Raw genomic sequence first — 140,026 nt, 5'->3', positions numbered from 1 at the left:
TTGGCCCTGCAGCTTTCACTGCTTCAAGAATCACCTTTGCTATTGGAAACACATATTGAGGCTGACCGGGTAAATCAACCCACAATACATGTTTATACTTATTATGAGTGAATAAATATGATACAATGGGGATAAAGCAGGAATGGAATAGGGAACTGGAATGTCCTATTTTATTGAATCATAGAATAACAGAGTTGGAAGGGGCCTACAAGGCCATAGAGTCCAACCCCCTGCTCAATTTCCTTTGTCTGGTGCCTTTGGCAAACCATTATGAGCATAGTCAACCTAGAGCTCCCTGGCAGAGCCAACATTCCAAAAGCTCTTCATGCAAAAGCAGAGCACCCCTAGTGCTCTCCTACATCCACACCAGCCCCACCACCAGGACAGACTTAAGTTTTTGGAACTAGTAGCCATTACATAGTAGACTTTTTCAGTGTCGGTTTGAATCTCAAGATTAAAAAGTTTTGTTACTATTTTTAAGGAATTAGGCAACAGAAACCCTTGTTGATCTAATGCAAATTACCCTTTTCTGTTGGCTTCTCATCATAATTATTTATATTTATTTATCGCATTTCTATACCGCCCAATAGCCGAAGCTCTCTGGGCGGTTTACAAAGGATTTCGGTAAAGGATTAGGTAAAGGATTGCAACCCAAGAACACGAGGTGTGAACTGAGACAGTACAGAATGGTGTGAGTAGTTACTATGACACATGGACTACTTTTTCATTTTTATTTAATATATTTTTACAACACTTTTCAGCGAAGACTGACTTCCAGGACACCTTCAAATTAAAAAGCCCACAAAAGAACAGTTACTAAATTCCAGGATAGCCATCTTAGTCTGTTGCAGAAAAAAACCCAAATCCCTGTGGCATCTTAAAGTTGAACACATTTATCATGGCATATTATTACATCTGGTGAAGTAGACTCTAGTCTGCAAGTGCTTAATAAATACCTTAATAAATACGTTAGAGAGCAATCCTACCACAGAACAGCTTGTAAAGCCCCTCTGAGGACTGAGAAAATGCTCCAGCCTCGGAAGGGGGGTTGTGGAGAACCCCCAGACTCTTTTTCTCAGCAGCCAGCATGAAAAGAACTGCACTGACTGGACTTGGGATCTTGACCTCAGAGAGGAGGAAAAGGGGGTGTTCGGGTGGGCAGGGAGAATAAGAGACTGAAGAGGCTGGGATGTGAATTATCTTAAACCTGCTCCAGCCTCCTTCTCTTTCCCCACCCTCCACCCCAAAAGCATCATGTCTAGACAGCCTAAAAAGCCTGCCTAGCAAAATCTGCAGAGGGGGGAAGGCAGAGAGGTGAAGATCGCCGCTATGGCTCCTCCTGCCCGGCATTGGATGATCAGATGCCTCCGGGTTCAGGAGCTTCTGATCACCAAGGGTGCAATCGACAGGACCCTATGGATAGTTGCAGCAGGTTCCATTTTGTCAGATTCCAAGGTTTGAGCCAATTTCCTACTTTCTCAGTAGTATGACAAATTACTTCGGTCTCATAAGAAAATAAGAAGTGCCCTGATGCTGGATCAGACCAAGGATCAATCTAGTCCAGCACTCTGTTCACACAGTGGCCAACCAGCTGTCAACCAGGGACCAACAAAGCATGCAACAGCACCCTCCCACCCATGTTCCCCAGAACCTGGTGCACACAGGCTTACTGCCTCCAATACTGGAAGTAGCACCCAACCATCAGGGCTAGTAGCCATTGACAGCCTCTCCTTGTCCAGGAATTTATCCAACCCCCTTTTAAAGCCATCCAAATGTAGGCCATCACTACATCCCATATTGTTATTGTGATATTGATATATATGTGTTCTAATTATTATTCCTTTATTTATGAGTGGAAGACCAGATCAAATAGAATGAGCTGCTCCTGGTTGCCTTCCCTTTCTGTGACCTTTCCACTATCTCCAGATGGAAATCTCCATGTTCCCCAGTTCCCCCTATGAAACAGCCTTAAAAGCTCTGGGTCTCTCGTTACTACTTTTATTTATTTATTTATTTATTATCTCATTTCATTTCTACGCCGAAGCTCTGGGTAGTTTACACAGAAAATTTAGAACAATGTAAACAGTTAAAAAGCAATTTAATTTAAGTAAACAATATAGTCCCAAATAGAACTGTTCAAAAGTAGCAGACCTAGATGCCCCATTCTGTAGGCGGGGGGCAGGGAGGGCGCCACCACTGGGAAGGCCCCTCCCTTGCTGCCACTATTTCTAGGTATTATGGGATTTGGCTTCCAGGTCTCTGGGGTGGAGAACTTCGCAGTCAACAGAGGCCACAAAGTTTAAACGGGCGGCCCCGCCCAGCCCAGCCCGGCCCATCTGACGGCCTCCAAGGAGCGGCGCTGCTGCCTGCGCGACTCCGGGCTGAGCACGAGGAGCTCCGAGCCGGGGCGCGGGAGGAGGAGGAGGAGGAGGAGGAGGAGGAGGAGGCGGCGGCGGCGCTTCCGTTCAGCCCCGTCTGGGTCAGACGCCCTGCTGGGGGCGGGAGGGGAGCTTTGGCTTCGGGGGGGAGGGGGCGCTTTCTGTGTGTGTCTTTAAGCGCCTTTTTTTAAAGAAAGAGAAGTCCTGCCGACACGAACCCCCACATTGCCGGGGAAGGAGTAAAGCAGGGCGGCTCACGACAACCCTGCAGTGTAGGAGGCAGGCGCGGACCCTCCTTCTTCGCCGCCGCCCCCCGCCTCAACGGCCCGACAGAAGCCCGCGCGCCGCTCCAGCCGCCGAGGAGGAGGAGGAACCCGCCCGCTACCGCCCCCGCCTCAGAAGCGCTCTGCCAATCAAGCCGCCTCGTACCATCACTTCCGCCTCTGGCCCTGGATTGGCCAATCAGCGCGCGCCAGGGGCTGGCACCGCCTTCCCTTCGGCCATGTGCCGAAGGACACTTCCGGCGGCGGCAGGTTCAGCTTCCGCGGCGGCCCCGGCATGAGGCTCTCAGCGGCGGCCTGGATTTCCCATGGGCGGGTGCAGCGGCGCTTCGGCCTCGGGCCCCGCTCGCGCCTCGACCTGCTGCGGAACCTTGTCACGGGCCTAGTACGACACGAGCGGATAGAGGCGCCCCGCGCTCGCGTAGACGAGATGCGCTTCTACGCCGAGCACGTGAGTACCGGTAGGGGGCGGGGCCTTCTCCGTCCCAGCCAATAGGAGCCTCGGGGGAGGCGTCCTCCTCCTCCAATGCACCCGCGGAGGTCTCTGCCCCGAGGGTCTTGCCGGGCGTGGAGAGCCTCCAGCGGGCGCAGCAGTATATCTTGGCAAGCACCCTCCGAGGAGGCCTCCTTAATCTTTCTTTTTCCCTCCCTCCCTCCCTCCTGGCAGTTGATTGACTACGCCAAGCGCGGCGACAGCGACCCCAGAGCCATGCGCATGGCCGACTTCTGGCTGACGGTGAGGCGGCCCTTAACATACCTCTTGCTCCTGGCAGGGCGGGCTGCCCTGGGGGGTGAGCGAAGGGAGGCCGGGCTGCCCTGGGGGGTGAGCGAAGGGAGGCCGGGCTGCCCTGGGGCGTGGGGGAAGGGAGGCCGGGCTGTCCTGGGGGGTGAGTGAAGGGAGGCCGGGCTGTCCTGGGGGGTGAGTGAAGGGAGGCCGGGCTGTCCTGGGGGGTGAGTGAAGGGAGGCCGGGCTGTCCTGGGGCGTGGGGGAAGGGAGGCCGGGCTGCCCTGGGGCGTGGGGGAAGGGAGGCCGGGCTGCCCTGGGGCGTGGGGGAAGGGAGGCCGGGCTGTCCTGGGGGGTGAGTGAAGGGAGGCCGGGCTGCCCTGGGGCGTGGGGGAAGGGAGGCCGGGCTGTCCTGGGGGGTGAGTGAAGGGAGGCCGGGCTGTCCTGGGGGGTGAGTGAAGGGAGGCCGGGCTGTCCTGGGGGGTGAGTGAAGGGAGGCCGGGCTGTCCTGGGGGGTGAGTGAAGGGAGGCCGGGCTGTCCTGGGGGGTGAGTGAAGGGAGGCCGGGCTGTCCTGGGGGGTGAGTGAAGGGAGGCCGGGCTGTCCTGGGGGGTGAGTGAAGGGAGGCCGGGCTGTCCTGGGGGGTGAGTGAAGGGAGGCCGGGCTGTCCTGGGGCGTGGGGGAAGGGAGGCCGGGCTGCCCTGGGGCGTGGGGGAAGGGAGGCCGGGCTGTCCTGGGGGGTGAGTGAAGGGAGGCCGGGCTGTCCTGGGGGGTGAGTGAAGGGAGGCCGGGCTGTCCTGGGGGGTGAGTGAAGGGAGGCCGGGCTGTCCTGGGGCGTGGGGGAAGGGAGGCCGGGCTGCCCTGGGGCGTGGGGGAAGGGAGGCCGGGCTGCCCTGGGGCGTGGGGGAAGGGAGGCCGGGCTGTCCTGGGGGGTGAGTGAAGGGAGGCCGGGCTGCCCTGGGGCGTGGGGGAAGGGAGGCCGGGCTGTCCTGGGGGGTGAGTGAAGGGAGGCCGGGCTGCCCTGGGGCGTGGGGGAAGGGAGGCCGGGCTGTCCTGGGGGGTGAGTGAAGGGAGGCCGGGCTGTCCTGGGGGGTGAGTGAAGGGAGGCCGGGCTGTCCTGGGGGGTGAGTGAAGGGAGGCCGGGCTGTCCTGGGGCGTGGGGGAAGGGAGGCCGGGCTGCCCTGGGGCGTGGGGGAAGGGAGGCCGGGCTGCCCTGGGGCGTGGGGGAAGGGAGGCCGGGCTGTCCTGGGGGGTGAGTGAAGGGAGGCCGGGCTGCCCTGGGGCGTGGGGGAAGGGAGGCCGGGCTGTCCTGGGGGGTGAGTGAAGGGAGGCCGGGCTGTCCTGGGGCGTGGGGGAAGGGAGGCCGGGCTGTCCTGGGGGGTGAGTGAAGGGAGGCCGGGCTGTCCTGGGGGGTGAGTGAAGGGAGGCCGGGCTGCCCTGGGGCGTGGGGGAAGGGAGGCCGGGCTGCCCTGGGGGGGTGGGGGAAGGGAGGCCGGGCTGCCCTGGGGGATGGGGGAAGGGAGGCCGGGCTGCCCTGGGGGGGTGAGCGAAGGGAGGCCGGGCTGCCCTGGGGGTTGGGGGAAGGGAGGCCGGGCTGCCCTGGGGGGGTGGGGGAAGGGAGGCCGGGCTGCCCTGGGGCGTGGGGGAAGGGAGGCCGGGCTGTCCTGGGGGGTGAGCGAAGGGAGGCCGGGCTGCCCTGGGGGATGGGGGAAGGGAGGCCGGGCTGCCCGGGGGGGGGGGTGGGGGAAGGGAGGCCAGGCTGCCCTGGGGTGGAGCTGATGCTGAGCTGACACTTCACCTGTGGCCTCTTCCTGCAGGAGAAGGACCTGATCCACAAACTCTTTAAAGTGTTGGTTCCGCGCTTCCAGGCTCACACGGGGCACTACACACGCATGCAGCAGATTCCCAACCGGGAAAACCTGGACCGGGCTAAGATGGCTGTGATCGAATACAAGGGGAACCCTCTGCCCCCGCTACCCCTTCCACACCGGGACAGTGACAAGACCCTGGTGAACCAGCTGCTGAAGGGCTACCGGGAGGACGTGCTCAGCGCCAGAGAAGCCCAGCAGGGCCCCCCCACAGGCACGGCTGTGTAGAACCTCTTGCGCCATCCTCCTTTCCTCCCTGGTGGACGGTGTTTATGCCTGTAGCGCTCCACTGGGCCTAAAGGCAGTGGAGTCCTTTCAGCTGTTGCATCCCTGCCTTCTCTTGACAATGCTGAGTGGGATTTCTCTTTGAGAGCTCAGTCTGCTTTCATCGGCTGCGCTAGGCAGCATAGTAATTCCCTCATTCTGTAGGAGTGTAAACTTAAAAGGAGAGCAGCTCTGTTGCCTTTGTTCACTTGGAAATAAATATGGCCGCTGGGCAAATGCACTCCTCTTGTTCTCTCTGTCCTGGGGCAGAATGGCACACTGCACCCGAGAGATGGTGCTAGGCTGCATGTCTGGTGCGTTGTGATGCCAGGGGAGACATAGGCAGCATGCCCTGGGGGCAGCATGTGAGAACATATCTGTATGTACTTCCCAAACCAGTTGCACCAAGGATTTGCATAGGTGTGACTTTTTTAACATGGAATCACCAGGCACAGTACCACAAGCCATAGCTGCATAGCAATCACATCTCTGTAAAGTGCACTCATGTCCTGCTTGTGGGCTTCCTATTGGCCACTGTAGGAACAGAATGCTGGACTGGCTGGGTCTTGGGTGGATCCAGTAGGGTGGGATTTATGTTCTTAATTGAGAGCATAACCACCCTTTTTACAGGACCTGCCACAAAGGACTCCACTGACCTTCTGCTTTTTGTGCCTCAGAGGCTAGTTGCCCCAGTCATTGGAGCGACATGAGGACCAGCTACATCATTTCTATGATGCTTCATTGAACTTAGTGGGATTTCCTCTTGAGTAGACCTGTATAGGATAGCACTGTCAGTCATGAAGATCAGTGAGAAGCAAAAGTGTGTTGCAGCATAAATGCAGGCAATTTGGGATGCAGCCCTATAGGATCATAGAAGAGTAGAGTTGGAAGGGGCCTCTAAGGCCAATGAGTCCAACTCCCTGCTCAGTGCAGGAATCCACCTTAAAGCATCCCTGGCAGATGGTTGTCTAGCTGCCTCTTGAAGGCCTCTAGCCTGGGAAAGCCCACCACCTCCCTAAGCAATTGGTTCCATTGTCATACTACTCTTAGTCAGGAAGTTTTTCCTGATGTCCAGCCGGAATCTGGCTTCCTAAGCTTGAGCCCATTATTCCGTGTCCTGTATACCCACTTACCTGACAGTAAGCCCCATTTTACTCAGTGGAACTTAACTTCTGAGTAGCCATGCCTACAATTGTGCTGTCTATGATGCCTCAGAACTTGATCTCCATTGGTTGTTCTTGTGTTGGGGGTGCGGGGAGAGCATCTCTCTCTCTCTCTCTCTCTCACACACACACACACACACTCCCTCTCTCTCTATCTCACACACACACACGAATTGATTAGTCTCAAATTTCTGTGGTATACCAACACAAAACAAAGGCAGGCAGAATCATGGCTGCCATTCATGCCTTGCTGTGGACAAATTAAAGGACTGAAGAGGAACACATATTTTGTTGCTGAGATAGTAGATTGTAAAAGATAGATTTAAAAGAGTAGTAAACTCTTTTAAATTGCATCATGACACCCTTTGATAGTGTGTGTGTGTGAGAGAGAGAGAGAGAGCTCCTTGCTCCCTGGCATAATCTGGGCACAGATACTTCATTTAAGAAGACAGAGCCCTAGCTTTGTCCTACAATGGTAGCCATCGATTAAAAACAGACTTTTGCCTCTAAATGCAGCTTCTGTGTATAATCTGTAGGCTCCTCTAGCTTCTCTCTTGAATATCATTTGTAGACGTTTGTATTTATGTAACATTTTAGAATTTAGATTCCTAATAGTTGCTAAGGGGCTTGGGTTTGCATTATTAGCATAAGGCTGTAACCCAATGCCCACATCCTAGAATATTATTATTATTATTATTATTATTATTATTATTGTTATTATTTATTTATAATGAAGGAGCTAGCGGAAGAACTCTCAGAACCACTGTCTATTATCCAGGACTATGGAGTCGGCACATGAAACCTCTGACTCCTTTATTCATGGCACCTCTGACTCCTTTAATTATATATCGATATAGGAAATAAATTTCCTATATATTTCCTACATCAACTGCAAGCACGCAAATTTTTAGAACCCTAACCTGTTAAAGCCTGGGTCTAAAGGCTATAGCGAAGACATTCTGGGGTTTTTTTAATTTTATTCATAGTGGCTAGAGTGTTGGACTGGGAGTCAGAAGATCCGGGTTCTAGTCCCCACTCAGCCATGGAAACCCACTGGGTGACTTTGGGCCAGTCAGACTCTCAGCCCAACCCACCTCACAGGGTTGTTGTGAGGATAAAATGGAGAGGAGGAGGATTATGTATGCCGCCCTGGGTTAATTGGAGGAAAAAAGGCAGGGATATAAATGCAACAAATAAATAAATAAAAATGAAAACAATGAGGTTATATTTTTATTTATTTAATTGCATTTATATCACCCCATAGGTGAAGTTCTCTGGGCGGTTTATCAAAAGACTAGAGTATAAAGTAATAGGATATAAAACAAAGAAACAAAGAAAATCAGGAACAACTTTCTCTATTAGTTCAAAAATCTTAAGTATATACTTTGATATCAAAGTCAAAACTACAAAAAAGTAAAAAACAATTGAACACCTAAAACAACTTAACAAATGACCATTTTAAAAGAAATGAACTCAGTTAGGTACATAAGTAACATAAATCTTTTTTGAGATTAAAGTATCGTTTGAATATAAAATTCACGTGAATATACATTTAATGAAATAAACGTAGAAGATTGAAGACTAACATATTACCCTTAGAAACAGAATTGCTTCTGCTGAATCCTCCCTCATAGAAGCCCTTAAATATGATTTGACTATTTTCAATGCTGAAAACAGTCTTTCAACACTGACTTGGGTGTTGCTGTTACACTTCTAGTTGCATCACTAATAACCACTGGATAAACTAGGATGGCTTCTTCCATAGTCAGATTTGATGAGCGGTCATACTTTTCCACTTCCTTTAATCCTTCAAAAAATTCTTGCTGAAATTTCTTTTACAATTTAAATTTATTAGGAGTCAGAGTCGGTACATTTTTACCATCTCCGACTCCAGTAACCCAAGAATTGCTTCTGACTCCACAGCCCTGCTATTATCTTTGCAAAATCATGGAAGACGGGTGAGGTGCCGGATGACTGGAGAAGGGCTAAAGTCCCTATCTTCAAAAAGGAGGAGCCTGGGAACTACAGACCAGTCAGTCTGACATCTATCCCTGGGAAAATTCTGGAGCAGATTATAAAGAAGTCAATCTGTAAACACCTTGAAATTAATGCAGTGATTACTAGAAGCCAACATGGATTTGTCAGGAACAAATCCTGTCAGAATAATTTGATCTCATTTTTTGATCGGGTAACCTCCCTTGTGGACTGTGGGAATGCTGTGGACGTCATATATCTTGACTTCAAAGCTTTTGAGTAAGTACCACATGACATTCTGATTAACAAACTAGCTAAAAGTGGGCTAGATGGAACAGAATCGGACTCAAAGAGTACTTATCAATGGAACCTTCTCAAACTGGGGAGAGGCAACGAGTGGGGTACCGCAGGGCTCAGTCCTGGGACCAGGGCTCTTCAACATTTTTATTAATGATTTGGACGAGGAGGTGCAGGGAACGCTGATCAAATTTGCAGATGACACAAAATTGGGTGGGATAGCTAATACCCTGGAAGACAGAAACAAACTTCAAAGTGATCTTGATAGGCTGGAGTGCTGGGCTGAAAACAACAGGATGAAATTTAAGAGGGATAAATGCCAAGTTCTACATTTAGGAAATAGAAACCAAAGGCACAGTTACAAGATGGGGGATACTTGGCTCAGCAATACTACAAACGAGAAGGATCTTGGAATAGTTGTAGATTGCAAGCTGAATATGAGCCAACAGTGCGATATGGCTGCAAGAAAGGCAAATGCTATTTTGGGCTGCATTAATAGAAGTATAGCTTCCAAATCGCGTGAGGTACTGGTTCCTCTCTATTTGACCCTGGTAAGGCCTCAGCTAGATTACTGTATCCAGTTCTGGGCTCCACAATTCATGAAGCACACAGACAAGCTGGAGCATGTTCAGAGGGCAGCCAGGTTGATCAGGGGTCTGGAAACAAAACCCTATGAAGAGAGACTGAAAGAACTGGGCATGTTTAGCCTGGAGAAGAGTATATTGAGGGGAGACATCATAGCACTCTTCAAATACTTAAAAGGTCACACAGGAGGGCTAGGATCTCTTTTCAATTATCCCAGAGTGCAGGACACGGAATAATGGACTCAAGTTACAGGAAGCCAGATTCTGGCTGGACATCAGGAAAAACTTCCTGACCATTAGAGCATTATGACAATGGAACCAGTTACGTAGGGAGGTTGTGGTCTCTCCCACACTAGAGGCATTCAAGAGGCAGCTGGACAATCATCTGTCAAGTATGCTTTAGGGTGGATTCCTGCATTGAGCAGGGGGTTGGACTCGATGGCCTTATCGTCCCCTTCCAACTCTGCTGTTCTATAATTCTTCCAGTCTCCTTTCAAGCAGGCTGAGTAGGAAGTCAGCCCATGTGCATTTCATTATATACCTGCAACTTAGAATAACATTTCATCATGCAAAACAAGTGAATGCTTTGAGTTTGTTAATCACTGAGGAGCCAAAAGCCTGCTTTAACTGCAACAGATTAATACAGCTTTTATTCTAGACAATGTCCTGCACAAAATCACAGTGCCACACTAACACAGGCTGTTACTTATATTTTTCCACCATAGTTTTGACAAGCACTTCCTCCACCACGAATCAATTTCTTATTACAGAAAGTACAGGCATTTATTGATGACAATTGTTTTCATTATTTTATCCCACTTTATAGCAGTGGCTGTTACAAAAACCAAAGAAGTTTTAAAAATTGAAAACAAAATTTTTATAAGGTATATTGAAAATTAAAGAAATCGATAAAAACCATAAGAACTTCTCAGTTATAAAAATGTTTTCAAATAGTCTAATTTTTAGATTCCAAATTTGCAGAGCAAATTACATTTTAAATTATAGCAAGATCACCTGTGACTAACATATAGTTCAATATAAATCTGCTAGGCAACTTTACTGTGGAAGCTGTTACCATACTGGGATGTTGCTGTTTTTATTACAGTGGGCAAGTAAACAAATAGCAGTGATGGGTCTTCCATCTCCCTCAGTCCACAGGTAAAGTCTGTCCTTCCATGTAATAGTCCCTGAAAAATGTGGAATCCCAGCATCTGGAACATGAGGGCCTGAAGAGACCCTTGGAAAACAACACGCTTACAGCACAAATCTATACATGTCTACTACTATACATGTCTATTGAGTTCGACGAGGCTTACAGGAAACTGAGCAAAGAATTTCAGCCTCTGATAATAAGAAAGGGCTCAGAAAATGTCCCTGATACCTCAAGGACAGAGCGCAACAAGAACTATGGCCATAAGATATCACTCTGCTTCCTAACATCAAATAGAGTTCGTTTACGTTTTGGTTTGGGGCGGCAGATACACCATAGTGTAGAATTACTATGAAGAAGTACTCAAAGCAGGGAGAATAATTGTGCCTAACATCATTCTTAGGTAATGATGCAGCTTAAGTAACACCAATCATTCCTCTTTCAGGATGCAAAGCCCACTGTGCCCCATACCATCAGTTAAAAAGCACACGTTGAGGTTTCAATATGGGCATTTTATGACCCCCCAAAGCTCAGCCAGACTGGTACTATAAATTCAAGAGAAACAAACTGTAATTGCTCAATCATCAGAATGACATGCAGATTTTAAAAGTTTGCACTCTGCAAGATCTATGAGTGTGGAAAGTAGCTTATACCAGCAGTGGAGGTTTGCTGCCGTCTTATCGAGGGGGCTCCTATGGTGCTTCAAGCAAACTGAACATTTTCACTCTCACTCCTTCAGCGGGCCACCAGCAGCTATAGCTGGTGAAGGCACAGGGTTCCCTCAAGTGGTTTTCCCGAATGTGGAGCATCTGGTTTTTTATGCTCCCAACTCACATACTGGTTGTCCTCCAACTCACATAGTTGGCCATAGTGGTTGGGGCTGACAGGAGTTAGAAGTCCAAAACATCTGGCGGGCATGACTTTGGGGAAGGCTGCACTGTACCACAGGCTAAAGACACAGGGGTTGCCCCACAACTGGCAGTTCAACCTGGTGAGCAGCCCTGGCAATGGGCAGATTTCTCACTTTTTTTGGTCTTGCAAGTAGAACACAAGACCAAGAATGGGTTAGTCAGAGCTCTGCCTAGGAGCTCCCCAGGAAAAATAAGATTCGCCTTTGCTGCAAGATCCTTTGCGTCAAACATCAGTGGTTTCCACATGGCCTGGACAGGCACCAGTACAGGCACGCCTGCTGCCCCCATTTGCTAGGGAGTCCTTCTGGCTTGTTGGGCCCTGTGGAAGGATGAGCTGTGTAGGTCGTCTGCTCAGTGAACTGAAGTGGAGCCGCTCTGCAGTCCTCTGTAGGTGAAGAAGGCAAGACACTAGGAGCAACAGTCTTACTTCCTGCCCTTGAACAGGAGAGAGGCCTCTGTGACTAAACAAATACAGCCGTCTCCACAGCCTTGCAGCATTGTGCTGGCAAACACGGCCCCCGTGGGGCATGGTAATTAGGATTAGGGAGACTCCGCTTCAAATCCATACTTGGCCATGAAGCTCACTGGGTGACTGTAGGTCACGCTCTCTTGGCCCAACCTATCTCGCAGGGTTGTTGCAAAGATTAAAATGGAGGGGAGAGTACCTTGTACACTACCCGGAGCCCCTTGGGGGCATAATTTAAATAACTAGATATGGGTGTGTGTGTGTGGGGGTATTGTTTACCTGACAGCAGCCTCCAGGTTTTGATGCCATGTGTTAAAGTTCTCTTGATCATGGGACATCAGCAGCAACTTCTTGTGTGGGAAGGAGAGCTGAAAAAGGGGAGCACTTTGTCACAGAGCTGCCTTGTGGCCCACAGCAAAAGCTTGGGGCACAGAAAGGGCGCAAGCAAACGTGATTCTAACCTCACTTCCCAAGACGGCCCACAATGACAAGGCATGATGGCACATGTGCCATCCCATGCATCAACACAGTGGCCAGCCATGCACGTTCCTGCACAGGCCCTTCCCAGCTCTGGGGTTAGCTTTGCTCACCACCAGTAAGGGCAGACCTTAATCACGCTGGCCATCTCGGCCCGGCACAGTCCAGCCTCCACAGAACATACTCATTAGATTCCTCAAACAGCACTGTGAGAATTGGGGCAGGTGCAGAGGGAGGGGGAGACTTACACTGAGCAGCCCGCCTTGGCTCTGGGTATGACCAAACACTTTCCCCACAGTACACTGACTGAGTGGGTAGACAGCTTGGCAGGCAAACTTGCGCGAATTCCAGGGATGGAGTGGGTGGCAGGGCTTGGTCACGAGCAAGATATCCGAGAAGAGGAAGAACATCCGGCGCTGCACAGCCTCCCCTTTGGCGGGCACCACCATCAGCCAACCTTCCTGGAGGTACCAGCGTCCTGCATGACAAAGGACAGAAGAGGCACAAGGATCAGGTGAGTTGTTGGGATTAAGGCGCAGACCCTGGCTGTCCGTCAGGGCAGCATGCACAATGCCAGCACCAATGGTGGATGCAAGAATCTGACCCAAAACTGGCATGGCCGTCCACGAGCCAGGGAGCAGAGCGTTTGGTGGCTGATTTCAGTGGGCATCGTAACTCCCTTCGCAGCACCATCAAGGCTCTTGACACACCTGGCTTGACTTAAGTTGATAGTTTATAATATCCCACTTTTCTGTGTCACAGATGGACTCATGACATCATGCAAAAATACATTCAGATTAGAAACGCATTACGAACCTAAATACAAATAATAAAATACAAACATAATCACAAAATCCGAAGGCAACGAAAAAGACTAACACACCTGCTACATTTTAAAAAATGAACTCCATGTAGCAGCAGGATAAGACAAAGGAGATAGCATGACACCCAAACGTCAAGCACAGGAATAATCAGAAAACTTCCCCCAAACTCTTGCCAAACAGTTGAGTCTGGAGCCTAAAGGAATTCAGCGTAGGGGCCTGTGGCTCTTCTGGGGAGGGCATCCCTCAAAGTCGACTCTGCTACCAATAAGGCCCTGCTCTTTGCACATGCCGCTGTGCTTCCATTGGCAATGGGCATCCGGGGCCTGACCCTCCTGCAGAAGGCAGGCCTCAAGCTATGCAGGGCTCTAAAGGACAAAACTCTGGGATGACTTTTGCCGGGAGAGCAACAGGGGGAGTGCAACCCTGTTGGTTCTCCTGGACCTTTCAGCGGCTTTCAAGATGATTGACCATGATGTCCTTCTGGATAGGTTCTATGGGCTGGTAGTTGGAGGTACTGCAGTGCAGTGGTTCCGCTCCTACTGGGATGGTTGATTCCAGAGGGTGGTGCTGGGGGATTATTGCTTGGTCCCTTGGCAGTTATGGCATGGAGTGCCACAGGGCTCTTATTTAATCCCCTGTGCTGTTCAACATCTACATGAAACTGCTGTTGGAGGCTATTCGGAGATATGGACTGAGGTGTCAACAATATGCAGATGATACCCAGCTCCATCTCTCCTTTCCATCAAACCCGGGTGAGGCACTGGCTGTTTTGAATCAATGGAGTGAAGGCCAATAAACTGATACTGGAACTAGTTACCTAGGGAGGTTGTGGCATTCAAGGGGCAGCTGGACAACCATCTGTCAAGTATGCTCTAGGGTGGATTCCTGCATTGAGCAGGGGGTTGGACTCAATACAGGGGGTTATGCTGGGACAAGGGAGATGGCTTTCTCTGTGGTGGCACCCCGACTGTGGAATGCCCTCCCTTTGGAGGCCCGATTGGCACCAACATTGATTGCATTTCGACGCCAAGTAAAAACATGATTATTATGATTATTTATTTATTTATATAGCACCATCAATGTACATGGTGCTGTACAGAGTAAAACAGTAAATAGCAAGACCCTGCCGCATAGGCTTACATTCTAATAGGGTTGATGGAGGTGGGGGTGGGACCTGGGAAAGATGCCCTCAGTTTTGCTTCTCCCCGTTCCCTACGCTCTGTGATCTTTATCTCCCTTCCCCCCACGCTCTCTCTTCTTGTTCTCTTTGCTTTTTCTCTCCCCCATCCGAATCCTTTGTCCCCTTACTCACTGCTCCTTCTCCTCCCCCTCCCCAGAGCTACTCTTTCTCTTTATTCCCCCCTGCCCCCCTCCCCTGTGTCCGCTCTTTCCACACACGCCCCTCACCAGGCAGCGGCACCCTTTCCCTCTGCCCCTGACCTCTGGCTTTAACTTTTCCAAGAGTGTGCGCATGCTGCAGAGCAAAGCTGCAGTCGCGTCCAGCATGTTGGTTTCTGTGGCCACCTAGAGGCCGCATGGAGAAATGAAGAAGCATAGAATAGTAGAGTTGGAAGGGGCCTCTAAAAAAGAAAAGCTGCTTCTGCCTGGGGGGACAAAAGCAAAGGGAGAGCGAGAAGTGTGCTGGTGGCGGAAAGGAAAACAAGTGGAGCGCTGGTGGTGATGGGGAAAGAGATGGCATTTCAGATCAGACCCCCCCCCCCGACCTCTGACCTCCAGTCCAGCCCTAGCAGCACCAGTGGTCTCATGGGACTCTGGAAATCCCAAGTTTCATAAGCCTCTTTCTATCTTGGACTGGCCATGGCTTTTTAACAAAGCCTTTGATGATTAAACTCACTGGCACATTGTTTTAACTGTTTCAACTGCATCTATTGCTTTTAAATTATATATTGTTTTAACTTGGATTATGGTTTAATTTCTTTTTAACTGTGTATATTTATTGTTTTATACTGTATGTTTTTATCTGTACGCCGCCCTGAGATCTTAGTGATATAGGACGGGATATAAATATTTTAAATAAATAAATAAATGGCCTTGTAGGCCGCTTCCAACTCTACTATTCTATGATTCTATACACAAGGGTACTGTTAGTGGGTGGTTCCTCTGCTATGTTCAGTCTGTTCTGGAGGGGGCTGCACTCACCCAAAAGGTCCATAGTTTGGGGGTGCTCCTGGATCCATCTTTGTCTCTGGAGACCCAGGTAGCCTCAATGCCCCAGAAGGTCCATGATCAACTTCAGTTGGTACACCAGCTGCACCTGTGCCTGGATAGGGATAGCCTAGCCACGGCCACTGGTAACCTCACGATTAGACTACTGTAACGCACTCTATGTGGGCTACCCATGTGTGTGGTTCGGAAGCTGCAGCTAGTGCAGAACGCAGCAGCGAGGATGCTCACGGGGACATTCAGCTCTGCTCATACAAATCCTGTGTTAGAAGAACTGCACTGGCTGCCTGTTATATACCGAGCCACATACAAGGTTATGCTATTATCCTTCAAAGCCCTGAACAACTTGGGATCAGGATACCTAGCAGACCGCCTTCCCTTATATACACCTAGACAGCATTTATGATCATCGGAGATGGTCCTGCTCATCATCCCATGTCGTCATGAAGAACCCCAGGGGCAGGGCCTTCTCTGTTGTGGCCCCCAACCTCTGGAAAACCCTCCCTTGTGTGGTTCGGGGAGCGGAAAAAGTAACATCCTTCAAATGCTTCCTGAAAACATACCTTTTTAGACAAGCTTTCCCTGGACTGTAACTTATTCTGGTTTTATGTGACATTTTTTGTATATTATGGTTTTAATTGTCAGCTGCCCAGAAAGCCTCGGCTGCTGGGCAGTATAAATATGTAAGGAATTTTTAAAAAAACCTGCTACCTTATTAATGCTCCATTTCAGCCAATAATCTGGCAGCAACATCTTTTGCTCGCTGAATTCTCCAAACGTGATTTAAGGTCCTCGTCATCAAGTAGAGCTAACCTCGAGACCGCCTGTGGTAAGATTTGACCTCAGAATGCCAACTCAGAAGCAGTCCTGGATTTAGAAGTACCCCCAAACTGTGACCCTAATCCTTCATGGGTGAAACCCCATTCAGAAAAGGTTGTAACCCTAAGCCTGCATAGGGCAGCCCCCACCATGCCCCCCCACCCAAAAGTGCATCCATTTTGTCTGGTTTCAGTTGCAGTTCTAGAGCCCCGTGCCAGAGCTCTCCCATTTTAACAACTTTGAGATTCCTAAGCATAAACCCATGCCACGGTTTGACCACTACACAGCTGGAAGATTAACGGACACTTGTCCACCTACGTGTCTCTTTCGTGGCCTCTGTTGTACTTGCCCTGCTTCCCCCATCATCTCCCAACGGTGCAGGAGGTCAGTCACGAACGCGGAGTACCCACCTGGGGCCAGCACCACCCTGGTCTTCTGCCCTTTCAGCAGTTTCTGAACTCTGTGCATCTGGTCCGAGTTTTCACGGAAGCGAGCTATTTCCTGGACTTTGTGAAATACCTCAAAGACAGACTTCAGAACCCCTGCAAAGGACACAACGTCGGAGCGGGGAAATACCACCACCCTGCTGGTTGGGGCGAGGGGGAGGGTGCCAGCGCCAGCCATTGGGAAAGGGGGGCAACAGGGGTGGAGGAGGGCATGCCATGAGCAGGAGCCTCTGCGAGTGTGGCCGGGAGCCACAAAAGGGAGGCGAATTTTAGATCTCTGCTTTATGCCCCACCCTTCAACGGGTTCCGAGGGGGGCTTGCAAAAAAGTTCTGACCTGTAAGCTGCTCGAAGTCAGACCTTTCCGGGGGGGTGTTCTCCGCCAAATCCAGCAGGAAGTCCCTGTACCTGCCCAAAGGAGGCGAGAGGTCGAAGGGCTGCAGGCAGTCACAAGCCAGAGACTACAGCCCCTGTTCCAGTCCAAGGAAGCCCCGGACTCCTTCCTGAGCAGCAGCAGCCTCTGCCCTCAGGAGGGCCACCGCCAGTCTGCCGAGGGTCTCAGGTGGAACTGCCTGGCCAAGGACCTCCGCAACGCAGCTATCACCGAGAACAGGCAGGCAGGCCCACCAGCTCCTGGGGTGGAGCTTCTGTGGAGGTTGCCACTCACTGGTGAAGCCTCTGCAGGGGCAGAGGGAGCAGCTCCTCCAGCCGGTAGCCCTTGAACTCTGGCCGGGACTCCTGCAGCTTCTTGAAGCGGGAAAAGGATTTGTTCTTCCTCAGCTGTTTCTGCAGGTGAAGCCCAGCAAAGGAGAGAGAGGCAAGGTTAAGCTGCTGTTGGCCATCCAGACAACTGATTAGCCGGCTGCTGCCAGATTCCCCTCCCCTGGCCACGCCACAAAGACTCGAAGGTGGCTCTCAGCTCTACATAAGAGCAGGACGACCACAGATTCCGCTCAAGCAGAATCGGGTGGGGGAAGGGGGTGTTGCTTGGATTGCCAGGTCCCAGCCCAACCGGAGCACAGGGGGCAAGACGGGGAGGTTTACCTCCAAGGTGTTCCGGGCCCGTTCCAGGTTTTCAGCGTAGTGGATGTAGAAAGCCAGCTGGTGACAGAATCCCTCCAGTCCAAGCCCCAAGCGGCCACTCTCCAGGTGAAAAAGCAGGGTCCTGGGCACAGAGAGTCCGGGCAGCGCGTTGAACCAAGTGGGGATGGGCCAAGGCCGCGTTTCTGCGCACTGTCTCAAGCTGAATCCCCACCACACATACCCTCCTCCCCAGCTCCAGATGGAGCGGAGCCCCAAGGAGCTCTGTAACCAGGTATCTGTAGTGAACACCAAGGATTCAGAGGAAGAGGAATTTGTGGCAAACAGAATCATAAACCTCAATCCCGTACCAAACATTCCCTCCGCTCATCAGGATGTTCCCAACACATTTTTGAAGAGTGATTTTCCACCCCAGTTTGGCCCAAATTCAGCCAGGGGGCAGGTGGTCCTCAGCTCAAGACCCCTTCCTTGCTGTGTTGGAAGAGGGCAACAGGCCCTTTCCAAAGTCTGGTCACCTGCTCTGTCCTATCGCATTGCACCTGCCTTTTACAGAATCACAAAATAGTGGGAAGGATATCATGTCTCCCCTCAGTCTTCTCTTCTCCAGGCTAAACATGTCCCCAGTTCTTTCAAGTCTCTCCTTATAGGGCTTTCCTTCCAGACCCCTGATCATCCTTGTTGCTCTCCTCTGAACACACTCCAGCTTGTCTGCATCCTTCCTGAACTGTGGTGCCCAGAACTGCACTTCAAGAAGGGAAAGACCCAGAACAGTCAAGAGAGCTTTTCTGGATGGAACTTTTCCTTGTTCCTTTGTTCTGGAGGGACCCTAACATGGGGCTGCCTCTGTGTTGGATAACATGAAATAACGGGTTCTTGTAAACAGACATTTGGGGTTGATCTGCCTGGCAGGTCAGGGAAGAATTTGCCTACAGAACCTTGTATGTTTTATGCCTTTTGCTAGTTCTGAAGGATTTTCTTCCTTTTCCATCATATACGCTACAAACTCTGATTTCTTAAATAATTTATAATTCTGTGCCTTGGGTTTTTCAAGTCCCATCAACTCACATAACTGCCATGGCCCAAATGTTCTATGCTGAGAGGGATCCAGATAATATTGCGGCCATTTTTGCACAAAGGACTTCAAAGCGTTCTAGCAGCCTCACTGACAATCAGCTGGTGGCAAGATACCGAGGCATGGTAGATTTTGAAAGCTCAGGTTAGCAAAACAGATGGCAGGAGTTAAAGGAAGGCTCCCCACTCACCCATACATTGGCCATGACACCCCACCCCATTAGTAAGGGTGCATCACGTGGGTCCCTTACCGGCTGGCAGAGCAGATAGACTCCCAGGATCCAAAGAGGGCCTGCTGCGCTTCTGGCTTCAGAGTCCCCTTGGCCCTCAGAATAGCCACAAAGTACTAATAGGGGACACACAGAACTGTTACTCCACAGGCACAGGCCGTTCCAAGCACACAGACCCTGTTCTCAGCAGCAGGGTTGGTCACGCTCCCTTGCTGACACACCACGTGGACAGCAAAACAACATAAGAGCCCTGATGCTGGATCAGACCAAGGGTCCATCTAGTCCAGCACTCTGTTCACACAGTGGCCAACCAGCTGTCAACCAGGGACCCACAAAGCAAGACATGGTGCAACAGCACACTCCCACCCACGTTCCCCACCAACTGGTCACACAGGCTTACTGCCACAGATATTGGAGGTAGCACATAACCATCAGGGCTAGTAGCCATTGATAGCCTTCTCCTCCAGGAATGTATCCAACCCCCTTTTAAAGCCATCCAATTTGGCGGCCATCACCACCTCTTGTGGTAGTGAGTTCCATAATTTAACTATGCGCTGTGTGAAGAATTACTTTCCTTTTATCTATCCCAAATCTCCTACCAATCAACTTGATGAGATGATCATAAGAACATAATCCCAGGTTCTAGTATTATGGGAGAGGGAGAAAAATGTCCCTTTTCCACCTTCTCCACACCATGCGTACTTTTGTACAAGAGTGTCCCCTCCTCCCTCCCCACTGGGAGAAGATGTCTCCCATTCCCTCCTTTCACCCTCAAGGAGCAAGAGCGTTGGGGGCAACGAGCCCTGGGGGCGGCAATGCCCTGGGCCGCCTTATACCCCCACAGCCTGGTTCCCCTTCTAGAGCTCCCTCCCTGCATTCTCTTCCTAGCCATACGATCTCTCTCAAAACTCTGCCATACAGGGGACAGGGCCGCAGTGCTGGGACAACATGGGTTCCCTGTCCCACCCCTTCCAACCAGATCCAGTCAGAGGCGGGCACGTGCCCCCTCCCCCCTGCTTTTAAGCATGCCCTGGAGACAGGTTTTAGCTCTATGTTGGCTCTTGAGTGGAAGCTTTTCAGTGATCTACTACTGCTGCTATTTTTACTATTGCTTCCTAGTGTTTTATTCCGTTTCTTAATTTATATTGTTTATTGTTTTAAGCTGCCTTAAGGCTTTCCCCCCCTTAGAAAAGGATCTATAAATATAAATACATAAATCAAATAAATAATTATGCACATTCAAAACCTGCCCAACACAGCTTCACATGTGGACTAACTGCAATGCAAAAGGTGCTGCCAAGAAAGGAGTCAGGCTGTGCTGACTCGGCATTGCATGTCGCCGATACCAGTGCTGCAGCTTAGGGAAAGCCGCCTGCCCTCCGGAAGCCCCCTCGGGGCCCTCGCACAGCAGGGCAGGCCGCAGCAGAAGCCCCGCTCCTCACCGTGGCCACCAGCTCCAGGTGCTCCAGGTATTTCTGCTCCGATTCCACAAGCTCCTTGGCCGTCCGGCAGCGCTTCCTCTCCCACCGGGCCCGCTGCTCCTCGACAGGGTTGCAGCCGCTCCCAGGATGAGCCTGCGTGGAACTCATGGTGGATGTGGAGGCGGAGAGCTTGGAAAAGAAAAGAGAGACCGTCAGGAGAAAGGGGCCTTGGGCCGGGCCAGGGGTCCACTCAGCCCAGGAGCAGCTCTGAGCACCATCAGGTGGACACCATGCGCAGGACAGGGGAAAGAAACCCTTTGCCTGTAGGCTGTGTGGGTCCACAGGCAGATGCACACCCACGTGCTTCTTGTTTTATGGATCATTTTCAAAGGCCATCGGTGGTCGCAGGGTCTCTCTGCTGCCTCCCTCCTCCAGGGCCAGAGGCAGGACGCCTCCAGAGCCCAGTTGCTGGGGGAGGCCAGCGGGAAGAGGAGGAGGAGGAGGAGGAGGAGGAGGAGGAGGCTCGCCTTGCTTGCGCTCCTGCCCCGCTTGTGGGCTTCCAGGGAGGGCGGGGATCAGGCAGCCACTGTAGGCACCGCCTGGGGCAGCTCCAGGGCTGCTCTGACCTTCAGGGGTTCGGAACATAAAGTTCAAAAATGAAACATAAAACTGGATGTTCGGAGCGGAACGGCACCGGAGCGCCGCTGCGGTGCCACGTGCCAGCGACAGCTGCGGCAGGACGCCAGCCTTGAACCCGGCCCCAGGGACAGCGCAGGGCAACGGAAAGGCCAGCCGGGCAACGGGTCCGCCCGAGTTGCGCTCTTCCACCGAGGCTGCGGAGCACGCGCGCCCCCGCGGAGCTGTGCGCCCCCCCGCCCCCTCCCTGCCCGCTCCGCCCGGGCCGGATCTGCGGACAAGCCAAAGAAGCTACAGCTTGGGGCGGACGAGGGGCCTCGCGTTAGAAAGGCAGCCGGACAGACGAAGCGTTTCCGACATTGCCACCGGGAAACCCTAAACATCCTGCGAAGCCAAGACCTCTTCAGAAGGGGCAACGGGGTGACGTGTTTGACAAACTCCTAAATAAAGAATGTGCACACATATAACTTGCATTTTTAATACCTATGTCATTACACGACTATCAAATTCCGTTGAATTGTGCAGCCCGTATTTTGCATTTAATTTTTTTACTACTTGTTCCAGAGGGAAGCGCCGCCCTCATGTCTGGGCTTAGGGCCACAAAGAAGTTTAAATCCGGCGCTGTACACCGCCCCGCCGCCCCACACGCGGTCTCTGGTCACTGGGCTTGATGGGAAGGTGCGTGCCTGGCCACGGGGGACGCGGCACGCCAGACCCCGCTCCCCTCCGCGCCCGGACCCACCGAGGCTCTTCCGACGCGGCCGCGCCGGCTCCGAGGCACGGAGGGAGGGGGCCGCCCGCCCGGCCCCCGGCCAAGCAGAGCCGGCAGGAGCCTGCCGGGGTGGTGGGGGCAGTCCTGTTCCCGGGGCGGCGCCCTCCCCGTCCCTGCTGCCCTGTACCGGCTCGATGGCGTCCTCCGCCCGCGCAGCGCCCGCCTCGCATTCAAACGGCCCGCCGGCGCCGCCCTCTCCTGGGCCGCGCTGCCCCCGCCCAGGCTGGGCGGGCTCTGGGCCGGGCCGCCTCTCGCTCTCGCTGCCTGCGGGGGAGCCGACGGGAAGGGGCAGGCGAGGCGCAAGGCGGGTGGAGCGCCGGAGAGGCCGCTCGCCCCGTGCCTCCCTCGTGCCTGCTCGCCCCACCACCAACGCCCCAACCCTTTTACAGCCTAGCGAATGTATTGCGTCCAATGCAGTTGCAGCCCTAAGCAGTGTGGACGGGGAAATGGCCATTGATGCGCTTGCGGCGAGGATTGGGCCCCTGGTGACAGCAGGACGGCTGAAAAAGCAGCTTTCAGCCCCGCTTGCCCTGCAAGGACCGGGTCTTGCTGTACAGTCTCTTCCTCCAGCCACAAGTACTGATTTCCCCTTTTGAAATTTCATTTCCTTTTCGTGCTAAAGCTCAAATACATGAATAAAAATAAGAATGTGCAGTTCTTTCCTTTTCATTTTGCTTAAGCAAAATTGCATTAATAAAAATGAATGTGGATTGTATTCAGAGAATTGTTCTACTAAGGCTGCAATCATATTTTTTTAACAGTACCATAGAATCAGAATAGTAGAGTTGGAAGGAGCCTATAAGGCCAACAAGTCTAACCCCTGCTCAGTGCAGGAATCCACCTGAAAGCATCCCTGCGTCTTGAATGCCTCCAGTGAGGGAGAGCCCACAATCTCCCTAGGTAACTGGTTCCATTGTTGTACTGCTCTAACAGTCAGGACGTTTTTCCTGATGTCCAGCTGGAATCTGACTTCCTGGAACTTGAGTCCATTATTCCATGTCCTGCACTCTGGGATGTAAGGGGCCTGTAACAGGCTCAAGTTACAGGAAGACAGATTCCAGTTGGACATCAGGAAAAACTTCCTGACTGTTATAGCTGTATGACAATAGAAAGTTACCTAGGGAGGTTGTGGGCTCTCCCACACTAGAGGCCTTCAAGAGGCAGCTGGACAACCACCTGTCAGGGATGCTTTAGGGTGGATTCCTGCATTGAGCAGGGGGTTGGACTCGATGGCCTCATAGGCCCCTTCCTACTCTGCTATTCTGTGATTCTATGATTGAGAAGAGATCTTGGCCCTCCTCTGTGTGTAAACCTTTCAAGACTTTGAAGAGTGCTATCATGTCTCCCCTCAGTCTTCTCTTCTCCAGGCTAAACATGCCCAGTTCTCTCAGTCTCTCCTCATACGGCTTTGTTTCTAGACAAAAGAGAAAAGAAAATTCAATGCATGCATATGAAATGTGTGTGTGTGGAAATGCAACTTTCTAAGAATTATACACAAACTTCAACAAAATCAGACCAAATATCCAAATAGGTATCCATTCACTGGTGATGTCTACATACCACCTGTTCAAATGTTGAAAGCATTGTAAGGTCTTCAGTCCACAAAATGGAAAAATGCTTATCAGCACACAAGCGCAAAAATGTTAAATGATATCAAAGAAACGGGTGGTAAACAAACATTTTATATACATTTATCATAAGTGAACAAACATTTTATATAACAATAATCAAACATAAGTAGTTAACGAAACTGAACAAATTGTTAACACTACCAAACTCAAGTAGTTTACAATAACATAGTGATAACTGAATGGCAGCCAAGTTGGTCACTGGTACATCTAGGGGTGACCATATTACACCAACTTTAAAATCACTTCACTGGCTGCCAATTAGTTTCCGGGTGAAATTTATTTATTTATTTATTTATTACATTTTTATACCGCCCAATAGCCGAAGCTCTCTGGGCGGTTCACAAAAATTAAAACCACAATAAAACACCCAACAGGTTAAAAACACAATGACGAAATACAGTATAAAAAGCGCAACCAGGATAATATAAAGTGTTGGTTATTACCTTTAAAGCCCTATGTGGTTTGGGTCCAGGTTACCTGCAGGATTGCCCTCTCCTGTACAATCTGCCCCACACACTCATAGAATCATAGAATAGCAGAGTTGGAAGGGGCCGACAAGGCCATCGAGTCCAACTCCCTGCTCAATGCAGGACTCAGGTCCTTTGGGAAGAATTTACTCCAGTCAGCCACAACTAGGCTGGCAACTGTTACCCAGAGGACCTTTTCTTCTGCCACCCCCAGACTGTTGAATGGCCTGCTGGAGGATATTCGTCAGCTTAATACTCTCTCTGAGTTTAAGACAGACATAAAGACTAATCTCTTCCGGCAGGCCTACCCAGATGAATTTTAAACCTAAGAATTTTAACATGTTGTGATAGTTATTTTAATATTGTATTGCTATTTTAACCAGTTTTATGTATTGCATTGTTGTATTTAATGTTGTTCCCCACCTCGATCCAGAGGGAGAGGCGGGTAAGAAATAATATTATTATTATTATTATTATTATTATTATTATTATTATTATTATTATTGTATGTGCCCACCCCGCCAGCTTTGTGCACGTATGTATGGGTCATTGTAGGGGCAGCAGTAAGGCCCCCAACACCACACCTGCAGCAAACTGCATAGACCTTCTGGGTGGGCCCAGAGGGTCTATGCAAAGCTGACTACAGCAGAAGGCAGGGAGATCAAAGGGACTCCTTGCCCCAGCGCTATTTATCCTAGGGCAGCCCTGATGCTTCTGGACAGGCAAGGCATTTGCTGCTCTAAGCCATGACAAATGGGCTATGCAAATTGTAAGTTGCAATCCTAAGCACACTTTCTAACACTATGTGAGACTTGCTTCTGAGGAAACATAGAATCATAGAATCATAGAATAGCAGTTGGAAGGGGCCTACAAGGCCATCGAGTCCAACCCCCTGCTCAATGCAGGAATCCACACGAAAGCATCCCTGAGATGGTTGTCCAGCTGCCTCTTGAAGGCCTCTAGTGTGGGAGAGCCCACAACCTCCCTAGGTAACTGATTCCTCACCAGGCAACTGACTTGCAGCTGACAACATCCCATCGCTCTCTAGCAAAAGCGCATCTGCACGGCACCATTGCTGCATAGACCACAACGCCCTGAAGCCAAATCCTACCAGCCACTGGGCCATCCCAAGACCTTAATTTATTTTATTTATTTTTTGTACTTGGGTGCTTACTTGGGCGCTTCCCTGTATGGACAGGAAATGTAGCGTTGCCATGGGTAACATTTAGCACTACATGAAGTGCCTGGTGGACCCTTTAATTCTGCTGCTGGCTTATCACAGAAGAATCATAGAATAGTAGACTTGGAAGGGGCCTCTAAGGCCATCGAGTCCAACCCCCTGCTCAATGCAGGAATCCACCCTAAAGCATCCGTGACAGATGGTTGTCCAGCTGCCTCTTGAAGGCCTCTAGGGTGGGAGAGCCCACAACCTCCCTAGGTAACTGAGGTTGTGGGCTCTCCCACACTAGAGGCATTCAAGAGGCAGCTGGACAACCATCTGTCATCCCACCCAATTTTGTGTCATCTGCAAATTTGATAAGCATTCCCAACACCTCCTCATCCAAATCATTAGTAAAAATGTGGAAGAGCCCTGGGCCCAGGACTTAGCCCTGCAGTACCCCGCTCGTTACCACCCCACAGTTTGAGAAGGTACCATTGATAAGCACTCTTTGGGGGCAGCCCAAGGGCACTGCAGCAGCCCTGCAGAGGTGGGAAGTTCCAGACGCAAACAGCCTGATCCTAAGATGCCTCATTGAGACCTTCCCAAGCAGTAGAACAGTAGTGGGCTGTTGGCAGCCCCTACAAATGGGTTAGTACATAGCTCCCATCAGTCCTAGCTAGCCTAAACCATTGGGGAGGGATCACGAGAGTTGAAGGCCAGAACATTGGGATGGGCGGAGCACATGTTGCCTATCCCAGCCTTCCTCCTCCTCCTCCTCCTCCTCCTCCTCCTCCTCCTCCTCCTCCTCCATGCTGTCCAGTCAATGTATAACCTTTCTTTGTTTTTATCTCTCTCTCCTGTCTTATCAGTCAGACTTTGCAGTTCATAGTGTGAAGATCACATACAGTATTTTCCCAGCAAGTGGAATACTTAAAAAAAAATACAACATATTGTCAGTAAAAAATGTACTGGAGTTAAATACAAGTGCTTTGCAAATAGCAAAAAAAATACATTTTAAAGTAGAAAAACAAATCTGTATGGTACAGATATCTTGATCCAATAAAAGATTACAGTAATGTTAAAGGCATTTCTGGACGTCAGCAGCTTTTTGTACTTGTCAGGTGGAGCCTGAGTCTTTGGTGAGTAATATGTAATCAAGGAACGGGTACTAGGCAGCGAGAAGCGTTGTTGCTGGGCCAGTCCCTTGGTTTCCTTTATTTGATTAATGGGCTTTTCCTCAGTTACTTTAGTGACCACAGAAGTACTTAAACTAATTGGCAACCCTGGAGTTTCATTAACCTTCCTAGTTAATTAAATGTAAAATAAAATATTTTTGCAAGCTATCCTGCTAATTTAATGAAAACATAGACAAGATTCCAAGCTTTGGCACATTTTGTCTTAATATTTGATCGTTTTTAGAAAATGCTAAGTCCCAGAATTCCTTCAGGGGCACAGGACTACAGTATTCTAATCTTTTCCAACCTCCTCCAGGATTCATGGGAGTTAGTCCTGGGCCCAGTGCTCTTCAACATTTTTATTAATGATTTGGACAAGGAGGTGCAGGGAACGCTGATCAAATTTGCAGATGACACCAAATTGGGTGGGATAGCTAATACCCTGGAAGACAAAAGCAAATTTCAAAGTGGTCTTTATAGGATGGAGCGCTGGGCTGAAAACAACAGAATGAAATGTAATAGGGATAAATGCCAAGTTCTACACCTAGGGAAAAGAAACCAAAGGCACAGTTACAAGATGGGGGATACTTGGCTCAGCAATACTACAAATGAGAAGGGTCTTGGAATTGTTGTAGGTCACAAGCTTAATATGAGCCAACAGTGCGATGTGGCTGCAAAAAAAGCAAATGCTATTTTGGGCTGCATTAATAGAAGTATAGCTTCCAAATCATGTGAGGTAGTGGTTCCTCTCTATTCCGCCCTGACCCATGGACTCGCCAGGTGTGCTGTCTCCCTGGTGCACAGATTAGAGATGTGACTGAAGGGTTACCGAAGCTCATAAAGCCCATGGACACATACCCCTTTCTTCTCATCCATGTGGGAACAAATGACATCGCCAAGCGCAGCTACAAAGAAATAATTTCAGACTTTGAAGTTCTGGGAAGGAAACTGAAGAACTTTGGGGCCTAGGTAGTTTTTTCATCCATCCTCACAGTTCTTGGAAGAGGATTAGAAAGGGAAAGAAAAATACTCCGGATGAACGACTGGCTATGAAGGTGGTGCCGACATGAGAGTTTTGGATTCTGGGACCATGGGCTACGCTACTTGGAACATGGACTGCTGGCAAGGGATGGGCTACACCTCACAAGGGCTGGAAAGAATGTGTTCGACCACAGCATGAAGAACTTGATCAGGAGGGCTTTAAACTGAATCTTACGGGGGTGGGAGACATAAACCTCGAGGCAACAATGGATGAAGGCCAAGGCACCACAGTACAGAGAACAGCTCCAATAGTGCCCCAAAATAGTGTCCGCAACAATGTAGGAACAAAGCCAGACTATAAAACACATGGTCTTCGATGTCTATATACTAATGCCCAGTGCATGGGAAACAAACAGAACGAACTTGAACTCTTATTACATGAAGGCAAATACGACTTGATAGGTATAACTGAAACTTGGTGGGATGACTCCCATGACTGGAATATAGCAATTGAAGGATATAACTTGTTCAAAAAGAACAGAAGAAATAGAAAGGGAGGTGGAGTTGCACTATATGTTAAAAATACCTATCCTGATCAGACTGGGAGCCCCATCGAGAGCATCTGGATTAAAATAAACGGGGCAAGGAATAAAAAGAACATGATAATCAGAGTCTACTACTGACCACCCAATCAAGGAGAAGACGAGGATGAAACTTTTGAGAAACAAATTGCCAGTGTTTCAAGGAAGTGTGATGTAGTAGTGATGGGGGACTTCAGTTACCCTGATATCTGTTGGGAGACCAATACTGCCAAAAGTGGCCCTTCCAAGAAATTCCTGACATGTATGGGTGATAACTTTCTCCTACAGAAAGTGGAGGAAGGAACTAGAGGATTGGCAATCCTTGACTTGATATTGACCAATAGGGATGACTTAGTGGATAAAGTGGCAGTTATGGGAACTCTGGGGGAAAGTGACCACGTCATACTTGAATACTTGATTATGAAGGAGACAAAAGTTGAGTGTAGCCATACACGTACTCTGGATTTTAGCAAAGCTGATTTTAATAAACTCAGAACTATGATATGTAAGGTCCCATGGCAAATGAGCCTAATGAGAAAAGGAGTGCAGGATGGGTGGGAGTATTTAAAAAAGGAAATTTTAAAGGCACAGTTACAAACAATTCCAACAAGGAGAAAAGATAGAAGACAACAGAGGAAACCAATGTGGCTCCACAAAAAGCTTAGAGATGACCTGAAAACAAAAAAGGATACATATAGGAAGTGGAAGGAAGGCCAGGCTACAAAAGAAGGTAGCACAGAAGTGCTGAAATGGAGACAGGAAGGCTAAAGCTGAGAATGAGCTGAGATAAGCGAGGGATGCTAAAAGCAATAAAAAGGCTTTCTTCAGATATGTGAATAGTAAAAGACAGAGGAAAGAAATGGTGGTTCAACTGCTTAATGAGGATGGCAAATTGATAACAGATGACAAAGAAAAGGCTGAAGTGCTCAATTCCTACTTTGCCTCAGCCTTCTCCCAAAAGCGGGTCTATGACCTCCCTGGAAAAAGTGAAGCAGAAGTTGAGGGGGCAGGATTACAGTTTGAGATTGATAAACAAATGGTCAAAGAACACCTAATTTCCTTGAATGAGTTCAAATCTCCAGGGCCCGATGAACTGCATCCTAGAGTAATGAAGGAGCTAGCGGAAGAACTCTCAGAACCTTTGTCTATTATCTTTGCAAAATCATGGAAGATGGGTGAGGTGCCGGACGACTGGAGGAGGGCTAACGTTGTCTCTATCTTCAAAAAGAGCAAAAAGGAAGAACCTGGGAACTACAGGCCAGTCAGTCTGACAACCATCCCTGGGAAAATTCTGGAGCACATTATAAAGAAGTCAATCTGTAAACACCTTGAAATCAATGCGGTGATCACTAGAAGCCAACATGGATTTGTCAAGAACGAGTCCTGTCAGACAAATTTTATCTCATTTTTTGATAAGGTAACCTCCCTTGTGGACCGTGGGAACGCTGTGGACGTCATATATCTTGACTTCAGCAAAGCTTTTGACAAAGTACCACATGACATTCTGATTAACAAACTAGCTAAAAGTGGGCTAGATGGAACAACTATTAGGTGGATTCACAGTTGGCTACAGAATTGGACTCAAAGAGTACTTATCAATTGAATCTTCTCAAACTGGGGAGAGGCAACAAGTGGGGTACCGCAGGGCTCAGTCCTGGGACCAGGGCTCTTCAACATTTTTATTAATGATTTGGACGAGGAGGTGCAGGGAACGCTGATCAAATTTGCAGATGACACAAAATTGGGTGGGATAGCTAATACCCTGGAAGACAGAAACAAACTTCAAAGTGATCTTGATAGGCTGGAGTGCTGGGCTGAAAACAACAGGATGAAATTTAATAGGGATAAATGCCAAGTTCTACATTTAGGAAATAGAAACCAAATGCACAGTTACAAGATGGGGGATACTTGGCTCAGCAATACTACAAATGAGAAGGATCTTGGAATAGTTTTAGATTGCAAGCTGAATATGAGCCAACAGTGCGATAGGGCTGCAAGAAAGGCAAATGCTATTTTGGGCTGCATTAATAGAAGTATAGCTTCCAAATCACGTGAGGTACTGGCTCCTCTCTATTCGGCCCTGGTTAGGCCTGATCTAGAGTATTGCGTCCAGTTCTGGGCTCCACAATTCAAGAAGGACGCAGACAAGCTGGAGCGTGTTCAGAGGAGGGCAACCAGGATGATCAGGGGTCTGGAAACAAAGCCCTATGAAGAGAGACTGAAAGAACTGGGCATGTTTAGCCTGGAGAAGAGAAGATTGAGGGGAGACATGATAGCACTCTTCAAATACTTAAAAGGTTGTCACACAGAGGAGGGCCAGGATCTCTTCTCGATCCTGCCAGAGTGCAGGACATGGAATAACGGGCTCAAGTTAAAGGAAGCCAGATTCCAGCTGGACATCAGGAAAAACTTCCTGACTGTTAGAGCAGTACGACAATGGAACCAGTTACCTAGGGAGGTTGTGGGCTCTCCCACACTAGAGGCATTCAAGAGGCAGCTGGACAACCATCTGTCAGGGATGCTTTAGGGTGGATTCCTGCATTGAGCAGGGGGTTGGACTCGATGGCCTTGTAAGCCCCTTCCAACTCTGCTATTCTATGATTCTATGTCCGTGATTCATGCGACCAGCTTGTTGCTGCAACAACCGACGCCTCATCGACCCCCAGGGGCGAAACCGCCAGTCCCCGGGGGTGGAGGGTTGGCTCATCGCGGGCCGTCATTCGCCCCAGGCAGCGGCCTGCGCCCAGGAAGCGGCCGGCCTGCTGTGGGCCAGGCACGGCCTGCCCACCCGCGCTAAGAGCCCCGGGGTTGCCTGGGGGGAGGCAGGGCGCGGCGAGGCGAAGGGGGCACCGGAGGGGAAGCCTGCTGCTGCGGCCCCTTCTCTTCCTCTCCTGGGGCTGGGAGGGCGTCGCCTGAGCGAAGCGCCCCTTGCTTCTCTTTCTCCCAGGCGGCGTCCTGCCCTGGATTCCCGGGGAACGCCCCGCTCCGTGCCCAGTGGCTGCTGCCTGCTACTCATGCTCTGAGCCACAGGTGACGGGAAGCGGCGGCGGCGGCGTGGCGGCGCTTGTGGCCGAAGCCGCCGGATGACACGTTCCTTCCCACGACTCACACCAGCCCGCGCGGCTGCTCGAGGCCGGGTGGGTGAGGCAGCAGGGCGGCCGGTTCGTCTGCGTGAGGAATGGCAGGAGGATACAGACCAGCACCTCGGCACACAACGACGTTTCCTGGGTTTTAAATCATGAACGATCACGCATTTTCCTCCCCTTGCAGTGGCACGCACGCACGCACCCCGGGCTTTTCTGGCGGTTCCTCAGGCCGCAGCCCCACTCGGGGTCGATTTGCTAATCTGTACCACGTGTTTTGGGCTTCAAGAATTAAAGTTATATGGGTAGTGGTCCCTGAAACTTCTCTCAAGCCAAACAACAGAAATATGGTATCGAAGAACACATGTTTATTGCTTAAACAAGCTTTAGTTAAGATGAAGCAGATCACAAACATTCCCAAATATACACACATAAGTTAGAATTACTAGAAGTACAATGAAGATAGTATTTATTTATTTATTTATTTATTTATTGTTGTTGTTGTTGTTATTATTATTATTATTATTATTATTATTATTATTTATAAAGTGCCATCAATGTTCATGGCGCTGTACAGAATAAAACACAAGATAATCTGCCATATGGCTTACAATCTAAAATCGCAATAACAGTCAGGGGAGGGAGGGGGAAACAACCAGGGGAGGGGGCATTAAAACTAAAATATAGACCAATATTTATTTATTTATTGCATTTCTATACTGCCCAATAGCCAAAGTTCTCTTGGTAGTTCACAAAAATCAAAACCATTCAAAGTATAAAACAACAGTATAAAGACATGATATAAAATACAATATAAAAGCACAACTAGGATAAAGCCAGCAGCAGTGCAGAAATACAAATTTAAAACAGCCAAGTTAAAATAGCAAGCATATTGGTAACATAGTGAAAACTAGTTTCCTCTTGCTCTAACAGTCAATATCACAGGTTCATATTTAAATGGAGAGCATGGTGGGTGAAGGATGTGTGGCGGGTTTCTGCTTCTCCCGGGATCTCTCTCCCAAACAGATCAAATCCTGGCCTTTTATAACTCTCATGATGCCAATGACCTTGTCCTTGTCCTTTGTTTTGGTCCTGGTCATAACATCATTCCCATTTTTCTCAATGTAGCCTAGTCTGCCACTGATATCAGTAACACTCAGATGAAGCTATAGAATCATAGAATAGTAGAGTTGGAAGGAGCCTATAAGGCCATCGAGTCCAACCCCCAGCTCAGTGGAGGAATCCATGTTAAAGCATCCCTGACAGATGGCTGTCCAGCTGCCTCTTGAAGGCCTCTACTGTGGGAGACCCCACAACCTCCCTAGGTCATTGGTTCACACTTCAAGAAGGATGCAGACAAGAGAAGGGCAATGAGGATGATCAGGTGTCTGGAAACAAAGTCCTATAAAGAGAGACTAAGAACTGAGCCTTGAGAAGATGATAGCATTATTATTATTATTATTATTATTATTATTATTATTATTTATTTATATAGCACCATCAATGTACATGGTGCTGTACAGAGTAAAACAGTAAATAGCAAGACCCTGCCGCATAGGCTTACATTCTAATAAAATCATAATAAAACAATAAGGAGGGGAAGAGAATGCACCAAACAGGCACAGGGTAGGGTAAAACTAACAGTATAGCACTCTTTAAATACTTTAAAGGTTATCACACAGAGGAGGGCCAGGATCTCTTCTCAATCATCCCAGAGTGCAGGACAAGGAATATTGGGCTCAAGTTACAGGAAGCACATTCTGGCTGGACATCAGGAAAAACTTCCTGACTGTTAGAGCAGTATGGCAATGAAGTTTTTCCTGAGGTCCAGCCAGAATCCGGATTCTTTTAACTTGAGCCCATTATTCTATGTCCTGCACTCTAGGATGATCGAGAAGAGATCCTGGCCCTCCTCTCTGTGACATCCTTTCAAGTACTTGAAGAGTGCTATCATCTCTCCCCTCAGTCTTAGAATCATAGAATAGTAGCATTAGAAGGGGCCTACAAGGCCATCGAGTCCAACCCACTGCTTGATGCAGGAATCCACCTTAAAGCATCCCTGACAGATGGCTGTCCAGTTGCCTCTTGAAGGCCTCTAGTGTGGGAGGCTAAATGTGCCCAGTTCGCCAGGCTAAATATAGGGGTTTCTTTCCAGACCCCTCATCATCCTCATTGCCCTCCTCTGTATCCCATCCAGCTTGTCTGCATCCTTCTTGAAGTGTGGCACACTGTATGTTCATTTTATGGACAATGCACATATATCATGTGTGTGGAAAACTTAAATGTCTAATTTACATTTAATCCCTTAAGGAAGAAGGGCCAGGATTGGCTAGAAATGATGTCATTAAGTGGTGCCATAGGCTGGCTTTTGAAGTCTTTAAAGACAGAGTACATGTGAAAAGGATCTGAGAGTGCTTCCAATTCTCCAACTGTCCTTTCTCAACATACTTTTTTGTGGAAAGAAAAAAAGACAGAGAGTGGGAACAAACAGTGGAAAAACACGGGAGAGTTACAATGGGAGACAATGGTGTCTGGTTCCTCCCCACTGCCTGTAAAGTTCCAGGGATGGGGCAGGGCAGTTGCCCAATGAAAGCCTCATCTGGAAGCCCCGTTAGTGTCTTGGGATGTACCTCAATGAGACTTTTATCACACAACCTCATTCATGGAGGGTCCTGCTGGCATCACACCCCACCTGCTTCTTCCTTCTTACCACAACAGATGGAAGAGCTGCACAAGGCCTTTGGACTGGTAGCCCTAGGAGCCAGCTCTCCACCTGGAAGCAAGCTTAGGGCATGTTCTGGGGGCTGGAGCAAAGTGTGTATGGACTGCTTGGGAGATCACCAGGAGGCCTGTGAAAACGACTCTGAGCTTTCCAAAGGAAGAACAGGACAGTCTGTGGTGATGGTCTTCAAATGAGAGTAGACAAATTCATGGAACCTAAAGCGATTGGTGACTACTAGTGATGATAGCCATATAATGCCTCTGAATACCAGTCATTGGGGAAGAGCAGCAGGGGGGAGGCACTTTGCCCTCATGTCCTGCTTATGGGGTTCCCATGTGGGGCATTTGGTTGGCCACAGTAGGAAACAGGGTTTTGGACCTAGAAACAGGATGTTGGGTGATCCAGCTTTGGGGGGGTCTTGTGATGTTTTCTTCTCTCCAAGACAAAAGGTGTCAAGACGAGGACAAGGAGGTGCAGGGAACGCTTATCAAATTTGCAGATGACACAAAATTGGGTGGGATAGCTAATACCCTGGAAGACAGAAACAAACTTCAAAGTGATCTTGATAGGCTGGAGTGCTGGGCTGAAAACAACAGAATGAAATTTAATAGGGATAAATGCCAAGTTCTACATTTAGGAAATAGAAACCAAAGGCACAGTTACAAGATGGGGGATACTTGGCTCAGCAATACTACAAACAAGAAGGATCTTGGAATTGTTGTGATCGCAAGCTGAATATGAGCCAACAGTGCGATATGGCTGCAAGAAAGGCAAATGCTATTTTGGGCTGCATTAATAGAAGTATAGCTTCCAAATCACGTGAGGTACTGGTTCCTCTCTATTCGGCCCTGGTTAGGCCTCATCTAGAGTATTGCGTCCAGTTATGGGCTCCACAATTCAAGAAGGATGCAGACAAGCTAGAGCGTGTTCAGAGGAGGGCAACCAGGATGATCAGGGGTCTGGAAACAAAGCCCTATGAAGAGAGACTGAAAGAACTGGGCATGTTTAGCCTGGAGAAGAGAAGATTGAGGGGAGACATGATAGCACTTTTCAAATACTTAAAAGGTTGTCACCCAGAGGAGGGCCAGGATCTCTTCTCGATCCTTCCAGAGTGCAGGACACGGAATAATGGGCTCAAGTTAAAGGAAGCCAGATTCCAGCTGGACATCAGGAAAAACTTCCTGTTAGAGCAGTACGACAATGGAATCAGTTGCCTGGTGAGGTTGTGGGCTCTCCCACACTAGAGGCCTTCAAGAGGCAGCTGGACAAGCATCTGTCATGGATGCTTTAGGGTGGATTCCTGCACTGAGCAGGGGGTTGGACTCGACGGCCTTGTAGGCCCCTTCCAACTCTGCTATTCTATGATTCCATGATTCTATGATAAGACAGCCTCTATGGACCAACACCAGCATTTATAATAAAACCCATCACACCCAGGTCAGATTTGCAAGTGAAAAGAGAGAGAACTTCTTCCGCCCAGATTTGGGCTCAGCCACATAGCAGCTCTGCACTTGTGGAATGGGGAGGAAACGATGAGGCTGGACACTGATGTGGTGCTGGACACATCTGATGGGGGCTGGGTGTTGCTGCTTCCCTTGTGCAGCCTGGCCCTTGATCATGTTGCCCTTGTTCAGATCTAGAGTAACCAGTATTGTGACCATGGCACCAGCTTAGAAGCAGTCCTTAGAGTGCTTGATTTCCCTATAGAAAGGACATGACAAGTCAGGATCAGGTCCAGCAAGGAGGACATCACATGCAGCAATTCTAAAACCAACACTGCACAGATACACAACCCCTGTATTAGCACTCTTCAAATACTTAAAAAGTTGTCACACAGAGGAGGGCCAGGATCTCTTCTCGATCCTTCCAGAGTGCAGGACACAGAACAATAGGCTCAAGTTACAGGAAGCCAGATTCCGGATGGACATCAGGAAAAACTTCCTGACTGTTAGAGCAGCATGACAATAGAATCAGTTACCTTGGGAGGTCATGGGCTCTCCCACACTAGAGGCATTCAAGAGGCAGCTGGACAACCATCTATCAGGGATGCTTTAAGGTGGATTCTTGCATTGACCAGGGGGTTGGACTTGATGGCCTTGTAGGCCCCTTCCAATTCTGCTATTCTATGATTCTATGATTCTATGTGACAAAGCCCTAACCTTAACCATGTTAACCTTTGCAGGAAAACACAATGAAAACTTATGTACAACAATACATCTAGTATTATTATTATTATTATTATTATTATTATTTATTTATTTATTTATATAGCACCATCAATGTACATGGTGCTGCACAAGATCCTTTGTCAGAAGGGTATGGAAAGGGTCCTGCATACTCAGAACTGCAAAATATGGGAGTATCTAAGCATTCGCAGCTGAAAATGCTCACCTGCTACAGATTTGTGTGTAAAGACACAATCTCCTCAACCTCCCACCTTTTCCAGGACTTGAGAAGAGAACTGCTGCCCCTCACAGGTCAGTCAGTAAGCCGACTCCGTGACCCTGTTCAGGTGTCATGCTAAGCCACAGTGGTTAAGAATTTAAAACTAAACATTATGGCTTAGCATGTCATCTGAACCATTCCTAACCATGGTGTCTACATAACCACAGTTTACACACACTCACTAACCATTTGCTGCAAAAGGGTTACAGCTTAACCATGGCTTGTTCTGTTTAGCCTGAAAGATCATGGCTAGTATAAGCAGTATCCAGGACCCTTGAGCAGCTGCTGGGACCTCAGTGTCCAGGCCCTGCATGGTGCTGTGCTGTGCACCCTGCTCAGATTGTTGTAGAATATGTATGAATTCCTCAAGGAGTGTGTGGGGAGATGCTGGCCTCTTTAAAGGAGGCTGTTAAAAGACTGCTCCTGAGGAAGCCAAAACTGGGCCCAGAAGATGTGAGCAATTATAAACCACTTAGCTATTTTATTGTCTTATGTGGCATACAGGTATTACTGATAAATACTTTTGTTTGTTTTTAACATTGAAGTACCTCCTTATCTGCTAAAAAGCCACCAAGGGGTTGTACAGTAAAATAAATAAATAAAAAGAAGGACATTAACAACATACTAACTTACTATGACAGGTAAGGTCCCATGGCAAGTGAGCCTAATGAGAAAATGAGTGCAGGATGGGTGGGAGTATTTAAAAAAGGAAATTTTAAGGGCACAGTTACAAACAATTCCAACAAGGAGAAAAGATAGAAGACAACAGAGGAAACCAATGTGGCTCCACAAAAAGCTTAGAGACAACCTGAAAACAAAAAAGGATACATATAGGAAGTGGAAGGAAGGCCAGGCTACAAAGAAGAGTACAGACAGGTGGCACAGAAGTGTCGAAATGGCATCAGGAAGGCTAAAGCTGAGAATGAGTTGAGATTAGCGAGGGATGCTAAAAGCAATAAAAAGGCTTTCTTCAGATACGTGAGTAGTAAAAGACAGAGGAAAGAAATGGTGGTTCAACTGCTTAATGAAGATGGCAAATTGATAACAGATGACAAAGAAAAGGCTGAAGTGCTCTATTCCTACTTTGCCTCAGTCTTCTCCCAAAAGCGGGTCTATGACCTCCCTGGAAAAAGTGAAGCAGAAGTTGAGGGGGCAGGGTCGCAGTTTGAGATTGATAAACAAATGGTCAAAGAACACCTAATTTCCTTGAATGAGTTCAAATCTCCAGGGCCCGATGAACTGCATCCTAGAGTAATGAAGGAGCTAGCGGAAGAACTCTCAGAACCTTTGTCTATTATTTTTGCATAATTATGGAAGATGGGTGAGGTGCCGGATGACTGGAGGAGGGCTAACGTTGTCCATATCTTCAAAAAGGGCAAAAAGGAAGAACCTGGGAACTACAGGCCAGTCAGTCTGACATCCATCCCTGGGAAAATTCTGGAGCAGATTATAATGTCAGTACCACATGACATTCTGATTAACAAACTAGCTAAAAGTGGGCTAGATGGAACAACTATTAGGTGGATCCACAGTTGGCTACAGAATCGGACTCAAAGAGTACTTATCAATGGAACCTTCTCAAACTGGGGAGAGGCAACGAGTGGGGTGCCGCAGGGCTCAGTCCTGGGCCCAGTGCTCTTCAACATTTTTATTAATGATTTGGACAAGGAGGTGCAGGGAACGCTGATCAAATTTGCAGATGACACCAAATTGGGTGGGATAGCTAATACCCTGGAAGACAGAAACAAACTTCAAAGTGATCTTGATAGGCTGGAGTGCTGGGCTGAAAACAACAGGATGAAATTTAATAGGGATAAATGCCAAGTTCTACATTTAGGGAATAGAAACCAAATGCACAGTTACAAGATGGGGGACACTTGGCTCAGCAATACTACAAACGAAAAAAGATCTTGGAATTGTTGTAGATCACAAGCTGAATATGAGCCAACAGTGCGATATGGCTGCAAGAAAGGCAAATGCTATTTTGGGCTGCATTAATAGAAGTATAGCTTCCAAATCACGGGAGGTACTGGTTCCTCTCTATTCGGCCCTGGTTAGGCCTCATCTAGAGTATTGCGTTCAGTTCTGGGCTCCACAATTCAAGAAGGACGCAGACAAGCTGGAGCGTGTTCAGAAGAGGGCAACCAGGATGATCAGAGGTCTAGAAACAAAGCCCTATGAAGAGAGACTGAAAGAACTGGGCATGTTTAGCCTGGAGAAGAGAAGATTGAGGGGAGACATGATAGCACTCTTCAAATACTTAAAAGGTTGTCACACAGAGGAGGGCCAGGATCTCTTCTCGATCCTCCCAGAGTGCAGGACACGGAATAATGGGCTCAAGTTAAAGGAAGCCAGATTCCGGCTGGACATCAGGAAAAACTTCCTGACTGTTAGAGCAGTGCGACAAGGGAATCAGTTACCTAGGGAGGTTGTGGGCTCTCCCACACTAGAGGCCTTCAAGAGGCAGCTGGACAAGCATCTGTCATGGATGCTTTAGGGTGGATTCCTGCATTGAGCAGGGGGTTGGACTTGATGGCCTTGTAGGCCCCTTCCAACTCTGCTATTCTATGATTCTATGATTCTATAAAGAAGTCAATCTGTAAACACCTTGAAATCAATGCGGTGATCACTAGAAGCCAACATGGATTTGTCAAGAATAAGTCCTGTCAGACTAATTTGATCTCATTTTTGATAGGATAACCTCCCTTGTGGACTGTGGGAATGCTGTGGACGTCATATATCTTGACTTCAGCAAAGCTTTTGACAAAGTACCACATGACATTCTGATTAACAAACTAGCTAAAAGTGGGCTAGATGGAACAACTATTAGGTGGATACACAGTTGGCTACAGAATTGGACTCAAAGAGTACTTATCAATGGAACCTTCTCAAACTGGGGAGAGGCAACAAGAGGAGTACCGCAGGGCTCAGTCCTGGGCCCAGGGCTCTTCAACATTTTTATTAATGATTTGGACAAGGAGGTGCAGGGAACGCTTATCGAATTTGCAGATGACACAAAATTGGTTGGGATAGCTAATACCCTGGAAGACAGAAACAAACTTCAAAGTGATCTTGATAGGCTGGAGTGCTGGGCTGAATACAATAGAATGGAATTTAATAGAGATAAATGCCAAGTTCTACATCTAGGAAATAAACCAAATGCACAGTTACAAGATGGGGGATACTTGGCTCAGCAATACTACAAACAAGAAGGATCTTGGAATTGTTGTAGATTGCAAGCTGAATATGAGCCAACAGTGCTTTAGGGTGGATTCCTGCATTGAGCAGGAACCCTTCCAACTCTGCTATTCTATGATTCTATGATTTAAAACTGCACATTTTAAAAGGCTAAACTGTAAAGAAGCTTTTTAAACACCCGTTCTAAAAGCCAAGACTGGCGGCCAAGGGCAGATCCTGAGGGAAGGAGCACCATCCACAGCTTGGGTTTGGCACTGGAGAAAGCTGTTTCGCACTTTTCAAATGCCCTGAAAAGGGCCAGCTGAATACTCAGGCAGGTTTATAGCATGACTGGTGGTCTCCTAGGTAGCCAGGCTCAAAGCCATATTAAAATTGCAGATCTTCTAACAAAAATATGCAACATGTCCCTAAGCTCAGTCTCTGTACCAGAGGACTGGAAGATAGCCAATGTAACACCGATTTTTCAAAAGGGATCCAGGGTGTATCTAGGAAATTACAGGCCAGTTTGCTTGACATCCATACCAGGTAAATTGGTTGAAAGCATTATTAAAGACAAAATTAGTAAACCTATAGAAGGGCATGTCCTGCTGAAGAAGAATCAAGCAGCATCTGCCATTCTGCAAAGCCAAGTTCTGTCTCACTACCCTGACTCATTAACCTACTAGAATTCTTTGAGTGTGTCAAAAACATGTAGACAGGGGTGATCCAATTGAGAGTGTTCACTTTGGCAGTGTTCACTACCAAAAGGCTTTTGATAAACTTCCCCACCAAAGACTCCTGAACAAACTTAGCAGTCATGGAATAAGAGGAGACATCCTTTTATGGATCATAAACTGGTTAAAGAACAGATAGCACAGAGTAGGAATACATGGTCAATTCTGATGGAGGGAAGTAAATAGTGGGGTCCTACAGGAACTTAAGACCATAAGAACATAAGTGCCATCCCGGGTCAGACCAAGGGTCCACCTAGTCCAGCACTCTGTTCACACAGGGGCCAACCAGCCATTGGCCAGGGACCCACAAGGCAGGACATGGTGCAACAGCACCCTCCCACCCATGTTCCCCACCCCAGCAACTGGTAAATACAGGCTTACTGCCTTCAATACTGGAGATAGCACACAACCATCAGGGGTAGCAGCCATTAATAGCCTTTGCCTCCAGGAATTTATCCAACCCCCTTTTAAAGCCATCCAATTTGGTGGCTTGTTCATAATTGATCTGGAATTAGGAGTGAGCAGTGAAGTGGCCAAGTTTTCCTATGAAAAATTATTTAAGGTTGTTAAAACACAAAGGGATTGTGAAGAACTCCAAGGGGATCTCCCCAAGCTGGGAGAGTGGGCATCCAAATGGCAGATGCGGTTCAGTGTAAGCAAGTGTAAGATGATGCACGTTGGGCCTAAAAAAAACACCACAACCCAACTTTAAGTATAACTTAATGGGATCTGAGCTGGTGGTGACCAAAAAAGAAAGAGATCTTGGGGTTGTGGTGGACAGCTCAATGAAAATATCCACCCAGTGTGCAGCTGCTGTAAAGAAGGCAAACTCCATGTTAGGCATTATAAGAAAAGGAATTGAGAATAAAACGGCCAGAATCGTACTGCCCTTATACAAATCGATGGTGTGACCACACTTAGAATACTGTGTACAGTTCTGGTCACCACACCAAAAAAAGGATATGATAGAGCTGGAAAAAAAGTGCAGAAAAGGGCAACTAAAATGATTAAGGGGCTGGAGCATCTAATCTATGAGGAAAGGTGACATCAACTGGGATTGTTTAGCTTGAAAAAAAGGAGGCAAACTGATAGAGGTTTAGAAAATTATGCGTGGTATGGAGGATGTGGATAGGGAGAGATTTTTCTTCCTCTCTCAAAATACTAGAATATAAATACCCATGAAGCTGATTGGTGGATGATTCAGGACAAATAAAAGGAAGGACCTCTTCACACAGCACATAGTTAAATTATGGAACTCACTACCACAAGATGTATTGATGGCCACCAATTTGGATGGCTCTAAAAGGAAGTCGGATAAATTCTTGGAGCCAAAGGCTATCAATGGCTACTAGCCCTGATGGTTGTGTGCTATCTCCAGTGTTCAAGGCAGAAAGCCTGTGTGCACCAGTTGCTGGGGGAACATGAGTGGGAGGGTGCTGCCTTGTTGGTTCCTGGCCGAGGGCTGGTCGCCCACTGTGTGAACAGAGTGCTGGACTAGAAGGACCCTTGGTCTGATCCAGACTCAGGGCACTTCTTATTTACTTAAGGTTTTCATATATATTGTTGTTGTTGTTGTTAGTATTTTCTGGTTTCAAGTGTTGTTTTGTGAACTGCCCAGAAGAGCTGCGACTATTAGGAGGTCTAAAATGTGATAAATACATTCAAATGTTTGGTGCGGCCTTGCAGATGCATCTCCTCTGGCTCAGGGGAAACCCAGGAGGGACACCATAGGGGTGGGGGTGAACCCCTTTCCCAGAAGGAGCGCCAGGAGAGGGCGCCTGCAGGTCTTCCTGGTGAGCGGGAAGCGGCGGCGACTCCTGCGCTATAAAAGTCGCAGCCCGTCCCGTCGGGCCAGCCCCGCCGCGCTCCCTCCCTGCTTCCCTCGCGCTGGCTCACGTCCTCACTTGCCGCTTTGCCGGGCTGGAGGCGGCCCCCGCGCGCAGAGCGACCTAGGCCGAGAAGATGCGCACAGTGGAGGCACTGAGGCTCCGGCTCCTGCTAGCCGCCCTGCAAGCCTGCGCCTACGCCTACGCCGACCAGGAGCACGCGGGGCATTTCCACGCAGGTGGGTGACGGGAGGCACGGCGGGGGCGCCCTGGGCGGTCGAAGGGGAGGCGGCTGCACTACCCTCCCCCCCCCACACACACACCGCGGCTTCTCCCTTCCCGAGCCTTCCAGCTGTCCATAGTTTTTGGTGCTCTGGGACTTTTTTGGGGGGGTTGTCCCCTGGAAGACAGGCACTGAAGTGGCGCGCTTCATGGGGCGCGGGGGGGGGGCATCGGCGGAGGTGGCTCCTTGCGTTGCTGCTGCTGCTGCTGCTGCTACATTTTACCACCTTAGTTTTCGTGTGACGGAGGGAACCCCCCCCCCCCGCGCGCCACGAGGGCAACTGCTCTGCAAAGGTCCAGCTCATCCCGCGACAGGGCTCGGTCCATGAGAGGGAGACTCCGAGAGAAGATGATTCGCAAGTTGCCCCTCGGGAAAGAAGTCCCTGAGGGAGGGCCTCGCAGCGCCCCCCACCCCCGCGCCCACTGCGACGCCACCCGCATCTGGCGGCCTCTGCCTCCCGGCCCGGCCGGAGGTCAGTCGTGGGTCGGATTGGATGCTGTGGAGCGGCCTCCGAGCGCTCTGCGAGGGAAACGCCGCTCTCTGAACATGTCCAGAGCGTCTTTCCCTCAGCGAGCCCCCAGCCCCGGCGAAGGGGAGGAGCGGGTTCCGAAAAGGATCGAGTCCCTCCTTGCTCGTCCCTTCTTGGACATGAGGCCCGGGCAGCAGGCCCGGTCTTGCCGAGGGAGCTGGATCGCTCGAGCTCTCGCTGTGACGAGTCTCCCCGGAGCGATTTCCTGCCTCGAGCCGAGCGCGCCCTCCGCCCCTGGGAAGCCCCGGCCCCGTCTCTCGATGCCTACTTGTGTGGCTTTGTGTTCCACTTGAACGGGGCTGGGGTGGATTTGGGCATGAGGTACGGAGGATCCCGGGGACTCTCTCTCCCAGCAGCCCAGGTCTCACTGAGGGAGGCGGCGGCGGCGGCTTCGGACAGGAGAGGAGCGCCAGTGGCTTCTCTCTGCCCGCGGCTTGGGGCGCGGGGCATGTTCCGTCTCCATGCCCTGCTAAAAGCGTCGGAGAGTTCCCCAGGAAGACTCCCTGGGCCGGGCGCAGGAGCCTCTCTTCTAGCCCACACGAGCGCGCTCTCTCGCTGGAAGAAGGAGAGGCGGCGGCGCCTGCGGCTGATCCAGGGGGTGCGGCGTCAATAGGCGTCTCAGGGAATATTCGGACAGATTTTCTACGTTTTCAATGAATGCTTCGGATTAGCTAGAACAGCGAGGGAACAATCCTCCATAGGCCTGCTCAGCCCTAAATCCCCCTGAGTAAGTGGATACAGGCTTGCAGCCCAGGCGAGGCGTTAATTAAGGAACAGAAACACTAGCAGTGCCTTAAAGAAGGCTTGCTTTAAGGGGGGGGACCCAGGACTTGACTGCTACTCCCTGTCTGGTTCCCCCACCCCAGGTGGTTCAGCAACACTCAAAGCGGAGCAAAGACTCACTGAATCAGAGCTTGGAGGGGACCCTTGAGTCCATCCCGCCTGACCCCTGCACAGTGCAAGCTGCGGCTACAGCTTCCCAGCTCAATGGCCCTCCCGCCCCTGCTTCAACGCCTGCAGTGTTTAGATGAAATCTGCTTCCCTCCAGTTCCCACCTGTTGCTTCTAAGGCTGCCCAAGGGAGCCACAGCGCTGCTCCATCCTCTGCTTGGCAGCCTTTCCCGTAGCTGATATCTGAAGACTGCTCTCCTGTCGTCTCCTCTCCTCCCCTCCCGGCTAAACATGCCGCCCAGCTCTACCAGCAGTGAGTCTGGGGTGTGGCTGAGAAGCATGCTGCAGGGCTGCTGCAATGTCCCCCCCCCCCACGTATCTTTTAATTAAGTGTGAGGGTACACATGTGTTCATCACTGGACATGTGCAGTGAACAGCCTGCACAGGACAATATAAAATAAAAGTGAGTATCAGGTTTTAGTCCATTTATTAAGTAGGTTAATCAACTAAAAGCTTAATTGCAGAGTGAGATGTTTTCCCCACCCTAACTAATTGGTGGGACAGAGACTGGAGGGCCCGCTGCCATAGAGTGAGTCAACCCTGATGAAAACAAAAGGCTTAAAGCCGGCTTTTTCTTCTACATACGCAAGAGAAGCTTGATAGCGCTGCATTTCTGGGCAAAACCACAAGGACATTTATTTTTCTAGCAACTGGAACTGTTGGTGGCTGACAGTGATTGGTTAAGTCAGTGCTGCTGCTCGTGGAGAGGTGAAAGTGCAGGCAAAGCCTGGCTGTGTCCCCTCCCCAGACGCACAAACTGGATGAAATCACAGGCTCAAAGGAGCTCCAGAGTTGCTGCGGTGCAGATGGAGCTCTTTGTTCAAAGGCTGGGAATGGTGTGAAAGGAAGAATTTAGCCAAGGGTGTGTCATCTCCTGCTAGGCCTTCCTCCTGCCCCTGCCCCTCCCACTCATTCCACTGCACTTCCTAGAGGTCACCTTGCAACCCCACCCCCTTGTGGCTTTCCCAGGTGCCTGCACAGCTCTGCTTGCCATGTGGGACTGTTCCGTGTTTGTGCTGGGAGGAGGAAGAGCTCCCTCCCCCGTGGATGCTCTTGCCTAGCTCTTTCCAAGGGGGTGGGGTTGGGGGTTGGCGGCTTTCCAGGGAAGAAAAGGCCTTGAGGGGGGGTGTCTTTGGGGTGGAGTTACCAGATTGGCACCCCATAGGAGCCTGTGGAGTCCTGTGAACTGCCCCCACCTCTCTCCCTCTCAACTTCTGTGTGGGGCCCAGTAGAGCAAAGTGTCTCCACAGAATGTAGGCGATAGAAATGACACTTTGTTGCCCTTGCTCTGTGCTTGTGCTCCTTCTGCTCAGGTGTGCTTACATCGTAGCTCAACACATCATGTACTTTGCCAACAAAAATATATATCCTGTACCTTTGCACTCATTAAAATAGTAACTGAACGGTGTGTCGTATGTTCCAAGATTGACCTGAACTAAAGGAGCCACCTCTTTGGTCCCGGACTCCATTAGCACGACCAGTGTCAAGGGGGGAGGGGCAGCAGCATGGCTCAGCACCTGGTTGAGGACCGCAACCCAACAGGGGCCTGCTGACCAGAGCCCCCTTGCCTGGCTCCTCCTCTTAGTTGGAACAACTATTAGGTGGATTCACAGTGGGCTACAGAAACGGACTCAAAGAGTACTTATCAATGGAACCTTCTCAAACTGGGGAGAGGCAACGAGTGGGGTACCGCAGGGCTCAGTCCTGGGCCCAGGGCTCTTCAACATTTTTATTAATGATTTGGACGAGGAGGTGCAGGGAATGCTGATCAGATTTGCAGATGACACCAAATTGGGTGGGATAGCTAATACCCTGGAAGACAGAAACAAACTTCAAAGTGATCTTGATAGGCTGGAGTGCTGGGCTGAAAACAACAGGATGAAATTTAAGAGGGATAAATGCCAAGTTCTACATTTAGGAAATAGAAACCAAATGCACAGTTCCAAGATGGGAGATACTTGGCTCAGCAATACTACAAATGAGAAGGATCTTGGAATAGTTGTAGATTGCAAGCTGAATATGAGCCAACAGTGCGATAGGGCTGCAAGAAAGGCAAATGCTATTTTGGGCTGCATTAATAGAAGTATAGCTTCCAAATCACATGAGGTACTGGTTCCTCTCTATTCGGCCCTGGTTAGGCCTGATCTAGAGTATTGCGTCCAGTTCTGGGCTCCACAATTCAAGAAGGACACAGACAAACTGGAGCGTGTTCAGAGGAGGGCAACCAGGATGATCAGGGGTCTGGAAACAAAGCCCTATGAAGAGAGACTGAAAGAACTGGGCATGTTTAGCCTTGAGAAGAGAAGATTGAGGGGAGACATGATAGCACTCTTCAAATACTTAAAAGGTTGTCCCACAGAGGAGGGCCAGGATCTCTTCTTAATCCTTCCAGAGTGCAGGACACGGAATAATGGCCTCAAGTTAAAGGAAGCCAGATTCCAGCTGGACATCAGGAAAAACTTCCTGACTGTTAGAGCAGTGCGACAAGGGAATCAGTTACCTAGGGAGGTTGTGGGTTCTCCCAAACTAGAGGCCTTCAAGAGGCAGCTGGACAAGCATCTGTTGGGGATGCTTTAGGGTGGATTCCTGCATTGAGCAGGGGGTTGGACTCGATGGCCTTGTAGGCCCCTTCCAACTCTGCTACTCTATGATTCTATGATTCTTCCCCCATTGCAACCTGTGGGTTCACCTGCCACTTGCTCTGGCCCAAACCACGGTGCAGGGGAGGAGGAGGTGGTAGGTTCAGACGTCTTCTTAAAACTCATCTCTTCGCACGGGTTTTCCCTGAAGTGTGACCCAGCCAGTTATGCAGTTGGAGCACATAACAAAGTGTGCGGCTTGATCAGTGATTAGTTCGTATTGTGTTGCTTTTACTGTTCTTCTTGTTATTTTGATGCCGTTGTATTTTATGTTCACTGCTTTGGTGCCTCTGTGGAAAGTGGAATAGAAATTCAAGTGATAAACAAATAAATGGCAGTCCAGTCAGCAAGATGGGGGTGGCTACTGCTGCCCTACATTACGGAGCTGTTGTAAGAGTCATTGGGGGTCACATAGGTGGATCATATTCGACGCGAACAAAGAGCCGTGCAAGCGCTACCCCTTATTTTCCCTGTCTGTTCTGTGATCTGTTTATACCAAGGACATAAACTTTGGCCTCCCCGGATTGTCCTGGATGGCTGTTGGCCTGGCCTCATCGCCATAGCAACTAGGGAGCTGACTGTGGCTGCGCCAGGTGTGTGAGTGCACCTGAGCAGGGACAGGGGAGGGGCAGGCCGGGCGGCCAAAATGAGGACGCGTGAAGCTGGCGCATGTGGTTTCGTAGGTGTAGAGGGAAACATTGGCATCATTTCTGTAACTGAATCAGAAATATGTCTCCCCCAGCAGCAAAGGCTGTGCCCAGGGGGCCTCCTGGGCTCGCTGCTCACACTGCTGCGGGGCAACGTCATAGACCACAGGCCCCGGTGGTCTGCCCTTCCCGTCTTAGAGTTCCTCATCTTTAAACTGGACTTGGCCTAGAGCAGCTTTCAAAGAGAGGATGGCTCCCAGGTGAGGACTGTGTCCTCTGTACGGTCGGACCTCTGGCCACCGTAAGGGAGGCAGATGCAGGCCGTGGCCCAGCCCAGCCCCAGACCAAGTGGCTCTGCCTGCCATGTTGGTGGCAGGCAGGCTGGACGGGGGCACCTGCCCCACTTGCATCGGGAGAAGGCAAGCCGTCCTTGTGAGTGCAACAGGGGGATCCCAAGGTGATTCCGGGAAGCTCTCTGCCTAGCCAGCCTGGGTGTTTCTGGGAGGGGCAAGGCTCCTTGGGCCAGGGAGGGTTTGAGGCTGGGGTCACCATCCATGTTGTTGCAAGTGGGAGCACATCACAGGGCCAAAAGGTGCAATGTGGCCGGGCGGCAGGCACCTGGCTGGCACCTGTTGACTGAGCTGTGTGTCCCTGGCTCTCTGGCCTCACCAGGCAACCCCCAGCCCAGGCAGTCTGTCAAGGGACGGCCTCACTTCGTATGCCCTTGCCTGGTCTCTGCCATCACCTGGGGAGCCCTTCTGAGGGTGCCCCATGCTGCCGGAGGTTCACCTCTGACTGGCTCTTGCTCCCTGGAACACTTTCCCCATTGACGCTGGAGAGACCCCACTGTTCTGGTGCTCAAACGCCTCTTCACATGAGCTTTCTATGTGGTCGTAGCATACAGCAGAGTGTATGGTTTTATTGGTGATTCATTTGTATTGAGTTGTTTTTACTGATCTGTTTATTGTTGTTTAGATGCCATTGTATTTTATTCTCAACACCTCAAAACCTCTGTGGAAAGTGGAATAGGAATCTGAATATTTATTTATTTATTTATTTAAGGCTTTTTATGCCGCCATTCAGCCAAAAAAGGCTCTCACGGCGGCTTACAAAAGTATTTCTTGACATAATAATAAATAAATAATAAAATTGAATAATAATAAAAAATTAACAGTGGGTGTTGGGTGTGGGTCTGTAAACTCCTGCTATGCAGCATCCCACCTTTCAACTAAAATGGAGCAGCAGTGTGTGGGGGAGGGGGAAGCAGCCCCCTTTTCAGCCCAGGATCCCCCCCTCCGTAGGCTCACGAGGGAGAGGGCAAGAAGGAAATGGGCTGGGAGGGCATTAGTGGCGAGGGGTGGTGGTGGGGAGGGGGCAAAGGTTAATGAGAGGGGCTCCACGATGCACTCATTTGCTTCTCTTTCCTCCTCAAGGTCATCCTGGGCACAGACGTGATCACTGGAGCTACAAAGGTAAGGTGCAGGGATGAAAACGGCCGTTGCTTCTCTCCTCTGGGCCCCCAGCGAGGCAGCACGGTGGGGTTAATGATTAGCCTGCTCTCTCTCACAGCTGCCCTGCTTTCTCTGGGCTGCTCGGCCCCACCAATGCTGTGCCAGACCTGCATGGGCCTATCTGGGTCTGCCTGCTGTGGCCTGCCTGCCTCCCCGCCTCCTGCCCTCCAGCTCAGTTGGAAGCAGTGTGGTCCATCCTACGTTCTCGGCTGCCTCTGCCCCTCTTTCCTCCGGGACGTGTGCCATCCCTGCTCTGTGCCCCTTGACTATTTGTGTGCCTCCTTCTCCCCCAGGCTGCTGAAGGGGCTGGTCCTGAAGGGGCTGTGCCAGAGGACCCTGCTGCAGTGGCAGCAGCCTCCACCCTTGTAGTGGTGGTGGTGGGGCTCCTGGCTGCTGCCCGCCCTCTGCCACTGGTTTCCTCCTGCCCGCTTGTGCATGAGCTGCCCAGCTTCCTGCACTCCCCCGGCCCTCTGCAAGGCTTGAGGCTCCCTGGCCCATAGCCCAGTCCAGCAGCTGGCTCAGGCCGCTTTGCTGGCACTCTGCCCCATGGGAACTGGCTGCCTCTGACATCCAGCCGGTTTGCCCAGGGTTGGAGAACAGCCCTGGGCATGTGCCTCCTGCGAGGGCCTGAGTCGCACCACGTAGAGCCAGGTACAAGTTGGCTGAGCTGCAGGAAGGGGGAGTGTAGCTTATTTATGTATTTATTAAAACATTTGTATCCCGCGCTACTATCACTAGGATCTCAGGGCGGTGTACAGATATTATCAAAGCAAGCCCCTGTACCACAAACAGAGGCAGGGACGGCTCAGAGCCTTTCTCTCCCCCTCCCCGTCCCTTGGACACTGTGGCGGCTTCTTAGTTTACCTGCACTGCAACAAGGCCAGGCTGCGAGGGAGGGGCCATGTACATTGATGGTGCTATATATATAAATAATAATAATAATAATAATAATAATAATAATAAGGGGCTCACCCACAGCCCACCTCCCCTCCCCCAATGACCCCCCCCCCAATTCCTGCTGTCTGTTGCCCAGGGCTGGTCCATTGTCCTGCAGCCTCCCTCACGCCTGCTCTCCTCTCCTCTTCCAGGCAAGACAGTGTGGCCCTCCGCTTTCCCCTCCTGTGGGGGACACATGCAGTCCCCCATCAACATCGACACAGCGGCCACCCACTTCAGTCCGCAGCTGATGCCCCTCCTGCTGTCTGGGTACAGCCTGCCTCCAGGAGAGACACTCCGCCTTCACAACAACGGACACACGAGTGAGTGAGCGGGCGAGTGAGTGAGTGAGCGCCCGCCCGCCCCTCTTTGAGGGGAGCAGGAGGGCTGACCTGGTGCTAAGGAACTCAGTGGGGCATGGGGTGCCACCACTGATCGTGATGTGCTCAAGGCAGACTTTGGTGAAAGAGGCCGTTTCGTGCGCTTATGCCAAGCCCTGGAAATCTCTGGGCATGTGCACCAACCTGTACTCGCCTGCCTCACAAGGTTGTTGCGAGGGTAAAGAAGATAAGAATGGTAAAGCACTTTGTACAATGCACTCATCACCTGTAAAATGTCTGGAGGCCTGGAAGAGTGGCCATTTTAGGGCAAAACACGGGGAGCAAATGTTCCAGGAAGTGAGAAGGGTGGGATGACATGAGCAAAGGAGGTCATTTCTCTTTTCTTGTCCTACAAAGGTGAAAGGAAACACAGCCAGGTGAATAGGCAGCAGGTGTGTAAAACCAATAAGGGGGCTTCTCTTCCACACCCACCGACCTCGTGGAACAGGCAGGCAGATGAGATCATCAGGGGAGATGGAGCAGCCTTTTGACTACCAAAAGGGCGTTGCTGGGAGAAAACACAACTGAACAGGTGCTTAAGTCTGCAGGGACAAAACGCAAAGCTCACACAGAGGCACACAGTGGGTGGCAGCTGCCACCAGAGGTTAGCAATGGGGAGGGGGAAATACTCCTTGCAAGTTGCTAAAAGATGAATGAAGCTGCAGGCCTCTCCCTTCAGGGGAGGATGGCGCCTCCCCCCCTCCCTCCCCCTGTTCAAGAATCCAGGAAGAAATCCACATTGCTCAGTTTTCCCTGGCTCAGTTTTCACCAAAACAACCCCCAGATTTTGAGGAGATGGTAAGCAAAAGTAAACGAAATGGATTGGGGTTGGGAACAAAGGAGGCAGGCAGGGGGCGGGGCGGGGAGGGCATGGGGCTAAACCTGGGAAAGGGGGCTAGGCTTAATTGGGGGGAGGGGAGAGAGAGAGAGATTTTTCTGGAAACCATCCTTCATCAATGGATCCTAGAGTGTTTAAAGCCACATACTAGAATAACCAGCACTCAACAAAATATTACATTTTAATTATAATATTATGATAGTTTAGACAATACCCCATGATCCATAATCCTATACAACATACTATCCAGCTTGAAGCTCAAAATAAAAACCAACAAGCTCTTTTTATGAATTAAAACAAATTTATTATAGCTAACCAGAGGGAGCACTGAAGGGCCCCAAGGAGAAGAAATGCATTCAGGATATGCTCTGCTCAGATTCTTCCACACTGAATGTATTTCTGCTGATTGGTGCTGCCTGGATGAACTCTTTAGCTTTAATGTTAAGAGCCATCTCCAAACCAATAATAATAATAATAATAATAATAATAATAATAATAATAATTTTATTTCTTACCCGCCTCTCCATTTTAATTGAGGTGAGGAACAACAATAAATGATAAATACATAAAACTGAATTAAAACATAATATACATTGTTAAAAACATCCTTAAAAATCTCTTTTTGTCCATGTAGAACAGCCATGCATGAGGCTAGAAAACGTTATACAGTATATTTTTCATTGAGACATTAAATATTCCCTTTTTGTATGAAAACCTACTTCTTCCCCCCCCCCTCAAATGGGTAGTTCCCCCCTCCCATTTCTCTCACATGGCTAAATATAAAATGAAGATGGAATAAAAACATTTGTTTCCTTAAAACAGTTCTCAGGGGGCGGGAAGAAGAATTTATCTTCTTTTTTTTCTTCTTTCTTTTTTTGAAAGAATATTGGAATTACTACCACCTGGCTGCCCAGCCAACCCATGGTTCCCTCTCGCCTCTTTACTTTCCTAGAGTGGTGGTGTTTCAGGGGGAAGCAGAAAAATGCTTCTCTCCCATTTTTCTGCTAACAGGAAAGGACTGTTCCTTCTGCTGGCAGTAGGGTGACCAGGAGGTGGAAAGGAGGACTGGGCTCCTGCATCTTTAACAGCTGCAAAGAAAAGGGAGTTTCAGCTGGTGTCATTTGTATGCATGCGGCACCTGATGAAATTCCCTCTTCATCACAACTGTTAAAGCTGCAGGAGCCCTGCCCTCTCTTGCATCTGGTCCCTCCCATTTATCTGGGAAATTATTTCAAACTGGGAAAGCTAGGCGTCCCAGGGTCTTTTGTCATCCCAAAGGGTGGGTTTCTGAACTACTCCTGCTGAAGGGGCCTGCTCCCTTCTCTCCGGCCCACAGCAGGGAGGCTCTTACTCGAGGTAGCTGGCGCCTGGTCTGCCAAGCCACTCACTCCCATGGTGGGCTGCTGCTGCTGCTTCACCTGTTGCAGCTTTCTTTCCCATTCCAGCAACTCTTTGAGCAACTTTTCATTTTCTTGTCAGTCGGTCAGCCAGCTCCAAATTGACCAAAGCCTTTTGATTGTCAGCTACTGATTCAAACATCTTAAGAGTTCAAGTTATTCAATCTCCCATCTACCACATTCATTTTCCTTGCCAATCCAGATTGGGAGTGCTGTAACTGGGCTTCTAGGCCAGCCTTAACTCCTCGTAGTTGACGGCCCAACAAGGCTCTGATACCTGGTGTGAAGCCTCCAGCCTCTGCCTCGGCTGGGTTTCCAAATTGGCCTTGCGGCTCTCACCAAGCTGTCCTGAGGCCTCTAAGTGCTGTTCAAGTCCTCCGTCCATCTCCACTCTCCCTTCTTGCACAGGGACACTTTGGCTCACAGTTCCTCTTCCAGGAAACACCATAGAATCATATAGAATAGCAGAGTTGGAAGGGGCCTACAAGGCCATTGAGTCCAGCCCCCTGCTCAATGCAGGAATCCACTCTAAAGCATCCGTGACAGAAGGTTGTCCAGCTGCCTCTTGAATGCCTCTAGTGTGGGAGAGCCCACAACCTCCCTAGGTCACTGGTTCCATTGTCGTACTGCCCTAACAGTCAGGAAGCTTTTCCTGATGTCCAGCTGGAATCTGGCTTGCTTTAACTTGAGCCCGTTATTCCGTGTCCTGCATTTTGAGAGGATCGAGAAGAGATCCTGGCCCTCCTCTGTGTGACAACCTTTTAAGTATTTGAAGAGTGCTATCATGTCTCCCCTCAATCTTTTCTCTAGGCTAAGCATGCCCAGTTCTTTCAGTCTCTCTGCATAGGGCTTTGTTTCCAGACCCCTGATCATCCTGGTTGCCCTCCTCTGAACACCAATCCCACTTCAAACACCAGCGTTACACTCCTGCACTCCAGTCCTGGGAGGGGTGAACTTGCAGGGGCTTCAGCTTGCTCAGGCTTCAGTTTCCTAGAAGGACACTGGAGACTTGTGGTGTTTCTTTTATGAAGGTTTATTTGCATTGTATTTTTTAAAAAAATTTTCTACAATACTTAAACATTACAATTAAAGAAACAACATACTACATAAATGTTGAATAACATCAATATCATATCTATATAACATAATCAAACTTAACATATAAGTGCACCCCCCACCTCGGGATCTCATTCCTGATTCCAAAATCTCATACTGTCTTCCGCTGGCGGTTTCCCACTTCCCTTAGAAAACACAAATATTAGGAACTGTTTCCAAATTCCTTCAAACTTGTTTATTTTAGTTATACCTTTCCTCCACTTAATATTACAAGTCAATTTATCATTAATAGCTATATCCCATACTTCTTTATACCATTCTTCAATACAATAATCCCCTTGAATCTTCCAGTTCCTAGCTACCATCAATCGTGCTACAGTCAGCAAACTCGATATTAATTCTTTAATTTCTTTTCCACATTTTAAATCTTCATATAGTGACAGTAATGCAATGTTTGGTGTTTGTTCTGTCTTCATTCCCACTATTTCTTCAATTTCCAAAAACACCATCTTCCACAATTTTTGTACATATTTGCATTCCCACCACATATGTAAATACGTTCCTTTCCCCCCCACATCCTCTCCAACAATTTGCTGAGTGCTGATTATTTATCTTATTTAATCTAACCGGGGTTAGGTACCACCTCCATATAATTTTAAAGTAATTCTCTTTTATTCTTACTGACATATTTCTCAACACTCTTTGTTTCCATAGTCCCTCCCAACTCTGTTGTCCTATTTGTACATTCAAAACTGTCTCCCAAACCATTTTACCTGAACTATCCATCAACCCTTTCTCCAACAATATTCTATATATTTCACTTATTAACCCTTTGACACTGTTCTTTTTCCCTTATCATTTTCTTTTTTAAATATTAATTCCTCAAACTTCGTCAATTCTCTACAATCTCCATTTTCTCTTACCCACTTTTTGGTCCACTGTTCTAATTGCCAATAATTTAACCAAGTTAATTTTTTATCTTTTAAAACCTCTTCCAAAGCCTCTCTTGTATTCATTTCTCTTAACCATTCCCTTAATTTCATTTTATTTTTTTCTATCAAAACTTTACTTAATCTACTCTTTAATTCCTCCGGGAAATTCTTTCGGGAGCAACTCCCCTTTATATTTACTCCAAATTTCCCAGTGAAACCTCAAGAGCGGATTACCTATACTTTCAACCCATTTTTTTTCCTTTCCTAAAAAATACATTTTCCAACTTCATCTCTATGTTACTTGTAGTTTTATCCTCCATCCAGTCTAAATCTCCTACTCCTATAATTGCTTCCACAATATGTCTTAACCTATTAGCTACGTAATATAGGTTAATATTTGGGAGACCCAATCCTCCCTTTTTTTTGACTTAAATACCATTTATTCTTATTTACCCTCTCTTTCTTATCCCCATTACAATAATTGTTTATGATATTTTGCCAACTTTTTATCTCTAATTCTGAAATTTTTTATTGGTAACATCCTAAACACAAAATTAATCTTTGCTTTTTTTTTTTTAAGATTTTTTATTGCTTTTCCACATAATTAAACATACACCATTACAATAAAGAAACAACAACAACAACATACTACATACATGTTGAATAAATGTTGAATAGATATATATTGATTAGATATTAATTATAACATAACATATCATAACATAATCATAATCATTCTTAACATATAAGTGTACCCACCACCCCGGGATCTATTCCTGCTTCCAAAATCTCATACTGTCTTCCGCTGGCGGTTTCCCACTTCCCTTAGAAAACACAAATATTAGGAACTGTTTCCAAATTCCTTCAAACTTGTTTATTTTAGTTATACCTTTCCTCCACTTAATATTACAAGTCAATTTATCATTAATAGCTATATCCCATACTTCTTTGTACCATTCTTCAATAGAATATTCCCCTTGAATCTTCCAGTTCCTAGCTACCATCAATCGTGCTGCAGTCAGCAAACTCAATATTAATTCTTTAATTTCTTTTCCACATTTTAAATCTTCATATAGTGACAGTAATGCAATGTTTGGTGTTTGTTCTGTCTTCATTCCCACTATTTCTTCAATTTCCAAAACCACCATCTTCCATAATCTTTGTACATATTTGCATTCCCACCACATATGTAAATACGTTCCTTTTTCCCCACATCCTCTCCAACAGTTTGCTGAATGCTGATTATTTATCTTATTCAATCTAATCGGGGTTAGGTACCACCTCCACAAAATTTTAAAATAATTCTCTTTTATTCTCACTGACATACTTCTCAACATTCTTTGTTTCCAAAGTCCCTCCCAGCTCTGTCGTCCTATTTGTACCTTCAAGTCTGTCTCCCATACCAATTTTCCTGCACTATCCATTAGCCCTTCCTCTAGCAATATTTTATATATTTCACTCATTAACCCTTTTAATGCTAAACTTCCTCCCTTACATTTTTCCCTTTTAACTATTAATTCCTCAAACTTCGTCATTTCTCTACAAACTCTATTTTCTCTAATCCACTTTTTATTCCACTGTTCTAATTGCTTATACTCTAACCAAGTTAATTTTTTCTCCTTTAAAAGCTCTTCCATATCTTCTCTTGTATTTATTTCTCTTAACCAATCCTTTAATTTCACTTTATTTTTCTCTTTTAATATTTTACTTAATCTACCCTTCAGTTCCTCCGGAAAATTCTTTAACATTATTACCGGTGCTAAGGGAGAGTTGCTCGGAAGCAGCTCCCCTTTACATTTACTCCAAATTTCCCATTGAGACCTCAGGAGCGGATTATCTATACTTTCCACCCATTTTCTCCCTCCTTCCTTAAAAAAAAACATTTTCCAAACTCATCTCTACATTACTTGTAGTTTTATCCTCCATCCAATCTAAATCTCCTATTTCTATAATTGCTTCTACGATGTGCCTTAACCTATTTGCTACATAATATAATTTTATATTTGGGAGACCCATTCCTCCCTTTTTTTGGCTTAAATACCATTTACTCTTATTTACCCTCGCTTTCTTATCTCTGTTACAATATTTGTTTATAATATTTTGCCAACTTTTTATCTCTGATTCTGAAATTTTTATTGGTAACATCCTAAACACAAAATTAATCTTTGCTAAAATCTTCATTTTTATTAATGCTATCCTTCCAAACCAGGATAAATTTAATCTTTTATATTTTTCCAATTTTGCTAAAACCTCTTTTTTTAACCTCGTTAAATTCTCCTTTTCTAAATTATCTAAGTTTTTTGTAATTTTAATTCCCAAATATCTAATCTGTTCCTTAACTCTCATTTCTATTCCCTTTCGTTCCCATTCCTTTTCTTCCTTCTTAGTATAATTAAACAAAATCATCTCTGATTTGGACCAATTTATTCTTAATCCAGTAGCCTCTTCAAATTCTCTCAATTGCTGTTTAATTCTATCTATTTTTCTTATTGGATTCTTAATAGTCAATAGGGTATCGTCCGCAAACATATTCAATTTTATTTTTCTTACATCACCAGTTCCTTCTATCTCTCCGTCATCTCTTATTGCGTTCGCCAAAACTTCCATAACCATTACAAACAGGACCGGCGAGAGCAGACATCCTTGTCTTGTACCTCTGGCTAGTCGTATCTTATCGGTGAGTCCGTCGTTTACCACCACTACAGCTGTATTTTGGGAATATAACTGTTCTAGTATGGTTTTAAATTTATTTCCAAATCCCATTTTATCTAGAATAATCTTTAATGCCTGCCAGCTCACACAATCAAAAGCCTTGAAAATATCCAATGCCAAAATTCCTGCCTTGATCTTAGATTTTTTTATCACATGTATTGCATTTAAAACTCTTCCCACTAAGTTATGCATCTGCCTCCCCGCCACAAATCCACATTGGTCTTCTCCTATATATTCAGATATAAATTTATTTAACCATTTCGTCAAAATAGATGAAATTTTTTTAGCATCTTGATTTATTAATGAGATAGGTCTATATGAGTCAGGGATAGTTCAGTCTTTATCTGGTTTTGGAATTAATATTATCAATGAATGTTCCCATGATTCTGGTATCTTCTCTCCTTGTAATATAGCGTTATAAAGTTTCAGTAATTTCGGAACTAAAAACCCTTTAAAGACCTTATAATATTCCGAGCCTAAGCCATCTGCTCCCAGTGATTTACCCACTTTCAGATTATCGATTACATCTTCAACTTCTCTTTGAGTTATTACTTTCTCCAGTAGCTCTTTATATTCTATTTTTATTCCCTTCTTTATATACCTTCCTATATAATCCTCCACCTTCTTTTTTGGAATATCTTTACCCTTATATAATTCCTGATAAAATTTTTGAATTTTTTTTATTTTATCCTTCATTGAATGACAATAATTTCCTTGATTATCCTTCAATGCTCCTATCCCATTTCTCGCTTTTTCCTTTTGTGTGTGTCTGGCAAGCAATCTAGAATTTTTATTGCTATTTTCAAAATACTCCCTTTTCACATATATTAAATTTTTCTGAACTTTATTATATTTCAATATTTTTGTGTTCATTTTCCACCTATACGCTTCTTTGTAATTCTTCTTAACTGTAAATTCTAAACTTAACAATGCGTGATCTGTTACCTTTATTACCCCCATTTCCATTTTACAAATCTTAGTTGTAAGGTCTTTTGAGACAAATATATGATCTATCCTGGAGTATGTATGATGAACTGGGGAGTAATATGAGAACCCAGTCTTTGCCCCATTAAGTAAATGCCAACAATCCACATAGTCATTTTCTTTTACTAATTTATTCAGTATAGTGAGATTATTTCTCTTTTCAACGTTAGTGGGGTTTGACCTGTCCCATCTATTGTCCATAACCATATTAAAATCCCCAGCTAAGATAACATACCCCTCCTTGAATTCTTCTATTTCTTTAAATAATTTTATAAAAAACTCTCTATGTCTCTCATTTGGGGCATAAACATTAACTAGTGTATATACTTTACCTTCCATTTGATTTTTTATCATAAGGAATCTACCATTGTCATCCTTTTTTTATAGTTTCTAATGTAAATCCACTTTTTTTTGAGATCAAAGTAGCCACACCATTTTTTTTTGAAGTCCCCAATGACTTTTCATAATAAACTGACCACTTTGTTTTTATCTGATTTACATTATCGAAGCCCTGGTGTGTTTCTTGCAACATAATTATGTCAGATCCTTCTTTATTTAACATTTGTTCTATTCTCCTCCTTTTCACGACTGCCCTCAAACCTTTAACATTGTGTGTTGATACTTTTATTTTTTTATCCATAATCACCCTTTTGATGCCTCTTCCGATCCCTTGTGCTCTGTAACTCAAATTCACATACATAAAAACACAAACACCATAATAAAAAAACCACCCTCAAGTCCCTTACTCCAACCCGCTCCACCCCCCCTTACCCCCACCCCACCCCCCACCTCTTCCCCCTCCCCTATCCCCGCAAGTCTATCACTCCGGCCATCTACTTAGGGGGGGAGGCAGCGCTTCGCCTGGCCGGCAAGGTCTCTATACTTTAACAATTCCATCAACAATTATCTCATAATGCATTTATCAGTTCTATTATATCCCAGATGCCCCAGCCTCACTTCCCCCCCACCTGTTCCAGCCAAAGTTGCATCATCATACAGACCCAAGCTCTTCAGCAGCCCTTTACCCTGATCCAAAGAGGTTACTCTGTGCTCCCCCCCCACCATATGTAAATCTTAAAAATACAGGATATCCCCATGCATATTTAATTGTTTTTTTCACTAGTGTTTCCGTTATCTGCTTGACACTGCGTCTCCAATTAAGTGTGTGCTGAGAAAGATCGTTGTAAATTTGCACTGATTTACCCTTATATTGTAGCAGGGCCATGGATCTCAATTTCTTCATAACTTGCTCTTTCTTATAATAATTGCCAAATTTCACCAGAATGTCTCTACTAGCTCCTTTATAATTTTGCCTCCCCACTCTATGAATTCTGTCGAAATCGCAGTCCTCTATTTCCAAATCAGGCATCATATCTTTGAACCATTGCAGGATTATATCTCTTAAGTTTTCTCCTGGTGCTTGAATAAGATGTTTAACGCGTATCGATGAATGACGATTCTGGTCTTCTAATTGGATCAGCCTTAATTCATGGTCCTGGAATTGCACATGAGGTTTCTTCCAAAAGGTCCTGTCTCTTCTCCATCAAATTTGCTCCTGCTTCCAATTCTTTTACACTTTTAACGTTCTGGGCAATTTTCTCAGCCAGCACAGCCAATCGCTTATCTGATCTCTCTGCCTGTTGATCTATTTTCTTGAAGATACTTTCATTGTTTTCTAATATAAAGCTTTTAATTTCAGCCATGGTGCCTGGCTCCTTGCCAACTGGTGCCTTGCCACCTTCCGCCATTTTAAAATCTGCCGCTGCTTTCTCTGTCTCTCCCTGCACTTCTTCCGAAGCCAAGTTCTCCAGGCGTGGGAGAACTATCCTTCCAAACCAGGATAAATTTAATCTTTTATATTTTTCCAATTTTGCTAAAACCTCTTTTTTTAACCTCGTTAAATTCTCCTTTTCTAAATTATCTAAGTTTTTTGTAATTTTAATTCCCAAATATCTAATCTGTTCCTTAACTCTCATTTCTATTCCCTTTCGTTCCCATTCCTTTTCTTCCTTCTTAGTATAATTAAACAAAATCATCTCTGATTTGGACCAATTTATTCTTAATCCAGTAGCCTCTTCAAATTCTCTCAATTGCTGTTTAATTCTATCTATTTTTCTTATTGGATTCTTAATAGTCAATAGGGTATCGTCCGCAAACATATTCAATTTTATTTTTCTTACATCACCAGTTCCTTCTATCTCTCCGTCATCTCTTATTGCGTTCGCCAAAACTTCCATAACCATTACAAACAGGACCGGCGAGAGCAGACATCCTTGTCTTGTACCTCTGGCTAGTCGTATCTTATCGGTGAGTCCGTCGTTTACCACCACTACAGCTGTATTTTGGGAATATAACTGTTCTAGTATGGTTTAAAATTTATTTCCAAATCCCATTTTATTTAAAACCATCTTTAATGCCTGCCAGCTCACACAATCGAAAGCCTTAAAAATATCCAATGCCAAGATTCCCGCTTTAATCTTAGACTTTTTTATCACCTGTATTACATTTAAAACCCTTCCCACTAAATTAAGCATTTGTCTACCTGCTACAAATCCACATTGGTCTTCCCCTATATATTCAGCTATAAATTTATTTAACCGTTTTGCTAAAATAGTTGAAATTTTTTTAGCATCTTGATTTATTAATGGAATAGGTCTATATGAATCAGGGACAGTCAGGTCTTTATCTGGTTTTGGAATTAAAATTATCAATGAATGTTCCCATGATTCTGGTGTCCTCTCTCCTTCCAATATGGCATTGTACAACTTCAATAATTTCGGTACTAAAAACGTTTTAAAAACTTTATAATATTCTGGTCCTAAGCCGTCTACCCCAGGTAATTTACCCACTTTCAAATTCTCAATTACCTCTTCAACTTCTCTTTGAGTTATTACCTTCTCCATTAACTCTTTATGTTCTATTTTTATTCCCTTCTTTATGTACTTTTCTATATAAGCTTCCAACTTCTTTTTTTGGATATCCTTTCCCTTATATAATTCTTGATAAAATTCTTGAAAGATTTTTATTTTACCCTTCATTATATGACAATAATTCCCTTGTTTATCTTTCAATATTCCTATCCCATTCCTAGCTTTTTCCTTTTGTGTGAGTCTGGCTAGCAATCTAGAGTTTTTATTACTATTTTCAAAATACTCCCTTTTCATATAAATTCGATTTTTCTGAACTTGCTCTAAATTTATATTCTCTAATTCTTTTTTCTTTGCTTGTATTTCTATTAATTTATGTTTATTTTTACACTGCCAATAATCTTTCCCCAAATTCCTAATCTCTACCTCCAACTTTTCCTGCACTGCAAGCTGTTGCCTCCTTAAATTACACATTTCTCTAATACAAATCCCTCTTGCTACCGCCTTCATGGTGTCCCAAACAACTGCCCTTGCCGTTCCACCCTTTTCATTAATTTCCCAAGTCTCTGACAGTTCCCTCTGCATTTTTTCTACCACTTTATTATACTTAAATATTTTTGTATTCATTTTCCACCTATACGCTTCTTTATAGTTCTTCCTAACTGTAAACTCTAAACTTAGCAATGCATGATCTGTTACCTTTATTACCCCCGTTTCCATTTTAGAAACCTTAGTTGCAAACTCTTTTGAAACAAATATATAATCTATCCTAGAGTATGTATGATGAACTGGGGAGTAATAAGAAAAGCCAGGATTCGCCCTGCTAAGTAAACGCCAACAATCCACATAATCTTTTTCTTTTACCAATTTATTCAATATAGTAATATTATTTCTCTTTTCAGCATTAGTGGGGTTTGACCTGTCCAATCTATTATCTATAACCATATTAAAGTCCCCAGCTAAGATAACATACCCCTCCTTAAACTCTTCTATTTCTTTAAATAATTCTGTATAAAACTCTCTATGTCTCTCATTAGGGGCGTGAACATTAACTATTGTATATGCTTTACCTTCAATTTGACCCTTTATCATTAGATATCTACCATTATCATCCTTTTTTATAGTTTCTAATATAAATCCACTTTTTAAAAAAATCAAAATAGCCACTCCATTTTTTTTAAGTCCCCAATGACTTTTCATAATAAACTGACCATTTTAAGCGTATTTCGTTTACCCCATTGAACCCCTGGTGTGTTTCTTGCAGCAGGATAATGTCAGATCCTTCTCTATTTAACATTTGTTCAATTCTCCTCCTTTTCACAACTGCCCCCAGACCTTTTACATTAAGCGTTGATACTTTTATTTTCTTATCCATATTAAACCTTTTGATACTCCTTCCGATCCCATGTGTTCTTCAACTCAAATTCACATACATAAAAACACAAAACCCATAAAACCCCCTTCAAATCCCTCCCTCCCACCCAATCAAACCCCCCCCACCTCTTCCCCCCCCCCAAATCCCTGTGAGTATCACTCCGGCCATTATCTACCCTTTAGGGGGGGGAGAGGCAGTGCTCCGCCTGACCGGCAAGACCTCTATGTTTTAACCAAATTTATATACTATTATCTCACAGACAATTTATCAAGTTTATTACATCCCAGACGCCCCAGCTTCACTTCCGTTCCCACCTGCTTCTTTCAGACTTGCACCATTGTACAAACCCAAACTCTTCAGCAACTCCTTGCCCTGATCCAAGGAGGTTACTTTGTGTTGCCTCCCACCATGTGTAAACCTTAAAAAAACAGGGTAACCCCAGGCATACTTTATTGTATTCTTTGTTAATATTTCAGTTATTGGCTTGACACTGCGTCTCCATTTGAGTGTTTGCTGACAAAGATCATTGTAAATTTGCACTGATTTGCCTTTGTATTGTATCAGAGCCATAGACCTCAATTTCTTCATAACTTGTTCTTTTTTGTAGTAGCTGCCAAATTTCAACAGGATGTCTTTAATTGCTCCTCTGTAGTTTGATCCTCCCACTCTATGAATCCTGTCCACCTCACAGTTCTTTATTTCAAGATCAGGCATCATGTCTTTAAACTACTGCAAAATTACTTTTCTCAAATCCTCTCCTGATATTTCAATAAAATTCTTAATTCGTAGTGTGGATTGTCGATTCTGGTCTTCTAATTGGATCAGCCTTAACTCTTGGTCCTGAAACTGTACATTACAACTTTTTTCAAAAACATCTTGCCTTTTCTCCAATAGATTTACTCCTGCTTCTAAAATCTTTATACTCCTATCATTCTGAGCAATCTTGTCAGCTAGCACATCCATTCGCTTGTCTGCCTTTTCAGCATGTTCATCCATCTTTTTAAAGAGAATTGCGTTATTTTCTAATATGAAGCTCTTAATTTCAACCATAGTAGCTGGCACCTTGCCAGCTTTCCCCGCCATCTTGTCACTCTCCCCACTCTCACTGCTATTTATGTCTTCTTCCGAGGACACCTTTTCAAGGCGGGGGAGATTATGATTAGACATTGCCAAATAACTTTCTCAGTTTTTTTTTTTTTCTAATGTTCGGCATAGGGCATAAATCAATTGCTTACTGTCCCGAATAACAATCAAAACAGTCTCTCAATCCATGCACGTAAACAGCTTTTCTCTCTCAGTACTTTCCGATAGTTAGATTTATTGCCAATTGCTCGCTCTACCCGGATAAGGAGTGATATATCACAGTAATTCAATTCAGCAGTCGCTGGAAGAGATCCAACAATAACAAAGTTTTTGGTTTCGATTTTGAACTCTCCGCTCCGAACTGACTGATTTACAAGCCCAGAACTGGGCTGATTTCCCCACTCCTTATACCGATTATACTTTCAAAAAAGTCATCATCAGCATCAGTTAAAGGTCATAAGCATTTTCAGTTAATGTTCATTAGAGATTCATGCCTTTTTCAATGAGATAATTGAATTTTCGGCTATCCCGTCCGGGAGCCTCACAAGAATCTTACCAGTTCTTGGCCGTCAAGCTCCGCCCCCCCCCCCCCCCGGTTTATTTGCATTGTAGCCTGTTTAGCATCAAGGCGAGCTCTGCTTCCTCCCCAGCTGCCCAGCAGATCCCTTTGCAAGACAAAAGCCACTTTCCTTTGGTGTCAGGTTCAGCCTTCCCCGAATTAATTTCCTCCCCCCACCCCAGGCCTTGTAGGGCAAAAGGGTGCCCATGTAGGAATTACAGTGTGTATGTGAGGGAAGCCTTATTTATTTATTTATTTATTTATTACACTTCTATACCGCCCAACAGCCGAAGCTCTCTTAACCACTTTTACTCAAAGACACAGAGTTATAAGGGGTTCCTGGAGGTAATTTAGACTGACCCCGAAACACATAACTATACAGACAACTGGAAACTGACTGAGGAATCTGCCAGCCAGGCTGTGAGCTTATTGATGTTACCTGGTTGAGCCCTGCCACCCCCTGTAGTTTACGCCCCTGGGCCCAGGTACAAAATGCAGCTGGATCTCACAAACTCCTGCCTTGACTAGTTCAGCCGCCCTCTGGTAGTTGGTTCAGGAGGAGTTCAGTGCCTTGGCAAGGGCAGGCAACTTGTGGCCTCCAGGTGTTGTGGCCTGCAACTCCCATCATTCCCCAGCATTGGCAATGCTGGCAAGGGCTGCTGGGAGCTGTAGGCCAAAGCACCTGGAGGGCCACTCCTTGCACACTGACGGGCAAGAGCACCACCCCCTCTCTGGGCTCTGCCCTGTTTATGGGTCGCCAGTGCCTGGATGCTAAAGACCTCCAAGAGCCACCTTGTTGTAGTGGTGGGATGGGAGTGGGGACTGTGAAGGTGCAGGTCAGGGAAAGCAGCTTCCCTGTGGGCCAGGCCAGCGCTCCATCTGGCCCAGGACTGGATTCCCTTTGGAAAGGGGGGGGGAGCACTGCATCCCAGTGGAGGGCGGGGCCAGAATACCAGCCTATTTCAGCTGTAACTCTGCCTTTTAGAAGAACTGGAGGGGGCGGGGTGGGGGAAGGAGTGCCCGAAACCCAAGAAACCACCAAACGATTGGTGATCAGGCAAAAGGGGTGGGGTCAGGGGGAAAAGGCGTGGCCATCTGCAAATCCCAGAGGGCTGGATGCCCCCCTCCCCAGGGCTGGTTTGGCTTGTGGGCCCCACCCTGATCTAGCCACATACGTACTCTGGACTGGCAGCGATCCCGCCAGGGTCTTGGAGGAAGGGAGTTGCTCCCTGTTCCTTGCAGCATGAGACCCCTTGAGCTGGGCTTGGTGGTGACTGGGCTTGTGCCCTCCTGGCTAGACAGCCTGGGCTTTGCCACTTTGCTTCAGCCCAGCACCTGCTTCTAAGAGGGGTAAAAGAGCAAGGGCCTCCTCAATCAGCGTAAGTAGGTCAGGTAGCTGGACTGGCCTCCTTCCCTTCCTTGACGCAGTGGTACCTTCACTTGTTTCATGGCTCAGGTTGATATCAGAGGATCTCTTGGCTCCAGCAGAGCTTTTGACCAAAAGGCCTGGATGGCCTCAGAAGCACACGAGCTGGAGCATCTCCATCCTGGCTCTGGAGATGGCAAAGTCCCGTAGGCAGCTGCTGTCCACTACCGACTGTGTGGGTTGCAGGGCAGGGCAGGGGAGAGCGGGGAGAAAGCCTCGCCTTCTTCCCCCATTGTTTCCAGGGTGGCTCCTTGGAGCAGGCCCAATGAAAGTGCTCCCTGCCTCTCGGGTGATCTGCAGAGGGCGAGTGACCCTGGCGAGCTGAGCCTTCCCCGTCCTTATTTATCTTATGCGTGGGAAGGTTTGGGCAGCTATTCCTTTGGCTGGGTGGGCGGGTTGGGTGGGGCAGAAACTTCTGGGAGGAGCCTCTCTCTCCAGCAGCCCTGGGCCACATTTCCTATTGCTGGTATTGAACCTGGTAGGTGAAGGGAATTGGCACCAGTAAGGAGGTAGAAGAAAGAGAGGTGAGCTCTGGTGCTGTGTGTAAATAAACAATGAACGTTTTATTTTTGTAAGGATATAAAAACATTCGACGTTTCGGATTCAGAAGAACCCTTCCTCAAGAGCTGTAATAAGAAAAAAGGCGGGCAAGCTGCAATACTGCAAACACAGTTCGCTTGATGGAAAAGCCTCAGCGTTTGTTGTATGTCCTGCTATCAGAATTGAATTTTTTTCTGGGTTGTAGCAGGACATACAACAAATGCCGAGGCTTTTCCATCAAGCGAACTGTGTTTGCAGTATTGCAGCTTGCCCACCTTTTTTCTTATTACAGCTCCTGAGGAAGGGTTCTTCTGAATCCGAAACGTCGAATGTTTTTATATCCTTACAAAAATAAAACGTTCATTGTTTATTTACACACAGCACCAGAGCTCGCCTCTCTTTCTTCTACCTCCTTACTGGTGCCAATAAATAAAAGGAAGGACCTCTTCACACAATGCATAGTTATATTATTATTATTATTATTATTTATTTATATAGCACCATCAATGTACATGGTGCTGTACAGATTACACAGTGAATAGCAAGACCCTGCCGCATAGGCTTACAATCTAATAAAGTTGTAGTAAACAATAAGGAGGGAAAGAGAATGCAAACAGGCACAGGGAAGTGTAGTGATGGCCACCCATTTGAATGGCTTTAAAAGGGGGTTGGATAAATTCCTGGAGGAGAAAGCTATCCATGGCTACTAGCCCTGAAGCTTGTGTGCTATCTCCAGTATTTGAGGCAGTAAGGCTGTGTGCACCAGTGGCTGGGGGACATGCGTTGGAGGGTGCTGTTGCACTGTGCCCTGCCTTGTTCATCCCTGGCTGATGGCTTGTTGGCCACTATGTGAACAGAGTGCTGGACCAGATGGACCCTTGGTCTGATCCAGCCTCAGGGCTCTTCTTACGTTCTTATCTCGTTGTTGCATAAATTATGCCCAATCCAAGTGTATCCAAGTCCAATATTGAAACTCTCGTGAAAGATCACAGGCAAGGCGTTGGGCTCCAAACATTTATTCTCGAGAATAGGGTGATGACCTGGCGCTCACGCAGCAAAGGCTGCATGAGGCAGGACATTAGCTTATATACTTCCATGCAGTGGTCGGAAGGAGAATTGCAGCTGAGATTACTCAGCCCCATTGCCATGTGCTTTTACTTCCTTGTTCCCAGGTGTGCTTTGCACCTGTAGCCCCTCCCCTATTGGTGATGTGGCTAGCGGGCAGTCTTAAGGACTTGGCTGAGTTTAACTGGTCAGTGTCATTTGAAACTGACCTATGGTGTTAAAGTGCACCTAAGCTACGTCTGGGCAGCTAGCCTGTGGAGTGGATTCAGCAGGATTAACTTAATCAGTGTCCTCTGGAGCTGACAAAGCTAAGGGGCTTGATATGTGCCTATGTGCTGCTTGCATGGGCGTAAATGGAGTTATTACTGGGGGCATCTGGCCACTCCTCTTTCCCTGCCTTGTGCTCCCCTTTACCTTTTCTAGGTGTCCCCATGCGTGTTCCTGGAAGGGAAGCAGGGCTTGTGAAGGGGAAAATGTCAAGGGGAATTGGATGCAGCTCTCAGTAGAATGTGCTGGGGTGTGTGTGCAGGGGTGTGTGTGCCCAAGTGGGTGCTTGTGTGTACACGTGTGTGGACATGCGTGTGTACACGCATGTCAGGATGCGTGTTTGTGTGTCAGGATGCATGTCAGCATGTCAGGGGGAAATGGACATTCTAGATTTTACATTACCCTCATGCAGGGAAGGGAGAGGAAAAAAGAAAGAAAGACTCCACAGAACCCACAGAAGCCCACTGAGTGTTCAGCCTACGATCTGGGTCATCATTTGGCCCAGGGGTTGAGGTTCACTTGAGGGTCACTGAGCAGGTTCTGCCCCTCCTCAGCATGTGCAGCTGAGATGGGAGGCCCATTCCTGCTCCATCTGAGTAGCTTGTTTCTCTGTGACTCACCGGACCAAGAGAGAAAGCAGCGGGTGTATGGGCAGACCCCACTCAGCAACAGGTGTGAGAATCCCAGCTGAGTGTTTTGGGGTTCAAGAAGTAAGTCCTTTAGGGACCACAACCCATGTGACTTATTTTTATACTGTTAGTTTTACCCTACCCTGTGCCTGCTTACCCTACCCTGTGCCTGTTTGCATTCTCTTCCCCTCCTTATTGTTTTACTATGATTTTATTAGATTGTAAGCCTATGCGGCAGAGTCTTGCTATTTACTGTTTTACTCTGTACAGCACCATGTACATTGATGGTGCTATATAAATAAATAAATAAATAAATAATAATAATAATAATAATAATAAATAACAGAAAGTGGCATCATATATTGCTCAAACAGAATGAGAGAATAAGAAATCTTTGAAATAATGAACGAGAAAACCGCATTACTCTATACAATTCAATTAAGAGGAGCGGAAGCATAATAGAAACAATAACTAGCACATTTCTACTAAAATTAAAGGTCTGTTCCTCTCATAAAACAGAGCAGCCATCATTCAGACCTTACAGTTCTTCCTCGTGGTCTCTGTGCATCACACTTAAAGGGGCGCTGCACCTGTGCGGAGTCTCGTCTGGAGCTTCCAATAGCTGAGAAGCATTTTAGGCGGGAACTCCTCCCCCACCACCCTTTATAGTTATAACTTCCCCCCTTTATAGTTATTTATATGGCAAGCATTGTATTATCTATTCCATTTCTGTACCTCCCAATAGCTGAAGGCAGTTGGCAGAGCTTAGGTAGTCATGTTTGGTAGGGTTTATTTATTTATTACATTTTTTTATACCGCCCCATAGCCGAAGCTCTCTGGGCGCTCTACAAAAGTTAAAAACAGTGAAAATTATAAACATACAAAAATTTAAAACCATCAAAAGCATAAAAACAATAATACCCATTTAAAACAACTATTCTGGGGTCAGTTAAAAAACTCAGCATATGTTGCTAACTGCCTGGGAGAAGAGAAAAGTCTTGACCTGGCGCCGAAAAAATAACAATGTTGGTGCCAGGCAAGCCTTATTGGGGAGATCATTCCATAATTGGGGGGCCACCACTGAAAAGGCCCTCTCCTTTGTTGCCATCCTCTGAGCTTCCCTCGGAGTAGGCACTCAGAGGAGGACCTTAGATGTTGAGCGTGGTGTACGGGTAGGTTCACGTCAGCAGAGGCGTTCCGTCAGGTATTGTGGTCCCAAGCTGTGTAAGGCTTTATAGGTTAAAACCAACACCTTGAACTGGGCTCAGAAATGTATAGGCAACCAATGTAAGCAGGCCAGAATTGGTCTTATATGTTTGAACCTTCTGGTTCCGGTTATCAGTCTGGCTGCTGCATTTTGTACAAGCTGCAGCTTCTGAACCATCTTCAAAGGCAGCCTCATACAAAGCACATTGTGGTAATCTAATTTGGAGGTTACCAGAGCATGGACAACTGAAGCTAGGTTATCCCTGTCCAGATAGGGGTGTAGCTGGGCCACCAACCGAACGAGACCACCTGAGCCTCATGGGATAAAGATGGTTCTAGGAGAACCCCCAAGCTACGAACTTGCTCCTTCCAAGGGAGTGCAACCCCATCCAGAACAGGTTGAACACCCACTCTCCGGTCAGAAGAACCACCCACTAGCAGCTTCTCAGTCTTGTCTGAATTAAATTTCAGTTTATTAGCCCTCATCCAGTCCATTGTTGCAGCCAAGCACCAGTTCAGCACATCCACAGCCTCACCTGATGAAGATGAAAAGGAGAAATAGAGCTGTGTGTCATCAGCGTACTAATGACAACACACTTCAAAACTCCGGATGACTGTACCTAACAGTTTCATGTAAATGTTAAACAGCATGGGGGACAAGACTGACCCCTGCAGAACCCCATACGGGAAAATCCATGGAGCCAAGCAATATTCCCCAAGCACCGCCTTCTGGTGCCGACCAGCCAAGTAGGAACCACTGCAATGCAGTGCCTCCCACGCCCAACTCAGCCAGTCGTTCCAGAAGGATATTATGGTTGATGGTATCAAAAGCTGCTGAGAGATCAAGGAGAATCAACAGAGTCACACACACCCTCTTTCTCCAGACATAGGTCATTATGCAGGGGACCAAGGCTGTTTCCATGCCAAAACCAGGCCTGAAACCTGACTGAAATGGATCCAGATAATCAGTCTCATCCTGGAGCTGGCCCGTAACAGCCAGTTCAAGGACCTTGCCCAGGAATGGAACATTTGCCACCAGCCTGTAGTTACTAAGATTTTCTGGGTTCAAAGAAGATTTCTTCAGGAGTGGTCTCACTACCACCCCTTTCAGACAGCCTGGGACCACTCCCTCTCACAGAGAGGCATTAATCACTTCCTTGGCCCAGCTGGCTGTTCCATCCCTGCTAGCTTTTATTAGCCAAGAGGGGCAAGGATCCAATACAGAAGTGGTCGCACGATCCTGTCCAAGCACCTTGTCAACATCCTCGAGCTGTACCAACTGAAACTCATCCAAGAAAACTGGACAAGGCTGTGCTCTGGATACCTCACTAGATTCACCTGCTATAACACTGGAGTCTAAGTCCAGGTGGATGCAAAATATTTTATTCTGGAAGTGCCTAGCAAATTCATTACAGCGGACCTCAGATGGTTCTACCATGTCCTTGGGGCCGGGTAGAACCCAGGTTCTTTCTGGGCAATCAGATCAAACTCTTGCTTTTTATCAGATTCTTGCCTTATTTTGATGTCCTCATTCTAAGTTTCAGACCTGGTCATATCACTTCTCCTATTTCTGGCAATGTAGCCAGGTTGGGCCACTGACACTAGTAATGCCTAGATGATGGTATCTCAGCTAAGCTAAGCAGCTTTCTGCTTCCAATACTTAAATAAGCCACTTGTAGCAACCTTCCTTCACCCATTTCCAAGAATACATTCCAGTACTCACTATTATCTCATGATACACACAGAACTAATCACATATATTACTAAACATGTACAGTTAGCATACACTGATAATTAGGAATAGCATTCCCATGCAATACAATGGATTCTTATATCACACTCATGCTCTGTGACACAACTGCTTCTCTCTCTGCCTCTCTCTTCCCTGGCAGTTGTCCTGGACTTGCCCGGGAATATGATGCTCACCGGTGGGGGCTTCCCTCAACCCTACCAGGCAGCCCAGCTACACCTGCACTGGGGATCTGATCACTCCATGCCTGGCTCTGAGCACACCGTGGACGGGCACCGCTATGCTGGTGAGGTAAGTCCCACCACCTTTTGTGTGGCTTCGGTTTCTGCTCTCAAGCCTGGGATGAGCCCTGCCTCTTTGCCCACTCGGTTGGGCTGGATCTGCCAGGGCAGCCCCAGCTGCATTGGCTCAGCTGAGCACTTTCATGGGCAACCCTGCCATCCTGGTTCTTCTGGGTCTACAGGCCTGACCTGGAGGGATGCCAGTGCAGCTCATGACCATTCATTGGCCAGAGGCTCAAGGGCAGCATGGGCAGGATGTTCCTCTGTGGTGGGCACCCACAGGTTCTACTACTGCCACCCTGTGCATAGGAAGGCACAGTCCTGTGTTCCAGAATTCCTCTCTGCACCCTGAATGGCTGGCAGAGCAGGATTCTTGATGGGATTGGAGGCCTCTGAGAGGGAGAAGAGCATTTCTCTGTAATCGTTCCATCTGCTCCATTTATAATATTACCTGTCTCCATGGCCAGCGCACACAGCTTTATTCCAATAAACACAAACGGTAACGTCCTGCAGTGCCACGGGAAGCATTAGAGAGGAGCAGTCTGTATGCAGATTCATCAGTGGTGTTCTCTGTGACGTGCAAACACAGAACTCTGGATTGTTGATGGAGAAATAGCCCAGAGTTTTAACCCAACAGTAACCTATGGGGAGTTGTGACATGCGAACCAGGCCAATGAGGGACCTTTCCCCCTTCCCCCTCCCCAAATTTATTTATCCATTTCCATTAGCGATCACTACCACATGGCAGTGGCAGGGAACCCCACAAATGACAGGGCCAGGTATGATTAGGCCCCTCCCTCCTTCCCTTCGGTCCAGTCTGGCGACCCTTCTCCAATGAGTTCCACTAGGGCAGCCTGGACAGAAGAGTCATCTGCATGGCCCCACGGATGCTGCTAGCTACCAACACCAGTGCAACTGTGATGCTGCTATGCTGCATTAACACCAGCAGCACTCTCCCAGGGCAGCCAACCATTGCTCATCCGCTGCAAGCCAAAAGCAGAATTCCCATTGTTTGTCCACACTTCAGGGGACCTGGTGCTTTTGTGAACCTCTTGCACAACAGACCAAGCAGTTAGTGCTGCCCCCTCATGGTCGCCACATAGCATGACATCTGATATTTTGAAGTAGATGCCTCTCAGTACTATTTGGGTGCCCTGTTTGGTGTGTTTTTAAGGAGCACCTGCAGCACAGGGGCCTCCTTACTTCTAAATAAACACCATGGAGCTGCCCATCCTGACGTTTCGTGGTCAGTTTCAACCCCCACCTGACCCCCCCAGGAAACTGGCCTGCATGCTTTTTCAAGTCAATTTGAAACTCACCCCTTGACTGATATTCTGGTCAGTTTCATAACCAGGCTATTTATTTACTTATGTATTTATGTATTACGTTTTTATACCGCCCAATAGCCGAGGCTAGAAAACTGCAGAAGGGAAGGAAGCAGTTGAAATGAACAAGATGCAGGTCCGCTTGATGATTTTAAGGAGAGGCAGTTCTTCTTGCACAACTTCAATGCGCCCGTATTCCAGCACCCTGGGATTTTGAAATGAACACCCATCAAATGCCAATAGGAAGATTGCTTCATCCACCTTCCACCTTCCCCAGGGCCAACTCCTCCCATACTGGCTCAGTTTCACACTTCCTGTCCACACCTGAAAGGTTGCACTGCTGGGCCACTGTGTCCATCCTCGAGAGTCCTTTTGCAGTCAGAAAGGTGATGCATGCAGCAGCGGGATGTTTACAAATAGAAGGTAACAACATCTGTGGCCTCTGTAAATTCCGTGGGTGAAGCTGAGTGACTGACTGCACAGCGAAAGCCTTTGCTGGAGGAGCCCTGATTGGTTCCATGGGGGACTTACAGGCCAAGCCTTTATTGGACCACTGCTTGCCTCATTTATGGGACTTTATAGGGCTGCAGATGTCGTTGCCTTCCGCTTGTAGCCGTCCCATGTTTTCCCAGCATTTCTTCTGTCTCTTTTCTCCCCACCCACCACCCCAAATCTGTTAAGGGGGGGAAGCAGACTGGCTGCACAAAGCCTTTGGACTGGTAACGTTAGGAGTTCCCCATCTGGCAGCCTCTTCAGTATCCGATCCTCATCCAACTGCCATAAGACAAGGACCAGTTTTCACTGCTAGCTGTAGTGAGATGAGTAACTTCTCACTCCATTCAATTAGCTTGTTTCCCAAACTTGAATGGGTGTATCTCAGATTCATCAGATCAAGAGAACAGACCCCAGTCAGTGATAGATTTAACATCTTTACCTAGTATTTTGGGCTTCAAGAATTAATATATCAGTAGTGGTCCCTGAAACTTCTCTCAAGACAGACCAAACAAAGTGGTACCACAAAATATATATTTATTGATCAAACAATATTAAAGAATCACAAAACTTTGAAATGATGAAACAAACGAAACACATTACTACATACTATGCAATTAAGATGAGTAGAAGCATAATAGAAATTGTGGCAAGCTGTTTTAAGTTTTATTTTGTTAACCTCTGAGATGTTTTTAGTTGTGTGCATACGCTGCCTTGAATACTTTTTATAGTAGAAAGGTGGGATATAACATTTTAAATAAATACATACAATGTATACTGAGCCACACCCAAAGATCCTGACAAAGAGGCATAGTGGAAACACTCTGTGCAGACCCCTGGACACCCCTCCCAGCCACCCCACATTGGACTTCTACCTGCATATCTTCTATTGAATTTTGAGTCAAGCTTAGCAAGGTTTTGTTTAGTATTGTAGAACATTAAAAAAGATGAAGCACCCAATGGTCTTCTCCTAAGCTTCTCCACAGGCTGATTCTGTGTGTAGCAAGTGGGGTGAAGGGGGACATTCTGAAGTGTGCTGAAAGTAGTTTGAACACATTCTCTGACCCTGAAAACACTCATGCCCCAGAATGGTGCAAAGATGCATTGGACCCACTTCTGTCACACTCTAGAAAGTCTGTCTTTCTGTCTTCCCCCAGTATCAGCCATTCATCTCCTTCAGGCCTCTGTGCGTAGGTGTAAAGGGCACCTGGCACATCTCTTGCACGCCAGCTCTTCTCCTTGTTCAGGCATGCACATCCTGGTTCCCTTGCAGAGGTGGCCAAGTACAGAGGAGCATGCATGGGGCAGGAGAGGCGTGGGGTGGGTGGGGAGAGACAGTACAGGCATGTGGAGGTGTCTGAAGGGGGCGGAAGCAGGCGTTGCTTTGGGCCTGCTCAGACAGGTTCTCTCCATTTGTTCCAGATTCACGTGGTCCACTACAGCTCCCACTTCAGCCACATCACAGAGGCAGAGAGGGAGCCTGGAGGCTTGGCTGTGCTGGCGGCATTTCTCGAGGTGACCCTGATGGGAAGGGGCAGCAGTCAGGGCAGGGAAAGGCACAGGGCAAATGTACTCTGGTGGTGACACTTTGCTCCGAGGCCATGAGGGCCCGTCAGTTCTCACTTAGGGGAAACCCAGGCTGGCTTTGTTTGCATCTCATACATGGTCAAAGACACACACCGGCTCTCACAAGCTCTTTCAACTGCTGTTCCAGGTTGGGCCAGAGGAAAATGAGCCATATCAGCACATCCTTGAACATCTGGAGGATGTCCATGAGGAAGGTAAAAAGACGACAACGAAGAAGTTGTGGTTTGCTTTCCCAAAAGGGGCCCACTGTGTGTGTCTGCAGCCCAGGGGTCAGTGTGTGCCGGGGACAGGCAGAGAAAGGGGCAGCTCTTGACCTGGGCAGTCTGTCTGAGACTCCACAACCAGCACAGCTATGCAGAAGATCCATAATAGGAACATAGGAAGCTGCCTTATGCCCACTCAGACCATGGCTCCATCCAGCCCAGTATTGTCGACACTGACTGGCAGCAGCAGCGGCAGCAGCTCTCCTGGGTTCCAGGCAGGGTTCCTTCCTCGCCCTTCTTGGAGGATCAAACCGGGGACCTTCTGCATGCCAAGCAGGCGCTCTGCCATGCTGCGCCACAGCCCCTCTCTTGCTCAGCCCATGCTGGTTCTGATCTAGAGAGGCAGAGCTTTCTGCAAGAGGTGATGAATGAGAGATGGCTGGTGGGAAGAGCAGAAGCTGCAGCCCTGCGGTCTCGATCACTCAGACCAGCGGGGCTCTGGGCCACTGCTTTGCCTTCTGGTGCCGGTGGGATGTCGTTCTAGATTGCTCTTCGGGTGACATTTTGTGGCTTCACACACACACACACACACACACACACACACACACACACTAGCATTCTCACCCTGTGTGCCCTTTATCTTGTGTGCAGGTAATATGGGCTTGTCTAGACCCCTTTCCTGCCCTCTATCTATCTTGCCCAAATTTGCCCACTTCTCTCACTGGGGGCCTTCCCTTCTCAGGGAACGAAACTCTCATTGCTGGCTTTGATGTAGCTACGCTGCTTCCTAACAACCTCGATCACTATTTCCGCTACAACGGCTCACTGACCACTCCGCCTTGCTATCAGACGGTGAACTGGACAATCTTTAACCAGACCATCCGGCTGTCCCAAGAGCAGGTCTGTCTGGGTGGAGAGTGGTGATGGTGGGGGGCGGGGGGCGGTGCTGCCCCTGGAAGGAAGATGGCCCCTGCTTGGGGCTGGCCTGGCCAGGGCAGTGTGTGGCTTGGTGAATCACTTCAGGGTCCTTGTGGCTGCTGCATGTCCTCTGCAAGTGCCCCTTCTCCGGATCCTTGCAGCTGCTGCTGCTGCCCACTGGCCCCTCCAGCTGACTGGTTCTCTCCCTTCTTACTTGAGATCGCAGTGCTGGATGACGCCCTCCAAGGAGACGATGACCAGCCCCTCCAGAGCAACTACCGCCTGCCACAAAGGATGCATGGCCGGAGTGTCCTGGCGAGCTTCCAGATGCTCCACACCCCAGAAGAGGCTTCGCCACCTGGTAAGGGCTGGCCCAGGTTCCCATTGGCTGCCTCGGCCTAGAACTAGGAAGCTGGCCCCCTGCAGATGCTTTAGAGCAGCCCATCCCCATGTTCTGGGACTCCAGTATGACAATGGAATCAGTTAACTAGGGAGGTGGTGGGCTCTCCCACACTAGAGGCCTTCAAGAGGCAGCTGGACAAGCATCTGTCAGGGATGCTTTAGGGTGGATTCCTGCATTGAGCAGGGGGTTGGACTCGATGGGCTCGTAGGATTTTGGAGAGATTCATTCTCCAAAATATGCTGTCTTCCAACCTTCTTTGGAAAACAGATATTTACCCAACAAACACACACACACACCTGTTTTAAAGCATATAGAGCCACTATATGCTTTAAATGTCCTACAACTCTCAATATTCTCCAGCCAGACATATTTGCTGGGGAATGCTGGAAGTTTTATGATTTCTCTCTCTCTAAATGCACATAGGATAGTGCCCTTAGTCTCACATATGCGTATATGCATGTCTTGTCAAATAGGCACACTGTTCAAGACTCTAGAAGTGCTTTTTCTTTTCTTAAGTTTGGGAGCATGGTTTTTAATGTGTGTGTGCTCAAAGCATTCAGGACATGATAAATGCTGCCAATTTTTCAGATTTTTTTTTTACATCTGCTTCTTTAAAGAAGAATCAATAAAGTTATAAGCAATCACATTCAATATAATTGAAACAATTTGTCACAGTTCTATGTACACTTTATTTATTTTTAAAATGGAAGCATCTTAAAAACCAGGAACTGATCAAAGACAAAACCATGTTCTATAAACGTTCTTTAAACCACCCGTGGCAGGGTTTTTTCTCGCGGGGGGGGGGGGTGTTGCCTGATAATCTGGGGAGGGGTCCGAGTACACGATTCCCCACTGCTGGGCAGGACTTTGCCATGCATCAGTAAGCATGGTGTGAGAACTTGGCACAATTCACAAGGCGCTCCTGTACTTGGCTACACAGAAATAAGCCCCATTGAATTCAGTGGGACTTACTCACAGGTCATTGCACAGCCTTAGCAAACTAGAGATGAGGTTTTTTTCTTTCCATGAGAAACAAAAGTTATTCCAAAATGTTTTCTATTTCCACAATGCGTGTGGAAAAGATGAACTGCCCAGAGAGCTTTGGCTATTGGGCGGCAAAAAAATAAGAAATAAATAATAATCATAAATAAAAAGGGAGATCTTTTTGAGAAAGCTGAAGGCAAACTGAAAGAGGACTCCCTGCTTGGGCTGCATGCACTCCATGTAGCCCGGGAACAACTTTTGACAAACCTGCCCAAAGTGTTGAACTAAAGGCAGTGGTGCAGCTTGGGTTGAGAACGTAAGAACGTGAGAGTCAGCTTGGTGGTGTGGCTAAAGTGTTGGACTGGGAGCCGGGAGATCTGGGTTCAAGTCCCCACTCGGCCATCGAAACCCACTTGGTGACTTTGGGCCAGTCACAGACTCTCAGCCCAACGTACCTCACAGGCTTGTTGTTGTGAGGATAAAAATGGAGAGGAGGAGGATTATGTACGCTGCCTTGGGTTCCTTGGAAGAAAAAGGGTGGGATATAAATGCAATAAATAAATAAATAAAAATAAGACCCATGCTGGATTAGACCAAGGTCCATCTAGTCCAGCATTCTGTTCACACAGTGGCCAACCATGAGAAGCCCACAAGTAGGACATGAGTGCAACAGCACCCTCACACCCATGTACCCTAGCCACTGGCATACATATGCAGACTGCCTGTGCTACTGGAGGGAGCATAGAGCCATCAGAACTTGTAGCCATGGATAGTTTTTTCCAGGAATTTGTCTATCTCCTTTTTAAAGCCATCCGAATGGGTGGCCATCAAAACATCTTGTGGCAGAGAATTCCATAGCTGAATGATGTGGTTGGGTTAAAATATTCAGCCCTGGAGCCCCGGGGGCAGGGGCAAATATTACCCCAGGAAGCAGTAGGTATTGGGGGCCACGTAAAGCAAACTCCATTTTCTTCCTGTGGTGTGTTGATTGCAGTGATTTTAAAATGCAAAAGTGCACATGCTCAGAATATTTTGTTTTTAATTCTTGGTTGGCAAACAGGTTGTTGTTGTTCTAACGTGTCAGGAATGCAGAAGCAGTTGGTTAGAGACCAACAGAAATTTTACTTATGTGCTTTATAACTGGAATAATACACATGGCCAATTTAAAGTTGGGGATGGTGGTGCTGTAAGTCCATTAAGTCGGGAGATCCAGGTTCTAGTCCCCACTCAGCCTACCTCACAAGGTTATTGTTTTGAGGATAAAATGGAGAGGAGGAGGATTATGTCCACCACCTTGGGTTCCTTGGAAGAAAAATGGTGGGATATAAATGTAATAAATAAATAAAATGTAAGCTCCATAACCTTGTAACTTGTAGTCAGATATTTTGAAAGGAACCAGTACCTCATGTGATTGGGATTTAATAAAAATGTTGAAGAGCACTGGGCCCAGGACTGAGCCTTGCGGTACCCCACTCGTTGCCTCTCCCCAGTTTGAGAAGGTTCCATTGATAAGTACTCTTTGAGTCCGATTCTGTAGCCAACTGTGAATCCACCTAATAGTTGTTCCATGTAGCCCACTTTTAGCTAGTTTGTTAATCAGAATATCATGGGGCACTTTGTCAAAAGCTTTGCTGAAGTCAAGATATATGATGTCCACATATATTCCCACAGCATTCCCACAGTCCACAAGGGAGGTTACCCGATCAAAAAATGAGATCAAATTAGTCTGACAGGATTTGTTCCTGACAAATCCATGTTGGCTTCTAGTGATCACCGCATTGATTTCAAGGTGTTTACAGATTGACTTCTTTATAATCTGCTCCAGAATTTTCCCAGGGATAGATGTCAGACTTACTGGTCTGTAGTTCCCAGGTTCCTCCTTTTTGCCCTTTTTGAAGATAGGGACGTTAGCCCTCCTCCAGTCATCCGGCACCTCACCCGTCTTCCATGATTTTGCAAAGATAATAGACAAAGGTTCTGAGAGTTCTTCCACTAGCTCCTTTATTACTCTAGGATGCCCTGGAGATTTGAACTCATTCAAGGAAATTAGGTGTTCTTTGACCATTTCTTTATCAATCTCAAACTGTAATCCTGCCCCCTCAACTTCTGCTTCACTTTTTCCAGGGGGGTCATAGACCCGCTTTTGGGAGAAGGCTGAGGCAAAGTAGGAATTGAGCACTTCAGCCTTTTCTTTGTCATCTGTTATCAATTTGCCATCCTCATTAAGCATTTCTTTCCTCTGTCTTTTACTGCTCACATATCTGAAGAAAGCCTTTTTATTTCTTTTAGCATCCCTCGCTAATCTTAGCTCATTCACAGCTTTAGCTTTCCTGACACCATTTCAGCACTTCTGTGCCACCTGTCTGTACTCTTCTTTTGTAGCCTGGCCTTCCTTCCACTTCCTATATGTATCCTTTTTTGTTTTCAGGTCATCTCTAAACTTTTTGTGGAGCCACATTGGTTTCCTCTGTTGTCTTCTATCTTTTCTCGTTGTTGGAATTGTTTGTAACTGTGCCCTTAAAATTTCCTTTTTTAAATACTCCCACCCATCCTGCACTCCTTTTCTCATTAGGCTCACTTGCCACGGGACCTTATTTATCATAGTTCTGAGTTTATTAAAATCAGCTTTCCTAAAATCCAGAGTACGTGTATGGCTATACTCAACTTCTGTCTCCTTCATAATCAAGAATTCAAGTAATTAATTCAAGTCTTAATTGTGAGTTGTAGAATTAGACATGTGACCAAGGCCACACATCCTTGGGGGCCGGTCATGTCAAGTTGGCCCCTCCTTGGGGTGGGCACGCCTCCTTGAGGGCAGCCGTATTGTCCTCGTTTTTGGTTTCCAAAATATGGTCACCCTATCTTATCTTATCTTATTAAGAAGGGGGGGCTGGCAAAAACAGGGACCGGGGCAGGGGGCAGGGCTGTAGTCCAGCACTGGGGTTGGGCAGGAAGCTCAAGGAGGAGAATTGGGATGTAGGAGATGAAGTGCGTGGCGGGGGGTGAGGAGAGGAGGCCCCAGGTGAGAGGAAAAGGAAGACCATAGGTGCAGAAGGTGGAGCTGGGCCTAGCCCTGAGCTCCAGTGGTGAAGGAGCTCATCATGCTTAGGACGAACAAATGGAAGAAGCCAGCAGGGTCCTCACAGCAGAGACAACTCCATTGGGCACACAAAAAGCTCCCCTGAGTGGGCGGCTAGGTAGAGACACCTTGGACAGGGAGAGAAGCAGGCTCGAGTGGTGGAGATTGGCCTTTGTACCACGGGAGGCCCAAAGGACAATGCTCTGAGGGCCCAGGGGAGGCTGCTCCTCTGTTGTCCACTCCCCTGGGCCGGAGATCTTGCCTGGGAAAGTCTCTGCTTCAGGTTCTGAGGGGAGGGGGAGGCAGAAAAGAGCAGAGCTTGTTCGGTGGTGGCACCGTCCCCATGGAGCTTCCCGCCATGGGAACTCCACCTGACAAGCTTGCTGAGGTGGGATTTAGGAGGATGCTAAAAGTCTTGTCTAGGAAGGCATTTCGTGATAGCCGCTGATGCCTTCTGAAAGGTTCTGTGAAGGACTTCATGCTTCTTGTTTAGTGTCTTTATTGCTTAAAAAATCTTTGCCTGGTGTTAGTTAGCTGCCATGAATGCCATTTTGGGTACTTGGGTGGGAACGAATGGTAGCCTAAAGATGGCCAGTCGGGAGCATGTGGCTCACCGCAGTGGCCCAATCCGCTCCGAGGCCCCCATCTCCCCAGGGGCCCCCCAAAGCTCCAAATCAGCCAGTTCCCTCCTACCTGCTATCCCAGCCGGGTTCAGTCAGGCCTCCTTAGAATGGACGTGGTCCCTACACTGTGGCCACTCTCGTGGCCCCATTTTGGATCACAGGAAAAATCCCCTGCCACCCCCACCCTCCCATCTCACTTCCGGTTGTTTTTAAAGGTGACCTCTTTGTGCCCGGCGGCCTCTGCCTCCACCTGTTCTGGGACGGGCACAGTGCTCCCCGCCTTTTTCCCTTGGCCCTCGGCCACCTTCCAGACTCTTCTGCTGCTCCCACAGAAAGCACACAGGCCCCGCGCCAGGCCGTGACGCAACCCTGTTGTTATTGGAAGGCTTTTCAGGTCTTTCTTTCCTCCCTCCCTCCCTCCTTTCCCGGGCATGTTGCCCTGCTCCTGAACCCAAAGAGCGGGCTGCGTCACAGGAGCACATCCCACCCCTAGGCAAGGTGTCCCTCCACCCAGCCAGGGCTGCCCTGGGCATGGCCCAGTGGGCGGGTGCAGGTGGGGCAACTCCGAGGGTTGTTTTCCCAGCCCTTGGCTCAGTGCCTCAGCCGGCCTCTTGGCAGCATTCAGCGCAGTCACCTCCACCTGGCCCAGAGGTCATGTGAAGGGAGGCATCTGTGGCTTTGCTGAGGAGGTGTCTGGGGGCACAGATGTGCCTGCACCTGGCCCCACTCCCACCACAAATGTGTCTCTTCCTGTAGCTTCAATGCTGCTGAGGGCGGGGGGGCCCGTCCCATCTGCTCTAGAAGGCAAGAGGTCAGCCAGGAGGGCTCTTTGAGGGGAGGGGCCTTTATTTACCCTGACTGGGCCAGAATCCAGTTCCAAAGGCCACTGGAAAGGTTCCCCTGAAGCACTCCAGCTCCTGACAGCACGGGGCGGGGAGGGGAGGGGGGGGAGAAACACCAACTGAGCCTTGGGAAAAGTGACTTAAAAGCAACCTGGTACATCTTCCACTTTGTCTGGGCTTCTGTGAACTAGGTCCATGGCAGCCTCTTCTTGCCCGGCTGCTGGTGGCCTCTTCCACTGAGTCAGGATGAACCTGTGAATCACTAAGTGGCACCTGTCATCACTGCTTGGGTCGGATTCCTGGTGTGTGTGTGTGCGCACGTGCGCAACAGATAGTGAGAGAGAATTTCTGTAAGGCTATTTTTCTCCATGCAGAAGGAGAGGACGGGGCCTCTGCCAGGGCCCACCAGAGATGCAGCCTCTGCTGTCTGCTTATTTGTGAAGCTGTTTGGGAATCAGCTTCACAAACAGGCCTCCGGGTGACACCTATTCCAAAAGCACCTCATGAAAGCCCCCCTCCCTCCCTCGCCCCCCCCCTCTCTCTCGCCAGGAGATATGACCCTGCACCCACAGCCAGCCTTCCTTATCCATATTTCCAGGCAGGCAACGGAGCGCCTTCCAAAATGATGCCAGCCTTTCTTCCCAAGCCAGGCTTGGCCATAGAAGGGCTGAGTTGCCAAAATGGCAGCTCCCCTGCCAGGCAACAGAAGTCAGTGATGTGGCTTTGATGGGAATTAACTCACTAATTAACTGGTGAGAAAAATTCATGGAACAGCGAACTTCTACTTTTAACTAATAAAAAAAGTTTAACAGTTAACATGAAATAGTTTTTAACAAGGTTAATTTTCACTATTTTAAATATATAATTGACAAGTGAATATATATGTGTGTGTGTGTGTGTATCTCCATATATCTCCCAGAATTTTCCCTGCCTCAGCCACTTTTTAGGACTCTCTTTGGAATGCTAGGACCTTATTGAAACTCTCCAGCTTCTGTTTGCAGGAGAGAGAGTAGCATATCTTCTCCACAGAAATGGAACCTTCCCAATCTGGTGCTCTTCATATCTGTTGGACTGCAACTCCCAGCATCCCCCAGCCAGTTGAAGTTCAACACACCTGGAGGGCACTACGTTAGGAAAGACTGAGATACAGCCTTTTACGGACTACAAGTCCTGCAGTGGACGCTGGCATTTCCCGTGCACCTGCAGAAATACACAGAGCAGCCATCAGGCTGCAGCACAGCGGACGAGTACAGGGGCAGCAGAGGCATCGGCCCTCGTAAGCGGGGGCGGGGGGATATCTGCTGCTAAATGTCCTGAACCAGAATGTATGGGTGTAAATAAGCTATCCTTAATTGACATGTTTATATGCCTATCAAAGATTTATGCTGGTTAGATTTTGTGATAGAAATTCTTTCAGACTTTGGGACATTGTTAAAGTAGTGCTAAGTTTCCTGAAATCACCATCATCATCTCATTTTAAAATAGGTACAGCATTATATTTCTTTTTAGAAAGAAATGTGTATTTAAAAAACATGTGTTAAAATTGCTTCTTTCCATAACTCAATAATGCCCATTAGACTTCAATAACAACACCCCCCCCCCCAAAAAAAATGTTCCTTTAAAAATGTTGTGTGCCACCTCCTGGTTCAGGCAGCCTAGGACTCGGAGCCTCCCCCACGCCGTGCTGCAAAGTTCCACAGCCCTCTGCACATGTTTAGAATTACTTTCTTCTTTATTACTTCAGGATAGTGTAGGATCTATGTCAAAAAATTAAATAACATGATGAGTGTTAAGCAATGGCAGCCTCATTTACAGAGGGGTTTTCCACAATAACCTCATGACGACATGGACCCTGACAACAGCAACAACTTAACATTTGGACATGCTTTGTGCTGTCCAGAAGAACCAAGGCCAGCTGCACAAGGAGAGGGTGGGAACCTAGCTTAGCATTGGTAAATTGCTATTCAGAAAATGGAAGGGCAAGTAGAGCATGTTCTGAGAGTGAATGGGCTTCTGTGGACTTCTGGGAAAGAAATCCACTTATTGTATTTGAAAATGAAAAATAATGCTAACAGGCCCTCCCCCATGTGTCCTGCATTTCTCACAAATCAACTTCACTTCCAAATGATTTCTCTTTTTAACCCATCTTTAAAATTGTAGAAAGGGAGAGGGGAAAGCCTTTTAATTTAAGTTTGAAAGCCGATAACTTTTACTTCTAACTAGTTCCTTTTCCCATTAACTTTACCCAAGACTTTGGTTCTTTGCTAGCCAACTCCAACCCCGATGCGCAGGAGTTCACTCACTGCCAGCAGCAGGAGACACTCTGCACCGCCCGCCGGGACTCGGTCGTGAGCCAAAGTGCTTGAGGGAGGGGCAGGGGCCACAGGGGCACGGGCCTGCGGGTTCCCCGGTGAGAGGTCGCTCTGGGGGCCCCCAGGGACGTGGGCTTCTGTGGTCCACTTACCTGCAGCTCTGCCTGGAGGTCCCTTAACTGGGAACAGCACCTGGGGCCAAATTAGCTGCGATGGAGGCAGGCTGGGTGAGAATGGAGGGGGAGGTTGGGGGTGGGGAGCTCAGCTGCCTATGCAGCCCTTTAGGCGCACCTGGGACTCCTTCCAGGCTGCTACGTGCATGAATGGGGCAGACACGCCGACAGTGGGGTGACCATATGAAAAGGAGGACTGGGCTCCTGTATCTTTAACAGTTGCATAGAAAAGGGAATTTCAGCAGGTGTCAATTGTATGCATGTAGCATCTGGTGAAATTCCCCCTTCATCACAAGAGTTAAAGCTGCAGGTGCCCTGCCCTCTTTTAAATCTGCTCACTCTAGTATAGCTCCTGCACTTTAACGGTTGTGATGAAGAGGGAATTTCACCAGATGCTACATGCATACAAATGACACCTGCTGAAATTTCCTTTTCTATGCAACTGTTAAAGTTACAGGAGCCCTGTCCTCCTTTTCATATGGTCACACTAGCCAATAGCCAATGGGCGCCTAGATTGCGCCCCCCCCCAAAGGCCAGGTGGACAAAGAAAGGCTGGAAGGGAGGTGGCCCTGGAACCTTGGATGGAGCAGACCAAAGGCTGGGGCACTCCCCCACCCCAGAGACCGCCTGCTTTGAGATTATTATTATTATTATTATTTATTTATTTATATAGCACCATCAATGTACATGGTGCTGTACAGATAACATGTGTGGGGCTCCCTGGCTAGCGAGTGGCTGCCATTGGGTAGTCCGTTGGATTTACAGGCACCAGGGCTCGGCAATGACTCGTCCTTTGTGTAGCCAAGAAGGTGGCCAAGAAATACTTTTTAACAATAACAGCAGCAACCACAATTTATTATTTGATTTATATGTCACCTTTCGACCAAGAATGACATTCAAGGCAGCTTACAATAAAACTGCAGCACAAGGCTCCTGCCCATCACCAGCCTCTTCCCGGTTGTATTTCGATTAGAGACGAGCAAGGTGTGTGTGTGTGTGTGTGTGTGTGTGTGTGTGTGTGTGTGTGTGTGTATAATGGGATGGGGCACTGCAGGGGGAGTATAGCCCCCCTCCTCCATTTCGCTCAGCAATTGACAAATCCTATCAAACTCCCCAACTGTGTCAAGTCCCTTACAGCCCTGCCCGTGTGTGTGTGTGTGTGTGTGTGTGTGTGTGTGTGTGTGTGTGTGCAATGAGAGCCACGTGGAGTCACGTGTGGTTGTTCTTGCGTGCCTGGAGCATCCCTGGGAGAGGTGGTGGCCGTGAGGAGGGCTCTGAAGACGCCTTGCTGGGGCAGCCGTAAGCATGAGATATTAAGTTATGAGCATATATGTTCCATGAGCCTTCTACCCATCCTGGCTCTGCTTTTTCTCCTAAGGGACTTTCGCCTCCTGCCTCCCAAACTGCCACCTCCTGATGCTCTTTTAACAGCAGCGCTACTGATGAGGGCGGCAGCCAAAACGTTTAGCTTAAAATATTGTTTACTACTCTGTTGCTACCCTTTCTGTCTTCCTTATGCATTTTACCTTAAGACTGACTGCATCCACAGTGGATCCAGAGCCTCGCTGTTGTTGTGCTGGGGTGTGTGTGTGTGTGTGTATGTGTGTGTATATGTATCACTGGGCTCCTTGTGACCATCTGCTGCAGATGAAGAAGATCCCCCCAGGATCTCGGTTCCACGTGGGCCCACAGAGAGAAGTGATGGACCAGACCCTAGAGAAGGTAATGACCGGGCTGCTTGCTTCTCTTTGCCCTGGCGCCTTTTGGGGTGACTCTGAGGCCCCGGGATGATGCACTGCAGCTCCCCTCTTACAGGCTTCTTCTGGAAGGGTTTCATGGGGGCGGGGAGTTGGGACCCTGTCGGTTAGTCTGGGGGACTCTGCTGGCAGGGACTCAGACTGGTCTGGGGTAGCCGAGCCTGGCCACAGGGGCTGGGCTTCCTTGCCAGACGCCTTTGGGAATGTGAAAGGTCAGGCTGTGAGCATTGCCAAGTTGTGGGATGGGCCGCTGCTGGTCTTCTAAACGTTTGTGGGGCTTGGGGGCTGGGCTAGCCTGAGGGGGGGTCCCAAGGGATGCGTTGGAGGAGGAGAGCAGCCGCTGGGCTTGGAGAAGGATTTCTGTGCAGACCCATCTCAGGCCCAAGCCTCGTGAGGAGGGAAGGAAGGCAGCCAGCATCTGGGGCATGAAGGGCTCCCAAGAGTGCCGGAGAGAAGGACGCTCCTCCAGGGCTGGGGTGTTGGCTGCCCTCTTTGAGGAGGTAGACGGATAACGGGCAGGTAGAAGCAGCAGCTGGCTTTGGCCCAGTCTGCCCGCAGCTGGTCCTTCCTCCGCGGGGGGCTCTTGGGGACCTTTGCTTTGCTTTGGCACTTGAGGCTGCCTGGCTGGGGATGCAGTGAGTCCATCTCTGCGCCTGCGCGGCAGGAGTGGCGGTGGGGGGCTGTTCCAGACACCCTCCCCCTTTGGTACGCTGAAAGTCACATTGTATCTGCAGCAGGCTGCTCTGGCTGCCACTGCTGGGCACGACGTGGGGCGGGGGGCAGCGGCCGGGGTGTGTGTGTCCTGGTTCTGAGCTGGCATGCTTCTGAAAGAGATGTGGAATTGAACAAGGAGGCCATGTGGGACGTGGGCTGGTGGGTGGCTGCTCCTGCCACCACAGGCCTCTGAGTTTTTTGTGGTCTCACAGGCAGCAGAAGGCATTCCTCTATCCCGGATGGTGCCACAGGACAAGACTCTGATGGGCCGGCATCTCAAGAAGGTACAGCGCCGGCTCTCCTGCCCGCTTCTGATCTCGCTCTTCCTTTGGGGCTGCCAGAGCTCTTCAGGGTGGGAGACTGGGGGAGTTCAGGCCTGGCTGGTTGTGCCTTGGATCGGTTGGCCTCTGCTCCCCCCTGCCCTCGCCCCCACCTTGAGCTCTCTATCCATCTGCCTGGGTGAAGGTCTGTGATGCGTGCCCAGCTAAATCCTGCAAGGGGCTTTTGATGGAGACGTGTGCTGTGTTCCCCATTCCTACCCACCCCCCTTGCAGTGTGTAGATGTGCCAATGCAAGATGAGAGTTGCTGAGCGGAGGAGGGGCGAGGGGGGAACAGGCCCCTTGGAGCCAAAGGAGTGATCAATGTTCCTTTGATTAGTTCCAAATGGATGCAGCCCAGACCCTCTGGCTGTGCTCTCCCGTGGCTGTTTCCTCGAGCCCCAGGTGGGAGGCACAGCAGCCGAGAGAGGTCCAGGGCCCAGCGCAGTCCCTCCGTGGAACAGAGCAGCCTGCTTCACCGAGACCATCCAGCCTCACTGTTGCTGCCTTGAACCCTTGGGCTCCCCGTTCCCTCTCCTCTGTGGAGGAAAACCGTTACAGCGACACACACAAAGGGGGGGACAAAGACGTCGGCATCTACACACACACACACCCCACGCTCCCACTGACACACCGCCTTCCTTTCCCCCGCCAGCCCCAGTCTTAGTGCCGTGGTCCCACACCCATGTCCCTACCTAAGAGAAGTGGCCGCCCTCGAGGTCTCCGCAGCGCCCTGCGCAGAGGCAGACAGGGCAAGCGCTCTTTCCAAGCCCCCTTGGCAGGCACATTGTTTGTGGCGGTTGCGCTGGTGGCTGCGAGGTCAGTCTTGATGGACACATCAGGATTGATCCATCGCTTTCAAAAGTCTCTAGGGAAGCAGACAAAGGGTTCACGAGAGGCCAGTAGAAGAGGCTTCTGGCAACAGACTGCGCACAGGCCATGTGTAGGGTGACCATATGAAAAGGAGGACAGGGCTCCTGTATCTTTAACAGTAATGTAGAAAAGGGAATTGCAACAGGTGTCAATTGAAGTGGGTGAAATTCCCTCTTTATCACAACAGTTAAAGCTACTAGGGATGTGCTCCGCTCCGATTAGGAGCGTAGAAGCAGTAGCGGATTGGCCTGCTCCGCCTTACCCAGAGGCGGAGTAGGAGCGGACCGCGGACCCCCTAGAAGCAAGGCGAAGAGAAGCGACCATTTTTCGGAGCTCCGAGTTCAGGCGGAGCGCTCCGGTCGCCATCTTGAAAACATTTCGCCATAGGATTGCATTGCGGCAAATAATCGCGCATAACTACGTTGTTTTTGAAGCTATCATTCTGGAAATTCTTGTGCACAGAGAGTCGTGGATGGGGGTCATTTTGAGACCACTCTCACCTCTCTGCGTGCTGTGGTTCACGTGCAATATTTTTTTAAAAATCGGGTCAACCGCGCGGCTCAAACTGCGTTTCGGCTTTTCGCCCATAGGATTGCATTGAGGGAAAGAATCGGGGATAACTGGGGGGGGTTTAAGCTATCGTTCTGAAAATTCTTGTGCACAGAGAGTCGTGGATGGGGGTCATTTTGAGACCACTCTCAACTTTCTGCATCGTACGGGTCGTGGGCTAGACGTTTTTAAAAAATCGGCGGGAAAAATACCTTTTTCAAAGGGCTGAGGGGCAGAGTCAGCTCCCGGTCATGATGATCCCAAAGTTGGAGGAGGGCATAGGCAAAACAGGTAACTTGGGATTCTGGGAAACTTCTCTTTCTTCATCTGAACGGGCTTTTCCCCGTGTTTTTTAACACAGTAGCCCCACCAAATGCACAAACACAACCTGAAATCATATACTAAGCCAAGAATAAGAGATAGAAAAACACAGCACTGCTCCCCACCCTAACCTTGGGGAACAACTGAATCGATGTGGTGCAAGGGGATGAGCTCCCCTAGGGCATCTCATCGTGGACGTGCCCCCACTCTCTCTTGCACTGGAAGGCCATAGAGCCTTCCAAAGAGAGTAAAACGGTGGAGCAATGCCTCTCATGAGTTGAAGTGAATGGTCACTTTTCAGTGGTGGAGCAATGCCTGTTCTGAGTCGAAGTGAGCGTTTTACTTCTTCTCGGAGCTGTGGCTGTCAGTGTCTTGAACTGGCAGCTACTTCCCCCTCCCCCGGGCACGTCCCCCTATTGCTGGTAAAAGACAGATATAGCCTTTTAAAAAAAGTTCTTCTTGTTGTTTATTGAGCAACACTGCTGCTTTTAATTCCACCCCTCCTTTGTTTATTGATTGATTTATTCCATTTTATATGCATTACTGGCTTATCCTTGGCTCACTTCCTTATGCCCCCAGAAATGCCAGCTGCATGCCTGCCTGCCTTCCCTCCCTCCTCCCCTGCCCACCTCGCAGGGATGGTGTGTGTGGGGTGCCCGATTTTCAAAAATTCGCCAACAATCAGGGGATGATGGGATTGCTTTGAAACTTGGCATGCGTGTGTATATCCCCATGAGGTGTCATGGTGCCAAACATGAGGTTTCTAACTTGAACAGAAAAAAAGTTGTATAATTTTTTAGCTTTCAATGCAAGCCTATGGGGGGGGGGAAACGGAGCTCCGGATCCGGATCCGGAGCTCCGAGCGGAGCGGAGCGGAAGTGGGCGGAGCGGGGGCGGGGCGGAGCGGCCCGATCCGGAAAATGGCGGATCTGCAAGTGAAGCGGAGCGGGGGGTCTGTGCACACCCCTAAAAGCTACACTAGCTATAGTAGAGTGGCCAGATACAACAGAGGGCAGGGCTTCTGCAGCTTTAACTGTGTTGATGAAGAGAGAATTTCACCCTCTTCAATTGACACCTGCTGAAATTCCCTTTTCTACATTACAGTTAAAGACACAGGAACCCTGTCCTCCTTTTCATATGGTCACCCTAGCCATGTGCAAATGTCCCCGAGTCAGGAGGGGCCCTGGAAATGGGACAGGGCTAGTGAGAGTTGGGGCAACATGGCAGAACGGGATCCTCGCCTAGTTTGTGCCCAGTCCGTCACCCCCCCACCCCTTGTTCATAGCAGCCCCTTACTTGTTGCATGTGTGTTTTTGGGTGGAAGCGCTCTGGGTGTGTGTGTGCAGGTAAGAGTGTATTGCTTGGGGAGGAGTCCCCGGGCACCTCTGGCAGGAGAAGGGCACTTGGACGGGGACAAGGGGAGCCGGGCGGCATCTCCGCAGCAGCTGACCCTTCATGCTTTGCTTCCAGGTGCTGGCAAGCGGGTGGGCTCCTCCCTTCGCACAGGTGAGTTCCCCCTCGGTCGTGCTCGTCCCGCCGCTCAGCACCCAGCCCCACACTCCCCCTGCTTCACCACGAGGGTGTGACCAGACCTAGTGCGAAACAGCGGCGTTGTTGCACCACCCAGGAAGTCCACTCACCCACCCCTTGGTGCACGTGTGCCTCATCCCCCCAGCACCAACTGGCAGTTGGGCTCAGCACTAACCAGCTGCATGAACCCCCTCCCTCCCTCCCTCCCTCGAACTGTTTTGCAGCAGTTTCAAACTGGAGTCCATCCCTCGCCCTCATCCAAGTTGACACATGAGCGCTTGCCTGTGTATGCATAGAAGTGAGGCTTGGAGGGGCCCATCACACCCAGGCAAGGTCTCATTCTGCCCCTCTGCTCCAGCACCCCTTCCCCTGCAGGACTTCCTGCCTCCCCAATCCAGGAAGGTGGTTGGGACTACCACGGCTTGGGCTGGGCCCCGGGCCCTCCGCACTCCCTGGCCTGGGGGTCCCCTCTGGCCCTCTCCCCATGTCCCTCTTCCCACAGGAGACGTGCTGGCTGTTCTCTTTGGAGCTCTCTTTGGGGTCACGGCCCTCGCGTTTCTCCTCTACGTCCGTAAGCACCGGAGCCAGAAGCGCAGGTGAGAGAGCTGGCCACCCCCCCTCCCCCAGGCTGGCCAATGTGGGGCCCAGGAGCAGGGCCGCCTCCAGGGTAGCTGGGGTAGCCTGGGTGCCTGGCCAGGAGGCCTCTTCGCCTTGGGGGCCTCTGGTGAGCCATGCAGAGTGACGAGATCTCTGGCCTAGGCCGTCGGACTTCCTCTCCCCCCTCCCCTCCCCCCTTCAGAAAGCCAGACGGGTGATGTCCAGGAGCCCAGGGCTGGTCAAGCTAGTTGACTGGGTGGGGTGGGGGAGAACTGCTGTGTTTTGACCACCCCCTCCCGCTCTCCGCAGGCTGGGTGATCAAGCAAACAAGTCCAGCGCCATCTACACAGCAGCCACGACCGATGAGAACACCGTCTAGAAGGCCACGCAGGATGCAGGGTGGTGGCTGCGGGGGGACTCTGCCACCAGCAGCTCCCTGCCCCGCCATCGGAGCACCCCCACCCCCTACCCTCCATGCCGCTGGGCCCCACTGCCCCCCTTCACCAGCTCTTTCCCAGCTGCTCAGCCCAGGGTGGGCCAGCCAGACCACTCATGCAACAGGACAAAGGAAGGCCGGGAGGCGGCAGGAGTTGCTGCCTGCCTGGTTCTGCTGTGGCCGGCAGGCCCCAAGCCGGAACTGGCCCATTCAAGGGTGTGTGTGTGTGTGTGTCAGGTCACCTTTGTGTAGGAGGACTGCTGCTGTGAGACCAGCCACACACACCAGCCACAGACCGCCCTCTGCGCATGCCCACAGCAAAGCCTCCCTCAGCTGTTGCCCTTGGTGCTGAAGGGTCTCAGCCAAGACCAGAAGCGTTCTGGCTCCCTCCGTCGCTTCGCGGCAGCATGCGCTCCGGGCTGCTCCTTGTCCGGCTACCGGGGCCAGCACTTCTGCACTCAAAAGGGCAGGGCGGGAGCGCCAGCGAATTCGACCGGAGCTGCGCCCTTCCTCTTCCTCCCTTCCCTCCCTCGGAAGCCTAATTGGCCAAGGGCCTGGCGGTTTCCGCAAATGGCTCCTTGCAGGTGCAATGCAAAGTGGCCGCTGGGTTCCCAGGGCTGCCTCACCGCCTCTGCCGGCTCTTCCTAACAAACAGCGTCAAAGGGTGACTGCATTTCCTTAGCCTTGGAGCCGTTGCAGGAAAAGAGTGCAGAAAGGGGGAAAGAACAGGTCCAGGGGGTGGAGAAACTCCCCCTATGAGGAGAGCTCACATTGTTTGGGTCTCTTTAGCTTAGAAAAAGGGCAAGTAAGTGGGATGTGGGAGCGGGGGGAGCGGAGAGGTGTGTAAAATTATGCCTGGTGTGGAGTGGCATAATGCTACGAGAGGGAGGAAACCTCTCCTAGTATTAAAACTCAGGCCCTTTGGAGGAAGGGTAGGGTTTCCATCAAATAAATCTAGAGAAACTGAAGGGTGGAAGATTCAAGTCGCAACCCTGGAGGAGCGGGAGGCCTCGGTGGTGTTGCTTCAGAGAGGAACTAGGGCAGCCCCCCCCCCCCCCGCAGTGCAGCAGGAAGGGCCAGCCACGGATCCTGGTGGCTCTGAGGCATAGCAGGCGGCGGCGGCGGCGGCTGCAAGGAGGGTGAGCTGTCACAAGCACCCAGGGCGAGATGCCCCGAGTGCTGTCGCGTGCGGAAGGTAATGCCCAAGGCCCAGCCAGCCTTCTGTCAGCCAGCCCATGGAGACGTTGCCTGGGCTGGCAAGGGGCGTGCCACCGTCGGCGGCCTCCCTTGGGCGTGGCAAGGTGGGCTACTGCGTGGCTGTGGAAGGCCAGAAGCAGGGCTGTTTTGCCTGGCCTTAGGCAGATGCTGCACCTTGTGCTGGGATGCGGCACTAACAGAGGCTTCAGCCACGGAGCAGGAGAGGAGCGTCAGTCTCCAGCCCTAGCCTTGGCTGCTGCTGCTGCCGCTGCCGCCGCTTTTGTGTTTGTTCTTTCTGTGATGTCTGCCACAAAATGGGGGGCCTTGCGGAGGGGCTTCCGGGGGCCAGCGGCAGTTCCAAGGCAACAGGGAGGCCATCAAGGGGTCACACTCAGGATGCCCCTCCCAGTTGCTCTCTTTTTGGGTCCCTGTGGCCAGAAGAGCCGTGCTGTCAGGGCCTGGCTTTATGGCTGCCCTGAGCAACAGGCCTGTGTTTGCCCCGGCGTACAGACTTACCTGCAGCCCCTGCCCTCGCTCCACTAGCTTCATCCTGCCCCTCCTCATTAGAAGGGTGGTACGGTCCCTCCTCGAGCAGAAGGCTCATCATCCCACGGAAATGTCAAAGTGAAGGAGCTGAGCAAGACAAGGAGCAAGGCACTGCACACCTGAGCAGCAGCAGAGGCTGTGGGCAGCTACATCTATTGACATTTATGGCATGGAGGAAGACCCACCCTAGGATGGCGGAGAAGAGAACAGGGGCAGGCAGTCGTATGAAGTGGGGGGGGGGGAGGAAACTTGAAAAGCGAGGGCCACGCAGGTGAGGGTTAAGCCTGAAAGGTGTCACTTCAGCACAGCCATGTGAAAGCCACAGGCGAGCAGCTGGTGGGTGTGGGGGGAGGCACCGTGGGCCAGGCAGGAGGCCCGAGCCAGGGATCATGGCAGAGCAGGGAAGCGGGCTTTGCCCTCTGGGCCCACGAGGGGAGAGACAGGAGCTGCTAGCAGAGGCCATCAGTTGGAGTTGCAAGCCTGACAAGGCAGCCCAGGCATCAGGCTGGAGACACTCAGGGATTGGGACACTGGAGTGCAGCAGCAAGACCGAATTGCTCAAAGCACAGGAAGGACTTAGCCCGGAGGGAGGTGCAGGACTGGGGCACCGTTGGCCTCCTCGACGGGCACGCCACTCAGGAACATCAGCCTGCGGCCAGCGGTGGCCCTGGAGGCTCAGGGGCAGCATGGGCTGGAGGGAAGACGCTGTCCTGGCCAAAGCACCAATTCCCACCCTGCCTGTCCCTCCTCCAGGGCCCACTGCAGCCTTGGGACGCCAGAGCAGCTCTTCTGGGGCAGACCAAGCGGCCGCCTGGGCCAGCACCGTTTGATTGGGCTTTATGGGTTCTGGGAAAGAGACCAACCCTAGTCTCCCGAACCCCTCCCTTAAGAAAGCCCCACCACCACCATGGCTGATCCACTGTGTGATGCAGCCACTCAAAAACCCTTGTGCCGCTCTCCCGTCTTCTCCTTCCTACGTGGATAAAAGGTGGAGATAGCAGTGGAGGAAAACATGGGAGGGTTCGAGTGGACGGCCATGTTTAGGGCACCGTAAACTCCCAGGAATGGCACCATAAAACCCTCAACAGTTGAATCAGAAAGGCACCGGGGTGGGGGGGTGGCGAGATGAGGGGTGTTACGTTAGTAAGAAACCAGTTATTTCAAGCAACTCCATGAAAGATGTATTTAATTTCAAACTTCAAAACTTTGTATGTGACATTTGGTTAATCTGGCATCATTTATGATTAAACATGTTAACTATTGATGATGGCACAATCGTAGAGCCCTCATGCACAGAGCAGAGGGAGCCAGAAGTCGCTGGGCAAGTGGGCCCAGAGAGTGCAGAGCAAGGAGGAGGGTTTCCAGCCCAGAGAATTGCCCCCTTTCTCCTTTCTTGTGCCCCACTGCCACTTGCTCTGTGCACGTGACAGGGAGCTCCTGAGGGCAATGAGCCTTGCCAGTGGCTCCCCATCAGGAAGGAGGGAGGGAGGGAGAGGGGTGGGGTGGGGTGCTGCAGGGCCCGGGGCTCTTCCACACTTTCATTAATGACCTGGAGGAAGGTGGGGGGGGAGGGATGCTTATCAAATTTGCAGATGACCCAGAATTGGCTGGGTTAACAAATACCTTAGAAGACAGAAACTACATTCAAAGTTATCTTGATAGGTTAGAGCACTGGAAAGAAAGTAAATAAATGCACAGCTGTAAGTGTGTGTGTGTGTGTGTGTGTGTATACCTGGCTTGCCAATAGTATGTGTGAAAAGGATCTTGGGAGCTTCAGTGGGTCACAAGCTGAATATGGGTCCACAGTGTGATGTGGTTGCAAAAAATGGCAATTCGGTTCCTTCAAAGCCACAGGAACCGCTCCCGTCGACTCTGGACTGCTCAGACCTAACCTCGAATACTGTGTCCGGTTCTGGACACACTTTGAAGGATTCAGATACTTTGGAGCAAGTTCAGAGGAGGGGGACAAAGATGATCAAGAGACTGGAAACCAAGTCCTACAAGGAAAGCTGGAAGGAACTGGGCATGTTTAGCCTTGAGACCAGAAGACTCGGGGGGGGGGGGGGCAGGATAGGACTTGTCAAGGAGCTTAAAGGTTATCACACAGAAGAAGGCTGCAACCAGCTCTCTGTCACCAAAGAGTGCAGGGTTCGGCCTCACATGCTTAAGATACAGGAAGGCAGATTTTGGCTGAACATTGGGGGAAACTCCTGGCATGAAAGACTGGTGGTCAATGGGAGCAACACCCTGGGCCTAATGCATCTATTGCAGCAAATGTCAAAGTATGAGAAGCAGAAGAGCCGGCACCTCCCTTTCACGTCCATTCCTTGGCCCAGTCCAGGCCGTCTTGGGATCCATTCCAGGTTTTAAGGGCGGCCTGCCTTGATTTCTGTAGAAGCCTAACTCTCCGCTCCCAGAGTCGCCCTGCAGCCGTGGCTGCTCCGGAAAGGTCTCTGTTCCTTGCACGCAGAACGGCCCTTCAGAGCACGGGCGCGCCTCCTCCCTCCCCTCCTCAAAAAGCCCCCTTCGGCACACTGGCTCATCCCTCCCCCCCCCGCCCCAAACGAAGAGAAGCCACAGGCAACGAGCCACAGGGTGTCTCCTCCTCCTCCTCCTCCCGGTCCTGCTGCTGTCCACATTGAGGAAACTGCCAAGTCCTGCTGGTACCCCTCGCAGAAATGCCCCACAAAAGAGCATCGAGGGCGGGGCCTTGCTCCTGTTCCTGGAGCACCGATGCTGCAAACACATCTGGCGGAGCCCTCTGTCCTGGCTCCCACCCACCCACCCACCTGGCGCCCATGGACTCACACTCTGGGGCCCTTGGCCAATCGTCCTTTATTGATACAGATGTGTTGTATAGTTGTGCCTCGAAAGCCATGAAGGAAAAGGGCCGGGTGGGAAGGAAGCCTTCCCTCCCACCCCCAGGCCGGCCCTTCTGTCTTCCCAGCTGGCTCTCCAGGCGCACACAGCAGGGACAGACAGACGCCCAGCTGCCTCACCCTGCCAGTAGCCCCCTCCTCATTCCAATCCTTGACCCCCAGGAGTGGGCAGGGGGGCAGCTGCCATCCAAGATTCAGGAATTCTGTAGCACAATCCGTGGTTTGGGGACAGGCACTCAGGAGCCGCTAATACAATGCCCCCCAAAGTGCTCTGGGGTTGCAAGTCCTGTTGCTCCAACCCCACCCCCCAGCTGCCACACTCCTGGCCTCTTCGGTGGGCTGAGAAATGCTCCTAAAGGCACAGCAGCTGCATCCTGCCCCAAAGCACGGGCCGGGGCCAGGGGCTTGCGGAGGGCTCAGGATCCTGGCTGCGGCGTCCCTCCACTTCGCAGGCCTGTGGGATGGGCGAGAGGACCATCAGGCGGAGGGGCTGTGGGGAGATGGCTCAGGGTGGGGGCTGCCCCAGTCATGGCCAGCCAGCCTTCCTCCCCTTTAGGGGGCTGAGTGGGGGGGGGAGCAGTGAGCGCCAAAGCCTTGAGCCCGGCCGGCCTGCCACTCCGGGGCCATACTTACACAAGAGGAAGTGGTGCAGGTTCTGCTTGGAGCCTCCAGACAGGAGGTAGGCCCAGACGGCTGCAACTGCCATGATCAGGTAGGCAGGGAGGAGGCTGCCCAGGTAGATCGGGTTCCAGAAGGTCTGCAGGAAGAGCAGGAGAAGGCGGCGGCAGCCAGCAGTGAGGAGACAGGCAGGCGGGGGGGAGGGGGGGGGGACACACGCTCAGCCCTCCTGTTCTGGGGCTCTGCTGTTGACGGGGGGGGGGGGGCAGGGACCTCTCCCCCCCGCATCCCCACCACTTGGATTGCTGCCTTCAATCCAACCTTCTTGGTGAGGCTGAAGCTCACCACTGCTTCTACCCTCCCCAGGGGTGGTGGGACTAAGGAAATGGCCCACTCCGGCAGTGGGGGGGGGGGCCTGATGAGCCACAGGCCTCTTCGGGAGCCTCAGCACCTTGCTTGCTGGCCTGGCTGGAGCTCCTGCCCAGCCCTCTATGGGCTTTCACACCCACCCACCCCAGCATGATTAGAATTTCGGGGTGGGTGGGTCCCGAGTCCCATGGTGTTGACATCATCCCTACATTGGAGGTGGAGGCCAGGAGCACTGCAGTCATGCATCCTAGGCAGGGCTGTCTTTGAAGGAGGGCAGGGAACACCTGTGAGTAACCAAGCGCCTGTGTTCTGAGCCAGATGCTGAGACCACATTATACTGGAGCTTGAAGAAACGCATAGGCTTCCAATCCACTTCTGAGCAGTCCACTGAGGCACCAGCCATGGCTAGGCGCACCGGTTAAGAGAAAAAAGCCCTACATTGCATGGCAGTTTCCGATTTACCAAACGATATCGGAGTTTTTAATTTCCATTGAAGGCAGCCATAGACCTCAGACACGGCTGGAGTAGATCCACATATATGCCTTGAAATCCTCTCCCGGACCTTCCGCAGCCTGGCTGTGGAACTCCCTGCCTCAAGGTCTTTGCCTGGCCCTTGCACAGGTGGTCAGCTGCCAGCAAGTACGTTCGGCAGGCATTTAACTTGTCTTCAGCTTGACCTTCTGAAGTCACTCTGCTATGTTTCTGAGCTGCTCCATTTATTTATTTTCTTGGCTCGTTGGACCATTTTATTCTAAATCTAAGGCTTGAAGAGGAGGGATTGACCGGGTTTGCACAATCACCACAGCCCACCGTGGGCTTCTCAACCGTGGCACAGGTGCCAAATTGCCCATCCAGGCTCCAGCCACTGCAGCTTCTCTTTTCATGTGAACTTGGCATAGGTGGGTTGCTGAGAAGGTTGACAAATCACCCAGAACCCATGGGCTGTTTCAGGGCAGTGGGTGGCTTGTCCACCACTCCAACAATAGGGTCTCAGTGGGTTCATGCATAATGAGAAGCCACGAATATTCAAAATGGCGGCCACCACTGCAATGCACCCAGAGTAATCCACCCAGAGTAATCCACCCAGAGTAACTTATTGTTATGTGTGAACTGGGCCATTGTTTTGTTTGGAATTTGGCATCTTCCATCTGTTCTCGTCTGCATGATTCACAATACAGTTCCTCTGCGTGACTGAAAGAACTGGGCATGTTTAGCCTGGAGAAGAGAAGATTGCGGGGAGACATGATAGCACTCTTCAAATACTTAAAAGGTTGTCACCCAGAGGAGGGCCAGGATCTCTTCTTGATCCTCCCAGAGTGCAAGAGACAGAATCATGGGCTCAAGTTACAGGAAGCCAGATTCCAGCTGGACACCAAGAAGAACTCCCTAACTGTTAGAGCAGTACGACAATGGAACCCATGATCTAGGGAGGTGGTGGGCTCTCCCACATTCGAGGCCTTCAACAGGCAGCTGGACAGCCATCTGTTAGAGATGCTCTAAGGTGGATTCCTGCATTGAGCAGGGGGCTGGACTCAATGGCCTTAGAGGCCCCTTCCAACTCTGCTATTCTGATTCTATGAACCTTGCAAGTCCTTGAAGAGTGCTCTCATGTCTCCCCTCAGCCTTCTCTTCTCCAGCCTAAACATGCCCAGTTCTTTCAGCCTCCCCTCATAGGGCTTTGTTTCCAGACCCCTGATCATCCTGGTTGCCCTTCTCTCAGATGCAGGAGGGCTTGATACACCAGTTGCTGGGAACAGCCGTGGGAGGGGTGGGCTGTTACCCTCATGTCCTGCTTGGGGCTTCCGGGGGTGGGGGAGCTCTGGTTGGCCCCCAAGGAAAACAGGATGCTGGTCTAGGGAGGTTCTGGGTCTGAGGCAGCTTCAGACTCTTCAGGGGTCACTCCCAGCGCCTGAACAAGTTTGCTTAAACTATGAACTGTGCTCTACAAGGCAAAATATACTGCTCCCCCCTTTTATTCTGACCTGCTGGACAATCTAACAAACCAAAGGCTCCTCCCTGCATGGGGGATGGAAAAAACCCTCCCGGATTCGCCATCTCTCAGAGCTCCCCCCACCCAACCGCACCCCACTCAGCATGACCTTGACTCACCTTATTTCAAGTGTGCTGTTTGGAGAGGGGGGGGGGGGATCAAATCCACCAAATGCCCAGGGAACCAGAGATGAGCCAGAAGCGTGACCCCGCCCCCAGGCCTTTCCCCAGCCCACGATCTGCTGCTACTTACCAGGCAGGAGACGATGAGGTGGGTGAGCACAACCACGCCAACCTCCCACCACCGCCGGGTCTCGCAGCCGTGGAAGAAGATGATGCCCCAGAAAGTGTGCAGCAGGATCATTACCAGCGTCATGAAGGCTGCAGGAGACACTGCTGGTTAGAGGGAGCAGGGATGGAGGGGGGGGGATGGGGGGGAAGCTGGGGGGCCAGGAGCAGCCTTACCGGAAGTCAGGAAGTACAGCTCAGAGTCCCCGTGGATGCCGACTGTGCCCGGGCCAAGGGAGTCCGCCAGCAAGTTGATCATGGAGAAGGCCCCGCTCATGAGCCCAAAGCCCAGGCCAGCCACTACAGGGCAGAAAGCACAGCACTCAGCCCACGCCCACGGTCGCATCCTTCCGCCTCCGGCCACGTGGCCCTGCCCAGCCCAGCCCTGACTGCTCATGGCACTCTCCTCTACCCTGGACACTCCTGCTTAGCCCCCAACCACGGGCTGTTGGGGACCCCGCAGGGGTTGAAACAGCTGTCTGCACTGCAAGGGTACGAAGGGCCAGCCCAGCCCCCACCCATTACCTAAAGTCAGAGCCCCCCAGATACACCTTTGCAAAAGAGCCCCCGCCCTGCAACCGGCTTTCCTCTCCCCTAGCCCAGAAGCCAGAAAAACGGCTCTAAATCCCAAACGAGCCCTGCAGGCAGAGACTGCGTGAGCCTGAAAGAGACCCAGACGCTCTCCGCCTGCGTCTCCCCACCCAAGGACCCCCCCAGAAGACCACCACCACCACAAGCCCCTCCAGGAACGCACCATACGCCATCTGCTGGATGGAGATGGGGGAGCAGCCGTCGTCACTAAGGGCCAACAGTCCCTCAATGGCCTTCCTGGGTGGGAGGGAAAAGAGCAAAAGCAGAGGCGTTGCAGGAAGCGACATGGGCGGAATCGCGGCAGCCGCAGTCACAGCCGCGTTGCCAAACTTCACGGATATGAATGCAGCAACATCGCTGGACTTCCACAAGGACGGCACATTTTTCAAGAAAAGAGCCATCACATGGAGATATTCGGGCACGCGGCATTGAACATGTGCACATGTGTGCAGCCGACTAAATCTTTGTGCAGAGCAACAACTCATGTGTGAGAAAGATGAAATGGACACAGATCATATTAGCTACGGTATTAAAAACACTGGAATTGTATTTTTTAGAAACATTCTACATAATGCAGACGCACAAATATTTGATATAAAATGTCTATGTTAGCTGCATATAATACTGCACAGGTTCAGGACACGGAATAACGGGCTCAAGTTAAAGGAAGCCCGATTCCAGCTGCACATCAGGAAAAACTATTTACTGTTTTACTCTGTACAGCGCCATGTACATTGATGGTGCTATATAAATAAATAATAATAATAATGAAAAACTTCCTGGCTGTTAGAGCAGTACGACAATGGAATCAGTTACCTAGGGAGGTTGTGGGCTCTCCCACACTGGAGGCCTTCAAGAGGCAGCTGGACAAGCATCTGTCAGGGATGCTTTAGGGTGGATTCCTGCAGTGAGCAGGGGGTTGGACTCCATGGCCTTGTAGGCCCCTTCCAACTCTGCTATTCTATGATTCTATGATTCATAGAAATCAAGTAGAAAATTGGACAAAAATTAAAATCTGATACTTTTTTTTAATTTAATGAACACCTGTGCTGATTAAGATTGTTTTAGGATCATGGTGCGGTGCAGGGAAGGCCGGGGCTTTCCCCACCTGGTCTCCCTCTGACCTGTGGCAGGAGGCCACGTGAGGGTGTTTTGAAAGAGGAGCCTCAGGGACACCCTTGGGCATCACAGGCCACCCCAACTACTAAGTCATAACTCATTCCTGGCAAGTGGGAGATGTTGGCCACCCAAGAGCAAAACTTAGCCATTTTAGCATTGTTTTTCTAATGAAAAAGTGCAATTCCAAGATACAAAATTTACGTCAATTTCTTCTACATGCACATAATTTACAAGTGTACCAAAGGAAAAAAAATATTATGTACTTAAACTTTAGTTAACAGCATTAAATATTAATTAATAACTAAAAACAATGTTCTGTGACATAGCCGATTGCACACTTTCTCAGAAAAGCACCCAATTTACAGCATTTGTGGACATAGCAATGATTATCAGAGGTATGGATGTGTCTGCATGTGCAGCTGACAGAAACATTATTTCACCTATAGTATGAAATAAGATGCCAGTTCCTAATATACTGCATGCACACGTACACACTCTTGACATAATATGTCACTCACCCTGTTCAGTCGACACGCTAAGCCATGGTGGTGAAGCATTTTGAGCGAAACATTACGGCTTAGCGTGTCATGTGAACTATTCCTAATCATGGTGGCTACATAACCGCGGTTTAAACACGCCCACTAACCATTTCCTGCAAAAGGCTTAGTGGCCTAACCACGGCTTAGCATGTTGTCTGAACAGGCCCACTGTTAGCCACGTATAAGACTGCTCAGGTTTCACAGAAATCAAGCCACATTTGGACACATGTTGTTAATTGCTGGAGCATTTCCTTCACAGGAACACGGTGTGATGCATGGACAATGACCCCTTTTCCACCTGCAGTTCTTTGGACATCTTTTCATGCAGCCAGAAAAGAACAGCTCACAGTAAGTCTGGGAAGCTTCAGGGGAAGTCATCCGGAGAGGCTCTTGAACTGCCCATCATTGACATGAATCCAGCCCCAGCTTGTTGGGGAAGGACGGACAGGTCGTGGAAACAGTGGCTGGCCAGGCATGACTACCCCAGCAGAGCAGCTCGAGTGGGTGGAATTCTTTCCTCTTTGCAAACACCTTCTCCCTGGACTTGTCTGCTCCAGTCCAAGTGCCTGTTCAGTCATAGAAGAGCATGACGAACCTATCAACAGCAGTGGTGGCTGGTGGCCCATCTGACTGGAAGGGCGCAAAGTGGGTTGACAGAGATGGAACAGCCTTCTGGATCTCCAACAGCTGACAACCCAAGCCACAGAAAGGGGGATTTTAAGATCAAGCGTGCAAAGGGCACAAGGAATGCACACTGCACATGAGAGCACTAAATTGGACCCACATTCTCCTGTTCCAGTAATAACTCCCATTGCATAAAGAATCAGGTGACAAACTCATGACTGCAAAACATGTGGAGGAGGAACCACACAGCCACATAAAATCCTGTCAAAGTCCTGGTTGCTCTTTGGAATGGAGATAAGGCCTAGGCGGTTGACGCAATCACTCCTGAGCCTCCTCTCCCACAGAGTGGAGCCCCAAAAGCCCTCTGGCTTTCCAGGGTGCGGTAGGTAGTGAAACGGGCAGGACATCAACTAGAGCAATATTGGTGGAAGACTCAGAATGAGTCCAGCTGAATACAAACTAGAGCTTGAAAGCCCACACCGTAGCAATGCGAGTGGCAAAGAAATCCGCCTTCGATGCCACCATCGCTTCTGCAGAGTCACCCAGTGGAAGTTTTTTGGATGACCAGAGGCCCTGTTACACTCTGGCCTGCAAGAAGAGGACGCGGAGCATTCAACAGCCCGCCGTGACCAATCTTCATGGCACTGCGGATAAAATCAACTTGGTGACTTGGATGCCACAGCTGATACAGAGCCGGTGAGTGTAACTTTGGCCCCAACTTGTCCATTTACGATGGATCCTTTTCAATTTCTACAGCCTGAGGATGTGGACAGGATCCATGGAGAAGTGAGGACTGCCACTTGCATGCCAGTATCTAATATTCCATTCTTGGGCAAGGTGCTGGAGCGTGTGGCAGCTTCTCAGCTCCAGGGATTTCCCCACAAACTCAGAAATAACAACAGGAACATCTCTCTCTGCCCCTCCTCCAAGAAAAAAAAAGAGCAATGTTTGCTGTTTCAGAAATGGAGGGATTCATTTAGGATCGCGACATGAATGGCCCCAGTGATTTCAACGGCACTCTCGTCTTGGGTGAGGCTCCTGGGATTGGGCTGAACCGAGGCTTAGGTTCGGTCCTGGCTCGCTGTATTGGGAGCCGCTGCTGCTCGACGTCATGCACATTTCTTCTGGGATGTTCCATGAGGCACGTACCAAGCTTAGCAGCACATCCGTAAGCTTTGGCAGCACGTTCCATGTGGACGAGGCTATCGGCTTTCCCTGCCAATCGCATGATGATGCAGCATCACAGCCTGTAAGTCAGGGTGGACTATGTGTGTTTGTTTATTTGTTGCATTTTTATACCGCCCGACAGCCGAAGCTCTCTGGGTGGTTCCCCCAGATGTTTTGGCCTACAATTCCCATCAGCCCTAAATGGCAGAGCCAATGGTGAGGGATCACGGGAGTTGTAGGCTAAAACATCTGGAGGGCCACAAGCTGCCCACCCCTGCTGTAAGTGCACAGGACATGGGAAGCACATGGGAAGCGCACATGTGGTTGTGGTTGTTTTTTTGCAAACATGAATATAAGACATTCCGCCCTTCACTGCCTGGCTAAGGAAGTACTTCCGCTCTCAGGGTTGCAGTGCAGCCCCTACGACGTGCTGTTTCACTCCCTTTCCTCTGGCTGCTCCTTTGGAGCGCTTGCTGGATAGGGAGAGCACACCATACCTGGGTGCAATACGTTTGGAAGGTGCCCAGAGATGTATGTCATGCACATGCGTGTGCAAAATCACATGCCTCCCTGTCTGAAAATGAGCGTTGTAAGTCCACGTTGGGTGTAAATTTGGTGCTTTTATGAAAAAGCGCTCAAATGTTATGAAATTCTCAACTATGTATACAGCTAACATAGACAAAAACATTTCTGCATGTGCAAGTGTGTATTATGTCCAAAATTCCTAGAAGGACTACTTATGCCACCCTTGATTTCCTTGCGAGAGGAAAAAAGGTGGGATGCAAATGCAGTCGTAAATAATACAGAAATTGCCCAGTCAAGGAAGAGCTCCTTTAAAACACACCCACCCCACCACTTTCCACAATGTAGTGCAAACTTTGTGCAAAAGCCCTTCCTGAGGCCTCGTCTTGGAGTTCCCTTTCTAAGACTCTGCAGGGCTGGGATGGCGCCTCCTCCCAGCAGCCTCCAGCCCCCTGCGGCTCGTACGTACTTCTGGTCAATCCACCGACCCCGACCCCCCAAAACTCCTCGCATAAGCTGCTCTGGAGACACCCCCCGCCCCCCCCCCGAAGGCAAGGCCATGAGGCCGGGGAGGGGGCATCCCCGGGAGGCGCCCCCCACTCGCTCCAGCGCCCCCTCCCCTCCCCTCGCCCCCAGCCCGGCACCCACCTGAGCAGCTTGTAGTAGAGGAAGCGGACGGCCTCCTGCAGCAGCACCGAGAAGACCACCCCGAAGATGAGCAGCCCCGTCTGCAGCGCCTCGTCCGAGGGGTCGCTGGCCTTGGCCGCGATGAACCAGACCAGCGACGAGAACAGCAGCGAGACCAGCCAGAAGAAGGCCCTGCACCGGGGGGGGGCGGGAGCGGAGGGTCAGCCCCTGCGGCAGGCGCCAGGCCGGACTCTCCCCGCCCCCGCGGAGCGCGGCCGGGGCAAGGGCAAGGGCAGGCGTCGCCCCAGCCGCCGGGAGGGCCCGAGGGCGAGCCTGGACCCACGCCCCCGCTCCTGCCCGAGGGGCGCTGGGGGCGCCCAGGAGGGCCCCGCCGGGGAGAAGCCCGGGGCGGGAGCGGCGGCGCCTCCCCCCACCCCACCCCCGCGGAAACCCCGCGGCGGCCCCGGAGGCCCGCCCTCCGCCGCCCGGCCTCGCCCCGCTGGTCCCGGGACACGGTTCGGGGGGGCCTTTGACCCCAGGGCCAGGTGGGAGGAGGCCTCCCCCTCCCTCCCCCCCGCGCCTCCCCGCCCGCCCGCCCGCGGACCGACCCTGCGATGAGGATGATGATGCGGAGCGGCTCGGCCACCACGGTGAGCAGGAAGAGCGCCAGCGCCGGCCCGAAGGCGATGGCGGCGCAGCCGAAGAACACCGGCAGCGTCATGGCGGCGGCGGCGGCGCGAAGGAGGGCGACGAGGCTCCCCGCTCAGCCGTCCCGCGGCCGCGTCGCTGGGGGCTCTGTGGCTGGCTGGCTGGCGCTTCCCGGCTGGCGCTCCGCCCGCCTCGCTGCCCGCCCGGCTTCCGCCCGCGGCTCCTGACATCACATCCCGGCAGGGCTGGGCTGAAGAGGAGGGCGGCGGCGGCGGCGGCGCCTCCTCCTCCTCCTCCTCCTCCTGCGCCGCCTCGGCCGGGCCTGGGCCTGCAGGCGGAGATCAGCCAGGGGAGGACGCAGGCAGGGGCAGGCAGGGACGCCGCCTCCTCCCACTCCGACCCCCGGAAGCGCCTCAGCCACGAAGGCCACCGCGGCCCTGCCTCGGCCTGTCTCCCGCCCGCGATGGCTAAGGGGCCGCCGCCCGCGGCTCACCCACCCATCCACCCCGCCGCCGAACCGCCGCCCGAGCCACGAACATCGCCGATCCGGTATTCGTCGGCGGCGGCGCTGCCTACGCGGCGCAAAAGCATAGATCCGGGCGCGGCCCCGCCTGAAGCCTCACGGTTTTACCGGGTTCCTCTCTATTCGTCCCTGGTTAGGCCTCATCTAGAGTATTGCGTCCAGTTCTGGGCTCCACAATTCAAGAAGGACGCAGACAAGATGGAGCATATTAAGAGGAGGGCAACCAGGATGATCAGGGGTCTGGAAACAAAGCCCTATGAAGAGAGACTGAAAGAACTGGGCCTGTTTAGCCTGGAGAAGAGAAGACTGAGGGGAGACATGAGAACACTCTTCAAATACTTCAAAGGTTGCCACACAGAGAAGGGCCAGGATCTCTTCTCGATCCTCCCAGAGTGCAGGACACAGAATAATGGTCTCAAGTTACAGGAAGCCAGATTCCAGCTGGACATCAGGAAAAACTTCCTGACTGTTAGAGCAGTGCGACAATGGAATCAGTGACCTAGGGAGGCTGTGGGCTCTTCTCCCACACTGGAGGCCTTCAAGAGGCAGCTGGACAACCCTCTGTCAGGGATGCTTTAGGGTGAATTCTTGCACTGAGCAGGGGGTTGGACTCGATGGCCTTGTAGGCCCTTTTCAATTCTACTATTCTATGATTCTATGAATAGGAGCCACTGTACAATCAGAGCTCACATCCATATCCACAGAGGTGACTGTAAAATGCACCTGTACAGAGCTTCACAGAACCACCATGGTGCAAAACATAGATCTGAGTTCTTGGACTCTCAGGATGTTTACATGGGGTTCCTGCTAAAAAACCCAGGTGCAAAGCACACATCACATCTGCACTTATGAAATGAACCATAAAAATCACAGATCCCTTCCTTCATGTTTTGGGGGCATAGATCTTCAAGGGTCTGCTAGAGTGCCTCATGGGATGACCCCAAACTGAGGTCAAATCAGAGATGATATCCATGCCCTTGGACTGAACCATGGAAGCGCAATCCCAAATTTCAGTGCCACTAGGGGGCAAAAACATGGATCTGGGTTATGGATCTACATAAATCCTCTTGATTCTTATGCAAATCACACCAGCAAATCACACAAAAAATCCTTCTCTTTGGATTTCACAATAAAAACTCACAGAGAGCTTTGACTATTGTGTGGCACAGAAATTTAATAAAAATCATGGATCTTCTGCTTCGTGGCACCATCATTGGTGAAAAAACATGCATGCAGTGTGCACAGTTCTTCATAATTACTCATGATTTTTACATGGGATGCTCCCAAAACCATCTTCAAATCAGAGATCACAGTCATGACCACAGACCAAGCCATAAAAATCCCATACTTCACAGCCTCACCACAGCACAAAAACAGGATTGCTACTGGAACAGCATGGATCCAATGATTCACTATGTCATAATGATGCAAAAAATATGAATATAATGCTTTTAGATCCTTAAAACCACCTGCTTGAGCGGGTGGTTGCAGGAGAACTCCAGGCACTCTTGAATGAAACGGATTATCTAGATCCATTTCAGTTGCGTTTCAGGCCTGGTTTTGGAACAGAAACTGCCTTGGTCGCCCTGTGGGATGACCTTTGCCGGGAGAGAGACGGGGGAGTACGACCCTGTTGGTTCTCCTGTACCTCTCAGCGGCTTTTGATACGATCGACCATGGTATCCTGGGTAGGTTGTCTGAGCTGGGAGTTGGAGGTACTGTGTTGCAGTGGCTCCGCTCCTACTTGGATGGCCGATTCCAGAAGGTGGTGCTGGGGGATTATTGCTCTGTGCCGTGGCTCCTAAGCCATGGGATTCCACAGGGCTTTATCTTATCCCCTATGCTGTTTAACATATACATGAAGCCGCTGGGGGAGGTTATCCGGAGATGTGGACTGAGGTGTCATCAATATGCGGATGATATTTTATTTATTTTATTTATTTATTTATTTATTACATTTTTATACCGCCCAATAGCCGAAGCTCTCTGGGCGGTTCACAAAAATTAAAACCACAATAAAACACCCAACAGGTTAAAAACACAATTACGAAATACAGTATAAAAAGCACAACCAGGATAAAACCACACAGCAAAGTTGATATAAGATTAAAATACAGAGTTAAAACAGTAAAATTTAAATTTAAGTTAAAATTAAGTGTTAAAATACTGAGTGAATAAAAAGGTCTTCAGCTGGCGACGAAAGCAGTACAGTGTAGGCGCCAGGTGGACCTCTCTTCATGATACCCAGCTCTACCTTTCCATCAAACCCAGGTGAGGCAGTGGCTGTTCTGAACGCCTGGGCACAGTAATGGACTGGATGAGGGCTAATAAACTGAGACTCAATCCAGACAAGACAGAGGTTCTGTTAGCGCGTGGTTCACTTGTCCGGCAAGGTGATGTTTGCCCTGTCCTGGACGGGGTTGCACTCTCCCTAAAGGATCGGGTCTGTGGTTTGGGGGTGCTCTTGGGTCCAGTACTGTCACTTGAGGCACAGGTGAACTCAGTGGCAAAGAGCACCTTTTATCAGCTTAGGTTGATATACCAACTATGCCCTTATCTGGACAGAGCCTAGCTACAGTTATCCATGCTCAACCTCTCGTTAGGATTACTGCAATGCCTTCGAAAACAGTCCAGAAGCTTCAGCTGGTACAAAACAGGGCAGCCTGTTTATTAACAGGGACTGGCCAGCGAGATCACCTTACGCCAGTCCTTTTACAACTTCATTGGCTGCCAGTCCAGGTCCAGGTCCGATTCAAAGTGCTGGTATTGACATTCAAAGCCCTAAACAGTTTGGGGCCAGGTTATTTGAAGGAACGCCTCCTCCTATTTGTACCTGCCCGGACCTTAAGATAATCTACAGGGGCCCTTCTCCGTGAGCTCCTGCCAAAGGAAGTGAGGCAGGTGGCTACTAGGAGGGCGGCTTTCTCCGCTGTGGCACCCCGGTTGTGGAATGAGCTCCCCTGAGAGGCCCACCTGGCGCCTACACTGTACTCCTTTCATCGCCAGCTGAAGACCTTTTTAATTCTCTCAGTATTTTAACACTTAATTTTAACTTAAATTTAAATTTTACTGTTCTAACTCTGTATTTTAATCTTATATCAATTTTGCTGCGTGGTTTTATCCTGGTTGAGCTTTTATACTGTATTTTGTATTTGTTTTTAAGCTGTTGGTTGTTTTATGGTGGTTTTGATTTTTGTGAACCGCCCAGAGCTTTGGCTATTGGGCGGTATAAAAATGTAATAAATAAATACACAATAGAATGACTGGGCAGCAGGAGGAGCCAGTAGTCTAGAAGCCCCCGCCACCCTCCATAGCAGACGAGGAGGGGGTTTCACTCAGCAGCAGCAGCCCACCCCACCCCACCGTTGGTCTACCTTTCGGCTCTGGGTTTGGGGAAAAGGTCAGATCTCCACACGTCCAGATTTCCATGCCTTGTTTTGCATACACTGAGAAAAAGACCTGCCACCTAATCCTAGCTCACGTTCACGCCCAGCGGCTGCACTGTGGGCATCACAACTACCGGCCTTAACACAGTTGCAGGGCACGGAGCGTCATGATTTCTGCAAGCAAATGCCCAACTCCAGCACCTGCTCATGCTGCATAGGCCCACCTGGGCATGGTGTCACATTGCATTTGGGACAGCTTTGCTTTCCCCTTTAAAGACCTTTCAGCAACTGATTGGGCTGTGCGGTCTGCTCTCATGCGTTGCTCAGCTGGTCCCAGGAAGAGCTTTTAATCCTGCTTGCCCCCATTCTTTCATGGTAGAAGCAAACCCTCCCTCTGGGCTCGTTCTCTGATGCTCTAGCCTGGCCTGGCCTTTTTCACCTCATCCATACCATTTCAACTGTTTCAGCTTCCCTTCATATAAATTATAAGAGTGTATAACTTAATTGGCCACATGCTTCCCGCATGCAGAAATGTCTCACTTCCAGATGTTTCCATCTGCATGTGGCTTTGGTCACGTGTTTCAGCTTTCTAGGTCATTTGGAAGCCCCTGCAAAGGACCCCTCCTCACCAGTCCAGCTTCATGGTCCCACTTTTTGTTGGGCAAGGTGAGCCAGGCCTCGGTTTCTCAGTGCCTTGAGCCTAGGCAGGTGCAACATTTCAGTTTCCTGGGAGCCCCTCAGCCATGAGGGGAGAGCAGAATGTGTCCTCTGTTCTGAGGGAGAAATGGTGGCCCAGGGTCTCCCTCCTTCCTTACAGGCTAGTAGCTTGCCTTAGGCTACAGGCATACTGCAATTTTCTGGTTCCCGCTTAGGGTAGGGACAGTGGCACAGATGCCTGGTACTCACACCTACCTTGTCTGCACAGGACTCGAGCTATACTAAATCCCAGTTTTAGTTCACCAGCTCAAGCAATCTCTCTCACTCTCACTCTCAAACACACACACACACACACACACACACACACACACACACACACCCCTACTTCCTCTGGTCTTTATATCGCCCCCTCTATTTGCAAGCTGGGTGTGCCATGCAAGAACCATCCAAGAGGCTCTGTGCAGGGAGGAGTTAGAATAAGGGGCCTTCCAATGTTTAGAGACCAAGGCTAAAAAAAAAAAATGGGGGGAGAAATGCCAGCAAAATCAAAGGCAAATGTTTACAGATTCACCACCTTTGCTGAAAAATATTTTGGGTTGGGGGGATTTAGAACCAAATACCCTCACCAAGCCAAGGTGTACACCTGTGCGATGCCGGCCCCCAGCAGCTCGGCAAAGCAGGGGCCCACGAAGGCCAAGGACTTGAACAGCTGAGAGGGAACAAGTGGCCGTTACGCAGCACATCCTCCCAGGGCACAGGCAGCTTGGGCTCAGGAAGCCTTCAGGGGACGAACCTGCTGCCTTGGAAATGTGTTGTTGGGTGGTGGACGTGGCCATCTTTTGGGAGAGTTCTAGCTGCTGTAGTTCCACCTGCGTTGCCTGCCTGGATGTCTCAGCTATGATGGCTGCCTTGGATCTAGGAAGCCTCCAGAAGAGCCGGCCTTGGCAATGGGGCATCTTTTAGGTGCACCCGAACACTCCAACGATGATGCCAAAGTGAACAGCTGGGCCCAGTATGCTTTACTAGGAAGAGAGCTGGCAGGGGAGGCAGGGATTCTATGCTGGGGGGGGGGCCTCCCCTCAGTCACACAGGCCTCCTCAGTGGCCGTCCTGCCTGCCTGCCCCTTCTTTGCTGAAAGCCTTCAAGCAGCAGCCGGACAGCGCTTGACCAGGGATGCAGCAGTTGCAAGGCTCCTGCACGGAGTAGCGAGGTGGGTGGGTAGATCAGCCTTCCCTAACCCAGTGCTCTCTGTACCTCTCGAACTACAACTCCCATCATTCCAACACATGGGGCATTGGTTGGGCCTTATGGGAGTTGTGCTCCCAAGCATCTGGAGGACACTTGGTTAGGGAAGGCTGGACTGGATGACCTCTGAGGCCGCTTCCAAGTAAGGTTCGAGCAGAGCCTCCTTTTCCTGGGAGCCCCTCCTGCCCCCAGTTCTTCAGTCTCTCCCTCCTCTTGCAGAGGGCACTGCTTTGGAGTCCCCCAGAGGCAGGAGGGGCATAAAGGGCCGCCCTGCTTTTGGCAAGGGGCATCAACCAGGGCCCAGAGTGGGCAGCCACAGCCCTGGCCAGGCACCCTGGCAGTAGCGTCCATCACCAGGGCAGCTGCCTCTCCCTGCCACATGGACAGGAGACCCCACAGGCCAAGACCCAAGCAGGAAAGAAACCGCCCAGGTCCCCTTCAAGGCACCGCTCCACCTGTGCCCCCTCCCCCGACGCATGGAGCGTCGGCCTGGCCGGCTCCTGCCCCAAAGACCAGACACACGCGCCCCTTCTCTGTTCAGCTTGCTTTAATATCTGGGCTGGAAGGTGGGGCAGTGCAGAGGCAGCACCCCAGACGGGCCAGCACAGGCCTGGGGCCAGAGAACTTCCCTTCTCCTGGAGGTGCTGGTTGGGCCACCGTGTGTGTTGGGGGGAAGTGGGGGGAGGCCACCGCTCCAGCCCCTCAGAGGTTGTTCAGTTCCAGCAGCGTCTGATCCAGGACTTGGTGGATGCTGACGTTTTCCTCTTTGGCACTAGCCAGGTTCTCTGCAAACACAAGGCAGGCAGGCACCCAGGCACATCCACAGCGAGAACAAGGGCCCCCACCACCAGAGAGGAAGAGGAAGAAGAAGAGACACATGCGCGCACACGCACACACCGAGGGACAGCTCAGTTTGGCAGCTGCATGGGTGAGGACCACCCCTCCCCAGCAGCTCCCAGGACAGCGGAGGCATTGCGCAATATGGAGGGCCCCACCGAGTGCGTGGGAGCAGCCCTCTGAGCCACGTGGCCCATGGAGAACGGCCCGGCCCAAGACCCACGGCACCGACCAACCAACCGTGATGGAGTTTGGCTGAGGTGGCCGATCTGTGAAGAACAGGAGCGAGACAGCAGCAGCGGCAGCTCAGAAGAGGCAGAGAGAAGAGGGGGGCTGACGAGGGCCACGTCCTACCCCATTTGCTCCTGAAAGGATGTGGCAGGGAGCAACCAGCTCAGGAGACCGTGCCCAGCATGGGCCAGGGAGGAGGGACACACACACACACGTGTGTGTGTGTGTGTGTGTGTGTGTGTGTGTGCACGCGCGACCACGGCACGGCCCTTCCTCAAATGGGGCTGGGCACAGAGTCTGTCCCCTCGCCCAGGAAGGCCACCTTCTGGGGGCACTGAGCCAAGGGCAGCTGCTCCATCGCCACCACGTTCCCCCTTCCCCATAGACAAAGGATGTGAGTGAATCCCATGCACACACACTCGCCAGAGAGGCGCGTGGCCCTGGCAGCCCCTGCCTGGGACCGGGCTCCCAGTGGGAGGGGCAGGAGGAGAGGCTGCCCTGGGAGCAGGCCCCGGGCCGGGCGACTCAAGCTCAGCTGTGAAGGCCGTGGAGCACCACCCGCAGTTCGCTGGCCAGGAGACGGTTTTTCTCCGCCTCCTGCCGGAAGCGCTCTAGAGGGAAAGGAGACGTCAGCGGCAGCAGGAAGGAAAAGAGAGACAAAGAGGAAGGGAGAACGGCCCGTCAGTGCCGTGGAAAAGCCCCCCTCGGCGGTGGCTCAGAGACCAGGTTGCCAGGAGTCCGCTGCTGCCTCCGTGCCACGCCGTCCCGGCACTTCGAGGAGCAGAACAGACACTGCAGCCGGAGGCCCCTGCCCTCCGCGGGGCCCAGAGCAGTCCCCGGTGTGATTCCCACCCATGCTGAACCATGGGAGCCAGCCAGTTCCAGGCGGGGGACTTCCGAGGGAGCTGCAGGTGGGCCCGGCAGGTGAGCGAATCCAGGCTCACTCCAGGCACCCAAAGGAACCGGTTCGGAAAAGACCCACTGCCGCCGCCACCAGCACTTGGCATTAGGAGGCAGGGCTTTCACCCCGTGGGTCCAGCTGCAAGTCCTGACCCCTGACCACAGGATCTAACTTTGGTGGGAGAGAAACCCTCCTTGGCTCTTCCGCTCCCCAGACTCCCACATGCAGCCCCGTGAGCCACAAGGCCAGGTGTGAAGGAGACACCCACCCCCCATGGCGGCATGACTGACCGGGCGTAATGGGCACGATGAGAGCAGCATAAAGAGAGAGAGAAAGAAATGGAGGCGAGACAGAGGCCTTGCGGAGACTGTTTATTGACCCCAAAGCTGGAGAAGATGAGAACAGCACCATGAAATGGACCGTGGAAGGAAGGACAGACGAATGGACAGGCAAGCAGAGCAAATGACAGCAGCAGTGGCGGGGGGGGGGGGGGACACAGCAGGGCCTCGAGGCGACCTGGGCCGTCACTCCCACACCCACCCGCCCCTCCTGCCCCAGGCAGGGCTGCCTGACCAGCCTCGCCCCCAAAGCGCCTCTACAGCCTGCCTCCCCCCTGCTGCACCCATGAAGGCACTTCTGGCATTGACACAAGCCCCCCTCCTCACGTGAGGGGGGGAGCCCCCTCCCTTCCCCTCGGACCTTGAGAAGACATGGCCTCCCTCTTGCCCACCGAACACGCACACAAAGGGACACTTTGGGGGCAAGCGGAGGGGGAGGGGAGCAGCTGGCAGAGCACCCCGGAGAGGGTGGGGGGAGGCAGGGAGGGAGGGAGACAGGCCGGCAGGCTGGCAGGGAGAGGGGGAGGCAGGCAGGAGGGAAAGGCACGCAGCGTTGGTGGTGCTCAGAGGGAGGTGATGTCATTCAGGGCATTGTCCAGCTCTTCGCTGATGGCCTTATACTTCATCTTCTGGGCATAGACTTCGTCTGCGGGGGCCGCGGAGGGTGGGCACGGGGAGTGAGGCACAGGCCGAGCAGAGCGGTGGAGGTGGGGTGGGGGAGAAAAGAGTGAGCGTGAGAGGAAGTGAAAGAGAAAGGGGGCGGGTGGCTGGGATGGAGCGGTGGTGGGGCTCTCACACAAAGGCTTCGCCTGGCTCAGCCCTCCCCTGCCCTCACCCCCACCCCCCAGGCAGCTCCTGCAGCCCAGGCCTCCACTCCACTGACCCCCACCTCCAGCTGAGAGGGCAGGCGTGGGGCCGGAGGGGGCGCTCCTTACCTTCCAAGTCATCAATGGTTTTCTCCAACTTGGCCACAGACCTCTCAGCAAACTCTGCCCGGGTCTCAGCCTGGAGAGGGGGGTGGGGTGGGGGGAGAAGAAGTGGAGAACACGTTTAGGGGAGGGTCTCTTCTGGTGTGTCCCACCCCGCTCCTGAGAGGGGCCGACCCCCCCCCCCCAACTGGGCCTTTCCTGCTCTGACACTCGCTGCTGCTCCCGCCACCAGACTTCTACGGACGTGGCGCTCTGCGCTGGCGGCTGCTTTAAACTATGGATCTGTGGCTTACTTTCTCCCTTTATTTCATCTTTAGTCATTACGTTTTGCTGTTGATGCTGCTGCTTTGGTTTGTGTCGCGAGCTGCCCAAGGAGCGATGGCTGAGTGGAGGGACGACCACGTTCCAAGTAAGCTCATTTGTTTTGCGTCTCAAGCAGGGTGGGGGTGGGAAGCCCCTCGACTGGGTGGCTCAGGTCGGGGTGTGGGACTCTCCTCACTGTGCTGTCTGCGAAGGGCAGACGTGCTCCCAATTGAAATGAAGAGTTTTCTCTGTGGAAAGTTCTTTGTACTGACCGCTTGTTCCCAGCCCCAGAAACCCTGAAAAGCGGGGCGGGGGCTGGTCTGCCCCCACTGGGCATGATGCCCTCCGTTCAGGCTGCCTCTGAGCCTCGCACTGGCAGTGCTCTAGTTCACCCTCCGGGGATCTGTTAGCAAGGGACCCGGCCTGGGTGACTTCTCCTAGGGAGAGTTTCTCTCCGTTTTGCACCCTCAGGTGCCCCCCAGTGTGGGAGAAAACTCCCCGGAGCCCCGTCCTCTGTGGCCACTGCTCTGGGTGGCAGCCTGGAGGCCTGGCCTGGCCTCCTCACCTCCGCCCTTTTCACCTGAGCCCAGCTCAGCCATTGCTCTGCTACCCTGTCTTATTTTGACTGCAACTTAAGATGCTGCTGACCCTAACCCCACCCCACCCACCTCCCTTTGGGTCAAATAGCAGCATACAAACAAACGTGAACACAACCACCAGCACCAATAACACAGAAAGGACAATATTTTGCCAAGCAAGTCCCAGCCTTGGCTTCCGGAAGGTTCTGAGCACTTACAACAATGCATTCACTTGCTTGGAGTGTTTGTGCTGATGTGGGAAAGACGGGGATCTTAAGGTGGGAGTCTTAATGCACCTTGGTATTCTCTCTCCTGCTTCCCTCCCCCCCCCCCCCCCCCCGCACACAGGGATTCAAATGAAGCCAGTCTGTGGAGTGGTAGTGGGGAAGGGGAGAGTCTATGTGGGGGTGGGCAGGGCCATGCACACACACACACACACAGAAGGCCTCCAACAGCTGGCTTAGAAAAACCCGAGGCAATGCTTCCGCCTTCTCCAGGCCAGCCGGCCCTGCAGCTCTCTCCCCCCCCCCCCCGCCCCATCACCTCGGTGGGCAGGAGGCTGCCTGCAGGGCCCTGCTCTTGCTCAAGGAAAAGTGGGCTTCTCTTTGCAGTTTTACTCTTCACAGTGGGGGTGCAGAAAGGGACAGCAGCCACATAGCTGCCGTCCCTTTTGTAAACCGCCCAGAGAGCTTCGGCTATGGGGCGGTATATAAATTTAATTTAATAAATAAATAAACGTCATCAGGAACTGGTGGGAAGGTTTGGGGCAGGAAGACCCCCACCCCCTCCACCGGCAGCAGCTGAGCCAGCGGCAAACGGGAGAGCCCAGCTGGAGGGCCAGGATGCAGCCATTCATTGCTGGCAAAGCCAGGACTGCAAAGTCTCAGCCTTTCAGGAGCCCTTGCGGGGGACGAAGCGCACCCCTCCGCGCCCCTTCTTGGTCTCTGAGGGCAAGGGGGCAGAGAAGGGCCCAGCACCCCTGGCCACATGGGGACAGGAGGGCGCAGCCTTCAATGGGCCCAGCAGAGTCAAGACCCAGGGGTTTGGGGGCTTACACTCTAGGGCAGATGTGGGGCTGGGGGGAGGCTGAGGACAGGCCAAGAGGCCCCACTGACCCATCGCACAGAGCCCGAACTGGGGACGACTCCACATCCCTCAGCCTGCCAGCCCCGCTCATGTGCGAATTCACACATTTCAGTAAACAGTCAAATCTAGACATCCCTCCATTTGGTCTCTGGAGTGCACAGAGAGCCCAGGGATGGGGGGAGGAAGGAGCCCTCCCCCACATGCCGCAGTCCCAAAGAAACACCCACTCCCAAAAGCTGGGGAGAGGGGACAGAAAAGGGATCACCCATTGGCCGGGAAACCTCCTGCCTGCAACCCTGGAGGAAGAGCCACGGCTGCCACGCCGGACAGCGCAATACGGGCCTAGATGGGCTGGAGACCATGTCAGGGGGCTTCCCGGATTCTGCATTACCCCCTACCTCCCTCACTCCTCCAGACGGTACCAGTCCCTCGCAGCCCCCAAGGCAAGGTGGGGCCACCCGTCTGCAGCCCCCGCTTACCTCCTTGAGTTTGTCCGTCAGCAACTTGATCTCCTCCTCATATTTATCTTCCTTGGTGGAATACTTGGGGTGGGGAGGAAAAGGAAAACGTCAGGATGGGTCATGGCCCACCACTCCCCCAGGGCCAGGACCCGCTCCAGCGTGGCCCCTGGCCCCTCCTCCACGGCTTTTCTGCCACCGGCATCCCCTTCACAGAGGACCCCACCCTGGCACTCGGGGCTGCTGTGGAGCTCATCTCTCACCCCACACACACACACCTGGCCCCCTCCCTACCTTGTCTGCCTGGGCCTCCAGGGACTTGAGGTTGTTGGTGACAATTTTCAGCTCTTCCTCAAGGTCACCACATTTACTGCGTCCAGCCAGAAACACAGAGACAGGCACAGAACAGAACCCAGGACCGGGGGGGGGGGGGAGGGGGAAAGAGAGAGAGAGAGAGAGAGAGAAGAAAAAGGAGGAAGATGGGGGTGGGGAGAGAAGCAGTTGAAAGAACAGAGAAACACCCGAGGAGGAGGAAGACGGAAAGCAGCAGGTCTCCTCTTGGGGAGGGCCCCCCGAAGGAGTCTTGCCAGGGGCCAGCGCCTGCCAAGGCCCTGTTGCCTTGGGAATTCTTGGGGCAGGGAGGCCTGCGGTGGAAGAAGCACCAGGGGTCCTGCAGGGGCCCTTTGGCCCAGAGCATATTGTAGGGCTGCTGGGGTATGTGTGCGAGAGAGGGCAGATCCTCACGGAATGGCTCACGTCAGAACACGGATGCATTGCTGCTGGACCCAAGCACATCCGGGGGCTGCCATTCCCAGGGACTGGCAGGGAGTGGGGGGTAAGGCGGGCAGGCTAGTCAGGCACAGCCCTTACAGGACAGGAAGGTGGCGGGGGTTCACCCTCCAAGGCCAGGAAAATGCCTTGGGAGGCCTAGGGCTCAATCCCACATTGGGGTAAATCCGGCGAGGCCTTCTTCAGCCTTCCGCTTGGCACCCGTGGCTTGCGTGGCTGGCCCTCCTCAAGAGTCAGCCACCCCATGGGCTTCAAAGCAGTCCCACAGAGCGTTTCTTCGATGGACAGAAGAACCCAGCACCACCACCACCCCTCCTGTGCCCCGTGGTGATCGCTTCCAAGGGAAGCAGGAAGCTGCACTTCCGCTGGAGGGGGGTGGCGCCCCCCCAACGCCCCACCCGGCTCGCTCCACCAAGGGTCAGGCATCACCCCACCCCAGCAACCCGAATGCCCGGCTCTGCGCCTGGAGGGTGGCAAACGATCCAGGCCCAGAGCTGAGCAACTTGGCAGGCTGGGCCAAGCGGAAAAGAAGAGCAGCAGCAGATGGAGGCGGAGGAGGTGAGGCAGGCGCAGGCCGCCTGTGCAGCTCAGATGGAGGCAGAGAGAGAGAGACAGAGGGGGGGAGGTTGGGGGGAGGCGTGAGGCCCCCGCTCAGTACCTCTTCCTCGGAAGCCATCAGGGATTTGAGGGCCTGATCCATGGTGCGGAGCTCCTCCTCGAGCTGCCTCATGCGGCTGGGGAGGGAAGGTGGGGCGGGGCATATTTAGCTGCAGGAGAACACAGGCAAGACCCGCACGCCACCCCCAAAGTGTGGGGCAGACCATGGAGGGCACGCTGCAGAGACTGGAATAACTCAATGCGGGAAACGTTCCAATGAAATACAAGCAAGTTAAATTTAAGGGTCAAGACCGGAAGGCGAAAGGAGTGTTGCTCCTTATTGGGTCAAATCCTGCCTGACCATCTCTGTAAGTAAAAGGGTGAGAGGCTTTCATTTTAAAGTGGAGGGGGAGGAGCAGCAGCACGGGCTGGAATATCCCCAAGGGGCACAGACCAACGCGCACAAAGAGGTGCCGGGATGAACCAACCCCGCCAGGAGCAGGCCGGCCACTCAAGCGCTCCCACGCAAGCAGCAGCAGCAACACCTTCCTCCCCATAAGGGAGTGTGGGAAGGGCGGAAGCAATGCACCCACACACCCCAAACTGGCCCTTTGACCCCAACGTGGATGCAGGCCCTGCCCATCGGGCCAAAGAGGGAAGGGCTTGGAGGTGGGAGAGGCAGACCCCCACCCACCTCGTGACCCACATGGGCAGAAAGACAGACACCACCCTGGGGGTCTCAGGCCAGGGCCTGGGGCCAAACACTGGCTCCACTCCCGCCTCAAGGAGAGTGGGACGTTCCCCCTTCTTCAGGGCCAGGCAGGAGCGTTGACTGCCAAGATGGCTCAGGGCACCCCCAGTCTGGACACCCCCGCAGCCTCCCCACAAAGGCTCCAGCTGGCATGCCCCAGACAGAGCTGGGCCAAGGGCCCCCGCTGGGCCTGCACTCACCTCTCGGCTACCTCTGCCCTCTCCTCAGAGCGCTCCAGGTCCCCTTCCAGGATCACCAGCTTACGGGCAACCTGCCAAGCCAAGGCAGCAGTCAGCCAGGAGCCTGAGAAGCAGGCAGGCAGGGAGCGCCTAGGGCACCCCCACCGCCTTGGCACCCCTCCTCTGCAGCTCCTCCAGCTCACAGGGTCTGTCCCTCCAGCCGGCCGCAGCCTCAGCTCACCTCCTCGTACTTCCGGTCGGCCTCCTCAGCGATGTGCTTGGCTTCCTTCAGCTGCATCTCCTGGAGCTCCATCTTCTCCTCGTCCTTCATGGCTCGGTTCTCAATGACCTTCATGCCTCTGCAGGAGCAACAAGCCACAGTCAGCAAAGGGGCCGGCGGTGCCAGAGGCCCCCAGCACAGCCAGAGGCCCCCAGCCAGGCAACTGCCAGAGATGCTGAAGTCCCGGGGGCTCCAAGCCCCTCACAGCCCCACCCTGTCAGGCTCTGCCCCCTCGATCCATTTGCAGCCTTGGCATGAGGAGAGCCGAAACAGGGGCATCCCTGAGAAGCCCAACAGCTCGCCTGGCCTTTTAGGACTGCAAGAACAGCGACTCTCCACCCCACCCGGGAAGGGTCAGCTCTCACACTCTGCAGGCAGACAGTGCCGGGTTCAATGCCGGCATCTCTGTTTAAAGAGCCCAGGCAGCACAGCTCTCTTCTGCTGGGACCTGCTGCCAACTAGGAAGAGAGATCCAGGTGTGACAGGGACAGGGCTGGTGGAGGAGGAGGGTTGTGCCTGGAAATGCTGCCACACCCACCAGCATGGGGGCTCTGCAACAGACTCTATGGGTCCAGGCTGGGGGTGTTTTCAGACCTCTCAGATCCATCACTTTGCTCTGAAGGCTGTCAGCAACTACAAGCCATTGCTGAAGATGCAAAAAGGGGGTTGGGAAAGGCCCTCACGCCCTCTGCAAGGAATGGCTGCTCCCGTAGACCTCTCCTCCCAGGGCCTCCGTGGGCACCGGCTGAGATATCTCCTCTGAGACCATCACAAACTGACCGGCACCAAGACCTATTACAAAGACTGCCGGGGCCGGACGCTGCCTCCGCTGCAGCCTCTGGATGCATGGAGGCTTTCACGACCCTTGCCCCACCAGTCCACACAACCATGGCAATTCAGACGTGGGCATGTGCTTAATGCATGTGACCCCCTCCCATGGGCGGTTTTGTGGGCTCAGCTGTGGCTGACGAAACTGCAGAGCAGAGGAGAAAGTGGCTGCATCACCAGCAGCTTTGTGTATTGGTGGTGCAAACCCTGCCAATTCTGCAGGGAAACGAGGCACGTGGAGAGCAGGGGCCTCATTTGGTCTTGGAAGCCTCCTGGAGGGGCGATGCTGCTTGGAAACATAGGTTTGCCCTTCCCACACGCCTTGATTCCCCGTGAGATCAGAGCAATTTTGGTCACTGCTGCAAATCCGATGGCTGTGGGGGTGGGGGCTGCCCTTGGTGCATTGGGGGGAGGGGGTAAGGAGGCCTCTTGACCTCTGAAAGTTGCCCACCCCTGGTTTATAGCAAGATGGCTGCATTCTCTCTGCCCCAGGCCAGTTCACAGCAGGCAAGGAGAAAGGCCTACTCAGTGGAGGCCAAGGAGAGGCCATCTCATTCACCTGGTTCTCACCATGCTTTTGTGCTGGTTCCACCCACCTGCACACGCCCGGTGCAAACCCTCTGGTGCACTGACTAAGCTCCCTGTCAAAATAGTCTTGTTAGAACCCTCACCTTGCTGTAGGCCTGATTTCCCGAAGGAATTCACTGATCACTGAGCATTTCGCACTAGACACCCTGAGAAAAGTCCAAGTCCAGAAATTCCGTCATGCAGCACCCTGTCATTTCCTGCTGCCCTGCAGGATTTCTTGGCTGTTCCCACCTTGGGTTCTCCCCTTGTTTCATTCATTTTTGTTTAATAATGTTAAACAAAATAATAAGGGCCTTCTCCGGTGTGGCACCCCGGTTGTGGAATGAGCTCCCCAGAGAGGTCCGCCTGGCGCCTACACTGTACGGCTTTCGTCGCCAGCTGAAGACCTTTTTATTCTCTCAGTATTTTAACACTTAATTTTAACTTAAATTTAAATTTTACTGTTCTAACTCTGTATTTTAATCTTATATCAATTTTGTTGCGTGGTTTTATCCTGGTTGTGCTTTTTATACTGCATTTTGTAATTGTGCTTTTAACATGTTGGTTGTTTTATTATGGTTTTAACTTTTGTGAACTGCCCAGAGAGCTTCAGCTATTGGGCGGTATGAAAATGTAATAAATAAATAAATAAAATAAATAATGTGGCAGGAAGCCCTCTGCCTTCTGACTCGCTTCTGCCTGTGAATAGAGGGGCTGGCGGAGAGCACCTCTGGTCACTCTGCAGCCGCCGTGCGCCTTGGAGCTGCTGGTCGGAAGCCAAACACTCCTCTGACCTGGGTGGGCAACCGGTTCGTGGCCCCGTGTCATTTTCTGTGCCTGTGTTCCATTTCCTTTGCTAGGAGACTTCTCTTTTGCCCCATGGGGTCTTCTTAGCCTGCCCTCCATCTTCTAAGCCTCAGGGACAAACAACACGTGAAGGAACCCATAACCCAGGGAGGGTCATGGGTTCTTCAAGAGGCAGCTGGACAGCCATCTGTCAGGGATGCTTTGAGGTGGATTCCTGCATTGAGCAGGGGGTTGGACTCAATGGCCTCGTCGGCCCCTTCCAACTCTACTGTTCTATGATTCTGTGATCTCCAAATGCTGTTATTAGGCCACAACAGGAATTAAAAGACTGTAAGATCCAATCATGGATCCTTCCCATCACGAGCAGCTTTGTCCTGAAAATGCTGCTGACCATGCCTGCCACAGAAGTTTAGAGTTCATCAAGAGTGGTCTGACTGGGCCACGGTTAACTCCCAAGGATGCTTTTCCTCCAGCAGCTGTGAGTCGGGCTCTGGCAGCTTTTGCAATCAGGACCGATAAGCTCAACAGAGCTTCCACTGATGCATCCCCAGCCTTTGTAAAGCAATGTGCACACCTGGAGCTGGTCTGAAGATGGCCGGGGAAGAGGGGCGATCAGGTCCCCAAGATCGGCCTGAGGCCATGACACCTCTAGAGTCAGTGAATGCAAGTGGCTCAGAGCAAAGACAAGTGGCTGAAGCCCTCAGCCAGAGTTCAAGCAAGCCCAGAGAGATTTCCCCCACTTCACTGCTCACGCCTGCCCCTCCCTCTGCCCTCCCCCCAAAGCCCCCCCCCCACCTCTCGCTCTCATCGGCCATCTTTTCTGTCTCCTCCAGCTTCTGCAGCGCGGTGGCCAGGCGCTCTTGTGCTCGGTCCAGCTCCTCTTCTACCAGCTGGATGCGGCGGTTCAGAGATGCCACATCAGACTCGGCCTGCAAAGAATAAAGAGCCCAGAGGTTGGTCACGTGTGTGCGCACATAAACACACAATCCCTGCCAGAATTGCCTCCACACACTCCCCCCCCCCCTCGGTGACTGCCCAATACCCGTTGGGCCCACCCCAGCCTACCTCCAAGCTCCCCACTCCCCCCGCCATCCAGCAGAAGCTGTCTCAGGTGATGCCACCCTCACCATGGCCCCAGTGCACAGCCTCCGTCAGGGTGGTCACTCCTATCTCAAGTGCCACCCCCTTGTCTACAAAATATGCAACTCTAGGAATGACCAGAGTTCCTAAAAAGTCGGCAGCTGCCCTCGGCAATCGAGGTCCATACTGTCAACACTGTCTGGCAGCAGCAGCTCTGTGAGACTGCAGGCAAGAGCCGTCCCATCGCTCCCTGGAGGTGCTTGAAAGCTATTGAACCCCCCCCCCCCAGAAGCCCTGTGAGATGCCATCCACTGCGCCTAAAGACCCTGTGATTGACCATGCTAGTCCCAAGGGCCCCATCCCAAACTGCAGGACAGCCCACAGCCTGCCAGCCCACGCTGTGCCTTCTGCCAGTCATCAAACACGCCTTATCTTCTTTAGCCCCTGTTGCCGTGGGCTCTCATCTCCCAGGCATTTAACAGCATATAACAACATATACTAAGTTTGTTTTTTAATGGACCCCAGAACTGTTGTTGTTTAAATGGATACTGTTGTTTTATACTGCTGTTTTTATATTTTTGATGGATTTAAATTTTGTATACTTTTTAATGTTCACTTTTTTTAACTTTGTAAACCGCCCAGAGAGCTTCAGCTATGGGGCGGTATATAAAATTTAAATTTAATAAATAAATTTCCACTCTCCCTGCTTTCTCTCACGTGAAACTCTTTCCCATTAAACTTTTGTTATTGGGCAGTTTTAAGCCGTAATAAATAAATAAATACTGAGCTGGTCCCTTTGTTCCCTTTTTAAGGAATCTTAGTCCTTGCTCTCTCACTTTCCCCACCTGCCATACTATTCAGGGAGTGTTTGTTTATTTTTCTGCTTCTTTCCTCTTTGTGCAAGTTCCCCCTTTTTGGCTGCAGGAAGGGGGGGCAGGCGGAGGGGCCACAACTCAGTCGCAAAAGAGGCCACGAGCTTTCCATGCAGAAGGCCTCAGGTTGGTGCCTGGCCGCTCTCAGGCGTGGCTTCCCCCAGCTCCCCCAGAAAGTGGCTCTCCAGGGTTTCAATCAGTGTAGACTGGGGTTGGGGGTGGGGTGGGAGTTGTCAGTGTGTGGCCCTCCAGATGTTTGGCCTACAATTCCCCCCAGGCAGCATAGTCCATGGTGAGGGGAGTTGAAGGCCAAAACATCTGGATGGCCACAAGTTGCCCACCCCCATTGTAGACAGCCCAAGTCAGGAGGGCTGAGGGTGCAAACGGGCAGGAGGCCGTGGCGCGTATCCTCTTCACCCTTTCCTGCTGCCTCCTGCATTTCAGGCCATGAACCTGCAGGCAGGGAGGAAATTATGCCTCTGGGTTTTAATCTCTGTACAGCACCAAGCACATTTTAGGCACTGTAAAATGAAGCGATGATGAGGCGATCGGGAGGGGGGTGTTATTCTCTCTCCCTCCCTCCCAGTAATGTCTGCGCTGGGAGGCCATCGCGCTCGAAGTGAGTAGAAGCCAATCCCGCAGAGCAGAGGCATGTCAAGCGTGGGGTGCCAGTCACAGCTGTGGCATCGCCAGGTGTTTGAGGCTGGAGGGGGGAAGCAGAGGGCAGAGGAAGGGGCTCTGGCCACAGCAGACAGGTGACCCTCGTGCTGCCTCGTTCAGCCTTCACAGGGGTAGGCAGCTTGGCGCCCTCCAAATGCTTTGTCCTACAACTCCCATCATCCCTTTCTATAGGCTATGGTGGCTGATGGGTGCTGTGGGGCAAAACGTCAGTAAGGCCACAATTGGCCCATCACTGCAGAAAGGCAAGAGGGCCCTGGCTCACTCCGGCCTGCTGCCGCATCAGCTCCCTGGGGAGCCATGGGGGCTCCAGAACTCTCCTCCCTTCCCCCTCGTGACCAGGCCCTTCCCTGCCTTGCAGGATGGCTGGGGGGCTGCAGCAGACCAGCTGGGCCAGGGAGCCGCCTCTGCCGCCGCTGCCTGTGGGGTGGGAGGGCGAGCGCACAGGAGGAGCCGGGTGCCTGCCTCTTCCTCGCCTGCTCTGCAGTGACTAAACCAGCAGGAATGCCTCCGGAGCAGATTCACTCCCAAAAAGGAGATGGATGGACTAGAGCTGCTCCCGGAGCGCGCGGGGCGGGGGTGGGGGTGGGTGGGCGGAGGGTGGATTTCCTGTTTATTGCAGCCACAGAGCCCTGGAGGAGGTGGGATTCCCTCCACCCCTCCTGGCGGAAGGGGAGGGGAGGGAGGAGCCAGGGCAGCGCCCCTCCTTCCCCTCCACATTCCAGGCAAGGGAGGAGCATGCTGCTAGGTAAAGGCCCAGAGCAGGTCTGCGGGAGGCTTAAGAAAGGGCTCCTGCCATGGGGTGCACAGGCCCTGAGCCAGGCCCAGGCTGTAGGCGGCCTCTACCCAGGCCCAGGGGGAGAGATGGACCCAGGGAAGGAGACACGAGTGAAGAGAAAAGGAGCCAGGGAGGGAGGAGAAAGGCTGCAGAGCCTGGGGGGGGGCAGCCAAGAGGAAACCCCCCTACCCGCCCTGCTGAGGGCTGGGCCTCCTCTGCTGTAGCTCCTGGAATGGCTGGAGGTGGGTGGAGGACGCTCTGGGCCAGGAAGGAAACGGCGAGTCCCATATGGCAATACAAGAGCCACCAGCAAGTCCAAGGCTGCAGGCAGCAGTTCAAGCCTCTGCTGCCGGGAGAGAGGTACACTGCCCTGGAACAGGGAGGCTCCATTCTTAGCTACTGTGCTTAACAGCCGCTGCCATCTAGCATCCAGAGACTCCACTTCACATCATAACCTGCAATGCACACAGAGAATTCACCACCACAAGGTGTGGCAGCAGCGGGCCCTCGGTCAGATGGCTTTACAAAGGGCTGAGACAAATTCATGGAAGGGAACCCGCGGCCACGGCTGAAGCGCAGCAAACTTCTGAAGGATGGGAGCCGTGGCCCAGCCACGGGGAAAGGCCCCTCATCTTCCCCTGCCCTCTCCTGCTGGCGTAGCACAGTGAGGGGCCTTGGCTCAGTGGCAGAACTGTGCAGACAGCATCTCCGGGCAGGGCTGGGAAAGCGCCTGGCCAAAAGCCCGGAGAGCCACAGCTGCCGGGCCCTGCAGGCCGTTCCGGACTCAGTGAACCAGCTCCGCACAAGGCAGCCGCGGCCCAAGAGATCGGAAGGCTTCTTGAAGGCGGAGTCCTTGTGGCCTGGTGGAGCAAAGCGGTCCTTGTCGCTTCACACCTGCCCCCTCTGTGCCCCCCTCCCATGGGTAGCCATTCTCTTGGCTGGGAGACCTGCCAGGCTGCCCGGAGAGCCATTTGCTCCCCCCCCCCAGTTCCCTTTCCATCCCACAACCGAATTTGCCACCAGCCCCGACCCGGAAAGTCCCTCTCCCCATGGAAGAAAGCATCTCGAGGGGGAGGAACACATGAAGGCCTCCCCGCCCCCAACACTCTAGCCCAGTCGGGATTGCTCTCGCTTGAACTCCTTCCTCCACAGGGCTGGCAGACCTAGCTCTTGCCCTGCATTGGCAGGCCGGGGGCATCCAGCTCTCGCGCCCCCCACCCCAATGCTCTGCAGAACTGAAAGAGCTGCCTCATGGGGCAACTGCTGAACCCTTTCCCCCTCATTTGCTCTGCCCCCCCCCCCCCCGGTATCCTATAGCCATGTTCTTCCTCTACCCAGGATGCTTGAGGAACAATCCCGTCCCATTCCTGGGCCGGGGGGGGGGGGTCAGGGGGGGCACACCAGGCAGGCCAAGCCAAGGAGAACTCGCAGCCGACTCTGGTCAATGGTTCACACAGCGGCCGGCATTGGTTCCAGGGACTCCAAAGAGGAAGCCCTGAGCACAGGGACAGGAAGCATGGACAGGCCCTCATGCGCCCCCGCCCCCCCCCCCGGCATTCCTCTCTCCTGCTCCCCACTCCACCCCCGCAATAAGATGTGGTCCTCCAAGGCCAAGGCAGCCCCAGCCCCCAGGGCTCCTGTGGCTGGCTGGCTGGGCCACTTTCCCCTGCAGCTGGGATGAACTGGTACAATTTGGACCTATTCCTCCTGTAGAAGGCCAGGAAGAGGCCCAAGGGGGCATCGCTCCCTCCCCACGCTCTTGCAGTTTCTGCCTGACATGGCTGGCATGCATGCACACGCACACGCACACACACGCCTCTTGACAAGCCCAGCCCTGGCCTTCTTCCTTGCAGCCCCCTGGACGAGTGCTCAGTGCAATGTAGCCCTTAGTCAACTTCCTGCACTCCCCCTCCCTCCCCCATCAATGAGAACCTCCCTCTGGGCAAGCCACAGCCAATGGAGCAAAGGTGCCAGTAGCCAGGAGAGTCACAGGGATGCGCCCCGGCACAAGGACTCGGGGTGGGCAGGGTCAGCAGCCCCAACAGGAGGGGAGTGGGCCCGAGGCTCAGCCACCACCACAGTCGCAAGGAGACCTTGGGCATGTCCCCCCCCCCCCCAATCCTTGCCTCAGTTGCCCCATCTTACCAACACAACCAACCAAGAGGCCAAAAAAGCTCAGCTTGAGTTAAATATAGGAAAAGCACCCTGGGGAGAAACACAGCCCGACTGGGACCACCCAAGCCCAGCTCCTGCAGCCGCTGGCCAGCCGGCCGGCCACCCTCCCCTCGAAGCCATGCATGTGGCTTCCCCATGGAGAAGTGAAGAATTCCCCCCTCTACCGGGGCGGGGTCTAGAGCCAGGGGGCTTCCCTGAGTGTGTCTGGTGTACTTTTACGTCCCTCTGTGTGGCAACTCGCCGCGGGATGCGCGTCAGAGACCAAAAGCTCTGGAAGGCAGGCAGGAAGCAGAGGGGGGGCGGAGAGAGAGGATGCGGATCCCCCTTCCTCCCCCCGGCCGCCCCACCCCCGAGGGCCGGATGGACCCAAGGCTTGGCGCAAACGCGTTGAGGGAGGGGCGGAGCGAGGAGCACGCCTGGAGCGAGTCGCCCCGAGGGACAGGCACCCGGACCCTTCAGCCGTGCTACCCTGGGCCGCCGCACTGCGTCCCCCCGAGAGCGCGCGCTGGGCCCGGGCCTAGGGACCCAGGCCCGCCAAAGGAGAGGCCTTCCTGCCAAGGGGCGAGGCAAAGGCACTCTGCACGCGCTCGGGGAGCCCCGCCCTTCTGGGCCGCGCTCCATGACCGGATCGCAAAGAGCGGCGCGGAGCCACGAGGCGCCCCTCGGGGCGAGCGGCGTCGGGGCGACGGCCGAGCCCTCCGGGGCGGGGAGAGGCGAAAGCAGCGCAGCCGCGCTCCGGCGCTCACCCGCTCTCTGGCTTGGTGCTCGGCGTCCACCTCCCGCTGCAGGTGCTCGGCCCGCTCCTCGGCCTCGTCGGCCACTTGCTGCAGCGTCTGGATCTTCTTCTTGACTGCCTCGATGGAGCTACTCCCGGCCATCTTCGCGGGCGGGCGGATCGGGCTGCGGCAGGAGCCCCTCGGGGATACGGCGGCGGCGGCGGCGGCGGCGGCGGCGGGGGTTGATCAGCCGTCTCGCGGAGCACCTGGCTGGCGGGGCTCCTGGCCCGGTGTCCCTGCGCCCGTGTGCTGGCCTGCCTACCCGCCCAGCAGGAAGAAGCGCTCAGGCTGGGAAGCGAGGCGGCGCTCCGCGCTCCTCCTCCTCTTCCTTCCTCCCGCCGGCTCTGCCCATTGTGCGCCTCCGCCTCCGCCTCCTCCTCCAGCGCGGGCGGCCCGGCCTCTCCCTTAAAGAGCCCGCGGCTGCCGCCGCTGCCCGCCTTCCGTCAGGAGGGCGGCAGTGGGCGGGCTCGTCCGCCGTCCTCCCCAGGTGCCAGGTGGGCGCGGGCGAGGAAAGGGGCGAGAGCTTCACTTAAGGCGGGCCCCTAGGGCCGCGCGCAGGCCGAGCCTATGCGTGTTTCCTCGGGAGGAAGCCGCGCTGCGCTCCACGCGAGGCTTCCTCGCAGGCACCCACGCGTGCAGCCTCGGGCGGAGCTTGCTCTCCCGGTAGCGGCCTCTGACCAGGCGCCGCTGCGACCCCTGTTGGGCTCTCCGAGCAGCAGGACTGCAAGCCCGAGTCACCCGGGCTGGCCCAGGAGCCCCCAGCGAGCGACGTCGGAAGCCGGAGACCCAGGACTCCGCAGCCGGCGAGGGACGTTCCTGCCCCCCCCCCCCCCAGCCCCACGCGTCCGCAGAACAGCCACAGGACATTCCTGACCCCGCCCAGACACACCTGAGCCCCCTCGTGACCAAGCTGTGTAACGACAGCGCTCCTGGGATACCTGGTAGTTCTGGTATTCAGCAGCACTCGTCTGCCTCTGTACATCTCGAAGGCGGGCAAATACCTCTTCGAGAGCCAAAGACATCCCCGGCGCTGGTCACGGCGCTGCCAGCCTTACAAGAGCGCTCAGGCTCCCTCTCAGTAGCTGAACGTCCGCTTCCAAGAGCTACTTGCGGGTTTAGGGACGGTCCCTTTTCAGGAATATCGTTGTCCATTTCTCTTCAGTGTTCCATGCTCCCTCTCAGCAGAATAGGGACCTGGGTGATCCATTTTTTTCATTGTACAGGCTCTGGAATCTGCTGGTCTTTTCTCCATCCTCTCTCCTAGCTCTAAATGTGGCCCTTTTCACATCGGATTGAGCCAGTTATGGACAGGCTCCCAAGATCTCTTAGTGTGGTAATCTGAAGCAGGAATCCTTTTCCAGTTCAGGCCATTTTGGAATGAGATCCTTCTCTGGAGCTGGCATGGGGCACCAGGGATGTCCTGGCATTCGCCATGCTGGCTGATTAACCTGTAGCTTAAAAGAGCAACGTGAGGACCACCACTGCTCTCCACCACTGCTGCTCTCCACCATTGCTGCTCTCCACCACAGTCCGGACCACTCTCCACCACTGCTCTCCACCAACGCTCTCCACCACTGCTGCTCTCCACCAATGCTCTCCACCACTGCTGCTCTCCACCACTGCTGCTCTCCACCAACGCTCTCCACCGCTGCTGTCCACCCGTTTTGCTTGAGGATAGTGAGGGGTAACGCAAAGGAGGCACTTCAAGATGTCCGGAACATCTAGAATTCTGCTGCCATTAATTGGTTACTTGTCAAATGCAGGTTCATCTGGAAGTCTAGAACTTCATTTCTTGTCTCCACTGTTGGCTTCCCTTCCTCAGACTTCCTTCCTGAGAAGGTGTGTCCAGGCACGGGGATCTGTCTGTGCTGCATCTTGCCTTGTGAAGACAGACACAAATAATCCATCCAGCTTCTCTGCAGTCTCCTTATCTTCCTTTAGTACTTTCCCATCATCCAGTGGTGCCACTGGGCTTCCAAGCCCATCTCCTGTCGCTGAAGTATTTCAAAAGTTCTTGATTGTGAATGCTTTTTCTGCATCTCTCATTGCCTGCTTGCATTTCTTTTGTGCAACTTGGTATTCCTTTCGGTTGCCCTCCTTCAGGCAAGCTATCCATTTTCTGTAGAAGCCTTCATTTCTCTAATAGCTACCTTGACACGGCTCATTAAGCATGCTGGTGACCTCTCAATTTGGTGGCACCTTTCTTGACCTGTAATATACATTCTCACTGAACTTCTGTTATTGTGGTTTTGAATTCTGCCCACCCTCAACCATTCTAGAGAGATTTGACTTTCCCTACTTCAAAGAAGAGTGGCTCACATCAACCAAATAATGCCAACCTGCCAATTGGCACAGGTCACTATGGAGATTTTCTAGCGTCCATCAACTAACGGTGTCTTGTTTAAAGGTCCCTTACATCATGTTACCTATTTCTTCTGCAATGGTCACAAGAGAAGGTTGTTGTTTATGTCAGTTCCAGCCATTTGGATAGGCCTTGATGCCTGTGGTGGGTGAGGTCTGAAATTCATTTCCTCATATATTGTGCATCCTGCTCACAGTGGTGCATGGAGAAAGATCCAGGGAATCACGGTCAGTACCAAAGGCAAGGTCAGCAGTCAGTCCAAAAACAGGGGGCTAGATAATGAAGGGAATGCAAGGTGGGCATCTTAAGAACTGGAGCGCAAGCCTTGTTCCAGCACTCTGCGCCTAGAACGGAAGGTGCTTAAGTCTCAGAACACAGCTATGACCCACCGAAGGAATCATCTGCTCACATGCAGAGCTTTGGTCATGAGTTTACCTTTACTCATGAGGAGTCCTTATTCCTCAGGTGGGCACTTCTGTGTCTGGCAGCCAGGTGAGCCGGAAGCATTAGGCCCCTGTGCTCCCTGGGGCTAGGTGGCTGCTCAGCACCTGCTCCTGTGTCCAAGAGGGGGCGAAGAATGAGATGATGGATTTTAATAGCGGATTTTGTGGTTGTGTGTCTGTGGAGAGGTCTTGCAAATATCATAAAATAGTAGAGTTGGAAGGGGCCTACAAGGCCATTGAGTCCAACCCCCTGCTCAATGCAGGAATCCACCTTAAAGCATCCCTGACAGATGGCTGTCCAGCTGCCTCTTGAAGGCCTCTAGTGTGGAAGATCCCACAACATCCCTAGGTAACTGGTTCTATTGCTGTACCACTCTAACAGCCAGGATTTTTTCCCCTGATGTCCAGCCGGACTCTGGCTTCCTGGAACTTGAGCCCATTAGTCTGTGTCCTGCACTTTGGGATGATTGAGAAGAGATCCTGGCCCTCTTCTGTGTGACAACCTTTCAAGGATATGAAGAGTGCTATCATGTCTCCCCTCAGTCTTCTCTTCTCCAGGCTAGTTCTTTCAGTCTCTCTTCATAGGGCTTTCTTTCCAGACCCCTGATCATCCTGGTTGCCCTCCTCTGAACATGCGCCAGCTTGTCTGCGTCCTTCTTGAATTGTGGAGCCCAGAACTGGACGCAATACTCTAGATGAGGCCTAACCAATGCTGAATAGAGAGGAACCAGTACCTCACACCATTTGGAAGCTATACTTCTATTAATGCAGCCCAAAATAGCCTTTGCCTTTTTTCCAGCCACATCACACTGTTGGCTTATATTCAGCTTGTGATCTACATATCAATCTAGATAGTGCACCGTTCCCTGAAAGCATCTCAGTTCTGTAATGGCTGTCTGTGCTTTTAGCTCTCTGGTAGCACTGACCTTCGCTGGGCAGGGCTTTTCCCCATGTTGTATGAACACTTTTCTCAAGAACTGTACTTTACCTTTGCAAAACAAAAAACATTTCTCCTTGTTTTGCTTGAGTCCAGATTCAGGGGTGCTATTGAACATGATCTTAGGATATTGTCCATGACTCCTTTTGTCTCTGAGGAATTTTCTCATCTACCTTTGAAGAATTCTGGATTCACTTGTGATCCAAAATGGCAAGTATTTATGGAACACTTTCCTCAAGGAAGATCAGCAGATGCGGATATGGTTGTCTTTACAGCACCAAGCAAAGACATGCATATTTCCCCAGGCATCTGGACATTAGATGTGGCCCAATAGTTGTGGGTTGCTTTTGTGGTGTTCATGCTGTCTTGTGTGTCTCGCGGGGGGTGGGGGGTGTTGAATATTTTGGTGTTTGATGTGTATTGTAGATAAACACTTTTAGTGTTGTGCTTTTACAATTATGTTTTTATGGTACCTATTTATAATATTGTGTTCTATTGATTATGGTTTGTATTACCATAATAGCATGTGTTGATTATATTGATTATGGAGTTCTGGATACTCTTTCTTGCATAAAGTCATGTCAAGACTCTTTTTGCAATGGGAAGTGACATGTAAATATAATACATTACAATGAATAAACGAAGCATTGAAAATAGGGTGAATCCCAGAATCCAGGAGTCCTTTTCGGTACTACTGAAGGTAGGGTCCCTGGTGTGGGAATGTCACGCACAGGTGTGTGGAATTCTATTTGACCATCCCCCTCCTTTCCACCTGTCCTCTTCACCTGTCCACCTGGCATCCCCCCTGTCAATTTTAGATTGTAAGCCCCTTGGGAACAGGAACTGGACTTTTTTCTTTGTTGTGCTTATGGAACCCTGAAAAGCACAGGTGTTTAAAACAATGGATTCTCTTGGGATGTGGCTGCTCCAAAAGCCGAGCCAATTGCATCAGGTGCCATGCCAGCCTCTGAGCTGTGGCAGCAGCCCTGGCACAATCAGGCTGTGGGGGTGGGGGGTGGGGAAGAGCCTGTACAGCCTCTCTCAGTGGCCAGTAGCCACTGCATGGTACAGCCAAAGGGAATGCTGCCTGGCTATGTGTCATGTCTAGCCCTGCTCCCCCTGGGTTGGAAGAAGGTGTTTCAGGTGATCAATCAGAATCAGACTCTGAAGTAGAGGAGTCGGCACCAGACACAGGCCAGCCTGTACCAGTGGGGGAGGCAGCTCTCATGGGCTTTTCATCAGCTGGGAGTGAACCCTCTCCAGAGCTTATCTCCTCAAAGGCAAATAATACACAATCAGTGGGAAGCCAACATTCTTCCGAAGGAGAGAGCATGGACAGGTTAGCCGACCCTAGAGTACGCTGCAGACTAAAATGGGCGGAGCTAAAGGAAGGCGAGAGAAAGTCAGCCCGGCTGGCATCCTGTCAGAAGCTGCCTCAGAACTAGTCTCTCTGAAGTTAACGCATCTTGGGGAGTTTAACCTATGCTGTTTAACATATACATGAAGCCGCTGGGAGAGGTTATCCGGAGATGTGGACTGAGGTGTCATCAATATGCAGATGATACCCAGCTCTACCTTTCTTTTTCATCAAACCCAGGTGAGGCAGTGGCTGTTCTGAACCAGTGCTTGGGCACGGTAATGGACTGGATGAGGGCTAATAAACTGAGACTCAATCCAGACAAGACGGAGGTACTGTTAGCAGGTGGTTCATCTGTCCAGCAAGGTGATGTTTGCCCTGTCCTGGACGGGGTTGCACTCTCCCTAAAGGATCGGGTCCGTAGTTTGGGCGTGCTCTTGTATCCAGTACTGTCACTTGAGGCACAGGTGAACTCACTGGCAAAGAGCACCTTTTATCAGCTTAGGCTGATATACCAACTGTGCCCTTATCTGGACAGAGATAGCCTAGCTACAGTTATCCATGCTCTGATAACCTCTCGTTTGGATTACTGCAATGCGTTATACATGGGGCTGCCTTTGAAAATGGTCTGGAAACTTCAACTGGTACAAAACAGGGCAGCATGGTTACTAACAGGGACTGGCCGACGAGACCACATCACGTCAGCTTCATTGGCTGCCAGTCTAGGTCCGGGCCCGATTCAAAGTGCTGGTATTAACATTTAAAGCCCTAAACCTCTTGGGGCTAGGCTATCTGAAGGAACGCCTCCTCCTGCATGTACCTGCCCTAACCCTAAGGTCATCCTCAGGGGTCCTTCTCCCCGAGCCCCTGCCAAAGGAAGCGAGGCAGGTGGCTACCAGTAGCAGGGCCTTCTCTGCTGTGGCACCCTGGCTGTGGAATGAGCTCCCTAAGGAGGTTCGCTTGGCACCTACATTATATACTTTTAGACGCCAGGCGAAGACCTTTTTATTCTCCCAGCATTTTAACAGTCTCTAAATAAATTTTAACTTGGTGTTTTAAATTTGTAATTTTGCATTGCTGCTGTTTTTATCTGGTTGAGCTTTTATACTGTATTTTATATTATGGTTTTATACTGTTGTTTCATACTTTGAATGTTTTTAATTTTTGTGAACCGCCCAGAGAGCTCCGGCTATTGGGCAGTATAGAAATGTAATAAATTAATAAATAAATTGGGGAAAGGGCTTTCCATTCTTCTTGAAAGGACAATTGTCTCACTTAGTTTGCATAGTTTTGCTTAGGGGAACGTTCCTAGAAATTAGACTCCCTTCAGGTGGGAAGAGATGTTTATTGCTTGAATAAAGCTTTGTGGGTCACTTAGCAGGCCCCATTATTGTCTCCCAAGAAGGCAGGAGGTTTTGAGAAACAGGACACTCTGGCTAGTAGGGGCTGGTAGCTGTTCATGGCCATTGACTTCCTTTCTGTTCTGGAGTATTGTATGGGGGCTATGCCTCAAGTATTCCCCCTTCCTCTTGCAGCTGGTGTTTGGGAAGACCTCTGGGGGACTTCCAGGGTTCCCCCTGCCTGCAGCTGTGAGGCGAAGGGGGAAGCACCCACCCCTTCATGGCGCCCTCTCAGGCAGGCGGTGTCTGTGTACTCCCATCCCGTGACCTGGGACATGCACACACAGACAGCCCAGCCCTCTTGCTTGGCTTGGCTGCCTGCCTTCTCTCTCCTCTCCTTACTTGCTAGGTCAGGCCCCTAAGGCCACTGTTGGCTCAGATGCCTGCTGCCACTCACAGGTTGCTTGGAGCACCTGCCCCATCCCCAAGCCTCACTCTCCTCCTGCATCTTGGGAACTTGATATCTGTCCCAGGTAAATTGGCTGAAAGCATTAATAAAGACAAAATTAGTAAGCATATAGAAAGTGTCGTGTTTCTCAGAAAGCTCCTGCTTTCGATGGGAGACAAATGATGAGGCCTGCTAGGTAATCCACAAAGCTTTTATTAAGCAGCAAACATCTCTTCTACCTGAAGAGAGTCTAATCTCTTGGAAACTTCCCCCTAGGCAAAACTATGCAAACTAAGCGCAACAATTGCCCGACCAAGGAGAACAAGAAGCCCCTTCCCAAACGCCCGTAACTTCAGCGAGCCTGGTGCGGAGGCAGGTTCTGGCGCAATCCTAGTCAGACGGACTTTCTCATGCCTTCCGTCCGCTCTGTGCATTTTAGCTTCCGACGGACCCTAGCATCAGCTAACTTGTTGGGGTGCTCTCCTCCAGAAGAAAGCTCACTTCCCACTGAGTGTGTAGGATTTGGCTTTGAGGAAATAAACTCTGGAGAGGGCTGACTCCCATCTGATGAATCGCCCGTGAGAGCTTCCTCCCCCACTTGTACAGGCTGGCTGGTGTCTGGTGCTGCTTCCTCTAGGTCCGAATCTGATTCTGACTGATTACCTAAAACACCTTCTCCCAAAACAGGGGCAGTAGGGTTAGCCATGACAGAAGGGCAGGTCCTGCTGAAGAAAGATCACCATGGCTCCCGCAAAGGCAAGTCCTGTCTCACTAATCTACTAGAATTGTTTGAGAGTGTCAACAAACATGTAGATGGGGTGATCTGGTGGACATTGTTTACTTGGACTTCCAAAAGGCCTTTCATAGAGTCCTTCACCAAAAACTCCTGAGCAAACATGGCAGTCATGGAATAAGAAGAGCAATCCTCTTATGGATCAGTAATTGGTTAGAGAACAGAAAGCAGAGAGTAGGAATAAATGATCAATTCTCCGATGGAAGGAAATAAATAGTGTGGTGTGGTGGCTAAGGTGTTGGACTGGGAGTCGGGAGATCCGGGTTCCAGTCCCCACTCGGCCATGGAAACCCACTGGGTGACTTTGGACCAATCACAGACTCTCAGCCCAACCTACCTCACAGGGTTGTTGTTGTGAGGATAACATGGACAGGAGGATTATGTATGCAAATAATTTGGTGTTGTCGGCAAACTTGGCCACTTCAGTGCTCGTTCTTAATTCCAGATCGTTTATGAACAAGTTGAGAAGAACTGGTCCCAATACCAACCCCACTATTTACTTCCCTCCATCAGGAGAATTGACCATTCTGATTTCTGTTCTTTAACCAGTTGCTGATCCATCAGGGGACCTCTCCTCTTATTCCATGACTGCTAAGTTTGTTCTGGAGTCTCTCGTGAGGGACTTTGTCAAAAGCCTTTTGGAAGTCCAAGTGAACAATGTCCACCGCATTGCCCCTGTCTACATGTGTGTGTGTGGGGGGGGGGCATTTGCGTCCCACAAGGCAGAGGTCTCAGCTCAAGCCATCAATCCAATGTGGGGCTAAATGTCCTTGGATCTCCTTTCCCTACAACTGGCTTCTGGGGTCCATGATCCAAGGTGCTGCCTTCCCCCAAGTTAGTGCAGAGAGGAAGGGAAGGCTGCACTGATGGCAGCAGGAGTGTGGGGGACGGGGAGCAGAAGAGCATCGCCAGGCCAAGGGGCTGCAGCATGTGCCACAGCATCTCTTCCCCCCCCCGTTCCGCCCCCACATTCTGGGAACACTTTGTGGGCTGCTCTCTGACCTGGGAGGGGCACAGGGAAGAGTCCCGGAGATGTGGCCGCAGGTCCGGGTGCACCCCTACAACCACCCGCCCCAGGTGCCTGGAGCTGACCGTGGGGAGGGGGAGCCCCCCAGCCAAACGTGGGGCCAGGAAGGGGCTCTGGCCAGGCGGGCTCAGGGTCTGCTGGGGGCCATCTGGCCTGGGAAGGAGCATGGGGAGACAGGCGCCTGGCCGGCACCCTGGGGCCTCCTTGCGCACTCCTCGCTGCTTCCCGGCCTCGCGCCGGCCCCACCCAGTGGGGAGAACAGACTGACTGGCAGGCAGGCAGGCGACGGGCGGCCAAGCACCCACCAGTCTCCTCCTCCGGCCCAGCGAATCGCCAAATATGAGCAAAGGCAGAGCGGTGTGCGGGGGGGCGGCAGCGGTGAGCCAGAGAGCGAGGCCACGCTCAGCCAGTCTCTGAAGAAGAGCAGGGAATCCCATCATCCGCTCCGCAAGGCTAGGAGGCGTGCTGAAGCGTGGGTCTGCGGGGCTCTTGGAGGAGCCCTTGACAGCCCCACTTCCCCAGGCCCGCCTGGCCCCAAGCCTGGGGGAGGGATTTGTGTGTGTGTGTGTGTGCGGGGAGGGGGAGCACTAGAGGCCAGGCGCTTGCGGGTGTGTGCGTGTGTGTGTGTATGTGTGTTCCTTGCTGAGCACCCTTCTCCGCAAGAGGCTCTGGTACCTGAAGCTCCTCAGGGCAGCTAGGAGGGCCCAGGCAGACCAGCCAGCCATGGTGCCCCCTACACCCTGGCCAGCACCTGGGGACGAGGGGGGAGGCTCGAAGGCTGAACAGCCCCCCGCCCCAGGTCTCGTGAGGCTGCGAGTCGCAGAGGCTTTTCCCAGACAAGCCTACTGATTTTATAAATACTGGTTGTATTTTTATATTGTATTCCATATGATGCTTATATACTGTATATTTTATACTTTGAATGGTTTTAATTTTTGTGAACCGCCCAGAGAACTTCAGCTATTGGGCAGTATAAAAATGCAATAAATAAATAAATAAACCTACTTCCCGGGCAGGGAGGGAGGGAAGAGCCTCACGAAAACTGGGTTGATGGGTGGGTGTCGGGTCTCATTAGCACCCATTAGCACCACCTCAGTTTACATTAGCGCCTTTTGGGCAGGGAGCAAGTCTGGCCAACACCTCCTCACCCCACCCCCACCAGGACAAGTGTAGAATAGTTCCTTGGTTCTTCGGCTGCCTCATCAAGTGGAGAGGCCTGTAAGAGGGAGGGGCTGTCTCTGCCTGGGGGGGTGTCCGTCATCCCTTAGCAGGAAGGCTCTGCTTTCAGGCTGCCCAGGTGTCTTCCAGGCCTGTCACTGGACCTGTGCTGGGCACCGCCAGACACACAGAGCAATGCCAGGCAGATGCGGGGCAGGGCAGGGGGCGTGGGGAGGCGACGGCGGCAGAGCGCACCTGCCTGTGGTGCCAAGGGGGCGGAACCTTTGCAGGAGCTGCGCCCCTCCCCGCCCGATGAGCAGCTGGAGGTGCCTGCCCTTGCTCGCCCTCTGGGCTTTTGGAAGCCTTTGGATTCCTGACATCCCGCTGGGTCCAAGGAGAGCAACCAGCAGGGGGCCAATTGAGAGAAGCCCAGGCAGGCCCGAGGAGCTTGGGGGTGGGGGCTTACCAAGACAGCTGCCCTGCTCTGGCCAGGTCTCCCCCCCCCCACCGTCACAGCCTTGGAGGCTGCCTGCTGGCTGATCTGACCCCCTTTGGGGCGCGTCCTCCTTGCTGGCGACCCACGAAGGTGCCCCGCTGGGCGCGCTCCTGGCGAGCGGGTGCGGGCGGCTCCCTTTGAGCGGCTCCTTAAGTTTCCCGGCTCGGTTTTCACCCGAGACTCCGGCGGCCTCAGGAGAGGAGGTGCATTTATTTATAGGGTGTCAAATGCCCTCGGAGGGCCAGCGGCGCGTCCCCTGCGTGGGCTCCTCTTTAAGCCGGGCGCAGCTGTCGCTTCCTCCACGCCGGGCCCGGCCAAGCCCGCGGCGTGTCATCACCTCCCTCGCTCGCTCCCGGGCACGCCAGAGCGCCCTTCTCCCGGGAGCCCTCGGCGGGCCCCTTGCCCTCCCTCCTGGCCGGCCGGCTGCCCTGGCGTCCGCCTGTCCTGGCCCACACTTTCTCTTCCTCCTGTTCCCCCGCCCGGCCCTCCCCAGCGGCTAACGAGCACCCAGGAACGCATGCCTCCTGCGAGCTGGGCCGGCAGCCAGCGGATGCCACCAGGGGCCCTTCCCTTCCCAGGGCCCCTCCCGCCCCCTCTTAATAGCCCAATGACAGCTCAATCCAGCCGCGTGCCAGGCAGCCCGAGGTGAGCGCGAGAGCGCGACCCCCGACGCAGGCAGCTGCTACGGCTTTACGAGCCCGGAATATCTCACGGAGCGCTTCGCCACACATGCCCTGGCTCATCTGTGCCTCCCGCCCCCCCCCCCCAAGACAACCCCCCCCCCGCCGCCGCTGCACTCGCCCTGGAACTGGGCAGGATTGATCCCCCGGGGGCACCCCCTTCTCCTGGGTTTTGTACTCCCTCACTCCCCCCCCGCTCTTCGCCCCCCCCCCGCCAAGCGCCGGGACTGAGCCAGACTCACGTCCGCCGCCTTCTTCTCTGCCATCTCGAGCTTCTCCTGGGCTTCCTTGACGGCCTCCGAGTACTTGTCCACCTCATCTTCGGTGCCCTTCAGTTTCTTCTGCAGCCCCTGCTGCTCCTCCTCCAGCTGTTTGGGGGGGGGGAGAAACGAGGGAGTCAGGGGAGCTTGAGGCATCTCTCCCCGTCTCTGGTGGGGTGTGTGCGGGGGGGGGCAGCCGGGTGTGTGGGTGCGCCCCACAGATGTTAGCCTGGCCTGCGGGGGTGGAGGAAGGGTGGCCACCAACCTGGGTAATTGGGGTCTATTGGGAAGGGTCCCCGGAGCCTTGGAACCACCCCTCTCGGGGGACCCTCCCCCCCCCCCACGGTAGGGTAGACCTCCGAGCGCCAGCCTTTGGGAGGAAGCCGCCGCGCCCGTCCCCAGCTGCCGCCGCCTGGCAGGGCTCTCTCTGTGCGCTCCCGAGCTCCACGCCCCAGGGAAGACGGAGCGGAGGTGAATGCGTGCCCTGGTGGCGGCAGGAGAGCCGGAGGGCAGCGGGTTCCCTGCGGAGGCCGCCGGGGTGGACGGGCGGGCGGTGGGGCGGCAGGGCTCGCGGCGTCCGAGCAAGCGCTCACCTGCTTGCAGCGGTCCTCGGCCTGTTTCTTGTCGCCCTCGGCTTGCTCCGCTCGGTCGATGGCGTTCTCCTTGTCCAGCTTCAGCATCTGCATCTTCTTCTTGATGGCTTCCATGGCTGCGGTTGGACCGGCTGTGGACCCGACGGGGCGGACGGACGGACGGACGGGAGGAGGCCGGTGGGCGAGAGAGGCGAGCGGAGCCGGGAGCAGCGGATACTGGCTGAGCGCCGCGAGCCGCTCGCGCTGCCTAAAAGCCGGGGAGGGGCCGGTCCCTCCCCCGCCGCCTGAGCAGCACCTTTTAGGGACAAGCTGGCAGAGACGGCACCGAGCCACCGACGGGCGGGAGGCGGAGGGAAGAAGGCCGGCAGGCGGCCAAGCCGACGGCAGGCGCTGGGGCGGCGCTCCCTCCCTCGCTTCCTCCGCCTCGCCCCCGCCAGCCGCCGGTGCGCCCCGAAAACGAAGGCCTCCCCCCCCCCCCGCGCGCGAGCAGTTCTCCCTCCGAGGACAGAGGAGCCGCTTTCCTCCCGGTCCTGCCGCACCTCCGAGGCAGGCCCGGCCGGGCTGGCCTGCCCCGCGTCCGCACTGCCCCCCCCCGCCGCCCCCGCCGCCGCTCCAGCCCGTTCCTCCCTCCTCCCAGCGAGGGCCCCGAACGCCCCAGCATCGGGATTTGTTCCTCATTTGCTTTAGGGCTCGCGGTGGGTGTCCCCCGGGCCAGGGCCGGCGTGGCCCCTTGGAAGCCGGTCGGGTCCTGACCTGGGCGCGGTTCCAGCTTCTTCCCGGCTCCCAGCCCATCACCGGAGCAGCCAGGCCAGCATCTTCACCCCCGCCTCCCCCCTCCCCGCCCGCCGGACAAGGGGAACTGGAGGACATTCCAGATTTGTGAAGCAACTCCATATTTCTCTTTCTTTCGAAGACTATTTTAAGTATCTCTCTCTCTCGC

The 140,026-nt window shown here is 51.3% G+C and overlaps 5 protein-coding genes across 13 annotated transcripts; 2 read left to right on the top strand and 3 right to left on the bottom strand.

The window, feature by feature from the left end:
- Window positions 1–2,910: 2,910 nt before the first annotated feature.
- MRPL17 (mitochondrial ribosomal protein L17) lies at window positions 2,911–5,755 on the top strand. Its single transcript, XM_063128394.1, has 3 exons — window positions 2,911–3,110; window positions 3,327–3,395; window positions 5,200–5,755. Exons 1-3 carry the CDS (start codon window positions 2,937–2,939, stop codon window positions 5,476–5,478), a joined length of 522 nt encoding a protein of 173 aa, XP_062984464.1. The 5' UTR covers window positions 2,911–2,936; the 3' UTR covers window positions 5,479–5,755.
- A 6,020-nt stretch (window positions 5,756–11,775) lies between these two features.
- ARHGEF39 (Rho guanine nucleotide exchange factor 39) lies at window positions 11,776–22,432 on the bottom strand. Its single transcript, XM_063128819.1, has 11 exons — window positions 21,762–22,432; window positions 21,291–21,477; window positions 20,592–20,759; window positions 19,171–19,265; window positions 17,852–17,972; window positions 17,475–17,593; window positions 17,145–17,215; window positions 16,774–16,905; window positions 12,785–13,014; window positions 12,339–12,427; window positions 11,776–11,978 (listed from the first exon to the last, which is right to left on the bottom strand). Exons 1-11 carry the CDS (start codon window positions 22,430–22,432, stop codon window positions 11,945–11,947), a joined length of 1,917 nt encoding a protein of 638 aa, XP_062984889.1. The 3' UTR covers window positions 11,776–11,944.
- Window positions 22,433–42,067: 19,635 nt separating this feature from the next.
- On the top strand, window positions 42,068–93,845 carry CA9 (carbonic anhydrase 9). Of its 2 annotated transcripts, none has more exons than XM_063128392.1 (13): window positions 42,068–42,201; window positions 48,444–48,482; window positions 49,610–49,780; window positions 70,666–70,814; window positions 74,044–74,136; window positions 74,336–74,402; window positions 75,154–75,311; window positions 75,556–75,690; window positions 85,393–85,467; window positions 86,429–86,500; window positions 89,748–89,783; window positions 90,310–90,403; window positions 90,714–93,845. In XM_063128392.1, the coding sequence occupies exons 1-13, from the start codon at window positions 42,099–42,101 to the stop codon at window positions 91,190–91,192; spliced, it is 1,671 nt and encodes a 556-aa protein (XP_062984462.1). In that variant the 5' UTR covers window positions 42,068–42,098; the 3' UTR covers window positions 91,193–93,845. The 2 variants fall into 2 exon arrangements, with proteins under 2 accessions (XP_062984462.1, XP_062984463.1); XM_063128393.1 differs by having other exon boundaries at window positions 75,549–75,690; window positions 90,714–90,873.
- Window positions 93,846–95,399: 1,554 nt separating this feature from the next.
- LOC134400103 (gamma-secretase subunit Aph-1b-like) lies at window positions 95,400–104,677 on the bottom strand. The gene is made up of 7 exons (XM_063128390.1): window positions 104,524–104,677; window positions 103,937–104,107; window positions 99,481–99,554; window positions 98,904–99,026; window positions 98,692–98,819; window positions 96,096–96,219; window positions 95,400–95,916 (listed from the first exon to the last, which is right to left on the bottom strand). Exons 1-7 carry the CDS (start codon window positions 104,634–104,636, stop codon window positions 95,879–95,881), a joined length of 771 nt encoding a protein of 256 aa, XP_062984460.1. The 5' UTR covers window positions 104,637–104,677; the 3' UTR covers window positions 95,400–95,878.
- Window positions 104,678–110,903: 6,226 nt separating this feature from the next.
- TPM2 (tropomyosin 2) lies at window positions 110,904–139,335 on the bottom strand. 8 transcript variants are annotated; one of them, XM_063128383.1, is made up of 9 exons: window positions 139,087–139,335; window positions 138,476–138,601; window positions 121,629–121,762; window positions 118,593–118,710; window positions 118,373–118,443; window positions 116,330–116,405; window positions 116,057–116,119; window positions 113,617–113,686; window positions 110,904–111,159 (listed from the first exon to the last, which is right to left on the bottom strand). In XM_063128383.1, the coding sequence occupies exons 1-9, from the start codon at window positions 139,198–139,200 to the stop codon at window positions 111,077–111,079; spliced, it is 855 nt and encodes a 284-aa protein (XP_062984453.1). In that variant the 5' UTR covers window positions 139,201–139,335; the 3' UTR covers window positions 110,904–111,076. The 8 variants fall into 8 exon arrangements, with proteins under 8 accessions (XP_062984453.1, XP_062984456.1, XP_062984458.1 ...); XM_063128386.1 differs by lacking the exon at window positions 116,330–116,405 and adding an exon at window positions 117,483–117,558 and having other exon boundaries at window positions 139,087–139,305; XM_063128382.1 differs by lacking the exon at window positions 110,904–111,159 and adding an exon at window positions 112,700–113,327 and having other exon boundaries at window positions 139,087–139,332.
- Between the last annotated feature and the right edge of the window lie 691 nt (window positions 139,336–140,026).

Source organism: Elgaria multicarinata, chromosome 6 (assembly GCF_023053635.1).
Source record: "Elgaria multicarinata webbii isolate HBS135686 ecotype San Diego chromosome 6, rElgMul1.1.pri, whole genome shotgun sequence".
In the NCBI taxonomy this organism is placed as follows: Eukaryota; Metazoa; Chordata; class Lepidosauria; order Squamata; family Anguidae; genus Elgaria; species Elgaria multicarinata.
The sequence above is the reverse complement of the archived record's forward strand: the minus strand, read 5'-3'. Positions and strand labels throughout refer to the sequence as shown.

What these genes read in the sequence shown, in the direction of transcription:
- MRPL17 (XM_063128394.1), top strand. Translation starts at nt 2,937, where the DNA reads ATGAGGCTCTCAGCGGCGGCCTGGATTTCCCATGGGCGGGTGCAGCGG. An exon ending in TGCGCTTCTACGCCGAGCAC is followed by an intron (nt 3,111 to 3,326) that starts GTGAGTACCGGT and finishes CCCTCCTGGCAG; the next exon opens with TTGATTGACTACGCCAAGCG. An exon ending in TGGCCGACTTCTGGCTGACG is followed by an intron (nt 3,396 to 5,199) that starts GTGAGGCGGCCC and finishes CTCTTCCTGCAG; the next exon opens with GAGAAGGACCTGATCCACAA.
- ARHGEF39 (XM_063128819.1), bottom strand. Translation starts at nt 22,432, where the DNA reads ATGGCCATTTCCCCGTCCACACTGCTTAGGGCTGCAACTGCATTGGAC. An exon ending in TGACTTCGAGCAGCTTACAG is followed by an intron (nt 16,906 to 17,144) that starts GTCAGAACTTTT and finishes TGTCCTTTGCAG; the next exon opens with GGGTTCTGAAGTCTGTCTTT. An exon ending in AACCTGGAGGCTGCTGTCAG is followed by an intron (nt 11,979 to 12,338) that starts GTAAACAATACC and finishes CTTCACCTACAG; the next exon opens with AGGACTGCAGAGCGGCTCCA.
- CA9 (XM_063128392.1), top strand. Translation starts at nt 42,099, where the DNA reads ATGCGCACAGTGGAGGCACTGAGGCTCCGGCTCCTGCTAGCCGCCCTG. An exon ending in GGAGGATGTCCATGAGGAAG is followed by an intron (nt 74,403 to 75,153) that starts GTAAAAAGACGA and finishes TTCCCTTCTCAG; the next exon opens with GGAACGAAACTCTCATTGCT. An exon ending in TGGACCAGACCCTAGAGAAG is followed by an intron (nt 85,468 to 86,428) that starts GTAATGACCGGG and finishes GTGGTCTCACAG; the next exon opens with GCAGCAGAAGGCATTCCTCT.
- LOC134400103 (XM_063128390.1), bottom strand. Translation starts at nt 104,636, where the DNA reads ATGACGCTGCCGGTGTTCTTCGGCTGCGCCGCCATCGCCTTCGGGCCG. An exon ending in CTCTACTACAAGCTGCTCAG is followed by an intron (nt 99,555 to 103,936) that starts GTGGGTGCCGGG and finishes CCTCCCACCCAG; the next exon opens with GAAGGCCATTGAGGGACTGT. An exon ending in CATCCAGCAGATGGCGTATG is followed by an intron (nt 99,027 to 99,480) that starts GTGCGTTCCTGG and finishes TCTGCCCTGTAG; the next exon opens with TGGCTGGCCTGGGCTTTGGG.
- TPM2 (XM_063128383.1), bottom strand. Translation starts at nt 139,200, where the DNA reads ATGGAAGCCATCAAGAAGAAGATGCAGATGCTGAAGCTGGACAAGGAG. An exon ending in ATGGCCGATGAGAGCGAGAG is followed by an intron (nt 118,711 to 121,628) that starts GTGGGGGGGGGG and finishes TTGCTCCTGCAG; the next exon opens with AGGCATGAAGGTCATTGAGA. An exon ending in AACCATTGATGACTTGGAAG is followed by an intron (nt 111,160 to 113,616) that starts GTAAGGAGCGCC and finishes TTGTGTTTGCAG; the next exon opens with AGAACCTGGCTAGTGCCAAA.